At 34.7% G+C, this 144,179-nt stretch overlaps 6 protein-coding genes, 1 long non-coding RNA gene and 2 pseudogenes across 8 annotated transcripts; 6 read left to right on the forward strand and 3 right to left on the reverse strand.

Moving 5' to 3' along the window:
* The first annotated feature begins 1,066 nt into the window (after positions 1–1,066).
* LOC116111608 (calmodulin-binding receptor kinase CaMRLK-like) lies at positions 1,067–4,082 on the forward strand. The gene is made up of 2 exons (XM_031397771.1): positions 1,067–2,733; positions 3,023–4,082. The coding sequence occupies exons 1-2, from the start codon at positions 1,320–1,322 to the stop codon at positions 3,670–3,672; spliced, it is 2,064 nt and encodes a 687-aa protein (XP_031253631.1). The 5' UTR covers positions 1,067–1,319; the 3' UTR covers positions 3,673–4,082.
* Positions 4,083–15,313: 11,231 nt separating this feature from the next.
* LOC116111616 lies at positions 15,314–17,515 on the forward strand (annotated as a pseudogene).
* A 3,225-nt stretch (positions 17,516–20,740) lies between these two features.
* Positions 20,741–31,585, forward strand: LOC116111617 (annotated as a pseudogene).
* An 11,655-nt stretch (positions 31,586–43,240) lies between these two features.
* Positions 43,241–48,270, forward strand: LOC116111639 (SAP30-binding protein). The gene is made up of 8 exons (XM_031397799.1): positions 43,241–43,735; positions 43,994–44,024; positions 44,190–44,428; positions 45,605–45,806; positions 46,297–46,428; positions 46,522–46,586; positions 46,701–46,819; positions 47,965–48,270. Exons 1-8 carry the CDS (start codon positions 43,403–43,405, stop codon positions 48,029–48,031), a joined length of 1,188 nt encoding a protein of 395 aa, XP_031253659.1. The 5' UTR covers positions 43,241–43,402; the 3' UTR covers positions 48,032–48,270.
* A 2,680-nt stretch (positions 48,271–50,950) lies between these two features.
* Positions 50,951–55,170, forward strand: LOC116111625 (nucleobase-ascorbate transporter 2-like). Its single transcript, XM_031397782.1, is given in 15 exon segments — positions 50,951–51,325; positions 51,445–51,542; positions 51,622–51,798; positions 52,212–52,312; positions 52,401–52,476; positions 52,595–52,654; positions 53,098–53,282; positions 53,686–53,782; positions 53,873–53,951; positions 53,954–53,995; positions 53,998–54,016; positions 54,085–54,176; positions 54,276–54,353; positions 54,443–54,603; positions 54,802–55,170. Coding segments are annotated over 15 exon segments (1,569 nt in total). The 5' UTR covers positions 50,951–51,234; the 3' UTR covers positions 55,015–55,170.
* Positions 55,171–55,424: 254 nt separating this feature from the next.
* Positions 55,425–59,139, reverse strand: LOC116111632 (O-fucosyltransferase 8). The gene is made up of 10 exons (XM_031397790.1): positions 58,529–59,139; positions 58,338–58,427; positions 58,129–58,225; positions 57,911–57,981; positions 57,347–57,435; positions 57,053–57,173; positions 56,812–56,955; positions 56,349–56,683; positions 56,004–56,244; positions 55,425–55,893 (listed from the first exon to the last, which is right to left on the reverse strand). The coding sequence occupies exons 1-10, from the start codon at positions 58,913–58,915 to the stop codon at positions 55,585–55,587; spliced, it is 1,884 nt and encodes a 627-aa protein (XP_031253650.1). The 5' UTR covers positions 58,916–59,139; the 3' UTR covers positions 55,425–55,584.
* A 1,992-nt stretch (positions 59,140–61,131) lies between these two features.
* LOC116111640 lies at positions 61,132–64,852 on the forward strand. 2 transcript variants are annotated; one of them, XR_004125105.1, is made up of 6 exons: positions 61,132–61,203; positions 61,466–61,572; positions 61,651–61,723; positions 61,980–62,045; positions 62,825–63,777; positions 63,872–64,852. It is a non-coding gene; the product is annotated as an uncharacterized LOC116111640 (long non-coding RNA). The 2 variants fall into 2 exon arrangements; XR_004125104.1 differs by having other exon boundaries at positions 62,825–64,852.
* Positions 64,853–64,894: 42 nt separating this feature from the next.
* LOC116111618 (LRR receptor-like serine/threonine-protein kinase ERL2) lies at positions 64,895–66,437 on the reverse strand. Its single transcript, XM_031397777.1, has 2 exons — positions 66,431–66,437; positions 64,895–66,253 (listed from the first exon to the last, which is right to left on the reverse strand). Exons 1-2 carry the CDS (start codon positions 66,435–66,437, stop codon positions 65,079–65,081), a joined length of 1,182 nt encoding a protein of 393 aa, XP_031253637.1. The 3' UTR covers positions 64,895–65,078.
* Positions 66,438–87,277: 20,840 nt separating this feature from the next.
* LOC116111638 (receptor kinase-like protein Xa21) lies at positions 87,278–90,498 on the reverse strand. Its single transcript, XM_031397798.1, has 3 exons — positions 89,983–90,498; positions 87,884–89,875; positions 87,278–87,793 (listed from the first exon to the last, which is right to left on the reverse strand). Exons 1-3 carry the CDS (start codon positions 90,149–90,151, stop codon positions 87,606–87,608), a joined length of 2,349 nt encoding a protein of 782 aa, XP_031253658.1. The 5' UTR covers positions 90,152–90,498; the 3' UTR covers positions 87,278–87,605.
* Positions 90,499–144,179: the final 53,681 nt, after the last annotated feature.

The following is a 144,179-nucleotide window of genomic DNA, read 5'->3' on the forward strand; positions in this document are numbered from 1 at the left end:
TGGATTAGGCATAATTCTTTTAACTTCCCTCCTATACAATTCAAAATGTACAAGAAAGAGGGAGCAGGTGAGATTTGCATTTGGAAGATTGAGGAGCAAGTTCGCCTGCCTCCAATTTTTGAGTCAAGGTCATTGCATTATGGACATATCAATTTGTGATCTGACAACTACCTCTGGATAATTGAGTAGTTTGATAAAAACTTTAGATATATAACTCAAAAGGTCTTGAACTCAAATCTTATCAAACCAGTAGTTTCAGAGGCTTAAATGATTAGTTGAAGTGCCCTTACTAATATATGTAATCACTAGAGCTTTTACCCGGTTAATAGTTCTAGAGTTTCGAGAGGATTAGTTAAGGTATGAGTAAATTAGTCTAAACACTCCAATCATTTAAAAAAAAAAAAAAAAATTGTGATATGGCAATATGAATATAAAAACTTTTTTGTATGTTGTTAGATAATCAATTCATTTATGATTTTGTTAGATGCGTGCAAGTCTTAATATCTATTATGATAATTTGTGATTTTGTGGTGGCTTCTCTTGGCTTGGGCTTGAGAAGGAATATTACATATCTTTTATATATATAAAAGCTACTTTATTCAAAGTCAGGGTCAATATTATTGTCTTGGTTCATTCACAATATTATTCAACTTCTGTACAACCTATTGTCACATTTGACACATGGCTTCCATATCAATTATATGAATTTCAACATTGGCAACACAGGATTAATTAAGAATTGACACATGGCTTCCACGATGAATACTGAATGTTGAATCCGGATTGAAACTTATGAAGTTGCACACCGTATGTATCATGGAGGAGCCCATTGGGAGAGAGTTAAGTGGGGTCATTTTATCAACTAAATTGGGCTAATTTAAAGTAAAGGTGTAGTTCCACCAGTCCAACCAATATAACAACACAGCGACAACAACAACAGATGAAAAAGCTTGACTTCATTTTAGTTTCACATTTCACCGTGGGTGAAAAGGTCATTTACCATATATGTCTGCAGCAATCACCGCAGTCATCACCAACCGACTATATTATTGTCAAGACAAGAGTCGCTCCAGTCAACCGTCAGCTCACACATCTCCATCTTCTTCTTCTTCTTCCTTCTCCCATTAAGTTTAACGCCGTCGAGCCCTACTTCACTATACGCCCCCCTTTTCAGTGAAACTAAAACAACTCCTCTCTCTCTCTCTCTCTCTCTCTTTCTGAATCTCTCTCCACACCATTTCTTCTATTAAGCTTCTTCTCTCTCCCTACCTCTTTCAGTATGAAATACAGAAGAAGTTTATACCTGAAGTAAAAGAGAGATGGAAGCCATTTTTTGCAGATTGTTTCTTCTCTTCTCGCTGGTTGTGCTGGTACAATCTTCATGCAATAGCAGAGACCAAGAGCATGTCTACATAGCTTTCAAGTCAGTCTCAAATTTCAACATCTCTATGCTCAAACGCCCAGTTCAGCTCAACTGTTCCCATCCTCCAATAAAGGAGCTAAACCTTTCGTCCAGAAGTCTCAGCGGGATCATTTCATGGAAGTTTTTGAGGAACATATCTCAGCTGCATACCATTGATCTCTCAAATAATTCTCTTCAAGGCTCCGTTCCAGGTTGGTTTTGGTCTATTCAAAGTTTAACTCAAGCTGATTTATCAAAAAATAGATTTGGAGGGACCATTGGTTTTGAAACCACCTCGGGAAATGGTCCGTCTTCTTTGGTGCAGGTGCTTAATCTCTCAACCAATAGGTTCACCAACTTGGTTAAACTCTCTGGATTTTCGAGGCTTAAAGTTCTTGATATCTCACACAATGATTTAAGAACTTTGCCGTCTGGGTTTACTAACCTCACCAATTTAAAGCACCTTGCCATTTCGAGCTGCAAAATTTTAGGCAATATAAAACCCGTTTCGTCTCTTCACTCATTGGAGTATTTAGATGTATCAAATAACTCCCTGAACGGTACTTTCCCTTCTGATTTCCCTCCACTTGATGCTCTCAAGTTCTTGAATATTTCACTCAACAAATTCACAGGTTCCATTGGCCTTGAGAAGTACCAAAAGTTCGGAATATCTGCTTTTATTCATGGTGGAAATTTCAATGGTTCCAATACTTCAAAAACCCCAGGCAATCACATTCATTTGCCACATTCAAGAACCCCACCTCATGAAATTGTCCAAAAACACAACCCCGCCAAGAAACAGAAGAAAAGTGATAAATCCAAATCAAAAGCCAAAGCTTTAATTCTTGGTTTATCATGTTCATCCGCTTTTGTTTTTGTATCGGTGGCTGCTTTTATCTTTTGCATGTATAGAAGGAAAAGAATATTAGCCAGAAGAAACAAATGGGCAATCTCCAAACCGGTTCAACAAATACCCTTCAAGATGGAGAAATCAGGGCCGTTCGCTTTTGAGACCGAGTCAGGCACATCATGGGTGGCAGACATCAAAGAACCAACCTCAGCTCCAGTGGTCATGTGCTCCAAGCCATTATTGAACCTAACCTTCAAGGACCTGATTGCTGCCACGTCACACTTTGGTAAAGACTCATTGCTCGCCGAGGGCAGATGTGGCCCCCTCTACAGAGCCGTTCTTCCAGGTGACCTCCACGTAGCAATCAAAGTGTTAGAAACTGCCAAAGACATTGATCCTGATGATGCTATAGCCATCTTCGACGACCTATCTAGGCTTAAACATCCTAACCTGCTGCCTCTCTCCGGTTATTGTATTGCAGGTACCGTACCAATCGTGTTTCTAATTTTTTTTTTTTTTTTTTCAGTAATTGAACTAACATATTAAATGAGATCACGGGATTGACTTCAATGCTTGAGTGTCGTACTCCGTAGACTGTTATATTCCAACACAGTGTCACGTAAATCTAACACAAGCCATCATTATTCACATTTAGATATTCGTGTTTTTTTTTTTTGAATTAACAGATTAATTAATATGTATGAAATTTGAAAAATATTTTAAAACTAACAGGTGTTTTTCATGATTTATGGTGACTTTTACTCTTTTAGGACGGGAGAAGCTAGTTTTGTACGAATTTATGGCGAACGGCGACTTGCGTAGGTGGCTCCACGAGCTGCCAACGGGAGAACTTAACGTGGAGGACTGGAGCACTGACACATGGGAGCAACACAACGGCACCGGGTCTCATGTATCCTCCCCGGAAAAAACAAACTGGCTCATGCGCCACCGTATTGCCACTGGTGTTGCTCGAGGGCTCGCCTATCTCCACCACGTGGGGTCCACACACGGTCACCTTGTTGCCTCCAATGTCCTTCTCGCGGAAAACTGCGAGCCCAAAATCGCCGATTCTGGGCTTCGCCAAATCGGATCCAAGAATGTAGGAGAACGAAGTGAAAATAACAAAAACAGCCCTGAGTCTGACGTTTATTGCTTCGGTGCGGTTTTGATTGAGCTTCTGACCGGAAAGGAAGGGACAGAAGAATGTATTAAGTGGGTCAGGAGGATGGTAAAGGAAGGAGCTGCAGCGGACGCGCTAGATTCACGATTGACACTCGGTGCCGTTGACTCAGTGAGTGAGATGGTGGAGAGTCTCCGAGTCGGGTACTTATGCACGGCGGAATCACCTGGGAAACGGCCCACCATGCAACAAGTTCTGGGTTTGCTCAAAGACATACGTCCGTCAGTGGACTTGAGTTAATTTACTCAGTTATTGAGGTTCACCCGCAGTGAACTCGCGTGGGGATTCAACTTAAGTGATTTTAGAGCGGGACCATGTTTTTGTGATGTACAGAGCAAAAAGAAAAGAAAAAGAAAAATAATTAAAAAAATGGACAAAAAAGAAGCGGGGGTAAATGTGTAAGAGATAGGGCAGAGAATCCCACTTATTTCTTGTCTCGTAGAGTAACCCATCATCACTTTCTTTTTAATCTTTCTTTATTTATTTTAACTTTTTTTTTTTTTTCTCATCTTTGCGTTTCTTTTAATTGCTTTAGTTATGGATAGATATATTCCTTGTATTTTATTAAAGAAAAGAAAGATACCCATCATCAGCCGTGCATGTAATGTTTTGTTTGGTTGTTTAGTTAATGGAATCAAATAACAACTGTAAATGACAACCGTTGGAAATGATGCAAAATTGTATATAATTTTGTCATTTAATGGGTGTTTTTGGTGAGTCGTATTAAATTCCGAGGTTGATAGGAATGGATGTCATTTTTTAACTATTTCTGACTGGCAGGGTGGTTCGATAAGAACTCTTAAAGGTATTATTTAAGAGGTTCTGAGTTTGAATTTCTCATTAAGTGTTAATAGAAGTAGTCACTGGAGTTTTTATTTGATCGATAATTTTAGAGTCCTAACTAAAGAATTAATTTAGGTGCATGTAAATTGATCTGGACAAAAAAAAAAAAAAAAAAAAAGGGTCATTTTCTACTTTATCCATTATATTTAGGATTAGGGATCCACTTGGGACTTCTTCTAGTTTCGAACAAGTGCTTATAGTTATTAATGAAAGAGTAATGCTACAGTTATTGACGGGTGTGCACCGAATGACGTGACAAAATCATGACCATTGATTTATTATAAATTAATACTAATCAACGGTCAGGATTTTGTCACGTCATTCGATAATTTCGGTGTACACTTTTCAGTAGCTCTATCATTTTCCTTAATGAAAAGCTAGATTGTTCCATTGCTATCAACATAAACTAATTCAATGTTCAATGCCACCAGAATTTGGTAATGCAACAAAATAGTAATCAATCCTCAATTTTCATATTAATTTATAAACTAATATTTCACTTTCATTTATAAAAGTCAAGACTTCAGATCAGGCTTGATATATAAACATAAATTAGTTTTCTTTGTTAAATAAGATAAGATAATATATTTCTTACAATATCTTAATTATGTGATTGTTATAATTATATGAAATTTAAATTTAAGTTTAAACTCATAATCAACACGGCAACTCAACTCCAACTTACATTAGCAATAATAAATCATGAGAACATAATGATTATTTATTGTGTTTATCATGCATTTGATGGAGAGTAATTACTTTATTACAATTTACAATTTACGTGAATTTGATAATTTGTTTAAAAAGGGTAACAATCGATGAAAATGGAAAATAATGCTTTAACATTAATTGAGACGGCAGGTCAACCCCATATACAGTTTAGCTTTTGGGTTGATAATGGATAATTGAGAACTAACCTGATATTGCCTACGACTTTCGCTTCAGGGTTCAAAATTAATCTTCATTTTAGGATTCAATCTTGTCCACTAAGAAAGAACTTAGGGTGCGTTTGGGTAGAGTTGTAGGAAGATAACTCTGGTAATCTATCTTTAATTATTTAGGATATTCTCATATTTGACTATCAAGTAATAAAAGATTTCGATAATATTACAAAGTCGGTAGTCAGTAATGTTTACTGTAGGTGATATATGGGGTAATTAGATTACCGTCTTAAGGGGTGTTATTCTGTTATTACCAGCGTAATCTTAATTTTGTTCATGTTTTGCCCTTAATTAATAACTATGTCAAACACAAATATCCTCGCATGTCTACCAAATAACAATTAGCCCAACTGTACGAAATGACTTTAATAATCTCATAAATTAATTTTTTTGAACAGAACTACTCCACAATACATGTTACCATTTTACCCCTAAATAATTAATTTTTTAGACAATAATGCCCTTATTATGAAAACTATTTACATGAATATCACTCAAAACACCCCAACCACCTAAGATGACTACCAGTTGCCAGCCGTCGTTGGTAGTCGCCAAAACGACGCATGATTAACTAGATCTGGTTGGTCATGCGTTGATCTGGTTGTTTGCTGCTAGATCCATGGATCTAGCTGTTTCATTCCAACCATGGATCCATGGATCTAGTTGTTTACAACCATAGATATGGTTGGAAATAGTCATGGATCTAGTTGGAAACGGCCATGGATCTGGCCAAAAACAGCCAGAGCGGCTCACGGTCGACCAGATCCGGCCGATCATGCGTCATTTCAACGATTGCTGGCGGTGGTGACTAGTTGTCGGCAGTCATCTTGGGTGACCAGGGGTTATTTGTTAAATTTTAAGCTTTTATTTTGGTTGGGGTGCTTTAGTTAAATTCTCAAATCTAGGGGGGTAAAAGGAACAATCTAAATAATTAAATAATAATAATAGTATTTAAAAAGAAAGGTAATTGAGTAAATGGCTCTCTCATAATTTTTTTATTCCCCCAACTAACACATATTAATTATTTATACCAATCAATCTAATCAAACACATATAATATAATATTCTCCTTAATCTTCAAGGTAATATATCTTTAAGGTAATCATATTTCTTAAGTAATAAAATATTCCCGAAACCAAACACACTCTTAGGGCGTGTTTGGTTGGAGCTAATCCCAACGTGTTTGGTTGGAGCTAATCCCAATTACTGAGGTAATGTTATCTTTTATTACTTGATTATCACGTTTGGTTGTCAAATAATATAAGATTTCGGTAATCTTCCAAAACTAATAATATTTACTGTTGGTAATATATAAAGTAATCTGATTATCTCCATTTTCTTAGGTGTTGTATTTTAAGATTACTTGGTAATCTTATTTTTGTTACAATTTTACCCCTTACTAATAAATTTTTTGGACAATAATGCCCTTATTTTGAAATTAATATACATCAATCTGCCATTACAATTTTACCCCTATTTCATTAAGTTTTTGGACAATAATATCCTTATATTTAAAATAAATTGCAGGCCACCCAAGATCACCGCCGACAACTGGCCAACCACTGTCGACCGTTGCTGGAAATGTCTGTCGTGTGCCAATATGGTCATTTTCGGCCATATTGATGGCCAGAAACGGCCAGATGGACATAGATATGGCTGGAAATGGCCAGATATATTTTGACCGTTTTTGACTAGATCTACATCTTTTGACCCTTAATGACAACCTGATCTCTAGCCGTAAATCTGACAATTTCTCATGGATCTGGCCGAAAATAGCCGTATCGGCGCACGACTGGCTAGATCTGACCAGTAGTACACCGTTACAGCCACTTCCACCGCCACTGACGATGGTGACAGGCAGCCAACTGCAGTGACTTAGGATGGGTAAGAGTGTTTTTGTTAAGTTTTAAACTTTTTTGTTGCTAGGGTGTTTTAGCAATATCTCAAACGTAGGGATTTAAAAGAAATTATTCAAAAAATAATATTATATTAATATTTAAAAAGGAGGGCAATTTGGTAATTTATTTAACATACCCATCAATTTATTCCTGCCGACCAAACATATTAATATACCCACCAATTTATTCCAACCTAACCAAACACATTTCCCAACATTCCTAGTAATCTTCAGGGTGCGTTTGGTTCAAGGAATGTTATATTATTGAGGAATGTTGTATTACTGGAAATATATATTGCTAGGGAATCTTTAGAGAAATGTGTTTGGTCAATTGGAATAAATTGGTGGGTATATTATAATAATATGTTTAGTCTGGAGGATAAATGAGTGGATATGTTATGTAGATTACTAAATTGCCCACCTTTTTAAATAATAATATAATAATATTTGTTATTATTTTTTAAATTATTTCTTTTAACCCCCCTATATTTGAAATTTTACTAAAACACCACAACCATATACAACTTTAATTTGTAGTAAAATCACCCCCACTCACCCCAAGCCACCGTAATGGCGCACGATCGGCCGGATCTGGCTAGTCGTGCGTCGATAAGGCCTAATCCAGCCAGATCTGGCCGTAAATATGGCCGTTTCACTGTCAAAGATGTGGCCGTGAATCGGTGACCATTTCACGGCCAAAGATCTGGCATTTTCATGGCTAGATCTATGGCATTTCACAGCCACATCTTTGGCTATGAAATGACCAAATTTGATCATTTCCGACCATGGATCACAAATCCATGGCTGGAAACGTCCTTATCAGCACACGACCAGCAAGATCCTGCCAGTCTTGTGCCGATATGATTACTTTCGCCGGCAGCCGGCAGTGGTCTTGGGTGGTTGGGGTATTTTGTTAATTTTTAAACTTTTTTGTGGCGGGGTGTTTTAGCTAAATTTTCAAATGTAGGGGGTCTGGATAATTGTTATTTGGTAGACATATAAGGGCAAATGTGTCTGAAATGATAAAAGATTAAGGTCAAAATTAAGATTACCTCAATAATCTTATATTAACACCCCTTGGGAAGGTAATCTGATTACCCCCAATATTACCAACAGTAAACACTATTTACAATAAAAGATTACGTAATATTTTATTACTTGACAACCAAATGAGGGAATCTTGAAAACTAAATAAAGATTATAGGATTAATCTTATATCACCCAAAACCAAACGTTATCTCAAGGTAATCTATCTTTTCATTAATATAACATTCCCAATAATACAATATTTCTTGAAAACACACCCTTAGGGGTAAAAGAATGTTGTGACAGTGTATTTATTATAAATCAAACAGTTATTTTAATTATATAAGACTAATTGCATAAGGTTTTAACATTTTCTCTTATTGTAATATATTAATATATTCTAACTCAAACTTTATGCTGTTAATTGTCAAAAATTAAATCACGATAACATGATGATCATTGTATTTGTCACATGACTGCTGTTTTTTAATTAGTATCATCTACTTTCAAGTTTCAACCTCGCGAGTCGCGACAATAATCCCAAAATGATTAACCAAATTAATAGAAAAAAAAGTAACCAAAATATTGTTTCCTAATATAATTTAACTAGTTGAAAGGCTTGCGCATTGCTTATGAAATTGGTTTTGACACCACGTAGTTTGAATAACTAGAATTTAAATTGGTTTTAAAGATAATAATAAAATAGTTTAACATATTATAATTGTTCCAAATAATACAAATTGATAATTCTACAATGAGGTTTGGAAATCAAATAGACATTTTATCTTTTATAGTTGTAGTGAAACCTATATTCGACAGAGGCTTATTACATTAATATATTATGAAGTATGCTTCGGCATAACTACAAAAGTAAGAATACATAACAGTAATATATTAATTATAGTTCGGCAATGACTTAACACAATTATTCACTCAAATTTATGGTTCGAAATCTAGCATATCAAAAATCAGTAATAGAGAAACATGTGGATCGATAGTCAAACTGTGAACTAACTTATCTATTATAACCATGGATAAATTAAATTTCGATACATGGTTTATTACAATTCTATAAAACAATAATAGTTAACTTTAACTAATTTTTTCATATATTGGTGAAACTTATGAATATTAGAGAGCCTATCTAATATATTTTACTTGTATTGATGATTCTTCAAAATTTTATTGAAATCAAACAGACATTTTATCTTTTACAATTGTAGTGAAACCTATGTTTGGCACATGCTTATTATAGTAATTCATCATAAGTTATGGTTCGGCTTATGGCTTGCTATAATTCTATATTAATGAAACAACATGGTTCGGCGTGCGCATTCACCTAACATAAATATTAGAAAAATATTGAATAATGGTTCGACATTTTTCGGCTACTTTTTAATGCATTTAATTTGATAGAAATACTGTTATATGTTGGTGAAACTTATGAAAATCAAAGTGGATATTTATTGAGCAAGGTATGACCCTTTTATTACCAACTATTCAATGGAACTCGAGAAACAGAGGAAACCAAAATGTGTGTAATATGGTTTTCTCATCACTAAAATTGAATTTGTCTTATGTGTGTGGTGATAAAATGAATGATTCGGCAGTAGGTCTATAGTTATCTTTATCATATAATATATTAAATTAAAGCTCTACCTGTCTAGTTTCCAAAGATTCAAACCGCTCATCAATTGGATTTTTATTGAGCAAGTTATAACAAATTTATTACTAATTGTTCAATGGAAATCGAGAAACAAGAGAAACCGAAATGTGTGTGATTATAAAAGAAATGGTTCGACAATGAGGCTAAAGTTATCTAAATTAAGTATATAATATATCAAATTAAATCTCTTTCTGTCTGGTTTCTAAAGATTCAAATCTCTCATCAGTTGGATTTTTTATTAAGTTATGGTCAATGTACTACTGACTGTTCAATGAAAATCAAAATGTGTGTGATGATAAAATGAATAATTCAGAAATGGGGCTACGGTTATCCAAATTAAGCGTATAATATATCAAATTAAAGCTTTGTTTGTCTAGTTTCTAAATATTCAAAGCTCTCATCAATTGGATTTTTATTGAGAAAATTATGGTCAATTTACTACTGACTGTTCAGTGGAAACCAAAATGTGTGTGATAATAAAATGAATGGTTCGGTAGTGGGGCTACCGTTATCCAAATTAAGCATATAATATATCAAATTGAAGCTCAAACCTCTCATCAATTGGATTTTTATTGAGTAAATTATGGTCAATTTACTACTGATTGTTCAGTAGAAACCAAAATGTGTGTAATGATAAAATTAATGGTTTTCTAAAACTACATAGTTCATTTATCAAACATCAGTTGATATTTATTAAACAAATAAAATTAGTTATATTCAGCAACAAGCTCTTTTCATGATATATGTATGTAACATAAAAATATATCAACAAAAAGAGATCAAACAATTACAATTAAAACTACATATTAATATTTGTTTTCCTTTAAAGATAATAATAATGGTATGGTATATTAAAATGATTTACTAAAGCTACATAGTTCGACATCAAACATCAGTTGATATTTGTTAAACAAATAAAATTATTTATATTTAGCAACAACCTCTTTTTATGATATATGTATGTAACATAAAAAAATATCAAAAAAAAAAAAAGGATAATTAAAATTACATATCAATATTCGTTTTCCTTTTTCATCACTAAAATTGAATTCGTTTTTCTGGCACAAATCCTCACCTATTCATCCTAAAATTGTCAAATGATATACTAATCCTCCCAGGTCATCATTACTTGATTTTCTTGAAACAGATGAAAATGAAGATGGAGACAATAATTAAAGGACAATTCCATTGAAAAATGAAAAATTATAAACTAAACAAAGAAATACAATTAAATATTACGCAATAATATTACAAAATTATCCAAAAAAAAAAAAAAAAAAAGCACAACTACAATTAAATATATATTGATATTTGTGAAACAGATGAAAATGATTCTCCTTCCCAGGAACTACTAACTTTACAAAACTCAAAACAACTGAACAAATGAAATATTTGTTTTCCTTTTTCATCTTTGCATTACGTTACCAATCCTCACATAAATAAATAAATAAATATTTAAAAGTGAATGTAAAAAGTTTGCATTTAATTGATAAAGATTTAATTACACCTTTCATATGCCCAACTTTCTAATATCAATATTTTCTCATTAATATCTTTAACCCTTTACATTGATTCCACATACATAACAACACATAACACATACAATGTATCAAAAATAAAATTTATCAAATCATTCATATGCATATGAGTATCTCTAACCATTCACATTAATATCAAACACATACAATGTATAAATCCCTTTACATTCACATAAATTTATTTCTATATAAATGAAAATATTTAATGTGAATACGAAACATTAATGATTAATATTATTAATATGTGTCATTAATAAGCCACATTTAACAAAGAATCCAACTCATCATATCATCACCAATAACATGCAGCCAAATGTAAAGAATCCACATCATTACCAATCAAATGCAGCTATATATCGGACAATCTGCCTACGTGTCAAAATGAAGGAATTTTACATCTTCAAAATGACCATCATATAGCATATGCATCACGATTTTATATATATATAGATCCTTTAATCTAATAATTTTTTCAATTTCTTTTGTTTCATGCAACAAAATCTAGGCTTCATTTGGTTGGATTTTGGGAATACTACTTTTAGTATTCCCAATAAAGTTAAACAGTAAAATACCCAAAAACTCACAATATTATTCAACTTTATTCAACATTTTTTAAACCCCCTAAATTTGTTAATTCAATTAAACACCTTAAATATTTTTAATGTTTTTGTTACGGCGACTCCGGCCACCCTCCGGCGGTGGTGGCCGGTTGTCCGTATTTGAGGGTGGATTGGGGGTATTTTTGTTAACTTTTAATGTTTTATTATACAACATCACACCTCATGTGATGGTATATATAAGCATAGTAATTGCTAGTCATTGTATATAAATGGGTATTTTTGGAATTATTAGATAAATTTAAAACTTAATTTTGTTGATATTTATTTAATTGGGACTTATAAGAGATTCAATAGACGAAATAATACCACTCAAAAAAGAAATATAATGCTCCACCTTCTATATTTAAATAGTTTCAGATTCGTGACTGACCCAAATATCTTAGCAGTGCGCTAATAATAGTAGTATATTGGCCACAATAATGCGATGAACGTTTTTACGCAGACAGTGATAATTCTCAAACTGTTCATTAGAACCAAACCATGCTGTATACCCCCACATATTCCTCAAGGATCAAGTTTATTTGTTTATGTTTTTATTATACTTTCTTTTGATTTCGTGTATAGAGTGCTGCACTATTTACTTATTTGGGCCTCACATATTATGAGCTTCTGAAATTAGTGAAGTCTAGTTTGAAAACTGAAAACACAAGACAAAAGCAAAAACAAAACACCAAACCAATCAAACCTTTCATATGTCGTAGCATGAAAGATATCTTTTTCATGTTGGTAATATCTCCCCCCTGCATCAATTTCTTGATTTATCTGTTTTGTATGAGGAGTGGAGAGTGGAATTTGTGTGTCCACTTTCACTGGATTTGAAGTCAGAAAAACAACATATACGCCTTGTTTTATGCAAGTTTCAGGCTTTTTCAGCTGATGAACCCATATTTGTCCTTCTTCTTGTCCACTTACCTCACATTTCAAACCTGGAGGCTATGCAATAGGTTAATTTTCATTCATGCCTTCGCTTTTTAACTGCATCAATTAGTAAAGTGCCAAAGGATCAACCCGTGATGTTGTGCCTTGTGCTTCCATCCAAGTCCCACTTCACAGATTTAAGATCAATGTCGTTTATGCTTCATTTTAGGGTTTAAAAAGAGAGTTTGTATAAACTGATGTGCATGTCATGTCATGTCAATGTCATATACAGGAGACCCACATTATTTAATTTATATTAGGTTTATGTGGACTCACATGTCATTTGACGCTGATATGTCAGTCAACTTGTATAAAATCTCTTGTAAGAGAATTTATACGTGTACCTTGTTCTTGTAAGATAAGTAAGGCAAGATGTATATCAAATCTTACCAGATTTTTATCAAACTGATTAGTAGAAAATAATGAAGTTAATATAATGAGTTTGACTTTTTATTATTTTATTTTATTTTCTACTACATCAGTTGTATAAAATCTTTATAATTTGTTTGTACGTTTAGCATTATTGATGTAAGATATGAGGTTTGAAAAAGCACTTGGATAAGTTTTTTTGAGACAATAGAAATGTGTCACCTTAAATATTAGGTAATTGCTAAATTAGTATTCAAAGGTTTTATGGTGTGTATAAATACGAGAAAATGATAGAGCCATCGAAGTTGTTCGTATCGAATCTGTGTACCGATGACTGGTAAAATATTGACCGTTGATTAATATAACGATAAAAATCAATGATCAGGATTTAACCACGTTTTCGTGCACAGATTCGATGCGCAACCTCCGATAACTGTAATATTACTCAAAAACGAATACCTAATCTTAACACAAATTAATGTTCCTAACCTCCACTAACACTCTTCACTTACATTAAAGTGTACTATGATTGGACACATGTGAAAGCACTCTTATTTAATTTAATTAATGACCATCACATTCTTGTGGGATCAACTTTTAGGTGGAGTGTATTGGGTTATAATTATTTAATAACAATCTCAAATCTTAGTTGTCTTCTATTGGAATTTTGGTGTTAGGCATAATTCTTTTAACTTCCCTCCTATAAACATTCAAATGTACAAGAAAAGGGGAGCAGGTGAGATTTGCATTGAAGATTGAGGCAAGTTCGCCTGCCTCCAATTTTTGAGTCAAGGTCATTGCATTATGGACATATCAATTTGTGATCTGACAACTACTCTGGATAATTGAGTAGTTTGATAAAAACTTTATATATAACCTCAAAAGGTCTTGAACCAATCTTATCAAACCAGTAGTTTCAAGGCTTAAAGGATTAGTGAAGTGCCTTACTAATATATGTAATCACTAGAGCTTTTACCCGTTAATAGTTCTAGAGTTTCGAGAGGATTAGTTAAGGTATGAGTAAATTAGTCTAAACACTCCAATCATTTAAAAAAAAAAAAAAAAATTGTGATATGCATATGAATATAAAACTTTTTGATGTTTTGATAATCAATTCATTTATGATTTTGTTAGATGCGTGCAGTCTTAATATCTATTATGATAATTTGTGATTTTGTGGTGGCTTCTCTTGGCTTGGGCTTGAGAAGGATATTACATATCTTTTATATATATAAAGGCTACTTTATTCAAGTCAGGGTCAATATTATGTCTTGGTTCATTCACAATATTATTCACTTCTGACACCTATTGTCACATTTGACACATGGCTTCCATATCAATATATATTCAACTGGCACCACAGGATTAATTAAGATTGACACATGGCTTCCACGATAATACTGAAGTTGGATCCGGATTGAAACTTATGAAGTTGCACACCGTATGTATCATGGAGGAGCCCATTGGAGAGAGTTAAGTGGGGTCATTTTATCAACTAAATTGGGCTAATTTAAAGTAAAGGTGTAGTTCCACCAGTCCAACCAATATAACAACACAGCGACAACAACAACAATAAAAAGCTTGACTTCATTTTAGTTTCACATTTCACCGTGGGTGAAAAGGTCATTTACCATTTGTCTGCAGCAATCACGCGCTCATCACCAACCGACATATATATTGTCAAACAAGAGTCGCTCCAGTCAACCGTCCTCACACATCTCCATCCTTCTTCTTCTTCCTTCTCCCATTAAGTTTAACGCCTCGACCCTACTTCACTATACCCCCCCTTTCAGTGAAACTAAAACAACTCCTCTCTCCTCTCTCTCTCTCTCTCTTCTCTCTGAATCTCTCTCCACACCATTTCTTCTATTAAGCTTCTTCTCTCTCCCTGCTCTTTCAGTATGAAATACAGAAGAAGTTTATACCTGAAGTAAAGAGAGATGGAAGCCATTTTTGCAGATTGTTTCTTCTCTTCTCGCTGGTTGTCTGGTACAATCTTCTGCAATAGCAGAGACCAAGAGATGTCATAAAGCTTTCAAGTCAGTCCAAATTTCAACATCTCTATGCTCAAACGCCCAGTTCAGCTCAACTGTTCCCATCCTCCAATAAGGAGCTAAACCTTTCGTCCAGTCTCAGCGGGATCATTTCATGGAAGTTTTTGAGGAACATATCTCAGCTGCATACCATTGATCTCTCAAATAATTCTCTTCAAGGCTCCGTTCCAGGTTGGTTTTGGTCTATTCAAAGTTTAACTCAAGTGATTTTCAAAAAATAGATTTGGAGGACCATGGTTTGAAACCACCTCGGGAAATGGTCCGTCTTCTTTGGTGCAGGTGCTTAATCTCTCAACAATAGGTTCCACCACTTGGTTAAACTCTGGATTTTCGAGGCTTAAAGTTCTTGATATCTCACACAATGATTTAAGAACTTTGCCGTCTGGGTTTACTAACCTCACCATATTAAAGCACCTTGCCATTTCAGCTGCAAATTTTAGGCAATATAAAACCCGTTTCGTCCTCTCACTCATTGGAATTTAGATGTATCAAATAACTCCCTGAACGGTACTTTCCCTTCTGATTTCCCTCCACTTGATGCCTCAAGTTCTTGAATATTTCACTCAACAAATTCACAGGTTCCATTGGCCTTGAGAAGTACCAAAAGTTCGGAATATCTGCTTTTTTTCAGGGTGGAAATTTCAATGGTTCCAATACTTCAAAAACCCCAGGCAATCACATTCATTTGCCACATTCAAGAACCCCACCTCATGAATTGTCCAAAAACACAACCCCGCCAAGAACAGAAGAAAAGTGATAAATCCAAATCAAAAGCCAAAGCTTTAATTCTTGGTTTATCATGTTCATCCGCTTTTGTTTTTGTATCGGTGCTGCTTTTATCTTTTGCATGTATAGAAGGAAAAGAAATTAGCCGAAGAAACAAATGGGCAATCTCCAAACCGGTTCAACAAATACCCTTCAAGATGGAGAAATCAGGGCCGTTCGCTTTTGAGACCGATCAGGCACATCATGGGTGGCAGACATCAAAGAACCACCTCAGCCTCAGTGGTCATGTGCTCCGCCATTATTGAACCTACCTCAAGGACTGATCGCTGCCAGTCACACTTTGGTAAAGATCATTGCTCGCCGAGGGCAGATGTGGCCCCCTCTACAGAGCCGTTCTTCCAGGTGACCTCCACGTAGCAATCAAAGTGTTAAAACTGCCAAAGACATTGATCCTGAGATGCATAGCCATCTTCGACGACCTATCTAGGCTTAAACATCCTAACCTGCTGCCTCTCTCCGGTTATTGTATTGCAGGTACCGTACCAACTACCAATCGTGTTTCTAATTTTTTTTTTTTTTTTCAGTGATTGAACTAACATATTAAATGAGATCACGGGATTGACTTCAATGCTTGAGTGTCGTACTCCGTAGACTGTTATATTCCAACACAGTGTCACGTAAATCTAACACAAGCCATCATTATTCACATTTAGATATTCGTGTTTTTTTTTTTTTTTTGAATTAACAGATTAATTAATATGAAAATTAGAAAATATTTTAAAACTAACGGGTGTTTTTCATGATTTATGGTGACTTTTAGGACGGGAGAAGCTAGTTTTGTACGAATTTATGGCGAACGGCGACTTGCTAGGTGGCTCCACGAGCTGCCAACGGGAGAACTTACGTGGAGGACTGGAGCACTGACACATGGGAGCAACACAACGCACCGGGTCTCATGTATCCTCCCGGAAAAAACAAACTGGCTATGCGCCACCGTATTGCCACTGGTGTTGCTCGAGGGCTCCGCTATCTCCACCACGTGGGTCCACACAGCGTCACCTTGTTGCCTCCAATGTCCTTCTCGCGGAAAAACTGCGAGCCCAAAATCGCCGATTCTGGGCTTCGCCAAATCGGATCCAAGAATGTAGGAGAACGAAGTGAAAATAACAAAAACAGCCCTGAGTCTGACGTTTATTGCTTCGTGCGGTTTTGATTGAGCTGTTGACCAGAAAGGAAGGGACAGAAGAATGTTTAAGTGGGTTAGGAGTGGAAGGAAGGAGCTGCAGCGGACGCGCTAGATTCACGATTGACACTCGGTTGCCGTTGACTCAGTGATGGATGGTGAGAGTCTCCGATCGGGTACTTATGCACGGCGGAATCACCTGGGAAACGGCCCACCATGCAACAAGTCTGGGTTTGCTCAAAGACATACGTCCGTCAGTGGACTTGATTATTTACTCAGTTATTGAGGTTCACCCGCAGTGAACTCGCGTGGGGATTCAACTTAAGTGATTTTAGAGCGGGACCATGTTTTTGTGATTTACAGAGCAAAAAGAAGAAAAGAAAAATAATTAAAAAAATGGACAAAAAAGAAGCGGGGGTAAATGTGTAAAGATAGGGCAGAGAATCCCACTTATTTCTGTCTCGTAGAGTAACCCATCATCACTTTCTTTTTAATCTTTCTTTATTTATTTAACTTTTTTTTTTTTTCTCATCTTTGCGTTTCTTTTAATGGCTTTAGTTTTGGATAGATATATTCCTTGTATTTATTAAAGAAAAGAAAGATACCCATCTCAGCCGTGCATGTATGTTTTTTGTTGGTTGTTTAGTTAATGGAATCAAATAACAACTGTAATGCAACGTTGAAATGATGCAAAATTGTATATAATTTTGTCATTATGGTGTTTTTGGTGAGTCTTATTAAATTCCGAGGTTATAGAATGGATGTCATTTTTTAACTATTTCTGACTGGCGGGGGTTCGATAAGAACTCTTAAAGGTATATTTAAAGGTTCTGAGTTTGAATTTCTCATTAAGTGTTAATAGAAGTAGTCACTGGAGTTTTATTTGATCGATAATTTTAGGTCCTAACTAAAGAATTATTAAGGTGCTGTAAATTGATCTGGACAAAAAAAAAAAAAAAAAAGGGTCATTTTCTACTTTATCCATTATATTTAGGATTAGGATCCACTTGGGACTTCTTCTAGTTTCGAACATTGCTTATAGTTTATTATGAAAGAGTAATGCTACAGTTATTGACGGTGTGCACCGAATGACGTGACAAAATCATGACCATTGATTTATTATAAATTAATACTAATCAACGGTCAGGATTTTGTCACTTCATTCGATAATTTCGTGTACACTTTTCAGTAGCTCTATCATTTTCCTTAATGAAAAGCTAGATTGTTCCATTGCTATCAACATAACTATTAATGTTCATTCCACCAGAAGTGTAATGCAACAAATAGTAATCAATCCTCAATTTCTATTAATTTATAAACTAATATTTCACTTTCATTTATAAAGTCAAGACTTCAGATCAGGCTTGATATATAAACATAAATTAGTTTTCTTTGTTAAATAAGATAGATAATATATTTCTTACAATATCTTAATTATGTGATTGTTATAATTATATGAAATTTAAATTTAAGTTTAAACTCATAATCAACACGGCAACTCACTCCAACTTACATTAGCAATAAAATCATGAGAACTAATGTTATTATTGTGTTTATCATGCATTTGATGGAGAGTAATTACTTTATTACAATTTACAATTTACGTGAATTTGATATTTTGTTTAAAAAGGTAACAATCGTGAAAATGGAAAATAATGCTTTAACATTAATTGAGACGGCAGGTCAACCCCATACATTTAGCTTTTGGGTTGATATGGTAATTGAGAACTAACCTGATATTGCCTACGACTTTCGCTTCAGGGTTCAAAATTAATCTTCATTTTAGGATTCAATCTTGTCCACTAAGAAAGAACTTAGGGTGCGTTTGGGTAGAGTTGTAGGAAGATAACTCTGGTAATCTCACTTTAATTATTTAGGATATTCTCATATTTGACTATCAATAATAAAAGATTTCGAATATTACAAAGTCGAGTCAGTAATGTTTACTGTAGGTGATATATGGGGTAATTAGATTACCGTCTTAAGGGTGTTATTCTGTTTTACCCGTAATCTTAATTTTGTTCATGTTTTGCCCTTAATTATAACTATGTCAAACACAATATCCTCGCATGTCTACCAAATAACAATAGCCCACTGTACGAATGACTTTAAATTCTCATAAATTAATTTTTTTGAACAAACTACTCCACAATACATGTTACCATTTTACCCTAAATAATTATTTTTTAGACAATAATGCCCTTATTATGAAAACTATTTACATGAATATCACTCAAAACACCCCAACCACCTAATGACTACATTGCCAGCCGTCGTTGGTAGTCGCCAAAACGACGCATGATTAACTAGATCTGGTTGGTCATGCGTTGATCTGGTTGTTTGCTGCTAGATCCATGGATCTAGCTGTTTCATTCCAACCATGGATCCATGGATCTAGTTGTTTACAACCATAGATTAGGTTGGAAATAGTCATGATCTAGTTGGAAACGGCCATGGATCTGCCAAAAAACCAAAGCGGCTCACGGTCGACCAGATCCGGCCGATCATGCGTCATTTCAACGATTGCTGCGGTGGTGACTAGTTTCGGCAGTCATCTTGGTGACCAGGGTTATTTTTAAATTTTAGCTTTTATTTGGTTGGGGTGCTTAGTTAAATTCTCAAATCTAGGGGGGTAAAAGACAATCTAAATATTAAATATTAATAGTATTTAAAAGAAAGGTAATTGAGTAATGGCTCTCTCATAATTTTTTATTCCCCCAACTACCACATATTATTATTTATACCAATCAATCTAATCAACACATATATATAATATTCTCCTTAATCTTCAAGGTAATATCTTTAAGGTAATCATATTTCTTAAGTAATAAAATTCCCGAAACCAAACACACTCTTAGGGCGTGTTTGGTTGGAGCTAATCCCAACGTGTTTGGTTGGAGCTAATCCAATACTAGGTAATGTTATCTTTTATTACTTGATTATCACGTTTGGTTGTCAAATAATAAAGATTTCGTAATCTTCCAAAACTATATATTTACTGTTGGTAATATATAAAGTATCTGATTACTCCATTTTCTTAGGTGTTGTATTTTAAGATTACTTGGTAATCTATTTTTGTTACAATTTTACCCCTTACTAATAAATTTTTTGGACATAATGCCCTTATTTTGAAATTAATATCACAATCTGCCATCCTTTTACCCCTATTTCATTAAGTTTTTGGACAATAATATCCTATATTTAAATAAATTGCAGGCCACACCCAAGTCACCGCCGACAACTGGCCAACCACTGTCGACCGTTGCTGAAATGTCTGTCGTGTCCAATATGGTCATTTTCGCCATATTATGGCCAGAAACGGCCAGATGGACATAGATGGCTGGAAATGGCCAGATATATTTTGACCGTTTTTGACTAGATCTACATCTTTTGACCCTTAATGAAACCTGACTCTAGCCGTAATCTGACAATTTCTCATGGATCTGGCCGAAATAGCCGTATCGGCGCACGACTGCTAGATCTGACCAGTAGTACACCGTAACAAGCCACTTCCACCGCCACTGACGATGGTGACAGCACCACCTGCATTACTTAGGATGGTAAGTGTTTTTTGTTAAGTTTTAAACTTTTTTGTTGCTAGGTGTTTTGCAATATCTCCTAGGGATTTAAAAGAAATTATTCAAAAAATATATTAATTATATTTAAAAGGAGGGCAATTTGGTAATTTATTTAACATACCCACAATTTATTCCTGCCGACCAAACATATTAATATACCCCACCATTTATTCCAACCTAACCAACCATTTCCCAACATTCCTAGTAATCTTCAGGGTGCGTTTGGTTCAAGGAATGTTATATTATTGAGGAATGTTGTATTACTGGAAATATATATTGCTAGGAGATCTTTAGAGAATGTGTTGGTCAATTGGAATAAATTGGTGGTATATTATTAATATGTTTAGTCTGGAGGATAAATGAGTGGATATGTTTGTAGATTCAAATTGCCCACCTTTTAAATAATAATATAATAATATTTGTTATTATTTTTTAAATTATTTCTTTTAACCCCCCTATATTTGAAATTTTACTAAAACACCACAACCATATACAACTTTAATTTGTAGTAAAATCACCCCCACTCACCCCAAGCCACCGTAATGGCGCACGATCGGCCGGATCTGGCTAGTCGTGCGTCGATAAGGCCTAATCCAGCCAGATCTGGCCGTAAATATGGCCGTTTCACTGTCAAAGATGTGGCCGTGAATCGGTGACCATTTCACGGCCAAAGATCTGGCATTTTCATGGCTAGATCTATGCATTTCACAGCCACATCTTTGGCTATGAATGACCAAATTTGATCATTCCGACCATGGATCACAAATCCATGGCTGAAAACGTCCTTATCACACCGACCAGCAAGATCCTGCCAGTCTTGTGCCATATGATTACTTTCGCCGCAGCCGGCAGTGGTCTTGGGTGGTTGGGTATTTTGTATATTTTTAAACTTTTTTGTGGCGGGGTTTTTTTAGCTAAATTTTCAAATGTAGGGGTCTGGATAATTGTTATTTGGTAGACATATAAGGGCAAATGTGTCTGAAATGATAAAGATTAAGGTCAAAATAGATTACCTCAATAATCTTATATTAACACCCCTTGGGAAGTAACTGATTACCCCCAATATACCAACAGTAAACACTATTTACAATAAAAGATTACGTAATATTTTATTACTTGACAACCAATGAGGGAATCTTGAAACCTAAATAAAGATTATAGGATTAATCTTATATCCCCCAAAACCAACGTTATCTCAAGGTATCTATCTTTTCATTAAATAACATTCCCAATAATAACATATTTCTTGAAACAACACCCTTAGGGGTAAAATGTTGTGACGTGTATTATTATAAATCAAACAGTTATTTTATTATATAGACTATTGCATAAGGTTTAAACATTTTCTCTTATTGTAATATATTATATATTCAAACTCAAACTTTATGCTGTTAATTGTCAAAATTAAATCACGATAACATGATGATCATTGTATTTGTCACATGACTGCTGTTTTTTAATTAGTATCATCATCTACTTTCAAGTTCCAACCTCGCGATCGCGACAATAATCCCAAAATGATTAACCAAATTAATAGAAAAAAGTAACCAAAATATTGTTTCCTATAATTTATATAGTTGAAAGGCTTGCGCATTGCTTAAATTGGTTTTGACACCACGTAGTTTGAATAACTAGAATTTAATTTGTTTTAAAGAATAATAAAATAGTTTACATATTATAATTGTTCCAAATAATACAAATTGATAATTCTACAATGAGTTTGGAATCAAATAGACATTTTATCTTTTATAGTTGTATGAACCTATATCGACAGGCTTTTACATTAATATATTATGAAGTATGCTTCGCATAACTACAAAAGAATACATAACGTTATAATTAATTATAGTTCGGCATGACTTAACACAATTATTCACTCAAATTATGGTTCGAAATCTAGCATATCAAAAATCAGTAATAGAAACATGTGGATCGATAGTCAAACTGTGAACTAACTTATCTATTATAACCATGGATAAATAAATTTCGTACATGGTTTATTACAATTCTATAAAACAATATAGTTAACTTTAACTAATTTTTTTCATATATTGTGAAACTTATGAATATTAGAGAGCCTATCTAATATATTTTACTTGTATTGATGATTTCAAAATTTTATTGAATCAAACAGACATTTTATCTTTTACAATTGTAGTGAAACCTATTTTTGCACATGCTTATTATAGTAATTCATCATAAGTTATGGTTCGGCTTATGCTTGCTATAATTCTTATTAATGAAACAACAGGGTTCGGCGTGCGCATTCACCTAACATAAATATTAGAAAAATATTGAATAATGGTTCGACATTTTTCGGCTACTTTTTAATGCATTTAATTTGATAGAAATACTGTTATATGTTGGTGAAACTTAGAAAATCAAAGTGGATATTTATTGACAAGGTATGACCCTTTTATTACCAACTATTCATGGAACTCTGTTATATATTATTTTTCGTTTCCGCTGCGTATTCGGGACCGTTTACTAACAGGTTCAACTTCAACCAGACTCAATAAGGCAATATAAAGTCAACTTAATTTTAATCCACAATCCTCAACTCTCTCAAACTGGCAATACAATGCACTTCATGTATGAGAGAAAATAGCAATATACATAGTTCCTACGAACTCTCCCATTTCTTTATCTGAAAATCTTTTTTTTGTTGATATGATTAAAACTGTTTTTTGTCCACAATATAGCCATGTTAGTAGAGGTACAAGTAGAAGGGACATACAAAAACTTTATACTCAAATAAGTGATAAACTTAAAAAAGAATTTGAAAATTTTCAAAATATATCTATTGCACTTACTTTAGACATATGGGCTCTTAGATCAAAAACATATTTTTTGAGTGTCACTATACATTACCTAGATCATAATTGGCGCTACAACAAAAATTGATAGGTTTTAAACCATTATATACTAAACATAGTGCTGAGACTATTTATTTTACAATTTTTGAAGTTTTGCAAGATTATTTATTAACTAAGAGAGTTGTGACGCTAACGTTTGATAATACAGCTACTAACACCGCAACAATTTCTTTATTTGAAAAAAGATTGGATCCGTTTGGTGAAGAAAAAAAAATTCACTAGAGATGTGATTGCCACATCATTAATTTGATTGTTAAAGCAAGTTTAGAAGCTATACATGCGAGGATTGAAAGGATGCGCACGGCTATTGGATTCATTGCCGATAGCAATACAAGATGAAATGAGTACATAAAATATTGTCGTCAAGAGAAGCCGCCGGTTCGACCAAAGAAATTATGTCGCAACATGCTTGTCCATTGGAACTCCACGAACTTAATGTTCGTCAACCAGAAGAACTATCTGGACGAAGTCGTCAACGATTCAAATTGGACGGTTTGTAGTCTTTTTCATTTATTTCTTAAAGGTTCTTTACGATTCTACTAATTCATTAAGTGGTATTTATTATCCCACTATTAATTTAGCGTTAGATATTTTACTTCAAATTTCTAAAACTTTTACTAAACATAGATACAATCCAGACTTAATGGCTGTTGTTTCAGGCATGGAAGCAAAATACCAAAAATATTAGTTAGATATTCCATTCTTATATGGATTAGGTCTTATTGTGGATCCTAGGTTTAAATTAAACGTATTTAATTATATGGTTACTAAGATAGGCCAGCATTTAGGACATGACTATAGTTCATATTTGATAGGATTTAACAGAAAATTGGAAATCATTTTTTTTTAATATCAAAATAGGTATAGTGGTACGCCCATCAGAGACAACTAACAGGAAGTTGATGAAGACATTTATCAATAGGGATTGAGCATGTGGACATATATAGAACTTAGTAGTGGTGGTGGTGGAAGTAACAGCTCCAACTCGTACAGACATGGACCAAATGAGTTGTAGCAATATCTACAAATAGACATATCCTACACGACCAAGAAGGAAAAACGCAAGATGGATATGCTTCAATGGTGGAATAAAAATGCAAGTCGATTCTCCATTGTATCCCAAATGGCACGTGACATTTTATGTGTGCCAGTTTCCACAATTGCATTTGAGTTAACATTCTTAATTAGTAGCTGCATTATTGAATACAGAAGATACTCTTTAACCAATGAGATGATTGAAGTCATAACATGTTTATGAGATTTGTCTCATACAAACAGAAGACTACAACAGCACCCTGAAAAATCCCGAACTATTCGACCTCTTCAAAAACACAGATTTGGACGATATAAATTTTGACGTTGTAAATTAATAATTTAATAAAAGCAAATTTATTTAATTGTTTATTTGTTTAAGTTTAAATTAAATTTGCACATTGTGAAGTGTGAACATTATACTTATGTTAAAATTAAATTATCTCTTTAAATTAAAACCATATAAATTTATAACCAATTAATTATCCATTTATATTTATTTAATTGTTTAAGTTCAAATTAAATTTTCAAAGCTAAAATTAAATTATCTCTTTATATTAAAACCATTCATTTATATTTATTTTCTAATTAATTAAAAAATTTACAAATCACCCCTAAAAAATTACATAAACTCCTTTACATAATTTTCAATTTACAAATATATAAAAAATTAAGAGGGGTAAAAGAAATTTTCTAGACTATGGGCCAATGGCCAGTCCTAGGACCTGTTCTAGCCCTGAGAATTTTCATTGGCCCACGACCAGTCCTAGCCAAATTGGGCCCGAGCCCTAATGACCTGTCCCAATTTGGAACCGATCCTATTGGGCCCAGACCGGAGACTGGCTGGGCCTAGGCCTTGCCCACCTCTAATTAAACCAAATGACATCGTTATGGTAAAATTTGATGTCTTATGAATCTTAATAATATTGAGGCCTTCTTTTATGAACTTTGAACCCTTTTTTTTTTCCAAATTAATAACATCACACCTCATGTGAATGGTTAATATATAGCATAGTAATTGCTAGTCATTTGTTATATAAATGGGTATTTTTGGAATTATTAGATAAAAGTTATAAAACTTAATTTTGTTGATAATTTTATTTAAATTGGGACTTATAAAGAGATTCAATTAGACTGAAATAATACCACTCAAAAAAGAAATATAATGCTCCACCCTTCTATATTTAATGTCTATTATTCACATGAAAAAATCCCCACAACCATAAATAATCTATTAGAATATTTCGGATTTTGGTTTTCAACATCGTTATATACAATACAAAATTATGTAGTTTTTTACAAAGATATGAAACACTCAATTATTTAATAGATTTCAAACATAAAAAAGGCAGTGAAATTTAGTTAAAAACTTAATAGTTCAGATTCGTGACGGACCCAAATATCTTAGCAAGTGCTGCATAATAAATAGTAGTAATATTGGCCGCATAATGCGATGAACAGGGTTTAGCAAGTGCTGAATCAAAACCAGTGCTGTATACCCCCACATATTCCTCAAGGATCAGAGTTTATTTGTTTATGTTTTTATTATACTTTCTATTTGATTTCGTGTATAGAGTCCTGCACTATTTACTTATTTGGGCCTCACATATTATGAGCCCAGCTATAGCTTCTGAAATTATGAAGTCTAGTTTGAAAACTGAAAACACAAGACAAAAGCGAAAACAAAAAACAAAACCAAATCAGACCTTTTCATGATGTCGTATGCATGAAAGATATGTCTTTTCATGTTGGTAATATCTTCCCCCTGCATCAATTTCTTGATTTATCTGTTTGTATGAGGAGTGGAGAGTGAATATTGTGTGGTCACATTTCACTGGATTTGAAGTCAGAAAAAACAACATTTATGCCTTGTTTTATGCAAGTTTCAGGCTTTTTCAGCTGATGAACACTACATTTGTCCTTCTTCTTGTCCACTTTCCTGACTTTTCAAACCTGGGAGGCTATGCAATAGGTTAATTTTCATTCATGCCTTCACTTTTTAACTGCATCAATTAGAACAAGTGCCAAAGGATCAACCCGTGATGTTGTGCCTTGTGCTTCCAGTCCAAGTCCCACTTCACAGATTTAAGATCAATGTCGTTTATGCTTCATATTTAGGGCTTATTCATCATGATATGTAAGATGGAAAAAGTCTATCCATACAAACTCTTAAAAAGAGAGTTTGTATAAACTGATGTGTCATGTTATGTTAGTGTCATGTAGCAGAAGAACCACATTATTTAATATTATGTTAGTGTTATGTGGGCTCACATGTCATTTGATGCTGATGTGGCATGCCACGTTAGCTTGTATAAAACCTCTTTGTAAGAGAGTTTATACGTGTAGCCTTGTTCTATGTAAGATAGAGTAATGCAAGACGTATAATCAAATCTTACTAAAATTTCTATACAAACTGATATGGTAGAAAATGAATGAAAAAGTAAATATAATGAGTTTGATTTTTTATATTTACTATTCTATTCATTTTCTGCTACATCAGTTCGTATAAAATTTTTTATAAGATTTTTTTGTATGTCTAACATTATTGATGTAAGATATGAGGTATTGAAAAAACGCTTGGATAAGTTTTTTTAAGACAAATAGAAATGGTCACCTTAAATATATTAAGGTAATTGCCAAATTAGTGTTCAAAAAGGTTTTATGGTGTGTAGTAAAATACGAATACCTAATCTTAACCAGAAATTAATGTTCCTAACCTCCACTAACTACTCCTTACAATGAAAGATGTACTATGAATTGGACAGCATGTGGAAGCACTCTTAATTTAATTTAATTAATGACCATCACATTCTTGTGGGATCAACTTTTAGGTGGAAGTGTATTGGGTTCATAATTATTTAATAACAACTCAAATCTTAGTTGTCATTCTATTGGAATTTTGTGGATTAGGCATAATTCTTTTAACTTCCCTCCTATACAATTCAAAATGTACAAGAAAGAGGTAGCAGGTGAGATTAGCATTTGGAAGATTGAGGAGCAAGTTCGCCTGCCTCCAATTTTTGAGTCAAGGTCATTGCATTATGGACATATCAATTTGTGATCTGACAACTATCTTTAGATAGTTGAGTAGTTCGATAAAAATTTTTAAATATATCACTCAAAAGGTCTTGAGTTTAAATCTTACCCAACCAGTAGTTTCAGAGGCTTACGGGATTAGTTGAAATACCCTTACTAATATGAGTAATCACTAGAGCTTTTATCCGATCAATAGTTCTAGAGTTTCGGGAGGATTAATTAAAGTACGAGTAAATTAATCTAAACACTCCAATCATTTAAAAAAAAAAAATTATGATTTGTTAGATGCGTGCAAGTCTTAATATCTATTATGATAATTTGTGATTTTGTGGTGGCTTCTCTTGGCTGGGGCTTGAGAAGGAATATTACATATATATTTTTTTTTTTATATATAAGCTACTTTATTCAAAGTCAGGGTCAATATTATTGTCTTGGTTCATTCACAATATTATTCAGCTTCTGTACAACCTATTGTCACATTTGACACATGGCTTCAATATCAATTATATGAATTTCAACATTGGCAACACAGGATTAATTAAGAATTGACACATGGCTTCCACGATGAATACTGAATGTTGAATCCGAATCGAAAATTATGAAGTTGCACACCGTATTTATCATATTGGGGCTAAGATATTGCGTGTGTGTGATGGATGAATGATGAAGAACCAACCATGGAGTTAGTCATAAAGATAACCTATGAAAGATGGAAGTACTCAAAAAGTTTGTTTGATAGTCAAAGATGTTTGCTCTCTTATTGAGTTTTGAGTTTAAACTTTTAAATCATTTATCATATTATGACTTAATTGGTTCTTTGAACTATAGAGTGTTTAATAGACTTCGAAGATTAATGAGACATACGTAAATTGACTCGAGGGTTGAAAAAAAAAAATAAAAAAGAGAAAGATGGAGGAGGAGCCATTGGGAGAGTTAAGTGGGGTCATTTTATCAAATAAATGGGCTAATTTAAAGTAAAGGTGTAGTTCCACCAGTCCAACCAATATGACAACGCAACGACGACAACAACAATAACAACAGATGAAAAAGCTCGACTTCATTTTAGTTTCACATTTCGTGGGTGAAAAGGTCATTTACCATAAATGTCTGCAGCAATCACCGCAATCATCACACCAACGACTATATTATTGTCAAGACAAGAGTCGCTCCGTCAACCGTCAGCTCACACCTCTCCATCTTCTTCTTCTTCTTCCTTCCCCATTAAGTTTAACGCCGTCAAGCCCTACTTCACTATACACCCCCTTTTCAGTGAAACTAAAACAAACTCTCTATCTCTCCTTCTCTTTCTGAATCTCTCTCCACACCATTTCTTCTATTAAGCTTCTTCTCTCTCCTACCTCTTTCAGTATGAAATACAGAAGAAGTTTATAACTGAAGTAAAAGAGAGATGGAAGCCATTTTTGCAGATTGTTTCTTCTCTTCTCGCTGGTTGTGCTGGTACAATCTTCATGCAATAGCAGAGACCAAGAGCTGTCTACACAGCTTTCAAGTCAGTCTCAAATTTCAACTCTCTATGCTCAAACGCCCAGTTCAGCTCAACTGTTCCCATCCTCAATAAAGGAGCTAAATCTTTCTTCCAGAAGTCTCAGCGGGATCATTTCATGGAAGTTTTTGAGGAACATGTCTCAGCTGCATACCATTGATCTCTCAAATAATTCTCTTCAAGGCTCCGTTCCAGGTTGGTTTTGGTCTATTCAAGTTTAACTCAAGTTAATTTATCAAAAAATAGATTTGAGGGACCATTGGTTTTGAAAACCTCGGGAAATGGTCCGTCTTCTTCGGTGCAGGTGCTAATCTCTCAACCAATAGGTTCACCAACTGGTTAAACTCTCTGGATTTTCGAGGCTTAAGTTCTTGATATCTCCACAATGATTTAAGAACTTTGCCGTCTGGGTTTACAACCTCACCAATTTAAAGCACCTTGCCATTTCGAGCTGCAAAATTTTAGGCAATATAAAACCCGGTTCGTCTCTCACTCATTGGAGTATTTAGATGTATCAAAATAACTCCCTGAACGGTACTTTCCCTTCTGATTTCCCTCCACTTGATGCTCTCAAGTTTGAATATTCACTCAACAAATTCACAGGTTCCATTGGCCTGAGAAGTACCAAAGTTCGGAATATCTGCTTTTATTCATGGTGGAAATTTCAATGGTTCCATACTTCAAAAACCCAAGGCAATCACATTCATTTGCCACATTCAAGAACCCCACCTCATGAAATTGTCCAAAAACACAACCCCGCCAAGAAACAGAAGAAAAGTGATAAATCCAAATCAAAAGCCAAAGCTTTAATTCTTGGTTTATCATGTTCATCCGCTTTTGTTTTGTATCGGTGGCTGCTTTTATCTTTTGCATGTATAGAAGGAAAAGAATATTAGCCAGAAGAAACAAATGGGCAATCTCCAAACCGGTTCAACAAATACCCTTCAAGATGGAGAAATCAGGGCCGTTCGCTTTTGAGACGAGTCAGGCACATCATGGGTGGCAGACATCAAAGAACAACCTCAGCTCCAGTGGCCATGTGCTCTAAGCCATTATGAACCTAACCTTCAAGGACTGATTGCTGCCACGTCACACTTTGGTAAAGACTCATTGCTCGCCGAGGGCAGATGTGGCCCCTCTACAGAGCCGTTCTTCAGGTGACCTCCACGTAGCAAAAAGTGTTAGAAACTGCCAAAGACATTGATCCTGATGATGCTATAGCCATCTTCGACGACCTATCTAGGCTTAAACATCCTAACTGCTGCCTCTCTCCGGTTATTGTATTGCAGGTACCGTACCAATCGTGTTTCTAATTTTTTTTTTTTTTTTTCAGTAATTGAACTAACATATTAAATGAGATCACGGGATTGACTTCAATGCTTGAGTGTCGTACTCCGTAGACTGTTATATTCAACACAGTGTCACGTAAATCTAACACAAGCCATCATTATTCACATTTAGATATTCGTGTTTTTTTTTTTGAATTAACAGATTAATTAATATGTATGAAATTTGAAAAATATTTTAAAACTAACAGGTGTTTTTCATGATTTATGGTGACTTTTACTCTTTAGGACGGGAGAAGCTAGTTTTGTACGAATTTATGGCGAACGGCGACTTGCGTAGGGCCCACGAGCTGCCAACGGGAGAACTTAACGTGGAGGACTGGAGCACTGACACATGGGAGCAACACAACGGCACGGGTTCTATGTACCTCCCGGAAAAAAACAACTGGCTCATGCGCCACCGTATTGCCACTGGTGTTGCTCGAGGGCTCGCCTATCTCCACCACGTGGGGTCCACACACGGTCACCTTGTTGCCTCCAATGTCCTTCTCGCGGAAAACTGCGAGCCCAAAATCGCCGATTCTGGGCTTCGCCAAATCGGATCCAAGAATGTAGGAGAACGAAGTGAAAATAACAAAAACAGCCTGAGTCTGACGTTTATGCTTCGGTGCGGTTTTGATGAGCTTCTGAACGGAAAGGAAGGGACAGAAGAATGTATTAAGTGGGTCAGGAGGATGGTAAAGGAAGGAGCTGCAGCGGACGCGCTAGATTCACGATTGACACTCGGTGCCGTTGACTCAGTGAGTGAGATGGTGGAGAGTCTCCGAGTCGGGTACTTATGCACGGCGGAATCACCTGGGAAACGGCCCACCATGCAACAAGTTCTGGGTTTGCTCAAAGACATACGTCCGTCAGTGGACTTGAGTTAATTTACTCAGTTATTGAGGTTCACCCGCAGTGAACTCGCGTGGGGATTCAACTTAAGTGATTTTAGAGCGGGACCATGTTTTGTTGTCTCTGATGTTAAAAAGAATTTTTAATATATGAATTATTTTAGAAACTTTTGTGATGTACAGACAAAAAAGAAAAGAAAAAGAAAAATGCATTAATAATTAAAAAAATGGACAAAAAAGAAGCGGGGGTAAATGTGTAAGAGAGAGGGCAGAGAATCCCACTTATTTCTTGTCTCTTCTGGTAGAGTTACCCATCGTCACTTTCTTTTTAATCTTTCTTTATTTATTTTAACTTTTTTTTTTTCCCTCATCTTTACGTTTCTTTTAATTGCTTTAGTTATGGATAGATATATTCCTTGTATTTTATTAAAGAAAAGAAAGATACCCATCATCAGCCGTGCATGTAATGTTTTGTTTGGTTGTTTAGTTAATGGAATCAAATAACAACTGTAAATGACAACCGTGGAAAATGATGCAAAATTGTATATAATTTTGTCATTTAACGGGTGTTTTTGGTGAGTATTAAATTCCGAGGTTGATAGGAATGAATGTCACTTTCTAATTACCTCAAACAGGGGGACATTTAGGACTGGGTCAAAAAATCCGGTCCTAAGATTGGTTCTTGAGAGGATCGGTCTTAAGAGGTTTAGTCCTATTTCGAGACTAGGCCTAAGGAGCAGGGCTCAGTCTCTCTATTGGACTCTCCTCCAAGGCTCGAAAAAGCAGTTTAGGGTTTTGGGAAGGGGGGAGTTGGGGTGGGTTTGAAAGATTTTCTTTTTCATTACCTTCCCCTCCAATAACTACACTATAAATAACTCTAAAATCTTTCATTTTTTCCACACCACTCAATCTCTCATTCTCTCAAGCTCTCTACTCCAAATCTTCAATTAAATTCTCATTCAATTTATATTTATATTTATAATTTATTCATATAATTTATTTATTTATTTATATTCAATTTTTTCTATTTTTCAATATCATCTCTTATTCATATTATTATTTAATTTCTTTTCATTTTCATTTTTTATTATTTTATCATAAATTCATAATGGATTCCCGAAATAATGTATTCGAAGGATCATCCCCAAATGAGTTTTACGTTCCATCCACCGAAGAAATGGAAGAGTTCAATCCATTTTCACCATTTCCTCCAAAGACAGCAACTGCAATTCTATAACCATATTCAATCTAGACAAGGTGTAGCCAAACACATGCGAGCTGCGAGTCAACGGGCATAGGCATAGCCCAACCCTCCCCCCCCCCCCCCCCCCCCCCCCCCCCCCCCCCCCCCCCCCCCCCCCCCCCCCCTCGACCGTTAAAGAGGGTCGTGTCCGATGTATGAGTATGATAACACTTCACCAAATCAAAACGGCCAAAGAAAAATGGGGAGGAGGACGAATCGTGTGAGGTATGTAATTTCTGTGGAACCATTATTGGCGCTGAGAATGGGACTTCGACGATGCGACGACACATGGAGAAGAAGCACCCCCAAATAATGCAGTTGCCCAGTACATCTTCAACCGGATCAAGTAGACAAATTCAAACTCAACTTAATTTTAGTCCTCAACTCTCTTAACATGGCAATACAATGTAGATTTTGCACGAGAGGAAATAGTAAGATTCATAGTTGCTACAGACTCTCCCATTTGTTTATCTAAAAATCCTTATTTTATTCATATAATTAAAACCACATTTTGTCCAACATATACCCCTTTTAGTAGAAGTACAAGTATAAGAGATATATTAAAACTTTATAACAAAATAAATAATAAACTTAAAAACGAATTTCAAAATTTTAGGAATATATCTATTGCACTTACATCAGACATATGGGCTTGTAGATCAAAAACCAATTTTTAAACTGTCACAGTACATTTCTTAGATCATAATTGGGGTTTACAACAAAAATTGATTGGTTTTAAACCATTATATGAAAAACATAGTGCTGAAACTATTTATTTTACAATTCTTGAAGTTTTGGAAGAATATTTATTAACTGATAGAGTTGTAGCGCTAACGCTTGATAATGTAGCTGCTAACACCATGACAATCTCTTTATTTGAAAAGAGATTGGATCTGCGTGGTGAAGACAATTTTTTTCACCAGCGATGTGCTTGCCACATCATCAATTTGATAGTTAAAGCAGATTTAGATGCTATACATTCGAAGATGGAGAGGGTACGTGCAACTATCGGATTTATCATCGGCAATAGCAATAAAAGATGGCAGGAGTATGTCAAATATTGTAAGCAAGAGGACCCACCGGTTTGACCTTTGAAGTTATGTATGGACATGCTTATCTGTTGGAACTCCATCTACTTGATGTTAGAAAAAGTTTTGCCAACCGCAAAACAAATTACAGATTTCGTCAACCGAAAGCACTATCCAGAGGAAGTTGTCAGCTATGATAATTGGGCGGTTTGTGAACTTCTTTATTCATTTCTTAAAATTTGTTATGATTCTACTAATACATTAAGTGGTATTTATTATCCGACTACTAATTTAGTGTTAGATATTTTACTTTAAATTGCTAAAACTTTTGCTAAATATAGATATAATAACGTTTTAAAGGAAATTGTTTTAAAGATGGAAGAAAAATATGAGAAATATTGGTTAGATATTTCATTCTTATATGGATTAGGTCTTGTTGTAGATCTTAGGTTTAAATTACACGTAGTTAACTGTATAATTACTGAGTTAGACCAGCATTTAGGACATGATTATACGTCTTATTTGACTGACTTTAAACAAAAATTGGATAGCCTTTTTTCTTTATATGAGAACAGGGAGCAAGTAGACATATATGGAACATGACAGAAGTAGCAGGTCCAGCTCGTACATACATGGACCAAATGAGCTGAATCGCTACCTACAAGTGGACCTGTCCTTTATGACGATGAAGGAAAAACATGACATGGATATTCTTCAATGGTGGAACCAACATGAAAGTCGATTCCCCATTGTAGCCCAAATGGCATGTGACATTTTATCTGTGTCGGTTTCTACAATTGCATCTGAGTCAACATTTTCAACAAGTGGCCGGATTATTGAAGACAGAAGATGTTCTTTAACCGATGAGATGATTGAAGTGATAACGTATTTACGAGATTGGACTCATGCAGAAAGAATACTACAATAGCACCCTGAAGATCCCGAACTACTCGAACTCTTTAAGAATACAGATTTGAATGATGTAAATATTGTTGATGATAAAGATGCATAATTTAATTAAAAAAAATTATTTGTGAAGCATGAATGTGTGAAATGTGAATATTACATTTATGTTTTAACTATTAATTAATTAATTAATTTTTTATTTTTTAAAATTAATTAAACTTTTAGAAACTTACTAATCTACCCCTGAAAAATACTAAAAACCCCTTACAAAATTTCGTTTCGCCCCTAAAATATATAAAAAGATCAGGGAAGAAAAAATAAATTTTCCAGGCTCCGGGTCCTAAAATTGCTCATGGACCTGGGATCGGTCCCAGGCCCATGAGCAACTAGTCCCAAACGGGCCCAAGCCCAGGCCTGCTTAGGACTGGTCCTTAACCAACTCTACCTCTTGGTGACCGAGTGGTTCGATAGAGACTCTTGAATGTATTACTTAAGAGGTTCTGAGTTCGTGTTCCTCATCAAGTGTTAATAGGAGTAGTCACTGGAGCTAGACTTGGCAAAACGGGCAGGTGGGCCGGGTTGGGGTCGGGTCAATACGGATACGGGCCCAATACGGGTCGACTTATACAGGTCCAACATATTAGACCCGTACCCTACCCTATGCAGGTACAGGTGGACCCGCAGGTACCCATTTTTTCTCTCTCTAGTTTTTATTTTTTGTAGTTTCACCCCTAATAGTTTTCAATTATGACAATTACACCCCGAAATTCCTACCGTTTTAATTTTTTACAAAATTCATAGTGAGTTCTTTTAGTTGCCTTGAAAAGATCACCCATATCCAAATTTCATCAAGTAGCCAGTTTAAATATTTTGACATTAAATTGAAAACTCAAAAGTACTCCACAACAACTCCGCACTAAAAGATGGGTATGTTCATTCATATGATAGGAGATAATTTATACCCTTAATTATTCGTTTTTTTTAGTCTAAATCCAGTAATCTCCATTCTCCAAAAACCCCCTTAATTAGCAGTCAAACCATGATTAATTAACTTAATCTTTTCTCTTCTTTGGACACACAACAATCTAGTGAATTAACTTGCGTATTATCTCATAGGCAAAGAGTCACAATCAATCGATCACAAAGCAAAGAGTCACAATCACAAAGGCAATTAAAGTCAAGCTTTTCACATCACAGAGCCCAAAGGCAATTAAAGTAAGGCAAGTAAAGTTCAAAACTTTATTTCCATTTCAGACTCTTCTGTCAAACCCAAAAGAGGGAAACACAAACACACACAAAGCACTAGCGCTTGCTCTTGCTGGTGGTGGTGGTGGTACTCACCGAAGACAGAGACACTTTGGCAACAGTCCATGGAAGTTGTTTTAGTGACAAAACCAAGAGAAAAACTGAAAAAGAAAAAGACTTTGGGTTGAGGAAGACAGGGGTCAGTGGGTGAGTCATGACTGTGAGAGTGAGAGACGAGAGTGAGTGAGTTACATACCTTGGATAAGCGGGATTGATTTTGCATGGTGGAGAGTCTAGAGACTGTCGACGATCGACGTGGAGTTGTGTTAAAGAAGAAGATCTGCATTTGCAGGATTGATTTTGGGAGAGGATTTGCATTAGAGAAGAATGAAGATCAGAAGAAGACGGCTAGGAGAGTCGAGTGAATGAGTTAGGGATTTGGAAATGAAGAACAAAAGAAGACTAGTCTGGGGTGGGAAACGTGATAACAAAGTTACAAAAGGGGATTTTCCTTTTTAAAAAGGGGTACCCGCTCGTTAACCTGTATAACCCGTTTGAAATACGGGTGGGGCCGGGTACGGGTTTGAAAAAACGAGTCCAATTTCATGGACCCATACCTTATATAATTTTCCCGAGTTTAGGGTCGACCCGCGGGTCTAGACCTGTTTTGTCAGGTCTAACTGGAGCTCTTACTCGATCGGTAGTTTCAGAGTCCTAACTAGAGAATTAATTGAGGTGCGCGTAAACTGACTTGGACCAAAAAAAAAAAAAAAAAAAAAGGTCACTTTCTACTTTATCCATTATATTTAGGATTAGGGATCCGCTTCGGCATTCTTCTAGTTGTTGAAAAAGTGCTTATAGCTATTCATGAAAAGCTAGATTGTTCCATTTCTATCAACATAAACTAATTCAATGTTCAATGCCACCAGAATTTGGTAATGCAACAAAATAGTAATCAATCCTCAATTTTCATATTAATTTATAAACTAATATTTCACTTTCATGTATAAAAGTCAAGACTTCAGATCAGGCTTGATATATAAACATAAATTAGTTTTCTTTGTTAAATAAGATAAGATAATTTATTTCTTACAATATCTTAATTATGTGATTGTTATAATTATATGAAATTTAAATTTAAGTTTAAACTCATAATCAACACGGTAACTCAACTCCAACTTACATTAGCAATAATAAATCATGAGAACATAATGATTATTTGATGGAGAGTAATTACTTTATTACAATTTAGGTGAATTGGATAATTGGTTTAAAAAGGGAGACAGCCGATGAAAATGGAAAATAATGCTTTAACATTAATTGAGACGGCAGGTCAACCCCATATACAGTTTAACTTTTGAGTTTATAATGGATAATTGAGAACTAATCTGATATTGCCTACGAGGCTACGACATTCGCTTCAGGGTTCAAAATTAATTTTCATTTTAGGAATCAATCTTGTCCACTAAAAAAGAACTTAGATTGCGTTAGGTTAGAGTTGTAGGAAGATAATCCCGGTAATCTATCTTTAATTATTTTAGATATTCTTATATTTGATTATCAAGTAATAAAAGATTTTGATAATATTACAAAGTCAATAGTGTTTACTATAAGTGATATATGGGATAATCAGATTACCATCTCAAGGGGTGTTATTCTTTTATTACTAGCGTAATCTTAATTTTGTTCTGATTTTGCCCTTAATTTAATTAATAACTATGTCAGATACAAATGCCCTCATATGTCTACCAAATAACAATTAGCTCAACTATACAAAATAACTTTAGTAATCTCATAAATTAATTTTTCGGACAGAATTGTCCCACAATACATGTTACCATTTTACCCCTAAATAATTAATTTTTTAGACAATAATGCCCTTATTATGAAAACTATTTACATGAATACCACCAAAAACACCCAAGATGACTACTAGCTGCCAACCGTTGTCGGTAGTCGCCGAAACGGCGCACAATCAACAGGATCTGTCAGTCGTGCGTCGATCTAGTTGTTTGCGGCCAGATCCATGGATCTAGCCATTTCATTCCGGCCATAGATCCATGGATCTAGTTGTTTACAACCATGGATATGGTTGGAAATAGCCATGGATCTAGCCAGAAACGGCCATGGATCTAGCCGAAAACGGCCAGAGTGGCTCACGGTCGACCAAATCCGATCAGTCGTGCGCCATTCCAATGACTGCTGGCGGTGGTGACTGGTGGCCGGGAGTCATCTTGGGTGACCAGGGGTTATTTTGTTGAATTTTAAGCTTTTATTGTGGTTGTGGTGTTTTAGTTAAATTCTCAAATCTAGGTGGGTAAAAGTAACAATCTAAATAATTAAATAATAATAATAGTATTTAAAAAGAAGGGCAATTGAGCAAATGGCTCTCCCATAATTTTTTTATTCCCCCCAACAAAACATATTAATTATTTATACCCATCAATCTAATCAAACATATATAATATAATATTTTCTTTAATCTTCAAGGTAATCCATCTTTAAAGTAATCATATTTCTTAAGTAATAAAACATTCCCGAAACCAAACACACCCTTAAGGTGTGTTTGGTTGGAGCTAATCCCAATTACTGAGGCAATGTCATCTTTTATTACTTGATTATCACGTTTGGTTGTCAAATAATATAAGATTTCGGTAATCTTTCAAAACTAATAATATTTACTATTGATAATATAGAAGGTAATCTAATTACCTTTATTTTCTTAAGTGTTGTATTTTAAGATTACTTTGTAATCTTATTTTTGTTATAATTTTACTCCTTATTAATAATTTTTTTGGACAATAATGCCCTTATTTTGAAATTAATATACATTAATTTGCCATTACAATTTTACCTCTATTTAATTAAGTTTTTGGACAACAATGCCCTTATATTTAAAACAAATAGCAGGCCACTTAGGATCACTATCGACAGCTGGCCAACCACTGTCGGCCGCCACTGGAAATGTCTGCCATGTGCCAATATGGCCATTTTTGGCCATATTTATGGTCGAAAATAGCCAGATGGACATATATCTGGCCGGAAATGGTCAGATCTATTCTGACCGTTTTTGATCAGATCTACGTCTTTTGACCGTTAATAACAACATGATCTCTGGCTGTAGATCTGACAATTTCCCATGGATCTAGCCGAAAATGGCCATATCAATGCACAGTTGGCTAGATCCGACTAGTAGTGCATCATTACGGCCATTTCCACCACTGTCGGCGTTGGTGACAGGTGGCCGGCAATGGTTTAGGATGGGTGGGGGTGTTTTTGTTAAGTTTTAAACTTTTTTGTTGTTAGGGTGTTTTAGCAATATCTCAAACGTAGGGGTTTAAAAAAAATTATTCAAAAAATAATATTATATTAATATTTAGAAAGGAAGACAATTTGGTAATTTATATAATATAACCGTCAATTTATTTCTGCCAACCAAACATATTAATATACCCACCAATTTATTCCAACCTAACAAACACATTTTCCAACATTTCTAGTAATATTTAAGGTAATATATCTTTTCATTAATATAACATTTCCAGTAATACAATATTTCATGAACCAAACACACCTTTAAGGGTAAAAGAATGTCGTGACAGTGTATTAATTATAAATAAACAGCTATTTTAATTATATAAGAGTAATTGCATAAGGTTTTCAACAATTTCTCTTATTATAATATATTAATATATTCTAACTCAAACTCTATGCTGTTAGTTGTTAAAAAATAAATCATGATAACATGATGATAATTGTATTTGTCACATAACTGCTATTTTTTAATTACCATCATCTACTTTCAACCTCGCGACAATAATCCCAAAATGATTAACCAAATTAATAGAAAAAAAAGTAATCAAAATATTGTTTCGTAATATAATTTAACTAGTTGAAAGGTCCGCGCATTGCACGGATTGCTTATGAAATTGGTTTTGACACCACATTGTTTGAATAACTAAAATTTAAATGGACTTTTTAAAGATAATAATAATGGTTTGACATATTATAATGGTTCCAAATAATACAAATGGATAATTCTACAATAAGGTTTGGAAATCAAATAGACATTTTATCTTTTATAGTTGTAGTGAAACCTATGTTCGACAGAGGCTTATTACATTAATATATTATGAAGTATGGTTCGGCATAACTACAAAAGTAAGAATACATAAATTATAGTTCAACAATGGCTTGATACAATTATTTACTCAAATTTATGGTTCGAAATCTGGCATATCAGAAATCAGTAATAGAGAAATATATGGATCGACAGTCAAACTGTGAACTAATGTATCTATTATAACCATGGATAAATTAAATTTCGATACATGGTTTATTACAATTCTATAGGACAAAAACAGTTAACTTTAACTAATTTTTTCATATATTGGTGAAACTTATGAAAATTAGAGAACCTATCCAATATATTTTACTCATATTGATGATTCTTCAAAATTTTATTGAAATCAAAGAGACATTTTATCTTTTAAAATTGTAGTGAAACCTATGTTCGGCACAGGCTTATTATGGTGATTCATTATAAGTTATGGTTCGGCTGACGACTTGCTATAATTCTATATTAATGAAACGGCATGGTTCGGCATACGCATTCACCTAACATAAATATTAGAAAAATATTGAATAATGGTTCGACATTTTTCGGCTACTTTTTAATGCATTTAATTTGATAGAAATACTATCATATATTGGTGAAACTTATGAAAATCATAGTGGATAATTATTGAGCAAGGTATGACCCATTTATTACCAACTGTTCAATGGAACCTGAGAAACAGAGGAAACCAAAATGTGTGTGATATGGTTTTCTCGTCACTAAAATTGATTTTGTTTTATGTGTGTGATGATAAAATGAATGGTTCGGCAATAGGTCTATAGTTATCCAAATTCATTATATAATATATCAAATTAAAGCTCTACCTGTCTAGTTTCCAAAGATTCAAAATGCTCATCAATTGGGATTTTATTGAGCAAGTTATGGCCAATTTATTACTAACTGTTCAATGGAAATTGAGAAATAAGGAAAACTGAAATGTGTATGATGATAAAAGGAATGGTTTGACAATGGGGATAAAGTTATCCAAATTAAGTATATAATACATCAAATTAAATCTCTTTCTGTCTAGTTTCTAAAGATTCAAACCTCTCATCAATTGGATTTTTATTGAGCAAGTTATGGTCAATGTACTACTAACTGTTCAGTGGAAACTGAAATGTGTGTGATGATAAAAAAAAATAGTTCAAAAATGGGGTTACAATTATCCAAATTAAGGATATAATATATCAAATTAAAGCTCTGTCTGTCTAGTTTTTAGAGATTCAAACCTCTCATCAATTAGATTTTTATTGAGCAAATTATGGTCAATTTATTACTGTTTGTTCAGTGGAAACTGAAATGTGTGTGATAATAAAAGGAATGATTCGGCAGTAGGGCTACAATTATCCAAATTAAGCGTATAATATATCAAATTGAAGCCTTGTCTATCTAGTTTCTAAAGATTCAAATCTCTCATCAATTGGATTTTTATTGAATAAGTTATGGTCAATTTACTACTGATTATTCAGTGGAAACTGAAATGTGTGTAATGATAAAATTAATGATTTACTAAAACTACATAGTTCAGCATCAAACATCAGTTGATATTTATTAAACAAATAAAATTAGTTATATTCAGCAACAAACTCTTTTTATGATATGTGTATGTAACATAAAAAAATATCAACAAAAAGAGATTGAACAATTACAATTAAAACTACGTACTAATATTTGTTTTCCTTTAAAGATAATAATAATGGTATGGTATATTAAAATGATTTACTAAAGTTACATAGTTCGGCATCAAATATCAGTTGATATTTGTTAAACAAATAAAATTAGTTATATTTAGGAACAAGTTCTTTTTATTATATATGTATGTAACATAAAAAAATATCAGCAAAAAAAATAAAAAAATAGAGCAATTACAATTAAAACTACATATCAATATTTGTTTTCCTTTCTCATCACTAAAATTGAATTCGTTTTTATGGCACAAATCCTCACTTGTTCATCCTAAAATTGACAAATGATACCAATTCTCGCAGGTCATCATCACATGATTTTCTCGAAACAGATGAAAATGAAGATGGAAAAGATGGAGACAATAATTAAAGGACAATTAAAATGAAAAATTCTAAATTAAACAAAGAAATACAATTAAATATTAAGCAACAATATTACAAAACTATCAAAAAAAAAAAAAAAAAAAAAAAAAGAAGTACAACTGCAATTAAATATCTATTGATGTTTGTGAAACAAATGAAAATGATTCTCCTTCAGGAACCAGTAACTTTACAAAACTCAATACTATTTTGAACAAATGTTAACAAAAGAAATATTTGTTTCCCTTTTTCATCTCTGCATTATGTTACAAATTCTCACATAAATAAATATATATAGATTTAAAAGTGAATGTAAAAAATGTGCATTTAATTGATAAAGATTTAATTACACTTTTCATATGCCCAACTTTCTAATATCAATATTTTCTCATTAATATCTCTAACCCTTTACATTGATTCCACATAAACAACAACACATAGCATATACAATGTATCAAAAATAAAACTTATCAAACCATTCATATTCATATTACTATCAAACACATACAATGTATAAATCTCTTTACATTTACATAAATTTATTTCTATATAAATGAAAATATTTAATGTGAATGTGAAACATCAATGATTAAGGTTAATATGTGTCATTAATAAGCCACATGTAAAGAATCCACATCATCATCAATCAAATGCAGTTATATATCGGACAATCTGTCTACGTGTCAAAATGAAGGAATTCTACATTTTCAAAATGGCCATCATATAGCATATGCATCACGATTTTATTTATATAGATCCTTTAATCTAATAATTTTTTCAATTTCTTTTGTTTCATGCAACAAAATCTAACATTCCCAACTAGCTTAAGATGTTCAACTAATATTGGGGACAAGTTATTTAGACCTTGTTTGGTATAAAATTTAAATATAGTTTTTCATTTTTGAAAATAAGAGATACAATAATTCTTATAAAACTACTTAAAGTAAAAATGAGCCGAATTGTTTTTGAATATGATTCTAAAAACTAGTGCAAAATTAAAAAACGATTAAAAGTCGTTTTCATAATTTTTTTTATATATTTTAATATATATATATATATATATGTTTTAAAATATTATATCTAACACATATTTTAATTATATTTTAATTTTTCAACATTATTTTCGAATCACAAATAAAATAAGCCCTTATTATAGCTAATTGTCAACGTCAGACAGGAGTAAATATGGAAGGTTATTACTTCAATTAGATTCAAATTGGGCCTAAGCCCAACCCAAATTAAACACAGCTCCTAGCTTTCCTTCGATTTCAATTTCTTCATTCTCTAAACCCTTCCTGATTCTGAGTAAGAAAATCTCCAAATCTTTTCGGCCAAAATTAACAAAATCCTACGCACTAAATTTGAAATTCAAATTCACAGAAAACTAAACTCTTGATTTGATGGCGTTGAAGGAGAAGCCATTGGAAGGAATTCGCCTTCTTTCTATGTACAACGACGATGAAGACGACGAGGAGATGGAAGACCTCGAAGAAGGAGAACAACAACAGGAAGATGAAAATCGAGAGGCAAATAATTTAGAGGAAGATTCGAGAATGAACGTTGGTGATGATACGGTCGCTGGTGACGAGACTTCGACACCGCAGCAGCCTCAGGTCCCGTTCATATCATCGAAGCAACACGGGGCTTCTTCTGATTCGAGGAGACGTGGTAGAGGGAGGTTGACTATTGTGGACTATGGGCACGACGAGGTTGCCATGTCGCCTGAACCTGAGGTATTGTAATAAATTTACTTAACTGACAATTATTCAATTTTGTTTTTTTGGTATTTTCATTTTTATTTAATATTATTAGCTAATAAGTTTTGCAATCAGTTGTTTCATCGCATTTGATTGTACTGATGTTAGGATATGCATAGAATTCCTCTCCAGTTGGATCATCAGTGATGACTAGATTAAACTTTAGTTATAAAATTTAACATTTGAGGCTTGGTTTTGAATAATGCTTTTTTTTTTTTTTTCAATGAATTGCAGGAGGGGGAAATTGACCTTCAAAATGCTAATGGTACGTGTAGTTTTGATTTGACTAGTGCATACTTTCTTTGTACTAGTTTATTGATACCGGATATATTTTCTCATATTCATGTTGTAGGTTTAGTACATTTTCTGTTAAATGCTTTTGAAAGCTGGTTGTGTGAGTATCTTTGCTTTTATAATTAATTTGTGACAGATGATTTCCGGGAAAGGACACCTATGGGAACTGTTCAAGTTTTGACACCTGGTGTTCAAAGAACTCCTCAATCAACAGAGCATTTTGAACAATCACAACATGATCCAATGACTTATTCTCCGACGGAATCAGAAACTGTGGTAGTTCAGGAGACTGTTGAGGTTACAGAAGAAGAAGCTGATCCATTAGATAAGTTTCTCCCTCCACCACCAAAAGCCAAGTGCTCAGAGGAGCTGCAGGTAAGTAGTTTCTGTATCTGTTAAGAACTATTGTGCTATACATGTGTTACTCTTTGTAGTTAGATGGGGACTTTTATGTCTACAACTTGATGACTGTAACATATTGAACTTTTGCTAACTATATGTGTGAGAGACAGAAAAGATATCTTATGATTTTTGAAACATATATGGGAAGTCTACATGCCAGATTTGTCTATATGTTTTTTTTTTTTTTTTTTCCCCAATTGTAGTTAGGGTTTCTTTGTAGTTTATGGTTCTTATTTTGCCTCGTTAAAGAAGTTTGCGGTAGCCATAGAAGGGAATATACAATTATAAATCATATAGTGAGAAAGAGTATAGGCTGTTTTAAATTAGTAGTTTGGGAAGATTTACAATGAAATTTTTACTCATAGAATGCTTGAAAGCTTTTCATGTTACTACAGCTCTTATAAAAATAAGAATAGTCTAGACAAGGCTTTTTTTTTCCTTTTCTCTCTGATTTTGAGCATGAGCCTACTCTTATTGAAAATACGTTTTCTATATTCTTGGACTATTTTTTGTGAGAATGAAATTTAGGTCATGTTAGGGTTTCAAATGTTTATGCTTTCCTGTTAATAGATGCTTATGATTGGGGGCTCTTGAAATTGTCACATATCTGATTAATTGCAGTTGTGCCAAATGCCATTTGATTTTTAAAATGAGCCTTCTGTTGAGGTTTGCAACCAATTTTACTTTATATAAGAGTTGGTTTGAAATATTGTAACTTGGAGATTTAAGGGATTTTCTAAGTAATATTTTTTTCATAAATATTGGGTCTGAGGTATTTAATTTTGCTGCCAGTTGCAGTTATCGCTGTAACTTGTGTTGCTAGTTGAGCAAAATTGGTTCTGTGACTTAGAAAATGTCTTTTACTGCACCACTTCAGTGTTGCTTTGAATAATGAAATCTGGTTTATATGCTCTTGTGATGGTGGTTGACATTAAAGTTGAGACTGACTGAATTGACTTGAACTCTTGACTTTGATGCTTTTCTTTTTAATATCCTCGCTAGATCTAGATCTTTGAAAGTTTTGGTTTCTGTGAAAGAATAAATCAATTTGGAATAGTAGAACCTACATTAATCTAAATAATCTGTTTCCAGATTGAGTACATTTTTATGGGGTGTTGATTTTTTTTCCTTTCTCTTATATTGCTGCAGAGGAAGATAGATAAATTTCTAGGTTTAAAGAGAATTGGAAAAAGCTTCAATGCAGAAGTTCGTAATAGGAAGGATTATCGGAATCCGGACTTCTTACTGCATGCGGTGAGGTATCAAGATATTGATCAGATAGGGTCTTGCTTCAGTAAAGATGTATTTGACCCACATGGATATGACAAAAGCGATTACTTTGATGAAATAGGTCAATAACAGTTCCTTCTACAATTCTCTCCTTCTATCTCTCTCCCTCACACTCTTGTGGCTGGGGGTACTTTATGCTGATATGTACAGTCTACTGTGGGTTCCATTATTTATTCATAGTATTCTCTAATTGGTGTTTTGTTCTTTGAATGTGTCATCTAATTTGGTTTTGTTAAACCTTTGCTAGCGTGCTGATTAAAAAATTTGCTAAGATTTGAGGCTTATATTTGTATGGTTCATAAACTGCCAGCTTTTTCTGTCAGATAAATTTCCTTGCTTGTTGATTTTATTCTGAAGGTTAACTGGTAATCCTCATACTTTAGCCATTGAGGGGTAAGGCTTTTATGCCCCCTTTTCTAAGTGTTATTTTCTATAAATTTCCTTCTACTGTCAAGGTTTTTTCCCGCAAAACAAAAAAAAAAAATTGACTTCAATTTGTATTTTTGGCAAACATAATTTCATGCTTACCTTTATCATGTTTTATAATGCAGAGGCTGACATGAGGCGTGAAAGGGAAAGAAAGGATCAAGAAAGTAAAAGGAATCAGAAGGTTGAATTTATTGCAGGAGGAGTGCAACCTGGAATAGTTGCTGCTGCCCCAAAACCTAACATACCCGTTCCAGGTGCGTGAAGATTCTATACAAGATAACTGTGTAATTTGTCATATTGTTTTCTTATAGTTTGATTGATTATGCTGGTGTCTGGTTTGCATCCAGTGCTGAATGCAAATGATGCTGCTGCAAGGGATGGTAGACAGAACAAGAAATCGAAGTGGGACAAGGTTCTCACCTATGCATACAGTTTTTGTTTCTTTCTTTTTTTTTTTTTTTTTCCTGGCCTTAAAAGATATTCATGGTGTCAATAAGTATCATTTTAATTGGTCTACTTATGTTAGGTGGATGGTGATCGAAAGAATCCTCTATCTACAGTGGGGCAGGATTCTCTATCTGCAGCTGGGGCTCATGCAGCAATTTTATCTGCTGCTAATGCTGGCTCTGGATACACTGCGTTTGCGTAAGTTTTTCTTGGAACATTTATTCTCTGACGTCATTCTCTGACCTTTTTTCTTCCTAGAACTTTTATCTTAACTTTGTTGAAACCAGACGTTACATAATGTCTTCACATCATGAGTTTGAATTTTAATGTCTATTGTTATGAGGGAAACATTCAAAGAAACAGTCCTCCAATTGAAAAAAGCATCTTTTTAGGTTTTTAAGGCACTGTCTTGGACTCTTGAACAAACTTTGATGGCTCCGACTGTTTTCAATAGCATAGCTCCTTCAAATACCCTCTTAATTTTTTTGATATTAATTAGCAAACTAGTGATTCAATTGTTCTTGGCTGTTCTTTAATTTTGTGATGACTAGAATATCATCATTATGTCTCACAAGTTTCGAAAACTTTTTATATTAAAGGGATATGTTACTTTGACATGTCTTTTGGTAATATGTCACTGTGATGCACACATGCATACTAAATATTTTGTTATCTCAATAATTGGATAAAAAGGCAAGCAGTCCTTACTGAGTCTGAAAATCAGGTTGTGTGGTCTGAAAGAAAATTTAAACCATTAAGTGGTTTTTGTGAACATTGACATAACTTAAGATAAATGCCATTTTCACAACTTTAGATAGGCCAGCTTCTCCTTGTCATACCTTTGTTCAAATTTATGTATATATCCCTAGGAGAAAATGCTAAAATGTAAAGCTTCCAGCGGATAATAGATTGATTTGGTTTTGTGATCTTAGCACAATTATTTGTTTGTGTGTGTTTTGACAGAGAAACTCGAGTCGTTTTTCATAAATGTAATGCTAATCATGAATGTTTCTGCTTTTGTAGTACAGCAGAACTTTGAATACAAAATTTAACCTTTGGATTGTTGATATATGATTATATACATATTTGTTGTTCATATCCTCTCTGGTTTACTTGGAATATCATGTGGTACATGTTTATTGGCCACCAAGGCAGTAGGGTCTAAGTAGCTTCTAGTTTAGAACTTGACGAATATATAAGGAAGGTAAAGAAATTTTTGGTTTTTTAAAAAAAAAAAAAAAATCATATACATATATATTATATTTTCTTTTAGCATTTTAGTTCCTTGCAGCTAAGCTCTTAAAGGATGCCGTTGCTCAGATATCTATTTCTTAAAATTGTAGGCAACAAAGACGGCGGGAGGCAGAAGAAAGAAGATCTAGTGAAAGGAGGTTGGAGAGAAGATCTTGAGCTGTTTATAATGGAATACATAGGCACTAATTTGGGACAACGTTAAATGACTCCTGGCATGATTGTGTTCAGATTTTGTCCAGCTTCAAAGTGATTACGATGTTGTTGCATTCTACTCTTCACACTGCGGTCTTTCCTCTCCCTCCCCCACAAATATAAGTGGTGTATGTTGTACAAGCTCCAATGCTCCAAGATGATTTGACTTTAAAAAAATTTTGTATGGGAATCCCAAGAATGAAGCCCAATGGCATTTGTATAATTGGTACTGTCAACAGCTGTTGCCAACTTATTTATCTGCAGTCCAATGGCTTTTAGATGAAAGCATTGGAGAGAAATAGTTTTTGTTGAAAATTGGATATTCTTGCTCTCCAGCTTTGTACTAGTACTAGACCCTAGTGTTGTTGAAAAAAGTTGAGTTGAATTGCCAAAGAATACGGATATTAGAACAAAATCACAAAAGTGATCTTTTTGAATTCGTTTTTTAACCTTCAGTCCTCACTCCCAAGTCAAAATCATGTCCTTTTTAACGCGTATGCCAAGCCCTGGCCGAAAGGTATGCAATTATTCAAAAGAAGTCTCAAAAGGACCCACGTCGTTCTGTGTTGGAGGGTATCTAATTATTCATGATTTTTTTTATGCAGTTTTTTTTCCTTTCTGGCTTTCTCCTACTCTCTATTGCCTACTGCCTAGTACATTGTTAGCATCTAAGGTGATCTAAATCACTTGACACAATCATCCTAACTCCACTACTTCTAATATTATCTTATTTTGGTACATCCAAAAGTTAAATTATTTTCTCTGTTACACAAAGAATGATTCTACTATTTTGGGTCAGTTAAAATGATTCTATTGGGATCTAATAGAGTAAACAACGAGTTTTCATACGGGTCAGTTAAAATGATTCTATTGGGATCTAATAGAGTAAACAACGTGTTTCCATACGAGGTTTAGCAAATTGTTTCCATACGAGGTTTAGCAAAATTTTAAGTTGATATCTTTAGTTACATTTATTTCTGATTCTCATTCTTAAACTAACACTGTTAGTGACTGTTGGAGGTGATTAAAAACGGTGAGTAAAGTCGGTAAATGAAGGTATGAGTTTTGTAGAGAAGGTTGTGGAGAGTCCAACAATGGTCTTAGAAGTGATTTTGGACTTTAGAATTGGTTGAAAAAAAGCCAAAAACTGTCAGCTTGGATACTACTAATATGAGCTGTTTTTGTTAATATGAGTCCGTATTCTACTAAAGAAAGCCACTTTAGCGTGTTAACTTGCATTGCGTTACAGTAAAAAGTTAAGAATCTGTTTAAATAAAGAAAACAATATTACTTTAAAGGTGAAAATCTAGAATAAATATGATATCAACTCAAAATTTTGTTAAGCCTCGGATAAGAATATGTCTTTCGCTCCTTCTGATAAGATGATTGTATGAAAAAATAGGGTCATTATATTCAACCCTGAGAGATAGTGGGTGAAAATTAGCTGTTCAGGTAAAATACTAAATCCCATAGGCAAAAGCGGCAGGCATTATCTTGAACGGCGAGCTGAAATAAAGTGAAGAGGGTTTGTATATTATTATTTAAAGCATAAATGGAAAGATGATGATGGTTGGGTAAGGAGGAGGGACCGAGGGAGACAGAGGCGTAAATAGCGTGAGGATTGGAGTTGTTATATAGAGAGAGTAACAGGCTCGTAATTCGAAGCTGGTGCTTGTCTTGGCATCAAATTAAGAGACGTTAGAGTGTAACAGAACCGTACACTGATTCACTGTGACACTGTTCTATCACACACGTTGGGGCCTAGTCACTCTCTCCCTTATTTAATTTCTTATTAATTTTGCATCAACCACACACGACTACCCAACAAAAACAACCCCTTTTTATAAAATATGTTTTTTGTTTTCCATGATATATCCCAACCCCTGTACTCTGTTCAAGCATATAATAAGTACAAAACTAATTACATAATATATATTTTTTTTAAACAAAAAAATAATTTCTTTTACCGAGTCTAAGGTTTGTCAAATGGGAAGTTAAACGGTATAAACATCTAAAATAACCACCACAAGTAACTTGACGATCAAAGAATAAAGAAATATATAAGTTTATATAATTTTTCGAATTTGAGTCTCCGTAATCCTTAATAGAAGTAATTATTGAAATTCTTATTTGACTGATAGTTCAGATTTCGAAGATTGGTTGATGTATACACAAGTTAATTCGAATATTCCGATCATAACAAAAAAAGTATAAACATTAAAAAAACTTAAAATAATTAGTAATAATCAATGATTTATTATTTAATAACCATTTTGATTATTCAGATTGCCATTAGAGTAGGAGACAAATTTAAAAAAGTAATGACTTTATAAATAGTTTTTTTTTTTTTTTTTTTTTTAAAACTCTATCCAAGGACTGAGATGGAGGTTGAGGATAATCTCAAACCCTTTATTTTCCGGTGATTCCTCCATAATCACAAAAGGCAAAAAGAAAAGGAAGAAGAAAGATAAGTTGACCCCATCTTTTTATTATATCCCTTGCCTCATGATGTCAAGTGGATGGCTGAGATTATTCTTGAATCAAAACCATAAACTGTAACAGTCAATACACATCATCATCACACCCTTTAAAAATAAATTTTCTTAAAAGAGGAGATTAAATTATATTACTGCTTAAAATATGCTTCTTAATGATGCTCTCATTAATTAATTACCTTAATATTTTATTATTCTTTATTTGGTAAATGAATCTGAGAGAATGTTTTTTAACAAGTTGAGTTGTAAAAATTTATTGGAAACACAGAGGTGGAGCCAACGGTAACATTGAGTTTGGAAGTTCATTAAGGGGCAATTTGGGGATTTTCTAAAAGTTAACGGCAACTTTTGTATAAAATGAAAAGCACATACATGGCCATGACTCTACAAAGAAAGAAGAAGCTTAGTGGGCGGCAACTGCTTTCCTTTCTCACTCTATTTCTTCTAGTTTTTCTCCTTCTCTCTTAGACTTTTTTTGTTCACACTCTCTTCTTTTTACTATCATTTTGATTCTTTTTCTTTTTTCTCCTTTTCCTTTTCATTGCTTCATCTATCAATTCCATTGCTTTCGTTACGTAAGCAATTTGAGAGTCTCTCTCTATTTCTGTTTCTTTTTCCATTCCTTGATTCATTTGTTAGATTCCCATTTCAGCTTACGAGCTAAAAAAAGCCATGGCTGCTCCAAAACCTGAAGAGATTATTCATCCACCAATGGACCAGCTTCAAGGCTTAGAGTACTGTATTGACTCCAACCCGTCTTGGGGTATGTCCACTTTTTTGTCTTTAATCTATTCGTTTCGTTAACTCATTGATTTTGTTGGGTGCTTTTTGTTCATTTTGGTTTTTTGTTTTTTTTTGTTTTCTCTATGCTTGTGAATGCAGGAGAGGCTATTGCTTTGGGATTTCAGCATTACATTTTGGCTTTAGGGACTGCTGTTATGATCCCCTCATTTCTTGTTCCTTTAATGGGAGGCACTGATGTGAGTCAGTTGAAAAATTTATATTTGAAGCGTTTTACGGTTACATGAATTTCATTTGTTAACTGTGATGATGGTTCAGGGTGACAAAGCGAGGGTGGTACAGACACTTCTTTTTGTAGAAGGGATTAATACACTTCTACAAACACTGTTTGGTACCAGGCTACCAACCGTGATTGGAGGGTCCTATGCGTTTATGGTTCCAATTATATCAATAATTCATGATCCATCATTGGCGAGTATTGAGGATAATCATGTGGTTAGTCTAATTCCAAATCTTGGTTTTATTTCTCAGTTTTGTATTTGCTTTATTTCATTAAAGTTGGATTCCATTGAGAAACAGAGGGAGTTCTTTAGTCAATATTCGTGTGGCCCACTTACCTAATCGGCTTTACTATTTATTTAATGTAAACAAATCTAGTATAGACCTTATCAGGTAGAAAGAAGATCTTCATTTTTCAAATGCAAGTCTAATCAGTGTGTCTGAGGACAAATTTAATAATTTAACTGGATGTTTGGATGCTTTTTTTTTTCTTTTTTCTTTTTTTTTTTGGGTTGTATATTGATTTGATGCTACAAAAGATTGGCACAAAGCCACTCACACAATTTGTTGATAGTGGGAGTGTTAGTGTTTGTTCCTTAAATAACCAATGGTTTTGTTTGTGTGTTCAGCGATTTCTTAACACAATGAGAGCAGTTCAAGGTGCTCTAATAGTGGCATCAAGCATACAAATTATTCTTGGATACAGCCAACTGTGGGCCATCTGTTCCAGGTGAAAATTTTATCTAAACTGAAGTTTCAACAATCTTCAATATTAGTCAGAGTTTATTGATTAAATGAGATTAAATTTTGCCTTTCAGGTTCTTTAGTCCCCTTGGAATGGTTCCAGTTATTGCTTTGGTGGGTTTTGGCCTGTTTGATAGAGGCTTCCCTGTGGTATAGTAACTATTATCAGTGGCATTGTTTTCATGTTATAATTTTCACAAATTAAGATGAAAGATTGAAATGCCTCATGCAATTAACTGTTTGGTCCCTTTTAAAATTTTTCTTTCAGGTTGGAAGGTGCGTGGAAATTGGCATTCCTATGCTTATACTATTTATAGCCTTGTCACAGGTCTTACTACCTCTCCTTTAATCATCAAGAAAACATGCATTTACAAACATTTCATATTGCAGAATTGGTTACATCAGATTAATAAGAAAATGGAAGTTGGCAAATTTTCAGTGCAATATGGTGCCATGTTGCTAATAGAGAATTAAAAAAAAAATTATTGAGAAGGTTATTTATAAAGTCACTTTGGTGTTATTAGTGCTACTAATAATGTAATTTAAAATGTTTGTGAAGCTTGAAACTTACTTTGAAGAAAATTTAAAAGAATTAATAAGTGAAATATTCATGCACTTAGAACCGAGAATAGCATTCTTGGGGGCAAAACTTTTAGCATTTTTTGTTAATTGCATTTGCCTGCGCCTAATTACGTTCTCATTAGCAAAAGAAATTAAGAGCTATTATAAATGCATGCTGATTTTCGAATTCTGTCTTGTGTTCTGTTGCAGTACTTGAAGAATTTTCTGACAAGACAATTGCCAATAATGGAGAGATTTGCTCTCCTGATATCCATCACAGTGATATGGGCATATGCACACCTCTTGACAGCCAGTGGCGCATATAAACATCATCCAGATGTTACCCAAATGAATTGCCGAACTGACAAGGCCAACCTCATTTCCACTGCTCCATGGTTCATACCGAAACACTGTCTCAGTGAATATATACTCATTAAAAGACAGATGATTGAAAATATATGCTGCATTTTCTATTCTTCTAGGAAGCATGGTTGAGTCAAAGCCATTTGAGCAAGTCAACCTAAGATATTATTTATAAACATCTTATTTGGTAATGGGGAGTTAATGTTGTCACTAAAGGAAACTTATCCCGAACAAGACAGGAAATTCTTTTCAAGTTATTTGTCCTTCAAATAATTAGAAGCTTGTGAGGACCACATAATAGGATATGTCAAAGTGTACTAATGAAAATTTGAAAAAGTTGTCTAGAAGTGGCACTAACTGTTTTAAACTTTGGAAAAGTTTATTGGTGTCATTCTATTGCTATTGCTTTTTGACCATGAAATTTGTTTCAACCAGGATAAAAATCCCATATCCTCTTCAGTGGGGTGCTCCTACATTTGATGCTGGTCATGCTTTTGGGATGATGGCTGCTGTTCTAGTCTCATTAATTGAGGTATAACCTGTTTATTCTTTTCAATTCAATGAAAACTGAAGTTTTTTAGCCATGATAATGTGATAATGAAAGTAAAGTTTGTCTTAACAGTCAACTGGAGCATACAAGGCGGCATCACGTCTAGCAAGTGCCACTCCACCTCCGGCTCATGTACTTAGCCGTGGTATAGGCTGCAGGGAATAGGCATCCTACTCGATGGTCTCTTTGGAACTTTGACGGTTCTTCAGTCTCCGTGTAAGTGTCTCTCTTCCTTCAAATTTTGCTTTTAATGCAGATGAGATTAATTTTGAGAAAAACAACAGAGAAAATGTGGGGCTGCTTGGAAGCACTCGTGTTGGAAGACGCAAGGCCATTCAAATCTCAACTGGCTTTATGATATTCTTCTCAATATTGGGTTTGTGTCTTTGTGACCGATTATTGCAAATTCTGTTTAAGAATCTAAGTCCTTGATGTTCTTTTTTTTTATAGTCAAGTTGAATTCTTTTTCCTGCAGGGAAATTTGGAGCTTTGTTTGCATCAATCCCCTTCCCAATATTTGCTGCTGTGTACTATGTTTTGTTTGGTCTTGTTGGTGGGTTTGCTTGGTTTCTTTTTCATTATACTATTTACTTGTCTTTTTCTTCTTTCTGTATCTGACGGTTACTCTCTTCTTGTTTAAAGCATCTGTGGGGCTGTCATTTTTGCAATTCACAAACATGAACTCAATGAGGAACCTCTTCATCGTTGGTGTTGCCCTCTTCTTAGGTTTGTCTATTCCTGAATACTTCCGTGAATACACTGCCAAGGCTCTTCACGGCCCTGCTCACTCCAAGGCTGGATGGGTGAGTTATTTGTTATACATGTTTCCTTTTAATGCTTAAAACTCTCAGCATTTGACAACCTGTTACATTCTCTGTCACTTGTTTTTACATAAAAATTCTTAGCACCTCGAAAGCTTATAAATTAGATAATTTCTGAAGTGATTTTGCTAACAATTATCCTGAGAATCCCAATCTAAACTTCTGTTCATTGGTGGCCAGTTCAACGATTTCCTGAATACCATATTCTTCTCATCTCCAACTGTTGCACTGATTGTCGCTGTTTTCCTAGACAACACACTTGATTACAAAGACAGTGCCAGAGATAGAGGCATGCCCTGGTGGGTGAAATTCAGGACATTCAAAGGAGACACCCGGAACGAGGAGTTCTACACTCTCCCTTTCAATCTCAACCGTTTCTTCCCTCCATCATAAAGTAATGCAATTCCAAGAGAAAGATGTGAGAGGAAGAGCATCATCTCCAGATAATGGATATATGATTTATCCAGCTATCTGAGTTCTGCAGAGAAGAGTGAAACAGAGATCCATATGTTTTTGCATGGCAGAGAAATGACAACTCCGTTTTCTCTTCCTTCTCGTATGTAAATTTCACTCGGGTTATTTGAGTTTAATCCAAATATTATTCTTTTTGTCCCTTGCATTCAGTTTGATTCATTTGTAGAAATATCAATGTCTCTTGCCGCTTTATGTTCTCAGTTGAGTCTGCCATTAATCAGTGTTAACAGTGTGGAACAAATATGGAAATAACATAAAGACTGTTAGTTTCTGAAAATTTTAGTAACTAAAACTAAAACAACGTTGCAACCAACCAAAAATTAGCTGACTTAACTTATACGACAAACACTATTATATTTAATTACAATGATAAAAATTTATTGAAACTTATGAATGGAATGAATGAGTAAAAAAAAGGGGGACAAAAATTTACAACTCTATATTGCCTTCCTTGGAATAAAAGGTTCTCAAAAAGCATTCAGAGGACATCTAGTATGATCTGCACATGCATTCTGGGCACCTTGGTTGTCGATAAATACTTCGACCATACCCCCTTACACGCACCCTTTGACCTTCCTCAATCATCTTTCTTACTCTATCTTCAAATTCATTCCATCCTATGGTGCTGTTCTCTGACAAAATTGCTGCAAGCCTCTTCTTGTTAGGTCGCAAGTTAGGAGCATGCCCGCCACCATAGTAAGTTCGGAATCCGGACACCAGAGATGATAGTTGGCTCCCAGAGTCGGTCATGGCAAATACATCAGCAGTTGCACAGGCAATAAAATCCAGTGCTGCCAGCTGCACCCAGAGTTATTCTAGACAATGTTACTAAACAGATAGTTCAACTACTGGCCAGAGAGATTGTTTAGGCATGTTTAAGTAACATTTCCAAAGAAATACTATTTTACCTGAGAGGAGAAATTCGTAAAAGGTTCAAGTTCACTTTTTGTGAGGAGTGTTTCCTTGGTTACCAAATTTGGATAGAGGCTGGTGAAGGGATCCATCCTGGATTTTCCTCCATATATTTGAGAGCCAGCTAGATAAATGTAAGTTCCACGCTTAAAACCAAGAGCAGATAGAATAAGTGCTGCTTCTTCGGGTGTCAGTGGGCATCTCCCCAGCTTTCTCAACTCTGCCTGAGAAATAGGCCTGCAAACATCAATAAAATGTAGGAGGCCAATCACCAAAATGTTTTGTGTTCATTGAACTAATATTTAAGAAATCATGACTTGAAAATCTTATAAAAGTCATACTTCGAGTTCTTCAATCGTTCAATCAGCAGAGGGAAATGGATTTCTCTGTATGATTGAAGTTCCTTTTTCTCGTTTTCTCCACCTCCGAAATCACATTGGGAGTAGGCCACCATATCCTCTTCAAATCTCAAATGTAAAGCAAGATATTTAGATGGATCTCTTTCACTGCCATGATGTTTGGAGGGAGTGTTGGGCATGAAGTTTCCAAGCAATTGTTTGTCCAGAACACTGCGTGCAGAATGATATTTTCTTATCCTTGTGACCAATGTTGAAGCAGCTTGTTGAATTTTTGGGACAAACTTCAACGCATGGAAGTTACATTTGCACCTCAATCTCTGTTGAAAGTTCAAGAATATAGCACCAAGTCATGAAGCCAAAAGTAAAAAATTACAGGATACAATATTAGTGTAGAGCTCCCACATCACAAATATCAACTAAAATTGAAACAAGGAATGAACTTAACCTGAAGATTGGAAGGCAATGGATCAAAGCCTAGTCGATTTCCAAATCCAAGGAAGTGAACGATTCCGTTCTGCGCTAGGAGAGGAAGTACTTTTCTAACATAATCAATGGGCTTAGCCTCCTTCACAATATCTGCATCAGTAATCTGAGAAAATCAAGACAAAATGTTTAAGAAAATGTTCTGAAAGAGGACAGCAGAGTATTAGCACAAAATGAGCATAGAAACTAAGAAGTTAACATACTAGGCTGCCGATTGCTTCAATATCTATAGATTTCAAATGAGGAGGAAGCTCTTTGACAATATTTATTTCATCCTTCACCATGTTCACAAAATACTCCTCTTGGTAGATATCACCAAACTGGCTGCACTTCCATCAAAACATCTATGAATATTTGCCAATTGATAGTAACTACATTTATATCTTGGACAACAACATTGACCAACTCAGGGGAAAGCCAGAACATTAATGAAAAAAGCAGCCAACACATATCAGAAGTAAACATTTCATAGCTTTATTACAGACATAATTGCAAACCTGGGATCCTTCCATACATTGCTGTAAAGAAACCTCGGAAGAACTAGAGTCGCATTAAGCAAAGATGCCACAGCAACTGCATTGCAAATCTGCAGGCAAATGACTATGTGTTAATAAAATTTGAATGGCAATTAAAAAGCAAGAGAGTGTACAGAGGCTTCACCCAACTAATCTGCAAAGAAAAAACCAGTAAATTGATGATCAAGTTTATCAATTTAAATTTATTAATTGAAATCAGAAGAAACCTTTATTTTCTCTTGGAAANGGGTCCTTCCATACATTGCTGTAAAGAAACCTCGGAAGAACTAGAGTCGCATTAAGCAAAGATGCCACAGCAACTGCATTGCAAATCTGCAGGCAAATAACTATGTGTTAATAAAATTTGAATGGCAATTAAAAAGCAAGAGAGTTTAGAGAGGGCTTCACCCAACTAATCTGCAAATAAAAAACCAGTAAATTGATGATCAAGTTTATCAATTTAAATTTATTAATTGAAATCAGAAGAAACCTTTATTTTCTCTTGGAAATTGAAATGAACGTAAAGAAAGCAACTTAGATACTTACAGCAACTCGTTGTTGATTGAGACCACCATTTGCACTCACCATAATATGGCCATTAGTTTTGTCAGGCTTCCCTGTCTCAACAACGCATTGAAGGAATTAATCATGTTAACTGGTCGACATTCAAATTCACTAATCATGCTAACATCAATGTTACTCTACATGAAGCAATTAATAAGAGTACTTATATGAATGAATCATTAAGAAGAACGCTCAATTACCTATATTCGGAGTTCTCCTATCAGCACAGGGTTTCCATAAAGCTGCCTGCTGATATGGTTCCTTCCAGAAATTTGCTTTTTCTTGCTTGATCTCTTTCTAGAACATGGTAATGGTTTCAGAGTCTTGAGGGAAGAAAGAAATCTATTCATCTGTTATAACAAACTTATATAATATAATGTATTGGAGCATGTAAAATCATGAAGCAAACCTCTTCTAGAGCACTGGAAGCCAAACTCAGAAGCCGGCCATGCATCTTTATTGGCGGTTTATCTTTGTTCACGTAGGCAACAGTATTCTCCTTTGCAAAATGAAGTAAAAGATTTTTAAAGAACAATTTCAATCAAATATCAACTAGTTCTACATGCCATCCTAATAAAAAAAAAAAATTCAAAGTCCTACCTCAAGCCCTCTTGAATCTTTCGAGGTTGAACTATTCCGAATATTTACCGAATCAAATATTGACACCATAAGAGAATCAAGCAGGAAAAAGAAACTCAGCAATACAAACATACATGCAATTGATCTAACATGCCTACGAAACCACAAATGCCTTTTCCCCAGGTGGGCTCCTTTACAAGAATTAAACTTCCCAGAATCATTTTTCAACCCATGAAGCAATGCAACTTTTGAATTCCAGTTATATTCTCCTCCCCATGTTCTCCTCCCTATAGAAGGATCACTTCCTGGTAAAGTTTCCGAACATCTGACCTGATGGTTCTTCATCCCGGAAGATAATTCAACCTTTTTAAATTTCTGATGTGGACTTGGAGGCCATTGCTTTACCATAATTATTCTTCAATGAAAGTTCATCTAACCAGAACTAAAGCACAACATTATCATCACATGTGACATTGATATGACTAAGAAAATATGGCCTATGATAAACACAAACTTCTTGAACGTAAATTACAAGAACCCTCATCATGTGAATTTCTATTTAAAAACTCACTTCTTAAACGACAATTACAAGAAACTCTAGAAGGCTGAACCTTGAAAATGATCGAGCAACTCATTTGATCAAGTTTAACAACAAGAGTAAGAACGATGTTTAATAAAATAACTTGTTCAAATTTAAAAAAATATTAATTCAAAGTGACGCCAGGAAGTTGGTGACAGAGATTTGTAAATGCAGATGAGTGAAAGGCAAGTCATGTTTGAAAACTCAGTCCCACTTTACAAACAAACCAAACCTTAGAAAACAATATTCATATATATACCTGTAACAACTACATACCACCAAACACAACAAACCAACCTTTCCCAGATTTCTGCCCATTTTGGAAGGAATTTAAGTCTTGGACTTATATAAAGCAAGAAAAAGTTCTTCAAACTCTACCATTAAAGAGTTCCTTACTTCAAATGAAGGTGACATAGTTTGAACAATATGGCGGGCCCCTTTTTTTTTTTTTGGACTGAGGTATCTGGGCCAGTTTACACGCACCTCAACTAATCCCCTAGGATTTTGAAACTACCGATCGGATAAGAGCTCAAGTGGTTACTCCTATTAGCATCTGAGGAGGGACTTGAATTCTTAAATAATACACTCAAAAGTCCCTATAGAACCACTGGACCACCCAAGGTGGCCCTTTTGTACAAGAGCAATGTATACTACTTAATATTTCATGAATGTATTATCATAATTCAGAAAACTAAGCTCCTGCATTTGTTGGCCTTAAACATACGTTGACGGCTAGATCTTTGGCTATAGCTAGTTGTCAATAACGTGGCCAGACGGTTAAATCTAACTGTAAATCTGGTCAGAAAAGATCATATCGGTGCACGATCAGCTAAATTCAGCCGATCGTGCGCCAACACAATAACTCCTACCACCCTCCAAAGGTGATGACCGATTGTTAGTATTTAATGGGTGAGTGAGATATTTTTGTTAATTTTTAATATTTTATTACATAAGTGTTTATTAAATTAACAAACTAGGATCCTATTTTGCTAATTTTCAAATCTCGCTTTGTGTTAACCACCAAACTCTTACTTTTTCAAAGACGTTATAAATTTTATCTAAAATAATAAAACAAAACAGACCCATAATTTCTTGAAGTATCAGACTTGGTCCATGTTCCTTTGTAGAAAAATAAATTAATATGGATAATCCAAGAAAGCGTAAACAATGTGAGAATGTCTGTGTCAAACATGAAACCTAAACAATTTTATGATTCTAATTTACAGGCGAAATGTTATATTGAATTTTAATGATAATTAACTTGAATTTTAAAATTAAATCTTGTTCTAATCTTATTTGATTTGTTTTATATAATCTCACAAACAGCACCATCAAACTTCACTATCTTCAGGCTAATCAAATTTCAATTTTGCAATTAACCATGAAAGGAGCACTCATTGTTATCTTGTTCATCTTTGTTGCTTTATCTGGAGATAATGCCTCCAGAATCAGTCCGATTGATGCAGTCACTGCAGCAAAAAATCCATCGTGGTGGTAGATTCCTAGGTGGGGAGTTGCCTTACCACCCAATTCCGCCAAGGTGGGGGTGGCCCTACCACCCAATTCCGCTTTTCACATCTCCACCAAGTATTCCTAGGTGGGGGTGACCCCGTCACCCAATTCCACCATTTTCCGGTATGCAATTAAACAATGTTCTACAACTCCACTAGTTTAATTGTATGTTGAATATTTGTTGTTTATTGTTAGAAATAATTGATGTTCTTAATTTGTAAGCAAAACCCAACGTCTTGTTGGTTAGACTTAAAATATTGTTTGACTGAAATAATTAATAAAATCATTATCATTGCTCTAGTTGTGTTTGGGATTATTTATACCTTATTGGTTAAACATCAAAATATAATCTAATTATTTTTAATTTGAATTGAAAAAATTTAAATTATATTATTTTTAAGTAAGTTAATTTAATTTTTTATCCATTCAATATGTATACCGTATATGTAACTTAACGATGTAGAGAGTCGATAAATAATCATTTAAGACTTAAGCACAGTGAAGGGCATTAGAATTTAAAGCTACTGTGGATATTTTTCGCTGCGCTCTTGTTGCTTTATCTCTTTTGTGACGTCTGAGCGGCATTGAGCTTTGATTACAGATTGTAAATATTCAAAATTTACGTGGGTTGCTTTGATTTATGCACATGCAGAATTTTTACCCCTGTACGCCTATTGGGCGCCTATAAGATGCTTGATGAAATGCCTGTGTGTGATGGAAATTCAATTGTTCTTAGGGAAAATAATTTGCTTCTGTAATTTATATGTCTTGAAATCTTGATATTGTCATCAAGAATTTAGTCATTAGCTTTTGCTTTCTGGTTTCTGTAAATTAAATTATGCTTATTTGCTTAATATTTTATGCAGGTTGAATCTTGTTGCCTTCATAACAAAGCTTTGTTTAGTTGGTTGCATATCAGCAACTAAGTTTTACATTATACTATGGATCCTCGTTACACCGGGGAGATCTTGAAGTTAGTCCATTTAATTATCCTGTTTTGTTAGGGATTATAATTGAACTTGAATTTAATTCGTGTTTTATGTGCTTGCAGGCATTTGGAGAAGCAGAATGAGCTTCTTACTGAGGCCCATAATTCAATGTCTCATGAATTACATAAACTTTAGGTTCATTTATAGTATTCTTTTATTGGGTTTTGATTTCTCTTGTTATTTTGGCATTGTATTATACAGTCTTAATGCAATCAAAGACCAATCATTTCTTTTTCTTTTGTTTTTGAGGTCCTTGTGTAGAAAATACATTTATGTGCCTGAGAATCTTCGATTACAGAAAATTATGGTGTAACAGATTCCTGAAATTCTCTCTTTATGGTTATTACTTGGAGTAGAGCAGCATTAAAATTTCATGTTTAACGGTTTGCAGGTTGAGGAGGAGATACTGATGCGTAAATTTTACGAGCTTATGACTGCACAGGGTCTAACTAAAAAGGTATGCTTGTCTCCATATATGTATTAGTCTACAGGACACTTTGTGTATTTGATTATTGTTTGCTAAGTTACTGGAAGAGCGTCTTTTGATATATAACTCTGGCACTTGGAAGAGAGGTAGGAAGCAAATATATCTTATTTTATTTTATTCACATTTTTTTTTGGTTGTTAGATATGTAGCAGGTAGTTTTTCTTCCTACCTATCAGTCACCATGTATATGAGTTGAATTACTGTTGAAACCACTTACTGTGGTTGAAGGGCTTAGTTTAAAGAAGAAGACATGATATGATTTTGAGTGACACAAATTGTATTTGATGTTGGTAGAACTAGCCTTTGATGGTGGACATATGTTGCCTTTTGGTTTTATTAACTCAAGTGATAATGCATGAGGTGGTATATAGAAAGGGGTTTAGATCACATCTTACCAATCCAAAAAAGAAAAAAATGAGTACTGAAAGGAAAGTTGATCCTTTCTAGTATATTCAAAGGAGTAATATTAGGTTCACAACCCAATCTTACAACCTCCAACGTAGTAGCTCGCAAATAGGTCTCACTAGCCTAATTGTGAGTTGACATGTCAGGAGTTATGAGAGAAGGTTGTGAGATGGGGTTATGGACCTAGCATTACTGTAATCAGAGTTTGGAAGTGTTAAATTGATTTCTAATAGTTCTGTCTAATCTAAGGTTTTCAGCAATTTAAAGATTATTTGAATGTTTAAATTCTTGCGCTTAGTTCTTCTGTTTATTTCTTTTTTTCTTCTCTTCATCTTTTGACTCAGAAAGAAGAAACTGTTAATGTTACCAATGATGGTGAAAATGGACACTCCACTGCTTTAGTTTGTATAATTGGCAGCGATCAACAGTGAGGATCACGTGTGTTCAATTTTACTCTATTGTTTCAATTTTTTTGTCAAATTGAGTGTTTGAAGTATCAAATGTAGCCCTTTATAAAGTCTGAGTGATTATATGATCATATTCAGTAAATAATTTAAATTTAAATTTATTAAACTGCATTTACTGGGTCCATAAAATGAACATTCAAAGCCATTTAATTTTGGGGATTGGCAGTTTCAGGTTAATTTTTGTCGAAGTTAACAGAGTACTTCATTCATTGTGTAGATCCATTTTGACAAGTCTATTTCTCAAAAATGTTATCACTTGACAAGTCTGTTTCAATTATCTGTCTGATGAAAAACAAATATATGTCCATTGGTTAGGATCATCTGTATTGCAGTGTGATTAATAATTGAATCTAGTGCTGTGACAAATTTAATTACTCATTGACAAACAAAAATAGGATCAGCTGACCACACGAAACTGAATTATATTATGATTAATTCTATTTGTCCTCACTAATGATCTGCATATCCATAGTTCCCTGGTTAAATTGATACACAGAAGGTACAATTCGACAGTAAAAGTAAAACAATGTGTATTTGTAAAGATTTTGCCACTGCCATAATATTCACTGGAAAATAGTGAGTCCATTTCAAGTATATTTCAAATTCTACTTTCAAGAATTGGGATGATTTTCAATACCATTTTGCTGTCTACCAAATTATTTTGTTTTATTGGTCACTGTCAATTTATCTGTCTATGTGTGTTAAATTGTGTCAGGTATAGTTACAACTTTGCTTTGCTAAATTACTAGTGGTGACATGATTTCGTAAATATGGAAACAGATTAGAACTGTGAAAAGAAAACAAAATCGAGACTTCTATTCCACGGTCAGGTCATTGCTACACTCTTTTCAAAGTTAGTTCTGATTTTTTTAAGTGTACTTAGGACATCAGTTATGTCAATTCTCCTTTCTGATGATTCCACAGAGCAATCCACGGCCAGTTCCAGTGTGGACAAAATACAATCCTTTTTAGCAGTGAAATTTTCTTCTCCAAGCAAATTGGCATCTGTTATTTCAGTTACTGAATCAGGTAATGCCTCTTTTACCCAGCACTTCAGGCTTCTGGCTCCTCAAACATGTCATCTGTGGGCTTCTTTCTGGTAAATGTTTCCATCAACAAAATACCAAAGCTGTAGATATCTCCTCTTGCAGAAACAATTCCTTCTGATCCATACTCTACATGATGTTCACAGGTTATTTATTAGAACCAGAGGAAACAAAACCTGCTCTGTGAGCAAGCCTAGAAACATAAACACATATAAAGACACGTCTGCAAGCAAAATATAAATTTAGATCATAAACTTAAAAGTTTCCTGGTGCCATATATCCGATGGTGGCCAAGGTGTTGGTTTGTATACAGAATCCCGTCACCTAAGAGTTTTGCTATGCCAAAATCACCCACATGTGCAACAAATCTCTGTCTAGCAAGACATTGCTAGGCTTCAATACAATGTATAATAGGTGTTTGAGAACGTGGATGAAGATATTCTAAAGCTGATGCAACATCTATCATTATGTTTAATCTCTGTAGGATATCCAACAATAATTTGAGAATACAACCATTTTTCCAAACTCCATTAGGCATGTAATCAAGGACGAAGGCTTTGAAGTCAAAGTTAGAACAACTACTAATAATTTTAATAAGATTTCGGTGACGGATTTTGCTCATCACTTCACATTCATCATCAAAACTTTTTAATGCCTTTTCTACCTGCAAATTGAAAACTTTAATAGCTATGTCTGTTCCATCGGAAAGTTTTCCTTTGTATACTGATCCCAAGCCCCCTGTACCAAGCAAATTGCTTTCGTTGAATCCGTTTGTTACAAGTCCAATTTCTGCGTATGAGATTCTTCGCCATGTTGCTAGAGTTAACCTATCTTCCGTGTCAAAAAAATTTGCATTCCTCTTCCGACATCTTAACAAAACTAACACGAGCTAATACTAATACTGTTGTTGCAACTGCTGATAATATATATATCATCTTAAAGCTGACTTTCTTGCTCTTGGATCCTAGATGCGTACTAGCTTTGCATGGGGGTACTTGCAACTGGGTAGCACCACAAAGGGCACTGTTCCCCATAAATGATTCAGCTGAGAAGTTTGCAAACGATCCTCCTGTAGGAATTTCTCCTTACAATCTATTGAAAGGCACATTTATGTATTTAAGGTACAAGAGTTTCTCAAGAGACTTTGAAATTGCTCCAATGAGACTATTACCGGATAAATCTAAGAATTCCCAGCTAAACAAGTTTCCAAGTGATTCCGGAATAGAGCCCTGTATTTTGTTATGTGCAATGGAGAATTCCATCAAGTTTTGCAAGCCTCCGATGCTGCTAGGGATTTCACTTGATAATTCGTTCTTTGAAATATCTATTTGAGTCAGAGCCTTTAAATTTTCAATATCCGCTGACAGGCTCCCACTGAGTGAATTCATTGACAAATTCACATCCAAAATATCTCTGAGGCTCCATAAGGTTGAGGGTATCCTAGAAGTAAAATTGTTGGAACTTTGGTGCAAGACTTTTAGTGAAATAATATCACCTAAGCAGGATGGTATTGATCCATAAAGCTTGTTATCACTCAAATATAGGTCACCTACGTTCCGTAACTGACAAATTTCTTCTGGAATGAAGCCTTGCAATCTATTGCCTTCAAGATTTAGAACTTGGAGCATTCTCATTTTTCCAACTGCAGATGGAATTGATCCAATCAATTCATTGTTTCCAAGGCTAAAGGTTGTCAAGTTGCTTAACTTGCTGACTTCTTGGGAAATGCTTCCCTTAATCTGACAATTATCTGCTTTAAAGATTGCGAAACTGGTGAGGTTTCCAATGGAAGCTGGAAGGGTGCCATTCAATGGATTATCAGATATAACTATTCTTCTCAAATGCTTACAATTTGACAAGGGTGAGAGAAAGCTTAGTTCTGTAGTGAAAGATTCTCTTGTCAACTGGTTAGAGGCTAGGTCGATCCGTTCTAGATTTCTCAAATTACCAAGTGTAGTGGGAATAGGGCCAGAGAATGAGTTTAGGGATAACGCCAGGAGGTCAAGGTTAGAAGCATTGGAGATAGAGTTGGGGATTATGCCTTGGAGTTGATTATCCCATAGGTAAAGTTTCCTAAGATTTGGAAGCCAGAGGCCTATATCAGATGGAAGATGGCCCGAGAGCTGGTTCATGTATGGTGCAAGGAATTCTAATGTTGAGATATTGAAGATTGTAGATGGGATGGGGCCAGTCAAGCTGTTATTGTACAGATTTAAAATCACAAGATTAGGAAGATCACCAAGCTCAGGTGGGATTGGACCTGTCAGTGTAAAGAACAAATGGCTAAGTCTCTAGCTTCAATATATATATTAATTTAAACTAAATGTTATGATATGTTATACAACTATTTAAATAGTCAATCTTTAGTGCAGACGTTATAAAATTCTCATATTGTTAAAATAAATAACATTGTTGACTAAAATGTGTATAAACATACCAGTCATTCAGTCAAGCTGCTACCACCTAGCTCTAGTTCCCACAGCGATGTACAGTTGGCTAGAATTCTTGGAATAGATCTTGCAAATTTATTACAAGGCAAAGTATTTCAGGTATTAGAAGCGCGCTACCCAGTGGAAGATCATAGAAACTATTCTTAAGGAGATTGATTCCTTTGCAAAAGGGAATGGTTTGATTATCTGAGAATGGAAGTTGAACCTGTAATGCGGTGATTGATACCAGTTCTTAGTCTCTCCAAAGCCTTAAGAGAACCTAGTTCTTCTGGTATTTCACCTGCACATAGACTTTTATCAGAATTCTACTCATCATACAACATCAACTCTTCACCTTGAAGTCAGAATTTAAACAGCTTTTAATAACATTGTACTATAAATTGTAGTGTTATACTTTAGGTTAGTGGATTAGGAAGGTCAGTGGACAATCAAGTTGGACACTAGCTCTGTTTAAATTTTAGAGACATTTCAAGGAGTGTCAATTGTGATTTTAAGGTGGTATGTGAGGAATTTAAATACAAGAGTTTTAATTATACTAATATGTTAAATAATTAAACAAAGACCAAAAGTTAAATATTTAGATCTACTAACAGTAATATTTGAACCAAAAAGATGAAGTATTACCTTCCAAATTGTTGTTGTCAAGGTAGAGCTCCTTCAGCAGGTTCAGCTTTCCTATTCTTCTTGGTATGGTTCCTGTGAATCTATTGTTATCTAGAGATATACGTACAAGCTCTTTACATTGCCATTAACTGGATGGAATTGAACTAACAAATTGATTGTGATGAAGAATCAGATATTTGAGAACAGGAAGGTTTTGACACATATTGTCAGGGAGGCTGCCAGACATTCTATTCATGGCAAAATTGATGTTTTTCAAGGAAGAGATGTTGAACATGGCTGATGGTATGGGCCCTGAAATCAGGGGGTTACCATAGAGGATGAATCTGTCCAGGTTAACCAAATTACCAATCTCGTTTGGAATGTATCCATGTAGATCATTGTTCATGAAATCTAAAGTCCTTAATGTTGAGATGTTGCATATGGAAGGTGGGATAGGACCGGTAAAATCGTTATCCGAGAGATACAGGTGTTGAAGTTTAGGCAAAGAGTCGAACCAAGATGGCATCTCTCCCTCTAAGTTGTTATCTTCAAAATTCATGAGTTCCAAGCTTCGTAGATTAACCAGCTCCATAGGCAGAGAGCCATGGAAACTATTGTTGCTGAAGCTTATCTGAACAAGGGATGACAAATTTCCTATGTGTGGCGGAATGGTTCCTGTAAGAGCCATTGAGGTAAGATTCAAGACTGTGACTCTATTGTTGACATCACAAGTGATCCCTATCCAGTGGCAAACAGACGTAGCAGCAGACCAGTTGTTTGCCAAGAAATTGTGAGGGTCATCGGTGATTCGAGCTTCCAAGGCAAGAAGAGAAGACTGATCTGTGGTAGTGTTAGTTGCTTCAATAGCTAAGCAACTCATTGCACAATACAGAACCAACGATGATACAAAATTGATGAGAAAACAATGCAGATCCATTATTGTAAGTTAAGATATGGGATTCTGATCAAGGATGAGTCTGAGACATAAGCACCAATAAAGGAGTGAAATAAAGGCATGAATGATTATATGGTTTATTAAACAAATAAATCTGGTGGGCTCTAGACATGAATATTTTGTTCCCTATTTTGAAAAATCGACCTCCACGAGATACTTTCCGATATAGTTGATGGGTATGTTTAGTATTTTTATATTAATTGGCTGCATTTCCCTTTTTTTGTTCATTTTAACAGGGTTGGTATACATTACCGAGTTCTGCATGGGTTATTAAATATTTGTTTTCAAACAATATGTCATTGTTCAAACCAAGCAAAGTTGGCTTTTTATAGTATATATGAATATGATAAAATCCGAAATCATTTAAAGTATGTTAATTATTTCCCACGTGAGAGATTATCTCACGTTTTATGTTACGTTTCTCGAAACTCACAGGTCTTATAGTAAAAATATTAAAAAATTAACCTACTTTGAATTGCCACTGTGTTCTAAATAATTGGTCTTCATTTGCCAATCTATCTCCTTTATCTTTAAGAATATAGAAAGGAAAAGAGAGGCAGCAATGGGTAGCAAATTTTCAATATAGTATTGGCAACTTGTATGGTGTTTCAGTTTATTACAGGGCTGCTTCAACTTGATGATTAAATAATAGAAAAATGTTGAATATGTGATCATCTTCCTATCTCTTACATATTCAGTTCTTGTTTAGTATGCATTCATATGATCTTCAAGCAAATCTAAGGTCAACTCAACTCAAAGATATTGTTTCCTTTATTGATTCAACCATCTCCCAAGCGTTCAAGTCAAATTTCGTGGGTTGGCTTTCTTCCAGAAAATTAAATGTTTCCATAGGTGTACACTTTTCCTTGTTTCATACTCTCCGAATGACATTAGTTTCATCTTTAGATAGACATAAGTAGTGAGTTTGGAATACTCTGGTGCAATGCAAGTCATTAATATGCGCAATCGGACTGCGTTTGTTTTACCTTTTCAAAGCCTATTCCACTATTCTATCTATCAAAACAATAAAAATGAGGGAAAATAATAGAGTTATCGAAAAGTTTACACCGAATTTATGTATCGAATGACGTGATAAAATCTTGACCGTTGATTAATATTAATTGATAATAAATCAATGGTCAGGATTTTATCATGTCATTCGGTATATAAATTCGGTGCACACCTATCAGTAACTGTAGCATTACTAAAAAATGAGTATTTATTTAATATTCAAACAAACTAACTTTCAAAATCTCATTCGACTTTTTGACTGTTGTCTCTCGCATGACTTTTATCTCTCTCTCTCTCTCTCTCTCTCTCTCTCTCTGTGTGACAGAACTAACATAAATGATATGGTATTTAAGCCCCACTTAAACTCCTGTTCTTTTAAGTCTCAAAATCAATTAAATTTAAATTTATTTTATTTTATTTAAAACTAACATTTTTTAATTTATTTTATCTGCTCTCTCATTACTTTTATCTATTCTCTCTATCAACTCTGAGAAATGACATAACTAATGCTATGTGGCTACGACATGAATCCATGTTGTAATTGTTAATGGAATATAGGTGTACAAAAAATCTTAAGGGTTGATTATTAATAGTTTCGTATTATTAATTTGGATATGCATTAATGTTTTGTTTTTAAATGATGTATTAGTAGCTGAAATGATCCTAGATAATTAGCTTTTAATTTAGTGATAAAAAAATTACCAAACAACTCTTTAATAGTATTTAAATGTAAATTGAAAAGTTTCAGAATTAAATAATAAAATGCACCAAAATGTTCTATCTTAAAATCTTTTTCAAAAAATATATCAAAAAATTATTCACCAATTTATTCAACTATAGTATAATATTCAAATAATTTACCAAACACATTTTCAAATTCAAACCCTATTCTATTAAATACTGCTAAACTCACTTTTTCACAAATACTATTTTAAAAAGTGTACCAAACACATTTTTGTCTTAGACTTCGATCTCTACGCAGATTGTTGAGTGTGTTGAGTGGGGTTAATAATCATGAAACCGTCACTGGGTGGCCTAATGGTAAAAGAATAAAAGGAGCTTCCCAAATTTTCTGAGTTTGAGTCCCTCCAAACCCTAATAGGGGTGGCCACTGGAGGATTACCCGGTCAGACTTTTAAGGTCTCGAGGGATTAGTTAAGGTGCGCACAAGATAGCTTGGACACCCCTAGTGATAAAAAAATAAAATAAAAGATAATCATGTATTGTTGGAGTAAAGGATCGTCCAACTCCCACATTTGTTTAGTGACACAATTAGCTAATCGAGTTAAGTGGGTATATAATTACTTATTTGTAACACAAATTTGCCCCTAAATGAAAAGTACATTACAAAAAAATCCAATCCATCAAATAAGTTAAACTCTTATTTTTCTTTTTGGGCTGTCAAATCTAAACCCCTCTTTCTCTTCTTTCCAAACTTGTTCTTTCTCTATTGCCCATAACTGATTCAACAACCTAGGTTTAAATTTTTTTCCTAAATTTATAATTCTTTATCCACACAAATGCAGTTTTCTCCCACTTATCAAGCCGACAAGCCCCTTTTTTCTTCAATTTGTAAGGTAATATGATGAGTGCTTGGAATTACACTTATACTTAGTGATTTTAAGGGTATTTTGTGTGGGAATTTGGTTTAATTGGTTAATTTTACTTAATTTCTGTATCTCTTTTACTTTCTAGAATCATGGGTATGTTTTGTGAATTTTCAGGTATTTATGCTTTCAAAAATGAGGATTTCAAGTATGCACATTGAAGATTAAAGAAACAAAATCATGTGAACAAACGGTTCGAGAATCAGAGTTCCAATGAAGAAGTTATGGATTTTTGAAGATTGTTCGTTGCAAAAAAACTATTCCCACACCGCACCATAAAAAAGTTGTAAAATGGACAGAAACTTCATGCCGCAGCGCCACAAAATCATGCCGCGACGCAATGCAAGAAATTTGTGTTTGGAATTTTTTTTGCCAGAACATGTTGCACGAAAATGATCATAACTTCAGCTACACAACTTAGATTGACCTGGTTCTAGTGCGTTCTAAAGCTAAGAGACAAAGCTACATATTTTATGTTTTTATCGTGGCCTAGTTTGACCTGAAAGATGGTTAAAAATGGCAACGAAAGTTACATTAGTGCTTGGAGATGTGCAGATTTGTTATTATGTGTTTTTAATTGAAGTATAAGTTTTTACCGTAATACCCTCATGACTTTAATATTATAAATAGATGTCCTTAGAAATATTTTAGGGTTTATAATATAAAATATAATTAGGAAGAGGCAAGGAGAGGAAATCTTACCTAGGGTTTCATCTTCTTCTTCTTGTACTTCATGGTTTTCAAGATTTTGAGGTTTGATTTCCTTATGATCATGTGAAACTAAGTACTTTTCTAGGGATCCAATGTAGCCTAATAAGAATGTTTTATGTCTTTATTAATTCTATTTGTCTTATCAATCCATTGTAATTCTAGTTTTATTCGTTATCCTTTATTCAATCTTTAATTGATGTTATTGCTTGATCACCTTTAATGTTAATTAATTGATTATGTGAGACAAGGTTAGAATACACACCCTAGCTAATCTTGAATAGCTCGTGTGAATGAATGATTAGTATTTTGTGCATACACCTTAACAGAAAGCTAATTGATTCATGATTTCTTGAATGATTAGTATTTATGCATATGCTTTGACAGATGCGCCTTTATTCATGATTTCGAGTGCTCTTGTGTTCAATGGGTTTTCAATCATTAAGCTAAACTATACGCCCTAGTTAGTCTCATGTTAAAGATACTATGTTAATCCTGAATGCCTTACGATAATACCTTAATTATGTGAGTGTGAACCTTAGAAATTGGATTGTGATAACAATAGTTTGATAGTTGGCATAAAACTGGATTATTATGGTGAAACTGGATACCTAGGTTGTAGTTCATTGGTTCTTAAATTAGTTTTCATTGGTATTATTTTGGCTCAGTCAGCAGCAGTTAATTTTTATTTTCTTTTTACATTTAGTTTTAATCACTAGTTCTTTAATTTGATTGAATTTATTTGTTTAATTAAGACATAGTTATTAGGATTACTTGATACCTTACAAATCTCTGTGGGATTGACCCTTGCTTTTGCACACTATACTATGATAGCAATTCGTGCACTTGCGAGAAAGTAAAATTGTTCATCATAATACTAGTACATTTTATATTTGTATTCCTTTATTTTGAAAGTTTAAGGTTAGATTATAGATTAGAATTTATGAGGATGAAATTGTCATTGGGACCACAAATTATACCCTTTTTTTTTTATATATATTTGTGATGATATATTGAAATTAGAGGAAGTAAGAAAATATTTTTTAAAGTTATTTTGTGGTTGACCTTGGACCACTAACATGTATTGGTTGATTTTGTGATGTATTTTCATGGAGAAGATTGGTTCTTGAGACCACATTGTTTTACTTATTTTTTATAGTTGTTATAAAAAAGTGTTTGATTCAAATGGGAGCTAACTTTAATAGTTTTACAAGTGTTATGAAAAAAAGTGAATTTAATTGTGGTTAATATTGTCAGTGTTTTGTCAAAGCATTGCGATATTCTTAGAGATAATCAAGCTTGTAAAGTTATCGAAACTCTTTATGATGGTGAACTTTCAAGATCTCAATCAAGAGACTAATATGAAACGTTTTAGTGATACACGTTAGGGCTCGCATTATGGTATGTTAATGAGCATAACCTTGATGTTCTTGATGTTTTCATCCATTATAGATTTTTTTGTCCTTTATCGATATTTTCATCCATTATCGATGTTTCATTTTTCTTAGTTTCAACCATCATTTTTGCAAGATCTCTAATTCCTTTCAATCCTATAAATTTGACATTAGAGTTATCGATGTTTTCATCCTTCTTAGTTTCAACCATCATTTTTACAAGATCTCCAATCCCTTTCAATCCCATAAATTTGACATTAAGTGTATATCCTAAATGAAAATATCAAGTTGAGAATCAAGTGTCATGACTTCTAAGTTAGAAAAATCTTCTAGATAAATTTCAGCAAGGATCATCAATTTTTGTTTATCAAAAGCAACAAATGATTCATTTGGACATAAACATGCCACACAAATAAGCAATTCAATTATCTCATTGAAATAATTATTCAACCCTTGAAGCTGCATATCTAGGATATTATAAAATAATTCAATGCGGTAATGATGCATGTTTGTGATACCTTGAGCTTTATGTTGTGATCGCCCTTAAATAAAAAAAATTATCATAACATCAATGTCATGATTGGAACAAAAACAATAAACTTTGCTTAATAAACTCTCTCGTCCACTATCCCTCATCAATTGTAAAGCCTTTACATGTTTCAACCAAACTGACAGTATTTATAATATCTTGATCTTTTCTTTGTAATGCTTGATAAAGTTCGTTTGTAAAGCCAAGGGTGCCTTTTATGAAAAAAAAAAAAAAAATAGATTAAACACGAAGTCAAATGATTGCTTCAATTTCAATATGTTTTTTGCATGAAATCTTAGCTTAGAATTTGGCCCATCTTTTGCCACAACTCCAAGAACATAGATAATGGATGAAAACATCAAGGTTATGCTCATTAACGTAAATGCGAGCCCCAACGCGTATCATTGGCACATTTTAGATTAGTTTCTTTTTTTTTTTTTTTTTTGGGATAAGGTAAGAATTAAATATAAGAGACAAAATCAATGGACAAAGATACGAGGGGCATACCCCAAGCGAAGGCAAAAAGTCTTAATCAAAATATGGAAAAAAAACCCACAAAAGCCATAAGCAACACAAAAAGAGCACATAGGCTCCCACAAAAACTAATAAGGTAAATGCCATATCAAATAGAGTTGGGCTGACATCTCATACTTGGGCGCTAAACCCAAAACGTTGGTCTGAACTAAATCACAGACAGCCGTCACAATATCCCTACGAGAGGTGCAATACCAATGGAATACACGATTATTTCATTCATACCACAGAAAATAAACTGTAGTAGAAAGGACTAACTGCAAAAGAAAGTGCCTGAAGTCCCCTTTGCGCCTAAGATGCAAGCTAGCCCATTGGAGCAAGTAGAACCCAAGAGAAGATGGCTAGGCAACGAGCGTTTTGGTAATAACCTCTTGCCAACTATAAGAAGAGAAGTCACAAATAAAGAACAGATGCTCATGAGTCTTTACAGCTAGGGGTGAGCGGTTCCAAGTACCCTATATTTTTCGGGGGAACCAGAATCGTAACCGCACAGTGCAAGTTTCCAAAAAAAGGAACTGGAACCGAAACTGCACAGTGCAGGTTCTTAAATTCAATGAACCGGAACTAAAATGTAGGTTCCAGTTCCTTTCCCGGGTACCCTGTAAAAAATCAATTACCCCCTATTAGTTTAAAAAATGACAAAAATACCTTAAAAGTTTACAAATACACCCCTAAAAAATTTTGATTACTCATTCATTTGTGTCCAATGTAACTCATAAATGCTCTAATCTCTAGGTTTCATTTGGATTCAATCAATTCATCATAATTCACATAAAATTTCTCAATCAAAACCAAGACACAAACAATTATTCATCTGTAAATTGTTAATTTAATGTTATAAATTGTTAATGTTTATAATGTAATATAATAATATTGTAATTAATTAAGTAATTATTTAATTATAATATAATGTTATAATTAATTAAGTAATCATACTATACATGTATAATATAATGTTATAAGTAATTAAATTTCTAATTATTTAATTAAATATTGTACTAATGTTATAATGTAATGTTATAATTAATTAAGTAATCATACTATAAATTTATAATGTAATGTTACAATTAATTAGATTTTTTAACTATTTAATTAAGTAATGTACTAATGATTAATGTAGTAAATTAATAACGTTTATAATGTAATGTTATAAATTTATAACTAATTAAGTAATCATTTAACTATATAATGCTATAATTAATTAAGTGATCATAATATAATGTAATGTAATAATGTTATAATTAATTACGTAATAATTTAATTAAGTAATCATTTGTTTATAATGTAATGTTACAATTAATTAAGTAATCGTACTATAAATTTATAATGTAATGTTAATATGTTATAATTAATTAAATTTCTAATCATTTAATTAAGTATTGTGCTAATATTTATGTAGTAAATTATTAATGTTTACAATATAATGTCATAATCAACTAAGTAATCATTTAATTATATCATTTAATTATATAATATTATAATTAATTAAGTAATCGTACTATAAATTTATAATGTAATGTTATAATTAATTAAATTTCTAATCATATAATTAAATATTGTGTTAATGTTTTATATAGTAAATTAGTAATTACTAATATTTATAATATAATGTCATAATCAATTAAGCAATTATTTAATTATGTAATATTATAATTAATTATGTGATCCTACTATAATGTAATGTTATAGTGAATTAAGTAATCATACTATAAATCTTTAATGTAATATTATAATTAATTAAATTTTTAATTATTTAATTAAATAATGTAATAATGTAGTAAATTATTAATGTTTATAATGCAATGTTATAAATTTATAACTAATTAAATAATCATTTAACTCTGTACTGCTATAATTAATTAAGTGATCATAATATAATGTAATGTAATAATGTTATAATTTAATTAAGTAATTATTTAACTATAATGTAATGCTTTATTAATTAAATTTCTAATCATTTAATTAAGTAATCATTTATTTATAATGTAATGTTATAATGTAATATTTATAATATAATGTCATAATCAATTAAATAATCATCTAATTATGTAATGTTATAATTAATTATGTGATCAACTAATCATATTATAATGAAATATTGAAATGTTACAATGAATTAAGTAATCATACTATAAATCTTTAATATAATATTATAATTAATTTGTTTATAATAAAATGTTATAATTAATTAAGTAATCATTTAATTAATGTTATAATTAATTAGGTAATCTTACTGTAAATTTATAATGTAATGTTATAATTAATTAAATATATAATCATTTAATTAAATATTGTGCTAATGTTTATGTAGTAAATATGTAATTACTAATGTTTATAATGTAATGTCATAATCAATTAAGTAATCATTTAATTATGTAATGTTATAATTAATTATGTGATCATATTATAATGTAATGTTATAGTGAATTAAGTAATCATACTATAAATCTTTAATATAATATTATAATTAATTAAATTTTTAATCATTTAATTAAGTATTGTACTAATGAAATGGTATAATTAATTAAATAATTATGCTATAAATCTATAATGTAATGCTATAATTAATTAAATTTCTAATTATTTAATTAAGTAATATACTAAATGTTATAAGTCAATTAATTAAGTAGTAATCAATTAATATAATGCTATAATTAATTATACTATAAATCAATTAAGTAATGTTATAAAATTATAATTAATTAAGTTATCATTTAACTATAATTTAATGTTATAATTGATTATATATGATATTTAACTAGTAATTAAATTTATTAATGTTTATCAATTTATCATATATAATTAATTAATTGCTAATTTACTATAGATATATTTAGAACTTGATAATGGAAGTAAATAACTAAATATATTATTATTCAATCAAATATAATATTTTATTCAAAAATGATTCTTTTAATAACATTAAAACACTTTTAATTGGATCCTAATTCTAATTATATACTTAATTAATTAAAACTTTAATATTAATATATTAAAGATTTTAATATGGTGTAGTTTATATGTAATAAGTATCATTGTATATTTATTTAATTAGGTTACTCTAAAATTTTAACTTTTTTTATTTTAAATTTTTTATATGTAAAATAATGAAACTCCCATTATTCACAAATATTTCATTGGAGCCCAGGTTCCAAAAATCGGTTCCAAACAGGTTCCAAATCGAGTACCCGCTGCAGGTTGCAAGCAGGTTCCAAACCGAGTACCCATTTCAGGTTCTTTTTCCAGGTTCCAGTTCCGGTTTTAGTTCCTCCATACATAAGAACCGGAACCGGAACTGCACAATGTCGGTTCCAATAAAATGGAACCGGAACCTACCCGCACAGTGCCGGTTCTGGGTAGGTTCTAGTTCCAGTTCTACCCGCTACCCGTGCTCACCCTTATTTATAGCAGACCTGCACAAAAAGGAACATAGAAGATGCAATGACACCGTGAGAGTGAAGACGATCCATGGTGTGAAGCCAACCAAGAGAAGCAAGCCATAAAATGAAGGAGTGGCGTGGAACATACCCCGGAAACCACAAGAGATGATGAATCGAGTTCACACCTCGTCTGTCCCATAACACATTCCAAGCTGAGCCAATGGAATATCTACCAAAAGAGTGACACTTCCAGACAAAACGATCAGGAAAACCCACTAAAGGCCGCATCGTAACAGAGTCCCAAAAATGATGAAGATCTGCACTACCCAAAGGAAAAACCCACAAGCCATCTCGAATGATATCCGAAACCTGAGCATCCCAAGGCAAACCAGTAAAAGTTAGAGTCATGTAAGAAAACAAATCACATAGAGGCCCTTGCGGTAGCCAATAATCCTGCCATAAAGAGGTATCTCTCCCATCACCTCTATAAGTCACAATAAGACCACGATATCAATCCCTGCTAAGAAGGATCTTCCTCTGGGACCAGCCCTAGAGGTAACTCAAACCTGTCAGAATGACCGACCACGAAGGAGAACCAAACGAACCCAAGAGGACCAAATAGAAGAGATATCATTGAGAAGTCTTCAGACATGCTTAAGAATAGCCGCCTTATTCCAATCTTGAATCCTTTTAGTCCATAAACCACCCTTCCTCAAAGGACAACAAACAGAATGTCGAAATACTCTCAATCTGCCTAAAAAAGAAACATAGAATACCAATAAACCTGAAAGGAAAAAAGTACCGACTTGATTAACTAAAGCCGACCTATATAGGTCAAAGATGCCTAAGTCTATACCTAATTCGAGACAAAAATCCGCTCCAACAAAGGCCTCAATCAAAATGTCGAAGCTAGGTAGAGATCAAAGGATCTCCAAAATATCTTACCGGTAACATCCCCAACTAGAATCCCAAAAGAGACTGCAACCTAACTCTCTCCTCATCTGTAACTCTAGAAAGGAACAACTGGCTCGTCTCTATATTAGTAACAAAATCAAAACCCTATCAGAAGAATCCAAGGCCGATTTAATCAAACTAACAGAGGAAACATCTGCACGATAAAACACCATCAAATTATCTACAAAACACAAATGAGTAATAGTTGTCTGACTACATATCCAATGATAATGGAATCTAGGGCTTTAAGAGGTTTCTCGAAGAATACCAACCAACCCCTCCATAGCCAAAACAAAAAGATAAGGAGAAATAAAATCTCTTTGCCCAACACTCCGAGAGGACTGAAAAATAAACCATGGAGCTCTCCATTCAGGGCAACAGAGAAAAAAGGTGTAGAAATAGATGTCATAATCCACCTTACCATACGCTCAAGAATCCCACTAGTGCACAACCCCAATAAAATGAAATCCCAACTCACAGTGTCAAAAACTTTCCGAATATCAACTTTAAGAGCATATTGAGGTAAAGTACCCCCAAGATGATAATTCTACAAAAGCTCGTGAGTCAACAAAATGATATCATAAATCCTCCGTCTCAGAGCAAAAGCCGCCTGAGAACTCCCATTGACATCTGGAAGAACTACTTGAAACTGATTTACAATCACCTTAGTAATGCACTTGTATAGTACATTACAACAAGATATTGATCTAAAGTCAACCATAGGACTCGGGCTCTCCACCTTAGAAATTAAAGCAATCTTGGCAGTATTAACACATTTACACATCTCATTAGTAGCAAAGAAATACCTCATTGCATCTCTGAAATTAGCACCAAGAACATCCGAGGCCCTTTTTAAAAAACAAAGAAGTACATCCATCCGGACCAGGGGCTTTATCATTTGGGATAGAAAATAAAGCAGTCCTAATCTCTTCATTTTTGGCAAGAGCACTAATACGGTACATCACACAAGGTATCGATCTAAAGTTAATCATAGGACTTGAGCTTTCCACCTTAGAAACCAAAGTAGTCTTGCTAGCATTAACATATCTAGGCATCTCACTAATAGCAAAGAAATACCTCACTACATCTATGAAATCAACACCAATAACATCCCAAGCCCTTTTAAAAAACAAAGAAGTATACCAATCTGGACCAGGAGCTTTATCATCGAGGATAGAAAATAAAGCAATTCTAATCTCATCATTTATGACAAAAGAATTCATAAAGAATATCATATCAGAATGCGACCAGAAAAGTACCTAGAAGCCTCCTCAATCTAAGGCTTAGAAGGGGCAGAAAAAGGCCCTAAAAAATCTCACCACCAACCACTCTAAATCCCCACGCTCGGTAACATAAGTACCATCCTCATCAGTCAAACCTGGAAGAGATTTCAAACCTGTATGTGAATCAACGACTTATGAATGATCTCAGTATTTTAATCCCCTAAATTCAACCACTAAATACGAAATCCCTGCTTAAAAAAAGCCTCATCATCTCTATAAAGTTGGAAATATCGATTGGCAAGGTCCCTTTCCTGATAGATACAGTCAGTAGAACAAGGGTTCATGTCCAAATTGTCACCTTCCTGGAGATATGGCTAGAATATTAGACATGTAAAGATTTGAGTTTTTGTTTCAACAACCTCAGTTTCTGCATAAGCCGAAACATAGGCCTATCACATGCAGCCTAAACAATATCCATAAAATATGCGCGATCAACCCCAAAACTTAGAAATTTAAAAAGGATGGGTACCTTCCTTGGCCAAAACCAAAGTGAACAACCATAGCACTATGATCTGAGACATCACAAGGCTGAAACTCTAATACCATGGTCAACCGATCAAGAAACCAATCAACTGAACAACATGAACACACTGATTGAAATAATCCATATAGCCATACCACTTAGAATCACCACCCACTCTATTTGAAGCTCCTCTAATAGCATTAAAATCACCCAACACAAGCCATGACAAACCTGTCGAATCAAACTTCGCAACATAATCCTTAAGGAAATCCCACGAGTCGTAGCGATTCCTAAGGTCATTGAAACCATACACAAAAGTAACTCCAAAAGAGAAACCCTAAAAATGTGAGTAACCCTGCAAGTAACCTCATGAAAAGAGACATTAAGGTTATTTACTAAGTAAAGAGAAGAATCCTAACATACCAGAACTCAGCAAGCAATAGAATCCATCACATTTGACAAAAACTGCCAAGAATGACAAATTGCCAAAACCATAGACTGCTCAACCTTAGTTTCCAACAAAACAATCAAACCCAAAGAAGAACTAGATATCCAATTCCTCACCGTATGCTATTTCCAGAAGTCATTAAGGCCTCTAATATTTCAACTCCTATCATAGGATTGAAGAAAGAAACAAGCTAAACTAACACTTGGGTCGAGGCCCCCATTGTCCTCGACACTTCCTTTTGTCCTTAGTCGAACAAGGCGGTGGTGTCAAGGAAACTGCTCTAGACAACGTAACATTTGGTGACAGAGGATCATCATCATGCAAAAAAAGTGAAGCAAACCTGTGGGAACAAGTAGATTGCCTACTTCTAGAACTCATAAAAGAAGCTTGGGTGTTCTGTGTGCAATTAGCACACCCCATAATGCGTTCCTATTCACCTTCTAGAGGAGAAGGCAAATTAGGATCCGAACCAGAATCAAAACTGTAAGAGTCATCTGTACTAGCACTACCACTCTATTAATACATAATCAAAGCTAAAGAATCATCTCCCACTCTATTTGAACTAGAATGAGTGGAAGCAGTCCCATCTATGACTGACACCCCGACTGCCTGTGAAACATCCCTCTCCCTCTCCATTGAGACCTTTTCCACTTGAAAGTTCACCATTAGAAAGATCTTTAATAACTTTACAAGTTTGCTCATCCCTAAGAATACCTCAATGCTTTGACGAAGAACCAACAATATTAACCACAATTAAATCCACTTTTTCATAACACTTGTAAAACAATTAAAGTTAACTCTCAATTCAATCAAACATTTTTTTATAACAAATATAAAAATGGGTAAAACAGTGGTCACAAGAACCCATCTTCTCCACAAATAAACAACATAAAATCTGTCAATACATGTTAATGGTCCTAAGGCCATCTCTAAAATAACCTTAAAAAATATCTTTTTACTTCCTCTAACTTCAATATCATCACAAATAAATAAAAAATGGGTAAAATTAGTGGTTCCAATTGCAATTTCATCTTCCTTAATCCTAATCTATAATTTAACCTTAAACTTTCAAAATAAAAGAATACAAATATAAAATGTATTAGTATTACCTAACGAATTAAAGAAAAGAGGCTTGTTGACTTGATAGATGGGAGAAAACTGCATTTGTGTGGATAAAGAATTAGAAATTTAGGACAAAAAGTCTGAAACCTAGGTTGTTGAATCAATTATGAGCAATAGAGAAAGAACAGGTTTGGGAAGTAGAGAAAGAGGGGTTTAGTTTTGACAACCCAAAAAGAAAAATGAAAGTTTAACTTATTTGATGGATTGAAGTGTTCTTTTAATTTACTTTTCATTTAGGAGCAAATTTGTAAAACTTTTCAAAATTAAAACTTAAGGAGGGTTGACCTCCTTGAGTCCCCTCCCTTCGTCCTTGATAAGGACATGATCGATGCGCGTAATAATGAAATTAAAAGATTAAATGCACGCAATGAAAACTTTAAAACATCATACAAATATAAATTAAATACTCAACATCCAGAAGTCTTTGATAAGTATATTGATATTGAACTCATAGCTAAAAGGTAAATTGGAAGGTTACATAAATATTGAACTAAATTGTAGCAAGGAATGCAAATAAAACTCTTACAACTTTATTCAGTCTCAAGTAATCTCTTGAAAAAGATTGCGCAATTACACATATTTATTTTATTGTTTTCTTTTTTATTAAAAGAAAATATGTTTTCTACTTTTAGTGGAGTCATCATTTCTTATTGTGTCTTCTTTTTCTTCTGCAATTTTTTTTTTTTTTTTTTTTTTTTTGAAATTTGGTGCAAATGTGTTAATAATTCAAAACTTTCATTTGGAGTGCAAAGCATATGAGAAGATTCTGATTAGTGGGCCTAAACTTTAGTTGCTTTGGATCTAAATTATGAGAAAAATTGTACAAGAAATAGAAAATTTTCAAGCCAATGTTCCAATTTGCTTTCTTGAATACTATGAAAATGAAGATTGGGTTAGAGAAAACCTTGACGTGGGTTGTGGAGCCATGTGTTCAAAAGAAATAACAGCTTTTTCACCACTAACAAACGCGACTCCACAGCACATATCAAGAGCTTTCTCTAATTCAGTTTTCATTGAAAGAGTATTTGATAAAAGCAAATCAAAATATTAACTAAGTTAAAAGATTTAATTTTCTTTCACAATTTGGATCCAAAACAAATAAAATAATTATTGACAAATTTGCACTATATTAGAAAAAAAAAATAACACAAAAGAAAAAGAAAACACAAAGAAAAAATGATGTCTCCAATGAAAGTAAAAGACTTCTTTTCTTTTAGTTAAAATAAAAATAAAAAATAAAAGCAGTGGACGAAAGAAATGTGATTGTACAATCTTTCTCAGAAGATTCCTTAAGACTCTATAAAAGTTGTAAGAATTTTATTTATATTCTAAGCCAAGCTTGGGCCAAGCTAGACTCTATTGAATAATCAATATTACAAAAAGTTCTCTGGAGAATTTAGTTCAATTTTGGTTCAAACGTCCAATTTGCCTCTCAACCATGAACTCAACATACTCACCAAGGTTTTGGATAAACAAGTTATAAATATTCAATTTATTTGAATATATATTAAAATTTTTATCTTGCTTTAAAGTTTATAATAATGGCTGGTTTGGGTTAGGCTAGGGGTAAGCCCAATTAGAGCCCAACCTAGATATAAAAAGCTTGGGCTTTTACTCGAGTCCAAGCTTGCATTTAGGGTACCCCGAGCCTAACCCAAGCAAGCCCAGCGTGGGTCTAGGCCCACATTACTTACATCCCTACGTATGTCCGGTTACTTTTTAATTACTCCAAATTCTGGTGAAAAGCCTCTTAAGGGATCTACGCCACTCCATACCTTTCTTTTATACTGATAAACGGAAACTTAAAAGAGGACAGACAGAAAGAAACAAGATTTCAAACTTATGCATTCGTAATTCCTCAGAGACTGGGTACAGCAATGAAAACATTTTGAAACAAAATAATTAACGCATTTCTTGATTTCTCCATTGTCAAGGTTCAACCTGTCTAATAAAATATCCAAACTCACTGTCATATTTGCATTTTTCTAGTTTTATGGCATTAATTTCAAATCAAAATGTACTTTATGCTGCCTTTTCATTCCAATCGCCACAATAATATAAATTAACAGAGAGAGACCACTAATTTCTTAAAATTTTTACAAAATCATTTTAGGTTTTCCCATTACCCCTGTTTGGTTGCAGAGAAAATCTAAACCAGAAAACTAAACGGTCTTCAAAACCACATATTAAAGAATCTGTTTCTTGGGCTTAGACTTTAGTCAATAAATAATGGTTTTCTAAAGCCCTAAAGAACGAAAACCTTCAATTTTGGACTTAATTTTTAATTTTTTTCCTCAGAAACCAATCATCAATAGAAATACCAAAAAGTTTCCGTTTATTTTATTATTTTGGATAGAATTTTCGATATTTTAAGAGTTGTGTGAGAATAACGAGGTAGAATTTAAAAATTAACAAAAATACCCCTCTAGGTTTGCTAATTTACTAAACACCTCAATAAATAAAAATTTTGTAAAATGACAAAAACACTCTCAATCATAGTTGTCAGATTTCGACCATCACCGTCAAAATTTGGCGTTGCAGTGCACGACCAGTCGGATCTGGCCGTTCGTATGCTTATATGGTCTTTTCTGACTAGATCCACCATGGATCTGGCCAAAAAAGGCCAGATCTATGGCCATTTCTAGCCGTCGTTGATGGTCAATGACGGCTATATCCTGGCCGTTGTTGACGACCAGCTACGGCTAGATCTTTGGCCGTGGATTTGGCAAGAAAATGATAGATCGACACGCTATCTGTTAGATCCAATTGGTAGTGTGCCATTATACCAGATTTCAGCCACTTTCCGGCGGTGGTGACAGGAATCTGACAAATGTAGGTGGATGGGGGTGTTTTTGTTAATTTTTAAACTTTTTTCTGAGGGTCTTTAGTTAAATTAATAAACTTAAGAGATATAAAAATAGTTGAAGAAAATATAATAGTATTTTGAGGATAATGAAACAAACAATTATTTTGAGAATATGATTGAGAATAGAATTTGAAATATGGAAACAATCGGACCTCACATATTATCATAACATTTATCTCAAATTAACCAATTTCACATCATATGATAATAAATTTCTCAAACAAAAAATCAAAGGGACTGAAAACGTTGCTGATAGTTTGAGAGAAATAACTAACCGATGAGCTAAAACAGGCCGGCTTTTCTTGCTTCTCTTTCGTATTTGCTCCTCTTTCGTAGACAAACTTTTTCCCGTTTCATCTACTAATCACTCTCGACAGATTCTAATTTTTACTTGCTGTTTTTGAAAATGGGTGTGGACTAGTTGTTATATTTTATAGACGGCATTGGAATCCCATTCCAATGGTATCTTTCTCTTTTTTAAACTTTTAAATGCCGTTCTCTAATCATAAATGTTAATGTCATTTTTCAGCCGTGTGATCTCCTGATATTGGCTTTAGTCTTACATTGACGGCATTGGGATTCCAATGTTAACTTTCTCTTTTTTAAACTTTTAAATGCTGCTCTCTGATCATCAATGTTAATGACATTTTTCAGCCGTGTGATCTCCTGATATTGGCTTTAATCTTACATTGACCCTTTAATCAGGTGGGGCATGATAGTTTTAAAATAAGGCTATAGCAGAGGAAAACAGAGCAAAAGAGGGATACAGAACGACCGTTTCCAATGAAAATGGCATTTAGAAGTGAAGGTGGGCATAGGACAACCCATCTTTTTTCTCATGCATTTGTTGAATATAGAAAACTGTGATATTACACTCTACCATTGAAGTAGATGAATTTACAAAATAAAATCCCATCACCAACAAAAAGTAAAGAAAATTAATTGATTGGATTCAAGCAATGAGTTGTCTTGATTTCCAAGATGAAGACTCGTGCTACATTACAAATTTGTCAGATAATTAAAGCTATACATGTCTCTTACATTGTTCTCTAGTGAAATTTTTCTTACATTTCTCTTTTGCACGTTTCTTTCAGGTTTCCTTTATACTTTTAAACCTTCTTTCAACCTTAAGGGTATAGTAATATTATGATAATAGTAAGAATAGCAAAAGATCTCATATATTATCTTCATTTGTGTTTCTAATGTGTTTTTATTTTTATTAGTCCTTTTAGATGATATTAGAAGATGTGTGGGTGTAAGTTTGTGTGGAATAAGAGGAGGGCGTTGACCATAGATTCGACCGATCATCATGTTAATCGGTTTCCATGTAGGTCGGCTATCATAGTTTCCCACATACATAAACTCTATAATCTTCTAGCACTATCTCTAAGGTCTAGTAACCTTTTTGGTAATATATAGCTGTTTTGGGTTAGGCTTGGGGCAAGCCCAATTCGAGCCCAACCTAGATATAACAAACTTGGGCTTATACTTGGGTCCAAGCTTGCATTTTTTAAGGTACCCCAAGCCTAACACAAGCAAGCCAACATGGGTTTGGGCCCACATTACTGACATCCCTACTAGGCTACTACCTCCGATTAAGTACTGCAACTCATGGTTTTAAAACCCAGCTCAGCCTGCCCGGTCGGTTCCCGATTCAGTTGAACTGGGAACTGGTGATCGAGTCAAGTCAGTTCGACTAAAAAACTGAAATTTTCAAATGACCCAATTTGAATTGCGGCTAGACCAGATTTTTGTAACGAACCGTCGGTCCAACCAGTTCGACCCAACGGTTGATCAACTTTTTTAATTATTTTATTATTTTTTATATGTCATGTTAATATCAGAATAACGTCATCATGCTAATATATCATGATTCGACTCGACGGTTGAACCAGTTCGACCGATCAACCCAGTGACCTGCCTAGGTCAGTACCCAGGTCATTACTCGGGTCGGGTTTTAAAACCTTATGGTTACCTCTAATGAAAATCCTATGAGGGATCTACGCTACTGCATACCTTTCTTTTATACTGATAAATGGAAACTTAAAAGAGGACAAAAAGAGACAAGATTTCAAATCTATGTATTCGTAATTCCTCAAAGGCTGGGTACAGCCATGAAAACTTTTTGAAACAAAATAATTAATGATTTTCATGATTTCTCACAATAGTCAAGGTTCAAGTTCAAGGTTCAACCTGTCTAAAAAAATCTCCAAACTCACCGTCATAATTCCATTTTTCTAGTTTTACAGCATTAATTTCAAATCAAAATATATTTTATGCTGCCTTCAAAACCACATATTAAAGAATCAGTTTCTTGGGCTTAGACTTAGGTTGATGAATAATGGTTTACCAGTCATCAATTGAAATATAAAAAAGTTTACATATCATTATAACATTTATCTCAAATTAACCAATTTCACATCATATTATAATAAATTTCTCAAACAAAAGATCAAAGGAACTGAAAAAGTTTTTGATAGTTTAAGAGAAATAACTCACCGATGGGTAAGAACAGATCGGCTTTTCTAGCTTTGCTTCTTTATTTGCTCCTCTTTCGTAGACAAACTTTTTCGCGTTTCATCTACTAATCGCTCTCGCAGATTCTAATTTTTTTACCTGCTGGTTTTGAAGACGGGTGTGGATTGTTATTTGTTAGCTCCTATATTTTATAGATGGCATTGGGATTCCAACGGTAATGCCTTTCTCTGATCATAATTGTTAATGTTATTTTTTAGCCGTCTGATCTCCTGATATTGGCTTTAACCTTACATTGACAGCATTGGGATTCCAATGGTAACTTTCTCTTTTTTAACTTTTAAATGTCGTTCTCTGATAATAAATGTTAATGTCATTTTTCAGCCGTGTGATCTCCTGATATTGGCTTTAATCTTGCATTGACCCTTTAATCAGGTGGGGCATGATAGTTTTAAAATAAGGCTACAGGAGAGGAAAACAGAGCAAAAGAGGGATACAGAACGACCGTTTCCAATGAAACAACATCTTTTTTCTCATGTATTTATTGATTACGGAAAACTGTGATATTACACTCTACCATTGAAGTAGATGAATTTACAAGATAAAATCCCATTACCAACAAAAAGTAAAGAAATTTAATTTAAATTCGATCCCCTTCTACCTTTTACCATTGCAAGATTGGCAAGTAATGTGTCTCGAATTTTCAAGAGTCTAGGAACTATCAGTCTTGTGTTGATCCTTTTCTCAGGTGACTCTTCTGTACACTCCATAGCCAAACTCAAGATAGATGACACACATTGCTCCTTCACAGCGAAATGTTCATCCTCCCTTCATAACAAATTCTTGTCCACAACTTCCATTACTGAACTTTGTAACGACTCACTAACCAACTGCTTTAAGCTCCTTTCCTCAGCAAAAATTTCATCTGTTGGCTTCTTCCCAGTAAATGTTTCCATCAGCACAATCCCATAGCTATAAACATCACCTTTTCCAGAAACTAGTCCTTTTCTTCCGTACTCTGTGGATTTAAAAATCAGATTATCATCATATATATAAATCACTACCATATAATGTTTAACATGAACAAGGATAATGAATTCAGAATGACCTGGTGCCATGTAGCCGATGGTGGCAAGGGTTCGTGTTTGTGTCATGGACTCATCTTCGCTTAAGAGTTTTGAAATGCCAAAATCACTCAAATGTGTGACCATATTTTCATCTAGCAATATGTTGCTGGGCTTTAAGTCACAGTGGATTACAGGGATTGAACAATCAAAGTGGAGATATTCCAAAGCTGATGCAACATCTATCATTATGTTCAACCTTTGTGAAATGTCAAGAAAAAAGTTGTCAGAACACAAACACTTCTCCAGGTTCCCATTGGGCATGTACTCTAGCACCAACGCCTTAAAATTTTCATTTGAGCAAGTACTGATGACTTTGACAAGATTTCGGTGACGAATACTAGTCAATACTTCACATTCATCATCAAAACTCTTAAAAGCCCTTTCATGTTGTAGGTGGAACACCTTTATTGCAACCTCCATCCCGTCTTGAATTCTTCCATTATAAACCGAACCAAAACTTCCTATACCAATTAGGTTGCTCTCATTGAATCCATTTGTAGCTCTCTCAAGTTCTTGTTGCGAAATTCTTCTCCATGTTCCCTGGGGGGACATACCAACATCAATAGGCAGCCTTGTAGTCCTTTTCCGGCGTCTGATCAACACAAATATAAGACCCAAGACTATTATTGTTAATGCAATACTTATTGGCAAAATAATCAATAGGAGAGTGGAAGCTTTCCTCGATTTTCTATGAGTGGTAGTTTTGCAAGGTGGTACATGCATATGAGATGCACCACATAATGCGAGATTCCCCAAAAATGAATCAGCGGAGAAATTTTTAAATGATCCTTCAGTTGGAATTTCTCCTTCTAATTGATTAAATGATAAGTTTAGAGATCTGAGGTACCCAAGAGCCTCCAAAGATTTAGGAATAACTCCAGAGAGATCATTGTTGGATAAATCCAAGAATTCCAAACTTTTCATGCCACCAAATGATTGTAGAATTGGACCCTGTAGTCTGTTATATCTTAAAGAGAGATTTTGTAGATCTTTTAATTCTCCAATAGTGCTCGGAATCTCACCTGATATTTCATTCTTTGATAAATCTATATCTATGGCAACTCTCAATTTTTTTATGCTTGGCGAAAGAGGTCCATTCAAAAAATTTGATGACAAGTTAAACTGCAAGATGTCGGTAAGTTTCCACAATGATGAAGGTATGGCAGAAGTTAACCTGTTGGAGCCTAACAATAGTTTCCTTACTGTTGTGAGATCACCCAAACATGCACGAATTGACCCAGAAAGTTTATTATTTTCCAAGTACAACTCAACTAAGTTGTCCAAATGACAAAGCTCCTGTGGGATAGATCCTTCTAGTTTATTATTCTGAAGATACAAGCCTTGGAGTTTTTGCAATCTACCAAGTGTAACTGGAATTGATCCAATTAATTCATTATCTTCGGAGTATAAGATTATCAAGTTGTTTAAAAGGCCGATTTCTTGGGGTATGCTGCCACTAAGGTTGCAATGATCAAGTCCAATCATTTCCAAAGAAGTAGAAAGGTTCCCTATGGAACTTGGAAGCTTGCCATTTAACGGATTTTCCGTTACTAATAGTGTTCTTAAATTCTTGCAATTCATCAAAGAGGATAGAAAACCCAAATCAGGAGTAGAAGATCTGAAGAAATTACTTGCTAAATTCAGCCATCGGAGGCTTCTTAAATCTCCTAGATTGTTGGGAATAAAGCCTGAGAATGAGTTATATCCTATATCTAGAGAAGAGAGCTTGGAAACATTAGTGATGAATTTAGGATTTGACCCCGAGAAATTGTTAAGCCCCAAAAATAACCTCTCAAGATTTGTAAGTTCTATGATCGGTGGAATAGCTCCCGACAGTTTATTATCAGCAAGTGAAAGCTCTATCATTGTTGAGATGTTGAAGATTGCAGTTGGGACAGAACCAATAAAGTTGTTACTGCTAAGCCTCAATTGTTCTAGATTAGGAAGATTACCAATTTCATTTGGTATCTCACCTGCAAACATGCCAGCACGCGCATTCATAACATACCTGAAGATCTATTCTAGATGAAACATACTAAACAATAAGATATAAAATGCGTGAGAGTGGTAAACAACGTACCTGTCAAGTGGTTGAAGCCAAGATATACTACTGTAACGGATGTTAAGTTACCAATATCTCCTGGTATAGTTCCCGTGAATTGATTATCTGCCAAGGTAAGCCACAAATTGTGCGGGATTGAACCAGCTAATTCATTATCTTCCATGTACAATCCTTCCAGATAATTCATTATCTTCCATACCTTGGAGTTTGTTACCGCCGAGATATATGGTCTTCATCTTAGTCAAGTTCCCAATTTGTTTTGGTATGGCTCCTGTGAAATAATTTATTGGACAAGGCCAAATATTGCAGCTCTTTGCACTCTGATAAAGTGGTTGGTATTTCACCATCAAGCTCATTGTTAAACAAAAAGAGCGTTTCCAGATTAGGAAGATAACTGAAAACATTTTCTGGGAGTCCACCAGATAATCTATTTTCACTTAAATCAATATATGATAATGAAGACAAGTTGAAGATGATAGAAGGGAAGGAACCTGAGAACTGGTTAACACTGAAATCAATGCTTTCTAGTGTAGATATTTGTCCCAGTTGTGAAGGGATGTGCCTCCAAGACCCAAGAAAGAAATGTTCAAAGCTGTGACTCTGTGATTACGGACACCTCGGCAGGTGATGCCAATCCAATTACAGATGGAGCTATTTGTGGACCAATTTTTAGCCAATAAATTGTTAGGATCATGAGTTATGTGAGCTTTCAGAGAAAGAAGAGCATCTTGATCAGTGTTAATGTTGGTTCCTTTGGCTGTGACCGACAAAGGCATCAAACAATGAAGGAAGAAAGCAATGATAATAAGGATAGAAGGATTCATCTCCATGAGAGAATGTAGATTGAAATGTGGGATTCTTTTGTAACACGAAACAAGCGAGGGATACTTAAATAAATCAAACGATAAGTTCTAAAGGAAATGAACAGAATAAAGACAAGAAGACAACCAACACTTTCAAAAAATTGCATTTAATTGAGCGCTTAACACTTCAATTCATTTGAGATCGTTAAATTTCATGTAAATCTCATCCACATTCATGAACCCACTTTGTGCCTCATTTAACACACAGAAGATAAGCTAAGGGAACAGCCTTTAATGCACCGACGCTAATGGTTTGCAAAATATCCAATCTGTTGTTGATGTTTTTCTAAAGTACGAGAGGGGACAAACCCGAACCCAAATAATCGTACATGACCCCATCTTGTACGCAACTACGCATACCTCTTATCCAAAAAGGTATATCATTGCAGTGTAATTAATTCTGATTTTTTTTTTTTTTTGAATGATCATAAATGTTTGAATCAGTTTACGTGTACTTTATTTAATTTTTTAGGATTCTAAAATTATTGATCAGATAAAAACTCTAATAATTATCCTTACTAGCAACCGTGAAGACTCAAATTCGAAAGAGTATATTAGATCCTCTTCTTATTATTTTACCCTAAAGGGGATTCGAATTTAAGAAACTGTGTTAGACCCTCCTCTTGAAAAACCATAAAATCTGAGATAATTAAGTTGAAGAAAAAATAACAATAAATTTATTTATCAAGCAATTAAAATGTTACAGTTTGTATTGGTTATAACGTGATATATTCTATTGTAAACCTTCTTCCTCTATTAAATTNTCATCTCCATGAGAGAATGTAGATTGAAATGTGGGATTCTTTTGTAACACGAAACAAGCGACGGATATTTAAATAATCAAAATATCGCTAAGGGACCAGCTTTTAATGCAACGACGCTAATGGTTTGCAAAATATCCAAGTCTGTTGTTGATGTTTTTCTAAAGTAGGAGAGGGAACAAAGCCGAACCTCAACCTAATTAGCAGTAACAGAAAAAGTACTCTTTATTTACAGAGCCTAGAAGCTAGAGCAATCATACATGACCCATCTTGAACGCAACTACGCAACTACACAAAAAAAATATTAAAAGAATTAATTCATCATGTTAATTAAAAGATCTCATTTTCGATCATTACTGAGGCTTTGAAAATATTAGAAGTTTTTAATGAACTGCATTTAATTGACCGCTCACCAACTAACTGTCATGACAGTTCAATCCGGCAACCTCACTTGTCAGTGACTGGAGTAGGCGCAATTCATTTGGAAAAATGATACAGTTATTATATTATATCGAATTCATGCACCATAAACATGGCACCACGTTGATTAATTATAAATATTTTTTTTTAAGAAAAGAGGATAGTGCTACATTTGTTAGTGTATAAATTCACTATACATTTTTTTGGTAACTATTAACATTGCTGATTGATCTGAGATCGTTAATTTCATGTAAATCTCATCCACATTTATGAACCCACTACCTATATTTTTACACACTTAGTGCTCATTTAACAAAGAGAAGATAAGCTAAGGGACCAGCTTTTAAAGCAACGATGCTAATGGTTTGCAAAATAGCCTCTGTCGTTGATGTTTTCTAAGGTAAGGGATGGGACGAAGCCGAACCTCAACCAAATTAACAATGACACAAAAAATACTGTTTATTTACGGAGCCTAGAGCCATCATACATACCCATCTTGTACGCAACTACGTCGTACCTCTTATCCAAAAAGGTATATCGTTGTCAGTGTAATTAATTATGATTTTTTTTTTAATGATCCAGGTGTCTGAGTTAATTTATACGCGTCTCAACTAATCCTCTGAGATCTGGAAACTATCAATCAGGTAAGAGCTTTAATGGTCACTTCTATTAGTAACCTTGGAGACTCAACTCGGAAGACCATGTTAGATCATTCTCTTACTCTTTTATTCTCAAAGAGACTCGAACTTGAGAAACTATATTAGATTCTTCTCTTAAGAAACCATATTAGATCCTCATTTTTTATTTTACTATTAATAGGATTTGAACTTAAAAAATAATGTTAGATCTCCCTTTACTCTTTTATCCCTTATTAAAAAATTAGGTGCCCTCATGTTTGACATTACCCTTTCCTTGGGAGAATAAAAATAATGCATCCAATAATCAATACTTAAACTGTTCAATCGGACAGTGATAAAATTTTTAGAACTCTTTGGTTTTATAAGGTGCAATGCCAGTTACTCTGATAACAAATAGGTTTTCAATTTAAATGATCACCACTTACTCTGCAAGAAGAAAATTTCAGCAAATTTGATATAAGATAATGTCTGACACAGTTCAACCCAAGGTTTACTGTTGATTCAAGTAGAACTTCAACAATTAAGAGAAAGAAAGCATAACATTTTATTGATTGAGCAAAATGACTACTGAATGAAATGTTTAACTTATGGACTAATGCCAAAAGTAGAGCATGATATCGCAACCATGAACTAGTAAATAATGAAATTTGAATAATGTTAAAAACAAGGAAAGGCTGATCATAGATAGAGCCAAAGCGGAGGGAAGCAGAGCCACCACCGAGCTTGGAACCAGACGTCTCCTTTTTTACAAATAGAAAATAGTCATACTGGTTTTGTTTCTAATAACTGTCTTCAGAAAAATAATACTACATACATATCCAAGTATATGCTTACTGATGCACACATAACTCTAGAATACTTCTAATCATAACGGGAAAACATTCAACATGTACTGATGTAATGCTCTAATATCAAAATCTCTCCATCCTAGTTAACTGAATTTTCGACAGAAAAATTAATTAACATAGATGGTAGAGATCTGAATCGAGAGTTTCTGGAAACAAGAAAAGCTGAAAACATACCGACAGACCAGAAGCACACAGGATTAGCAGCAATGTATAAAGAACCATCTCCCATCAAAACAAAATGTCTCCAGTTAGGATAAAGAACAAAATTTAGATAACATCATTTAAATTTCAGACTCTTCTGCGTCCTGCTGTTGCAGTATTTGCGAGCAATTTGACTCTAGCTTTTAAGAGTCTAGTTGCTACTTCTTTTAAGTTGATCCTCTCCTCAGGTGCCTCTCTTGTACACTCCAAAGCTAAATTCAAGACAGATGACATTGTTCCTTTCTTGCAAAATTTTCATCCTCCCTTCTTAGCAAATTGGTGTCCAAAACTTCTGTTATTGAACCATGTATTGGTTTTTTAGTGCCGGATTATGCAAAGAAAAGAAAAACAGAAGAGTGCAACACTACTTGCTTTCATTATACAAACCAAATACATAATATAACATTTCATCAGCTCACTGTTACAACTACTACAGCAATGAGCTTTTTACATGATCAAAGATAAACCACACAATTTGAACAAACATAATACAATTAAGAGACATAAAGCCTCACATTCAGCTGCATTCACCTAAATACATCATAACACAAAAAGGTTAACAAGCTGCCCCTAATCTACTGCTTCCAGCACAGCACCATGCACTACACTTCATTGGCGGCAAAAAATTGTCTTCAAACTTCAGGCCTTGAACAATGCACTTCCAGCAAAGCATCATAACTTCATCACCATGTAATGCTTCAGTAACCCAATGCTTTAGGTTCATCTCCCTAGAAAAGATTCCGTCGGTTGGCTTCTTCCCAGAAAATGTTTCCATCAGCATAATACCATAGCTGTAAACATCTCCACTTGTTGACACCTTTCTTTCTCTTCCATACTTTGTTGATAAGGTCACTTTTATTGTTAGATAAATCAATAACATTTTGAAAAGACACCAAAATATATATCAAAGAAAGTTAAGCAAGAACATAACTAACCTGGTGCCATATGACCAATGGTGGCAAGGGTCTCTGTTTGTTTTATTGACTGTTCTTCGCGTAAGAGCTTTGCAATGCCAAAATCACTCAAATGTGCAACTAAACTTTCGTTGAGTAATACATTGCTAGGCTTTAAGTCACAATGAATTAGAGGGTTTGAATAACCGAAATGAAGATATTTTAAAGCTGACGCCACATCCATCAATATATTCAATCTCTGCAAAATATAAAAAAAAAGTAGTTTTCAGAGTATAGAAACTTCTCTAGACTCCCATTGGGCATGTATTCCAGTATCAAGGCTTTGAAATCTTCATTAGAACAACTGCTGACGATTTTGACAAGATTCCAGAGTACTTAATTCATTGTGTAGATCCTTTTTGTACTGGTTTATCTCTGTTTCTCAAAAATGTTATTACTTGACAAGTCTGTTTCAATGATCTGTCTGACGAAAAACAAATGTATGTCCATTGGTTAGGATGATCTGTATTGCAATATGATTAATAAATGAGTCTAGTGCTGTGACAGATTTAATTACTTATTGACAAACAAAAATAGGATCAGCTGACTACACGAAACTGAATTATATTATGATTAATCCTATTTGTCCCCACTAATGATCTACATATCCATAGGTCCCTTGTTAAATTGATATGCTGAAGGTACAATTCAACAGTAAAAGTAAAACAATGTGTACTTGTAAAGATTTTGCCACTGCCATGATATCCACTGGAAAATAGTGAGTCCATTTCAAGTATATTTCAATTTCTACTTTCAAGAATTGGGATGATTTCAACACCATTTTGCTGCTACAAAATTGTTTTGTTTTATTGGTCACTGTCAATTTATTTGTCTATGTGTGCTAAATTGTGTTAGGTATAGTTACAACTTTGCTTTGCTAAATTACTAGTGGTGACATGATTTCGTAAATATGGAAACAGATTAGAACTGTGAAAAGAAAACAAAATCGAGACTTCTATTCCACGGTCAGGTCAGGTCATTGCTACACTCTTTCAAACCTAGTTCGATTTTTTTAAGTGTACTTAGGACATCAGTTATGTCAATTCTCCTTTCTGATGACCCACAGAGCAATCCACGGCAGTTCCAGTGTGGACAAAATACAATCCTTAGCAGTGAAATTTTCTTCTCCAAGCAAATTGGCATCTGTTATTTCAGTTATCGAATCAGGTAATGCCTCTTTTACCCAGCACTTCAGGCTCCTTCCTTCCTCAAACTGTCATCTGTGGGCTTCTTCTGGTAAATGTTTCCATCAACAAAATACCAAAGCTGTAGACATCTCTCTTGCAGAAACAATTCATCTGATCCATATTTACATGTAGTTCACAGTTATTTATTAGAACCAGAGGAAAAAAAACCTGCTCGTGAGCAAGCCTTGAAACATAAACACATATAAAGACATGTCGCAAGCAAAATATAAATTTAGATCATAAACTTAAAATGTTACTGGTGCCATATATCCGATGGGGGCCAAGGTGTTGGTTTGTATTACATAATCCCGTCACTAAGAGTTTTGCTATGCCAAAATCACCATATGTGCAATCAAATCCTGTCAGCAGACATTGCTAGGCTTCAAATCACAATTGTTAAACAATCCAAAGAAATAAGAAAAAAGAGGAGCTAGGGTTTCTTGATACTACATAATGCAATTGAATACAAAAAGAATAATTTAACAAATACAAAGAGATATAATAGGCTAAACAAAAGAAACAATAAAAGACAGATCTACCCTTAATAAACAATAAAACAAAATAACCCTTATTTCTTAACATCTCCCCTCAAACTCCCGATGCGACGGCTCAAGCACAAGAGTTTGCTAACTAGAAAACGAAAACGGGAAATAGAATGCGACTTGGTAAAGAAATCTGCAATCTGGAAAGAAGAAGAAACAAAAGGCAATGTAATGGTGCCATGCTTGAGAGTGATGACGAGTAAGGTGACAATCGATCTCAATGTGCTTAGTTCGTTCATGAAAAAACGAGGTGTGAGTAATCTGAATAAAACTCTGGTGGCACAATACATAGAGTGGGATGAGAAAGAGAAACTCCATATCTGCAAGTAACCAATGAAACCAAACAATCTCTTGGTAGTAGATGCCATAGCACGATATTTGCTTCGGGTGAAGATTGAGAAACAATGGATTGTTTCTTGCTCTTCCAAGAAATAAGAGAATCCACCAAAAAGATATAGAAACCAGTAATAGACTTGCGATCTGTGGGATCACTGCCATGATCAGCATCAGAGTTTGCACGCAGCTCCAAAGAAGAGGTGGATGGAGTAAAAGACTCTGAAAGACTGTACCCCGAGAACCGCAAAATCGAGAAACAGCTGCCCAATGAATTAAGTAGGAGAAGCAACAAACTGACTAACAACATGAACATATGCAATATCTGGACAAGTAATAGTGAGATATACCAAGCTCCCAACAATAGTATGGTATAAGTAGTATCGGACAAAGGTAAACCATCAGAAGAAGAATACTTTGCGTTAACCTCAATCGGAGTATTACAATCTTATTATCAGTAAGTCTAGCCCGCTAAGAATATCTGCAACATACTTGACTGAGAAAGAAGATAACCTCTAGGTGAGTAGGACACTCAATACCCAAGAATATCGTAGAGAACCCAAATCCTTCATTTCAAACTATCTAGCTAACTCGTCTTCAAAACTGAAATACCATATCATCACTAGAATAATCATGTTATCAACATATAAAAACAGAATGATACGACACATTAGGCACTTAACAAAAAGAGCAGAATCATGACTACTAGAAGCAAATCCAAGGGAAGAGATACAATAGAAAATTTCTCAAAACAGCACGAGGTGTTGTTTAAGACCATATAACGCTTTCTTGAGCTTGCAAACATACCCAGAATCATGTAAACACCAGGAGGGGATGCCATATAAACTTTTCTTGAAGATCTCTATCAAGAAGGCATTTTAACATCAAGTTGAGAGATATGCCATTGACGAACCGAAGCTACTACATAGGAGTACGAATAGTGTCATTTTTGCAACAGGAGCAAATGTCTCCTCATAATCCCACCATACTGTTGAGAGTACCCTTTTGCAACCAACAGCTTTGTATCACTCAATAGATCCATCATAATTAGTCTTGATTATCACCCAACGACAACCAACAACAGTCTTACCAGGAGGTAAAGGAACCAAATCCCAAGTACTTGTCTTATACAAAGCAGAAAGTTCTATCCATAGCTTGCTGCCAAAGAGGATCAAGACTTGCCTCTTATAGGAAGAGGGCTCAGAGAGACAATGAATAGAGGCTAAAAAGGAAGCAAAGAAGAATAACAAGAATAAGCAAAATCTGGTAACTTTGTGGACTTACGAAGCATATGGATTGATGTAGAGGTGGATCCACAATCTCAGATGGAGCTTGAGGGACCATAGGAGAAGGGGAGCTTCAGGTGTGTCGGAGAGTAAAGTGTCAGTACCTGCAGAATGATCAGTACGAATTGGTCGAGTATAATGTAAAGGTAACAGTGTAAGAATATGAGAAGGGGTATTTGAAGTACTAGGAACCTGAGATGACAAATATCAGAATCCTCAAAAAGGACTTATATGAATAAGATCAGATCTAGTAAGTTATGAGTAGTGGATGGAATAGAAAAGAAAGGTATATGCTCAAGAAACACAACATGACGAGACACGTTAAGTTTCTGAGTTATTGGATCAAAACAACGATACTCCTTTTTACCTTCATCATAACCAAGAAAGACACAAATAGCAGATCGAGAGGACAACTAGCTGCGTTCTACATAAGGACGAAGAACGAAACAAGTACAACCAAAAACTCTAAAGAAAGAATAATCAGGGGCATACCCATACAACTTTCGAAAGGAGAAAAACTTGAAATATGAGGAGATGAAATTGTATTAATCAAACCTACAGCAATAAGAACAGCTTCACCCCAAACACACATAGGAACAGAAGCAGACAACAAGAGAGAATGAGCAGTTTCAACAATGTGCCTATGTTTTCTTTCAGCAACACCATTTTGCCAGGGTATGTTACACGAGGTTTGGTGAATAGTTCCATCTAATCAAGCAACTCACAAAATTTATTAGAAGTGATTCCCACCCAAATCACACTAAAACATTTGATAACAGCAGAATGTTGAATTTTGACAAGAGCTTGAAATGTTGTATATATCTCAAAGAATTCAGAACGATGTTTCATTAAATAAACCTAACAATAACGAGTAGATCATCAATAAAAGAAACTAATAATCGAGACCCTCCTTTTTTGGCAACAGGAGAAGGTCCCCATACATCAGATGAATCAAATCAAATGGAGAAGAAGAAACAGAAATACTTCGATTAAAAGGTAAAGCTGAAAATTTTGCCTTACATCCACTACAATCAGAAATATCACAAGTTTGCAAATTTCCTAAAGCCCTTGTGGATGCCAAAAATCTCAAACGAGAAGATGAAACATAACTAAACGAGAATGGCATAAATAAAACTAGAAAAAGAAGGACTCAAACAAAAAGAAAACAAATCAACACTAGTAGAAGGATCATCAACACTAGTAGCAGCAGTACAACACTAGTAGCAGCAGCAACTACACTTTAACTCATCCAAAATATATAGTCCCCCCTTCCTACAGCCTGCCCAATCATCTTCCAAGACTGCAGATTGACTGCACATAACAAGAGAAGAGGAAAAGGTGACTAAATTGCCAGAATCACATAACTAACCAACAGAAGCAAGATTTAATGTAAGTTGGAATATGATAAACAATAGAGAGAGACAAGTGAGGTGTGACAACAGAACCAACACCTGCTAAAGGCATAGGAGTGCCATCAGCAGTCATAACAGGAATAGAAGATGAAAGAGACACAAAAGCAAAAGATGAAGAATCTGGAGACATATGATGTAAAGCACCAGAATCCAAGACCCATATAGAATGTGACATACCTGAAGAACTATGAGGGAACTGACCACGAAAGAAGAAACAGACATAGCTTGGCTATAAGGAGAGAAACTTCTGAAATTGCTTAGCCAGAGTACTAGGATCGGTGAAAAGACCTGATGAAACTACTATTGCAGTATTAGACTGTAGTGGTTTGTAACCCTGAGGTGGTTAGCATTAGATTGTGACTGGTTGCCAGGTCAAGCTTGAGATTGTTGCTACGATTGATTCTGCTATCCAACTTAGGACACTGAGCCTTCCAATGACCTTTTTGCTTACAAAAACTGCACTCGTCGAAGGCAACCATTGTGTAAGGCTTATTCTGATTATTAAAGAGTGGCTTAGAAGGTACTGCTAACAACAAAAGGATTAGAAGTAGAAAGAATTCCCTTTTCAGAATAAGACTTAAGCGTATTTCTTCAGCCAATAACTCACTAACAAGTGAGTCAACAGAAGGAAGTGGAGAACGATGCAAAATGAATCTTAAGTCCTTCAAAATCACTGCGAAGTGCTGTTAAAAACTGTACCAACCATTGTGCTCTCTACGAGCAATATAGGCACCACATGCCTTTAATTCTGTAGATTCTGTAAGAGTCAATTGATCCCAAAGATCTGTCATAGCAGAATAAAACTCATGAACACTCATATTTTCTGCTGAAGGCTCATATGTCATTCTTCAATTGATACTGCTTTGCAAAATTTAATTAAGTAAATAACTTTTGCGATGATCCCAAACCTCCTGCTGTCTCATACTTCGCCAACTGTGTACCTATGGAATGCTCAATAGAAATGTTAATCCAAGTAATAATTTCATATTTGCCCAAGCATGTCAAAGCAGCATAACCCATCAGTATTACTAGGTTTCACAGAAGTTCCACTAACATATCCCCACATCTTTTACCCATAAGAAAATTTCTCATCACATAACCCCAATACGAATATTTTGTCATCTAAACTCACACTCGCAGACTGAAGCGAATCGTCTCTTTCAGTAGCCATAATCAAAAAACAAAGAAAACTAGTATGCAAAAGAAAGGAAAACGAAATACCAGATTGTAGAAATTGAACGAATACAACGAAACTCCAGATTGTAGAAACTGAACGAATACCCTCTCCAAAAAAAAAAAAAAAAAAATACCAGGACCGCGTAAGCTGTGTTAAGATTAAGCCTCGTCCCATGAAAATCTGCTCTGATACCATGTAAACATCCAAAGAAATAAGAAAAAAGAGGAGGCTAGGGTTTCTGATACTGCACAATGCATTGAATACAAAAAGAATAATTTAACCTAAATATAAAGAGACTATATATAGGCTAAACAAGGAAATAATGAAAAGACAGCTCTACCCTTAATAAACAATAAAACAAAATAACCCTTTATTTTTAACAACAATGTATAATAGGTGTTGGAGTACCGTGATGAAGATATTCTAAAGCTGATGCAACATCTATCATTTTAACTAGTAGGTATCCAAACAATAATTGTGAGATACAACCATTTTTCCAAACAAACATTAGGCATGTAATCAAGGACGAAGGCTTTGAAGTCAAAGTTAGAACAATACTAATAATTTTAATAAGATTTCGGTGAGGATTTTGCTCATCACTTCACATTCATCATCAAAACTTTTAATGCCTTTTACCTGCAAATTGAAAACTTATAGCTATGTCTGTTCCATCGGAAAGTTTCCTTTGTATACTGATCCCAAGCCCCTGTACCAAGCAAATTGCTTGTTTGAATCCGTTTGTTACAAGTCCAATTTCTGCGATGAGCTCTCGCCATGTTGCTAGAGTTAACCTATCTTCGTGTCAAAAAAATTTGCATTCCTCTTCCGACATCTTAACAAAACTAACACGAGCTAATACTAATACTGTTGTTGCAATGCGATAATATATATATCTCTAAAGCTGACTTCTTGCTCTTGGACCTAGGTGCGTACTAGCTTGCATGGGGGTACTTGCAACTGGGTAGCACCACAAAGGGCACTGGTCCCATAAATGATTCAGCTGAGAGTTTGCAAACGATCCTCCTGTAGGAATTTCTCCTTACAATCTATTGAAAGGCACATTTATGTATTTAAGGTACAAGAGTTTCTCAAGAGACTTTGAAATTGCTCCAATGAGACTATTACCGGAAAACTAAGAATTCCCAGCTAAACAAGTTTCCAAGTGATTCCGGAATAGAGCCCTGTATTTTGTTATGTGCAATGGAGAATTCCATCAAGTTTTGCAAGTCCGATGCTGCTAGGGATTTCACTTGATAATTCGTCTTTTGAAATATCTATTGAGTCAGAGCCTTTAAATTTTCAATATCCGCTGACAGGCTCCCACTGAGTGAATTCATTGACAAATTACATCCAAAATATCTCTGAGGCTCCATAAGGTTGAGGGTATCCTAGAAGTAAAATTGTTGGAACTTTGGTGCAAGACTTTTAGTGAAATAATATCACCTAAGCAGGATGGTATTGATCCCTAAAGCTTGTTATCACTCAAATATAGGTCACTACGTTCCTGAACTGAAATTTCTCTGGAATGAAGCCTTGCAATCTATTGCCTTCAAGATTTAGAACTTGGAGCATTCTCATTTTTCCCACTGCAGATGGAATTGATCAATCATTCATTGTTTCCAAGGCAAAGGTAGTCAAGTTGCTTAACTTGCTGACTCTTGGGAAATGCTTCCCTAATTGACAATTATCTGCTAAAGATTGCGAAACTGGTGAGGTTTCCAATGGAAGCTGGAAGGGTGCCATTAAAGGATTATCAGATATAACTTTCTTCCAAATGCTTACAATTTGACAAGGGGAGAGAAAGCTTAGTTCTGTAGTGAAAGATCTCTAGTCAACTGGTTAGAGGCTAGGTCGATCGTTCTAGATATCTCAAATTCCAAGTGTAGTGGGACAGGGCCAGAGAATGAGTTTAGGGATAACGCCAGGAGGTCAAGGTTAGAAGCATTGGAGATAGAGTTGGGGATTATGCCTTGGAGTTGATTATCCATAGGTAAAGTTTCCTAAGATTTGGAAGCCAGAGGTATATCAGATGGAAGATGGCCCAGAGCTGGTTCATGTATGGTGCAAGGAATTCTAATGTTGAGATATTGAAGATTGTAGATGGGATGGGCCAGTCAAGTGTTATTGTACAGATTTAAAATCACAAGATTAGGAAGATCACCAAACTCAGGTGGGATTGGACCTGTCAGGGTAAAGAACAAATGGCTAAGTCTCTAGCTTCAATATATATATAATTTAAACAAAATGTTATGAATGTTATACAACTATTTAAATAGTCAATCTTTAGTGCAGACGTTATAAAATTCTCATATTGTTAAAATAAATAACATTGTTGACAAAATGTGTATAAACATACCAGTCATTCAGTCAAGCTGCTACACCTAGCTCAGTTCCCACAGCGATGTACAGTTGGCTAGAATTCTGGAAAGATCTTGCAAATTTATACCAGGCAAAGTATTTCAGGTATTAGAAGCGCGCTACCCAGTGGAAGATCATAGAAACTATTCTTAAGGAGATTGATTCCTTTGCAAAAGGGAATGGTTGATTAACTGAGAATGGAAGTTGAACCTGTAATGGGTGATTGATACCAGTTTGTCTCTCCAAAGCCTTAAGAGAACCTACTTTCTGGTATTTCATGCACATAGACTTTTATCAGAATTCTACTCATCATACAACATCAACTCTTCACCTTGAAGTCAGAATTTAAACAGCTTTTAATAACATTGTACATATAATTGAGTGTTATATTTAGGTTAGTGGATTAGGAAGGTCAGTGGACAATCAAGTTGGACACTAGCTCTGTTTAAATTTTAAGAGACATTTCAAGGAGTGTCAATTGTGATTTTAAGGTGGTATGTGAGGAATTTAAATACAAGAGTTTTAATTTACTAATATGTCAAATAATTAAACAAAGACCAAAAGTTAATATTTAGATCTACTAACAATAATATTTGAACCAAAAGATGAAGTATTACCTTCCAAATTGTTGTTGTCAAGGTAGAGCTCCTTCAGCAGGTTCAGTTTCCATGCTCTTGTATGGTTCCTTGAATCTATTGTTATCTAGAGATATACGTACAAGCTCTTTACCTTGCCATAACGGATGGAATTGAAATAAACAATTGATTGTGATGAAGAATCAGACATTTGAGAACAGGAAGGTTTGACACTTTGTAAGGAGGCTGCCAGACATTCTATCATGGCAAAATTGATGTTTTTCAGGAAGAAATGTTGAACATGGCTAATGGATGTGGCCCTGAAATCAGGGGGTTACCATAGAGGATGAATCTCTCCAGGTTAACCAAATTACCAATCTCGTTTGGAATGTATCCATTTAGATCATTATGAAATCTAAAGTCTTAATGTTGAGATGTTGCATATGGAAGGTGGGATAGGACCAAAAATCGTTATCCGAGAGACACAGGTGTTGAAGTTTAGGCAAAGAGTCGAACCAAGATGGCATCTCTCCCCTAAGTTGTTATCTTCAAAATTCATGAGTTCAAGCTGCGAGATTAACCAGCTCCAAGGCAGAGAGCATGGAAACTATTGTTGCTGAAGCTTATCTGAACAAGGGACGACAAATTTCCTATGTGTGGCAGAATGGTTCTGTTAAGAATCAATCAAACTCAACCTAACATGTTCTTCTACCAACACAACCAACAAACACTCAAGAAACAACACAAACAATAAAGAATCGAAAACAAGAACACAGCCAATTACCATGGTTCGTTTATCCAAAGGAATAAACTACATCCATGTTGAGCTCCAAGTAAATGAGTCACTGCACATAAGGATCAATCCAATCACATATTACAACTCAATCAAGAACAGCAACTCAAATCTCTCACTCACAACTCGAATCACCCTTAATCTCACACAAAGACAACTAACACAAGGTCTCTACCAGAAGAACCTAATACTTCTCTACCCATAATTTAACTGATAAACTGCAATGATTACAAGACTAAAGATTAAACACCTTTAATAACAAACCTAGCAGAGATGAAAGAATGCGAGAGAGAGTGTATTGCAACTGTTGCGTTTCTGTGAAACTTTAACTTTAAATAGGTTGACCTCTAGGCTTGATTTACACCGTTGGATCAGACTGGAATCAAAGGCGAGATCTGTCATTTAACACAGCTTCAAAACGATAGCATACGATCACTCCAATACAGCACCGTTTGAGCTTCACTCAACAATCTCCACCTTGAAGCTTCAACACCTCACAAGGATTAGATACCTTACCAGTGCAGTTCACCCACAAGTTACTCATCATAGCTGGTTGCTGCCTCTTACTGAATAGCAGCAGGTTCAAGAGTGCTTGAACTTGGTTGGAGAGACCACCTTTGTTCCGATATTTGAGGGTTATCCTCGGTTGGCATTTTTTTCAGAATGACAACTCCTTTATCCACCAGCTCCCGTACAAAATGGTATAACATCGACATGTTTGGTTTCTGTGATAACGGGGTTTTGCTCAGATGTATGGCACTTTGGCTGTCTGAATAGACAGTGACAGCACCCTCTAGAGCTTAACCTCTGATGGTAACCTTGGAGCCATAGAGCTTCTTTGAAAACATTTGTTACAGCCACATACTCTGCCTCAATTGTGGATAGGGTAACAATTGGCTGGAGTTGAGACTTCTAGCTCACACAATTTCCTCACGGTGAACACGTATACAGTGGTTGATTTCCTTGAGTCTTTGTCACCTGCAAAATCAGAGTCTACGAATCCTACAAGATCAAGTGAGTCATATCTTTTTCATATTTCAAGCCAACATGCACAGAACTATTAATGTATCTAAGAAGCCATTTAAGAGTAAGCCAATGTTCAAAACCAGGGTGATAAAATTGCTTAAGAGGGAAATTGCGAAAGAAAGGTTTGGTTGGCGCTAATCATGGCATACATTACTAACCCAACTACATTGCATAAGGGATATTTTCATTTGATTAAATCTGCATCAGATTGGGGCATTGTGATTTACTTAACATAAAGTAACCAGCCAAGGGTACATTCACAGTTTTAGATCCTACCATGCCAAACCTAGACACTAATTTTTCAAGTAAGCCTTCTGATGGACTTTTAACTCATAGTCTTTCTGTTTCTATCTATTACCATGCCTAGAATCCATTAACACTTCCTAACTTCATGTCAAATTTAGAGTTCAATTTTTTCTTAACTCTTCTATCCTATGCTTAGACTGCAAATTAAAAAATGTCATCATATACAGCAGTAAATATAAAAGCATGTCATCATATAAAGAATAATAGAAACAGCTATCATATTTGCTTCTATTGAAGCCAATGCTAAGAATAAAAGCATCAAAATTTATACCACTGCCTAGGAGACGGTTTCAGTCCATATAAGGATTTGTGAAGTAAGCATACATGGTTGGGCAAGTTTCTATCTATAAAACCTATGGGCTATCTCAAGCAAATCCTTTCTTTAAGTTTCCATGCAAAAATGCAGTCTTAACGTCCAGTGTTTCTAATTCTAAGTCCTTAGGGCAACTATGGCTAACATAATCCTAATGGTCTTAATTTTACAATGGGGGAGAATATCATTAAAGTCTTTCCCTCCCGCTGTGTGTAGCCTTTGGCTACCAACCTAACCTTGTACCTAGGAGGGTCAGAAGGGTTCATGCCTTCTTTAAGCTTGAAAAACCACCTACATTCAATCAGTTTTTGGTCTTTGGGATTTGGAACCAAAGACCAGGTTGCATTTACCTTTAGGGATAGCATCTCTTCTCCATTGTAGCTTGCCATTTTCCTTTGTCTTTGGATCTGACAGCTTCTTCATAGCAGTCTGATTCTGTCCTCTGAAACTGAGCCCCTGCCACCAAGGCTGTGTAAATCAAATCAACGTAGGAGTATCTTGTTGGTGGCCCAATTTTCTCCTACTTCTATCCCTGGCTAGCTGGTACTGAGATAAGGGATAAGATAGGGTTCAGCAGGTTCTATTGCATTTTCCTCTTCCAAGTCAGGGTCCAGACTGGGTCATTGACTTCAGCTTCCTGAGTTCAATTAGATTGAATTCAGTAGGCTTCACCTCAATTTGGACTCTCTCATGTTGATCCTGGTTCAAGGTTTGCGCTTGTTGATCCTGCATAGGGTTAGCAACTTTGCAAGGAATATATTTCATTGAAAATTACATCCAAAATAATTATTCTAACTCCCGGGGCACTCCTTTCCCAAAGCCTATACTGGTTCCCTCTTGTAACCTAGGAAGACACATTAAGGGACCTAGGCTCTAACTTCCTTTCACTGTTATGGACGTATGCAGCAAATCCAAAGGTCATCAAGTGTCCTAGACTAGGTTTCCTATTACTCCATCTTTCCTAGGACACATAAAGCTAATGGCACTTGAGGGACTTCTGTTAATAAGGTAGGTAGCTGTGGTTAAGGGCTTCTCCCCAAAAGGACTTAGGAAGGTTGGATGTGAAGAGAAGGCATCTCACTTTCTCTAAGAGGGTCATGTTTATTCTTTTAGCAACCCATTTTGCGAGGGGGTTTTCTAACAATTCTAGTCTAGGATGCCATGTTCAGTGCAAAAGGAGTCAAATTCCAGGTTACAGAATTCTAAGATTGTCTGTCCTAAGGGTTTTAACCTTTTATCAGTTTGGTTCTCTACAAGAACCTTCCAAATCAACATACCCAAAGCTTCATCCTTAGTCCTAGTAAGAAAACCACACCTTCTACGTAATCATTACTATAGACAGAAAATACTACTACCCTCATGTGATTTGACCCTTTCAGGTCCTCATAAGTCAGCATGCAAATATTCTAAGCAGTTGGCAACTAGGTAGTGTCCCTTTTGGAAACTCAGCGTGTGTGCTTGCCCATGATGCAGGTCTCACAAATTCAAGGGGTTCGATGGGGTCCTTACCAAATGGCCTTGCTATGGAGGATGTCCAGCCCTTTTGGCTCACGTGGCATACTCTTAAGGCCATTTTTTAATAGTATTCAAGTTAGTAGAAAGCAAAGCAGAATTTAAACAATCAGAATAGTAGGATCCACACATAATATACAAACCATTCTTTTATCCCTTAAGCAAAACAGTGTATTTTTATAAACATAAAGGCAACCATTTTCAGCTTATAACTACAACCAAATTCTCTAAAGTGCCTAATGAAAAGGTTTCTTTTTAATTCTAGAATATACTTACTTTAGTCAACTTGACAGTTTTCCCATTGTTTAGTTTTAAGGTTATGCTGCTTATCCCTTCAACTTTATAGGCATATATTCCCCATATACACAGTTTCAACCTATTCTCATAGTCCTGAAACCATCTTATTGGGACTACTATGAAATGAGCACCCAGATCCATCACCAATCATTTATCTTTTCAGTTTTGGAAACTGTTAGAACTTTAGATCTCTAATTAGACTTAGAGGTTGCTAGGGACTTCACGTGTTCCTTTGTTTCTGTTTCTTAAGCCATGCATAGCAATTCTTTTTAGATGACCAGTTTTGTTACAAAAGAAACACTTCCTGGTTCTCCCTTTGTTTTACAGTTCAATGTTCCCTTTTCTGTTCTAGGGCCACATCAGACTGAACAGAGTTGCTAACTGGTTTAGTTCACCCTTTCCTTTAACAAACAGATTACTGCCAGTCTCCTTTGTTCCTTTATCTCTAACTCTCTAGCTTTTTCCTGAAACAATTAAGTCCACGCTTGGGACAATACCAATGTATTGTAGGGCATTTTTACAACTGGTAATCCCGGCAGGGAATTCATAAAATCATAGCTAAAAAGAGTCCCCGAGTTCTTGATCTGTACTCAACAATTGGGTCAGTTTCAAGAACTCATCATATTTTCATCAATGGTCCTAGAGTATCCATTTATATGCAAATAAAACACCTTTTAAGTAAGCTAGATTTGGAGCAGATTGTAAAGCATAAAGGGATTCGAGTTTACCCATACCGCTGTGGAAGTTTCAAAACGTCTACCTTTCGCAGGACCCCGTCGAAGAGGTTCATAATGATCAGGTTTACGCCTCTCCTCCAGCTCTGCTTCTTTTTTAGTTTCTCCTTTGACATTTGGTTACATCATTTCTAGTGTGATGGCTACCTTATTATGTGTAATAAGGCTCATTTTTTTCTTCCAACTGTTGAAATCAATTTTCCCATCGAATTGGGTGATTCAACTCGTGTAATAGTCATAGTGTTTGGATTTAGGGTTGGTGTTTGAATTTAGGGTTGACACAAGAGAAACCCTAATTTGTCTAAGATCGAGTTCGAACAAATTTCAAGAAATTGCCGGATATTCTAAGTTCCAAGCCCTAAAACACCAATTCGACTAATTATAAAGAAACCCCAATGGATAAACCCTAGGTTTCAATAATCACTCAAATCAGACCGAAAAACCCTAATCTCGCTTGATCCACTGTTAAGAATCAATCAAACTCAACCTAACTGTTCCTTACCAAACATAACCAACAAACACTCAAGAAACAACACAAACAATAAAGAATCAAAAAAAAAAGAAAACGGCCAATTTTACCATGGTTCGTTTATCCCAAAGGAATAAACTACATCCACGTTGCTCCAAGTAAAATTGAGGCTCACTACACTATAAGGATCAATCCAATTACAGTACAACTCAATCAAGAACAGCAACAAATCTCACTCACCAACCTTAGATCACCCGTAATCTCCACACAAAGACAACTAACACAAGCGTCTCTACCAGTAGAACCTAATACTTCTTCTACCCACACATTTAACTGATAAACTGCAACAGATTACAAGACTGAAGATAAACCACACTAAGAACAAACCCTAGCAGAGATGAAAGAACGCCGAGAGAAGAGTGTATTGCAATTGTTGCGTTTCTATGAAACTTAACTTTAAATAGGTTGACCTCCAGGCTTGATTTGCACCGTTGGATCAGACTGGAATCAAAGGCTGAGATCTGTCACTTAACACAGCTTCAAAATGACAACATATCGATCACTCCAATATGGCACCATTGAAGCTTCACTCAACAGTTCCTGTAAGAGCCATTGGACATCACAAGTGACCCTATCCAGTGGACAACAGACGTAGCGCAAACCAGTTGTTTGCCAAGAAATTGTGAGGGTCATTGGTGATTCGAGCTTTAAGGCAAGAAGAGAAGACTGGCTGTGGTAGTGTTAGTTGCTCAATAGCTAAGCAACTCATTGCACAATACAGAACCAACAATGATACAAAATGATGAGAAAAACAATGCAGATCCATTATTGTAAGTTAAGATATGGGATTCTGATCAAGGATGAGGCGATGAACATAAGCACCAATAAAGGAGTGAATAAAGGCATGAATGATATATGGTTTATTAAACAAATAATCTGGGGCTCAGAGAATATTTGTTCCTATTTTGAACAACGACCTCCACGAGATACTTCCGATATAGTTGATGGGTATGTTTAATATTTTATTTAATTGCTGCATTTCCTTTTTTTTTCATTTTAACAGGGTTGGTATACATACGAGTTCTGCATGGGTTATAAAATATTTGTTTTCAAACAATACGTCGTTGTTCAAACCAAACAAAGTTGGCTTTTTATAGCATATATGAATATGATAAAATCCGAAATCATTAAAGTATGTTATTATTTCCCACGTGAGAGAATCTCAGTTTTATGTTACGTTCTTGAAACTCACAGGCCTTATAGAAAAATATTAAAAATTAACCTACTTTGACTTGCCACTGTGTTCTAAATAATTGGTCTTCATTTGCCAATCTATCTCTTATCTTTAGAATATAGAAAGGAAAAGAGAGGCAGCAAGGGTAGCAAATTTTCAATATAGTATGGCAACTTGTATGGTGTTTCAGTTTATACAGGGCTGCTTCAACTTGATGATTAATAATAGAAAAATGTTGAATATGTGATCATCTTCCTATTTCTACATATTCAGTTCTGTTATATGCACATATGATCTTCAAGCAAAATCAAGGTCAACTCAACTCAAAGATATTGTTTCCTTATTGATTCAACCATTTCCCAAGCGTTCAAGTCAAATTTCGTGGGTTGGCTTTCTTCCAGTAAATTAAATGTTTCCATAGGTGTACACTTTTCCTTGTTTCATACTCTCGAATGACATTAGTTTCATCTTTAGATAAAAATAAATTACCAAGAGCAAATATGTAGTGAGTTTGGAATAATCCGGTGCAGGGGCGGCCCAGGCACCTTGAGGGTAGGCCAGGCCTGCCCTCAACTTTAAAGAAAAAAATTGAAAAGTTTTATTAAAAGGTAAAAAAGAAAAGTTAAAAGTTAAAAATTAAAAAGTAGGTTTTATTTTTTATATTCAAGTTTTTCTTTCCCAATTCCCAACTTTCTCTTACATGCGGATCTGAATTTGGAGTGATGTAATCCATCTTTTAGAAATCTTTGTGTATTTTATTTTGTTAGAGTTGTGATTGAGCTCTAAATTTATATGAATATTTTTGGTAGATTTGTGGTTGTTGTAAATGGTAATCAATTTTTTCCTATGATTTTGCATTAAATTTCGATAGGATTTAAGATATTTCTCATACAATTGGGCCTTAATTGTTACCTAATTCTATTAATTTGTCTTTGCAAGCCTAAACGATGTTTGAGCATAAATGACAGTTTGACTGTAAATTGCGTAACTTGGCTTGGAAACACAGAATGACCTGATTTTAGAAGATTTGGAAAGCTAAGAACCAGAGCTACAACTTTCATGTTTTGGTTTTTCCTAATTCTGACTGGACAAGGGTGAAAACTTGGCTTGAAGTCGTGAACAGAATGTTGGAAACGGAAGAAAAATGTCTTTGGATGTGCTTAGTATTTCTGCAATAACTTGAGCTTTAGACCTGCGATTGTGCTGATTCTTGAACAAGTAGAAAGATAATTTAAAGGGCTATATTAAGTGTTTAACACTTTCAGATTTCGATTCTTTAATGCTCAATTTGCCCGAAGATCTCGCTGCATAAGGAAAAAGCTTCGCGCGGCAAAACTGCGTCAGATGTGAAAAATAAATGAAACGTTTTGGCTTGCTAGGGCTTCGTCCTAATGTGAAAAGGTATAAATAGCATGAAAATGAAAGAAAAAGGGTTTGGTTCGTCATTTGGAAGGCAGCTCTGGAAGGAGAAGTATTGAAGTTTGATCTTCAAATTAGAGAAGATTTCTCCATCTTTTGTTGTTTTTCAATGATGAATTTTGATTCAGTTTGTTTTTGTTATTTATTTTGTTTTAGTATGAATTGAGTTGTTTAGCTAGGGTTTGATGTAACATTGATACAAATGATTCAAATTTAATGAATTGATTACTTTGAGTTTTAATTTCATGATTGAGTGTTTATCTCTTGCTTAATGTTTGGATGCTTGATCACCATTCAAATATGTATTGTTGACAAAGGGACTAAGAAGTGATTGATTGTGCCTCTTGGGATAAATACCGTAGATTAAGCAAACGCTAGAAAAGGTTTACCGATTTATGAAATCTAGATAGAATTCCATAAAGCTTAAAAAACTTTGAACTATTAATCTTCATTTTGTTGGGTGCGGAAGCTTAATAGGGATAAGTAGGAAAATATAGCCTAAGAAGAATGTTTACAACTTAGGGAATTCGGTTTTCAATCAGGAATTAGAAGTTGGGTAATAGATTCTATGATTTGGGTTAGCGTATCTAGGTGAAATCAACACCTTAGCATTTTTTTTAGCATTTGTGTAATTAGTTAAGTTGTTGGGTTTGTTTAATTTCATTATAATTCATTTATATTTTCTTAAATTGTATTTAGTTCGTTAATTTTCCCAATCCAATTTATTGTTGCTTCCATTAGGACTTAAACTAGAGAAATCGGTACTTAGTAACAGTATCCTCGTGGGAACGATACTCTACTTATCACTTTATTACTTTTTGCGACTAGTGCACTTGCTACATTTGCATGTTTGTCAAAAATACGCATAGTAGACTCTTTTAATTATATTGGATTTAAGTGGATTGTTAGATTCCCGTGACGTTTTTATCTCTTCACATTGAAGAGGTTTCCACGTAACATTTTCTTGTGTTTCTTGTAAGGTTATTTTCTTTGTTTTCACTAGTTGATTGGCAAGCAGTGGCAGAGCCAGGGGGCCTCCCCTGGACAAAAATTGGGTCTGCCATGCTCTGGTGCAATGCAAATCATTAATATGCGTAATCGGCCACATTTGTTTTACTTTTTCAAAGACTATTCTACTATTCTATCTATCAAAACAATAAAAATGAGCTATTTTAATATTCAAACAAAAAAAAAACTTTAAAATCTCATTCTATTGACTTTTTGACAATTGTCTCTCTCATCTTTATTCTTCTTTTGCCTCTCTCCAAACTAACATAACTGATATAATATTTAAGCCCCACTAAACTCCTTTCTTTTACGTCTCAAAATCATTAATTTAAATTTATTTTATTTATTTTATTAAAACTAACATTTTTTAATTTATTTATATGCTTTCTCATACTTTTATCTGTTCTCTCTGTCAACTTGAGAGAGACATAACTATGCTATGTGGGTACAAACATGAATCCATGTCGAATTGTTAATAAAAATATAGGTATACAAAGGATTTTAAGGGTTGATTATTAATAGTAGTATTTAATTGGATATGCATTAATGTTTGTTTTTAAATGATGTATTAGTAGCTGAAATGATCTAGATAATAGCTTTTAATTTAGTGATAAAAAAATTACCAAACAACTATTTAATAGTATTTAAATGTAAATTGAAAAGTTTCAGTCAAAAAATATACAAATAATCATTCACCAATCTATTCATATAATATAATATTCAAATAATTTACCAAACACATTTTCAAATTCAACTCCTATTCATAAATACTACTCAACTCACTTTTACAAATACTATTTTAAAAAGTGTACCAAACACATTTTGTCTTAGACTTCGATCTCTACGCAGATTGTTGAGTGTGTTGAGGGGGTTATAATTATGAGACCATCATGGGTGGCTGATGGTAAATGAATAAAAGGAGGTTCCCAAAGTTTCTGAGTTCGAGGCCCCCAAGCCCTAATAGGGGTGGCCACTGGAGGATTACCGGTCGGACTTCAAGGCCTCGGGAGATGGATTAAGGTGTGCACAAGATGGTCTGAACACCTCCAGTGATAAAAAATAAAATAAAAGATAATCATGTATTGTTGGAGTAAAGCACGTCCAACTCCCAAATTTATTTAGTGACACAATTAGCTAACAAGTTAAGTGGGTTTACAATTACTTATTTATAACACAAATTTGCCCCGAAATGAAAGTACATTACAAAAAAATCCAATCCATCAATAAGTTAAACTCTCATTTTTCTTTTGGGCTGTCAAAACTAAACCCTCTTTCTCTTTGCCCAAACCGGTTTTTCTCTCTTGCCCAAACTGATTCAACAACTTGGGTTTCAAATTTTTCCTAAATTTATAATTCTTTATCCACACAAATGTAGTTTCCTCCCACTTATGAAGCCGACAAGCCCTTTTCTTAATTGGTCTGGTAATATGATGAGTGCTTGGAACACTTATACTTAGTGATTTTAGGGTTTTGTGTGGGAATTTGGTTTAATTGGTTAATTTTACTTATTTATTCTCTTTTACTTTCTAGAATCAGGGTATGTTTTGTGAATTTTCAGGTATTTATGCTTTCAAAATGAGGATTCAGTATGCACATTGAAGATTAAAGAATCCGAATCGCGTGGGAACAAACGGTTCGAGAATTAGAGCTCAACAAAAGAAGTTATGGATTTTTGAAGATTGTTCGTTGCCAAAAAAACTATTCCACACCGCACCATAAAAAAGTTGTAAAATGGACAGATACTTCATGCCGCGGTGCCACAAATCATGCCACGGCGCAATGCAGGAAACTTATGTTTGGAAATTTTTCTGCATAACAGCTGCACGAAAAGATCATAACTTGAGCTACACAACTTAGATTGACTGGTTCTAGTGGCGTTTTAAAGCTAAGAGACAGAGTTATAAATTTTATGCATGTGGTCGTTCGACTTGGAAGATGGTTAAAATGGAGACGAAAGTTACATAGTGCTTGGAGTGTGCAAATTTGTTATTATACGTTTTAATTGAAGTATAACTTTTTACCATAATACCCTACGAATTAATATATAAATAGATGTCCTTAGCAATATTTATAGAGCTAGGGTTATAATATCAAATATAATTAGGAGAGGCAAGGAGATGAGATCTTACCTAGGGTTTCATCTTTCTTCTTCTTGTACTTCATGGTTTTCAGATTTTGAGGTTTGATTTCCTTATGATCACGTGTAACTAATACTTTTCTAGCGATCCAATGTAGCCTAATAAGAAGGTTTATGTCTTATTAATCTTTTTGTCTTATCAATCCATTGCATTCTAGTTTATTCATATTCTTTATTCAATCTTTAATTAGTTATTGCTTGATCACCAATGTTAATTAATTGATTGTGTGAGACCAGGTTAGACTACACACCCTAACTAATCTTGAATAGCTCGTGTGAATGAATGATTAGTTTTGTGCATACACCCTGACAAAGCTAATTGGTTCATGATTTCTTGAATGATTAGTATTTGTGCATACGTTGACAGATGCACCTTTATTCAGATTCGAGTGCTCTTGTGTTTAATGGGTTTTTAATCTTTAGGCTAGACTATACGTCTAGCTAGTCTCGTATTAAAGATACTAGGTTAATCTTGAATGCCTTATGGTAATACCTTAATTATGTGAGAGTGAACCTTAGAAATTGGTTGTGATAACAATAGTTTGATAGTTTGCACAAAACTGGATTATTATGGTGAAATTGGATACCTAGGTTGTAGTTCATTGGTTCTTAAATTGTTTTTATGGTGTTATTTTGGCTCAGTCAGTAGTAGTTAATTTTTATTTTCTTTTTACATTTAGTTTTAATCACTAGTTCTTAATTTGATTGAATTTATTTGTTTAATAGACATAGTTATTAGGATTACTTGATAACTTACAAATCTCTGGGATCGACCTTTGCTTTCACTATACTGTGATAGCAATTCGTGCACTTGCAAGAAAGTAAAATTGTTCATCATAATACTAATACATTTATATTTGTATTCCTTTATTTTGAAAGTTTAAGGTTAGATTATAGATTAGAATTTAAGAAGATGCAATTGTCATTGGGACCACAAATTGTACCCTTTTTTTTTATTTGTGATATATGAAATTAGAGGAAGTAGAAAACATTTTTTAAAGTTATTTTGTAGTTGACTTGGACCACTAACATGTATTGGTCGATTTGTGTTGTATTCAGAGAGATATGGGTTCTTGGGACCACATTGTTTTATCGTTTTATATTTGTATAAAAAGTGTTTGATTCAAATGGGAGCTAACTTTAATAGTTTTACAAGTGTTATGAAAAAAATGAATTTAATTGTGGTTATATTGTCAGTGTTTTGTCAAAGCGTTGTGATATTATTAGAGATAGCAAGCTTGTAAAGTTATTGAAATTTTTATGATGGTGAACTTTCCTTCAAGTGGAAAAGTTCTCAATCAAGGACTAATATGAAACGTTTTAGTGATACACATTGGGGCTCGCATTATGGTATGTTAATGAGCATAATCTGATTGTCTTGATGTTTTCATCCATTATAGATTTTATCCATTACGACGTTCTCATCCATAAGATTTTTTCACCCATTATCGATGTTTTCATTTTTCTTAGTTTTAACCATCATTTTTGCAAGATCTCCAATTCTTTTCAATCCCATAAATTTGACATTAAAGTTATCAATGTTTTATCCTTTAGTTTCAACCATCATTTTTACCAGATCTCCCATCTTTCAATCCCATAAATTTGACATTAGAGTGCATATCCTAAATGTAAACATCAAGTTGAGAATCAAGTGCCATGACTTTTAAGTCAGAAAAATCTTCTGGATAAAGTTTAGAAAGGATCATCAATTTTTGTTTATCAAGCAACAAATGATTCATTTAAACATAAACATGCCACACAAATAAGTAATTCAAGTTTATCTTATTGAAACAATTATTCAACTCCTTGAAGCTGCCATCTAGGACATTATAAAATAATTCAATGCGGTAATGATGCACGTTTGTGATACCTAACGACGTTTGTGATCGCCCTCGAATAAAAAAATATCATCTATAGTAGGAACATCAAGTCATGATTGGCACAAAAAAAACAAACTTTGCTTAATAAAGTCTCTAGTCCACTATCCCTCATCAATTGTAAAGCGGTTACATGCTTCAACCAAATACAACATTTACAAGATCTGATCTTTCTTTGTAATGCTTGATAAAGTTCGTTTGTAAAGCCAAGGGTACCTTTTAGAAAAAAAAAAAAAAAAAGACAAAACACGAAGTTAAATGATTGCTCAATTTCAATATGTTTTTGCATGAAATCTTTGCTCAGAGTTTGGCCCATCTTTTGCCACAACTCCAAGAACATTGATAATGGATGAAAACATCAAGGTATGCTCATTAAGTAAATGCGAGCCCCAATGCGTATCATTGGCATGTTTCAAATTAGTCTCTTTTTTTTTTTTTTTTTTTTTTTTGGGGATAAGGTAAGAATTAATATAAGAGACAAAATCAATAAACAAAGATACGAGGGCATACCCCAAGTGACAAAAAGTCTTAATCAAAATATGGAAAAAAAACCCACAAAAGCCACGAGCAGCCACAAAGAGCACATATGCTACCCATAAAAACTAATTAGGTAAATGCCATATCAAATGGAGTGGGTCGAGATCTATACTTGGGCGCTAAACCCAAACGTTGGTCTGAACTAAATCACAGACAGCCGTCACAATATCCCTACGAGAGGTGCAATACCAATGGAATACACGATTATTTATTCATACCACAGAATAAACTGTAGTAGAAAAAGACTAACCGCGAAAGAAAGTGCCTGAAGTCCCCTTTGCGCCTGAGATGCAAGCTAGCCCATGAGTAAGTAGAACCCAAAAGAAGATGGCCAGGCAACGAGCATTTTGGCAATAACCTCTTGCCAAATATAAGAAGAAGAACACAAATAAAGAAAAGTAGCTTATGAGTCTTTATAGCATACCTCACAAAAAGGCACATAGAAGATGCAATGACACCGTGAAAGCGAATACGATCCATGGTGTGAAGCCAACCAAGAGAAGCAAGCCATAAAATGAAGGAGTGGCGTGGAACATGCTCCGGAAACCACAAGAGATGATGAATCGAGTTCACATCTGTTTTTCCCATAACACATTCCAAGCTGAGCCAATGGAATATCTACAAAAGAGTGACACTTCCAGACAAAACGATCAGGAAAACCCACTAAAGGCCGCATCGTAACAGAGTCCCAAAAATGATGAAGATCTGCACTACCCAAAGGAAAAACCACAGCATCTCGATATATCCGAAACTCGAGCATTCCAGGCAACTAGTAAAAGTTAGAGTCATGTAAGAAAACAAATCACACATAGAGGCCTACAGTAGCCAATAATCCTGCCATGAAGGGGTATCTCTCCCATCCATATAAGTCACAATAAGAACACGACATCAATCCCTATTAAGAAGGATCTTCCTCTAGGACCAGCCCTAGAGGTAACTCAAACTTGCCAGAAGACGACCAAGAAGAGGAACAAACAGAACCCAAGAGGACCAATAAAATAGATATCACTAAGAAGTCCCCGACATGCTTAGAATGTCACCCTATTCAAATCTTGAATCCTTTAGTCCATATACGACCCTTCCTCAAAGGACAACAAACAAAATGCCGAATACTCAATCTGCCAAAGAAGAAATATAGAATACCAATAAACCTGATTAACTAAAGCCAGCCTGTATAGGTCAAAGAGCCTAACCATAACCTAATTCAGACAGAAATATGCTCCAACAAAGGCCTATAATCAAAAGCCGAAGTCGGGTAGAGATCAAAGGATCTCCAAATATCTAACTAGTAACATCCCAACTAGAATCTGAAAAGAGATCGCAACCCAAATTCTCCTCATCTGTAAACTCTAGAAAGAAACAACTGGCTCGTCTCTATATTAGTAACAAAACCAAAAACCCTATCAAAAGAATCCAAGGTCGATTTAATCAAACTAACAGAGGAAACATCTGCATGACAAATACCATCAAATTATCTACAAAACACAAATGAGAACAGTTGTCTAACTACATATCCAATGATAATGGAATCTAGGGCTTAAGACGTTTCCCGAAGAATACTAGCCAACCCCTCCATAGCCAAAACAAAAAGATAAGGAGAAATAGGATCTTTTTGCCCAACACCTCGAGAGGACTGAAAAATAAACAATGGAGGTTCCATTCAAGGCAACAGAGAAAAAAGGTGTAGAAATACATGTCATAATCCACCTTACCATATGCTCAAGAATCCCAATAGTGTGCAACCCCAATAAAATGAAATCCCAACTCACAGTGTCAAAAACTTTTTGAATATCAACTTAAAGAGCCTATTGAGGTGAAGTAACCCAAGATGAAATTCCACAAAAGCTCAAGAGTCAACAAAATGATATCAGAAATCCTCCGTCTCAGAGCAAAAGCCGCTGAGAACTCCCATTAATCTGGAAGAACTACTTGAACTGATTACAATCACCTTAGTATGCACTTGTATAGTACATTACAACAAGATATCAATTAAAGTCAACATAGGACTCGGGCTCTCCACCTTAGAAAACAAAGCAATCTTGGTAGCATTAACATATCTAGGCATCTCACTAATAGCAAAGAAATATCTCACTATAACTATGAAGTCAGGACCAATAACATCAAGCCCTTTTAAAAATAGAGAAGTATACCAATTCGGACCAGGAGCTTTATCATAAGGATTAAAAATAAAGCAATCCTAATCTCATCATTTATGACAAGAGTATCATAAAGGTATTTATCAGAATGCGACTAGAAAAGTATCTAGAAGCCTCCTCAATCTGAGGTGAGAAGGGGTAAAAAGACCTGAAAAAATCTCACCACTAACCACTCTAAATCCTAACAATCGTTAAAATAGTCCATCTATCAGTCAAACCTGGAAGCGATTTCGCACCTGTATGTAAATCAAGACTTATGAAAGATCTCAGTATTCTAATCCCCTAAATTCAACCACTAAATACGAGACTGCTGCTTTAAAAGAGCCTCATCATCTCTATAAAGATGAAATATCGATGGCAAGTCCCTTTCCGATAGATACACTTAGTAGAACAAGAGTTCATCCCAAATTATCACCTTCCTAGAAATATGGCTAGATCTCATACATGTAAAGATTTGAGCTTTTGTTTCAACAACCTTAGTTTCTGCATAAGCCAAAACATAGGATTGTCACCATCTGCCATCACATATTGCTTGAACAAATCCATAAAATATGGGCAATCAACCCAAAATTTTAGAAATTTAAAAAGGATGGGTACCTTTCCTTGGCCAAAACCAAAGTGAAAACAATCAGACACTATGATCTGAGACATCACCAAGGCCGAAACTTGATACCGTGGTCAACTGATCAAGAAACCAATACAATCAGATCATGAACACACTGACTGAAATAAATCCATATAGCATACCATTTAGAATCACCACCCACTCTATCTGAAGTCTATAATAGCATTAAAATCACCAAACACAAGCCATGGCAACCGTGAATCAAACTCGCAGCCTAATCCTTAAGAAATCCCACGGGGTCGTAGCGATTCCCAAGGCATTGAAATCATACACAAAAGTAACTCCAAAAGAGAAACCCTAAAAAATGTGAGTAACCTGCAAGTAACTCATGAAAAGAGACATAAAGATATTACTAAGTAAAGAGAAGAATCCCAACATACCAGAACTCAGCAAGCAATAAAATCCGTCACATTGCAAAAACTGCCAAGAATGACAAATTGCCAAAACCATAGACTACAACGAGATTGCTCAACCTTAGTTTCCAACAAAACAATCAAACCCAAAGAAGAACCATATCCAATTCCTCACCGTATGCTATTTCGAGAAGCCGTTAAAGTCTCTATATCTACTCCCTATCATAGGATTTAAGAAAGAATCAAGCTAAACTAACACTTGGGCCGAGGCCTCCGCGTCCTCGACACTTCCTTTTGTCCTTAGTTGAACAAGGCGGTGGTGTCAAGGAAACTACTTAGCCAACGTGACATTTGATGATGGAGGATCATCATCATGCAAAAAAAGTGAAGCAAACCTGTTGGAATAGGTAGATTGCTACTCCCAGCACTCGTAAAAGAAGCTTAGGTGTTCTGTGTGCAATTAGCAACAATCATAATGCATTCCTCTTACACTTCTAGAGGAGAAGGCGAATCAGGATCCAACCAGAATCAAAACTGTGAGTCATCTGTACTAGCATACCACTCTGTTGATACATAATCAAAGCTAAAGAATCATCTCCCACTCTATTCGAACTAGAATGAGTGAAAGCAGTCCCATCTACGGCTGAAACCCCAACTGCCTCTGAAACATACCTTTCCCTTCCATTGAGAACTTTTCAACTTGAAAGTTCACCACTAGAAAGATCTTTAATAACTTACAAGTTTGCTCATCTCTAAGAATACCTCAATGCTTTGACGAAGAATCAACAATATTAACCACAATTAAATCCATTTTTCATAACACTTGTAAAACATTAAAGTTAACTCTCAATTCAATCAAACATTTCTTATAACAAATATAAAAATGGGTAAAACAGTGCCCAAGAAACATATTCTCCATAAAAAAAAACAACATAAAATCGGTCAATACATGTAGTGGTCCTAAGGCCAACTCTAAAATAACTTTAAAAAATATTTTTACTTCCTCTTAACTTTAATATACATCACAATAATAAATAGTAAAAATTTGTGGTCCCAATGGCAATTTCATCTTCCCTAATCCTAATCTAATTTAACCTTAAACTTTCAAAATAAAGAATACAATATAAAATTTATTAGTATTACCTAACAAATTGAAGAAAAGGGGGCTGTTGGCTTGATAGGTGGGAGAAAATGCATTTGTGTAGATAAAGAATTAGAAATTTAGGAAAAAAGTTTGAACCTAGGTTGTTGAATCAGTTATGGGCAATGGAGAAAAAACAGGCCTGGGAGTAGAGAAAGAGTGGTTTAGTTTTGAAGCCCAAAAAAAAAAATGAAAGTTTAACTTTTTTTTTTTTTTTTTTTTTTTAAGAAAAGACGAAGCACCTTAGTGTGGTCCTCCCATTTATTACCAGGCCTCACTTTGGCTGGAAAGCGTGGAACAAACTAGAAACAAACTGGTAAACAGAAACATCAAAACGAATCCTAACAACCACTAATAAGGAAAAACCATCTGGAACCAGACTCCCAAAAAAGTTAACCGCTGAGCTGAGGCAAACCGCCTTGTCCAACCGAAGCATGCCTTTCAACTCCCTAGGTAACGACATAAAATCCGACAGAAACGTATTAGTACCCTCCTCTACCCGTCGAGCGAGGAAGTCAGCTGCCCTATTCCTGCGGAATTGATGAGTAATGGGAAATGAACTTCTCTTAACAGGATCAAAAGCTCATCCCAGTAGTCCCATATACCAGGCCGTGCATTTACGACTACTCAACCAAAGTGGAATCACTCTCGATATTCAACTGATTAAAACCAGCTCTTTACAAAGTGAACACCCGCAATTAACGCTTTCAATTCAGCTTCATTATTAGTTCCCTGCCCGAAATAAGAAGAGAAAGCCCCTTTAAAATTTCCTAGCACATCTCGAATGAAACCTCCTCCCCACAGCTGCCCGGATTACCCCGGCAACTGCCATCAACATTCAGTTTAATCCACCCTTCAGTCGGTTTCCTCCAATATACCAGCTTCGGAATATTCCGTGACCTCCCCACATAAGGCATTTCAAGATCTCTTAGAATAACCTCATCCCTCGCATAGATGGCCACTGTTCACCATCAGAGAGGAGATTTACGTATCCAAACTCTCACTGCAACCAGACACTTTCCGTGATTCAGCTGAATTTTCCATGCGAGTTTGCAACGAAGCTCTCCAGAGGCGCCAGAAATGATAGATGGAATGAGACCGAGAAGGAACCTCTGTGACTCAACTTCGTTGTAGAATAACCATTGCATTCCCATCAACCACCAAGGAAGACCCTGAACATAGTAATACCCAGCATGATGGCTGCCTTCTTCCATACCTCTGCAGCAATACTCCCATTACAAAGTACATGATTTAATGTTTCTGTGTGTCCCTGAGCACAGCAACTACACCGAGAGCCAACGGGATTCCAAGCATTTGCACCCGAGCGGCCAGCGCTAACCCATAAACCGAGCTTTCCACATGCACACAGAGATTTTGCGGAAAAGAGTGATGCCAGATCCAGCCCATGCCTAGATGTTCAGTTCTTTCACACGTATAAGGTCCGCAGAAGTCGACGTGAAAACTCCCTTAACATCGGTTTCCAAATGTAATATCCGTTCCCACCTTACCAGCCACCACTCCGTTCATTATTTCCTCTGTTTTGTCAATGCCGACAAGATCCACCAGAATTCTCATCCCAGAGCCACGATCCAAACATATTTGATCTTGAGCTGAGATTGCCTTGAATCACGACTAGCAAAAGGCCATTGCCAGCCACCTATCAAACCAAATGAAGAACTGCCCTCTTAACCTTAACAAGCACATTTTCAGCCAAATCAGGAAACACCTTCATAATAGACTTCCAGAAACGGGAAGATATACTTCTGGTCTCAGCTAAAAAAATGTGGCGTGTTTCACATATTTCGCCGAAAGAAACTTGGTCCAAGGTTATCAACGTAACCAATCTCCAAGCAATTCATGTGTAGTGCCCGCTGCACCTCCTGGAAATTTCTGATGCCAAGACCCCCTCCTGTATGGTTTGCAGATCCTATCCCAAGCACACCACTTCATTTTTGTTTCCCATTCACATCACCCCAGAAAAATGTCGCCATCAAGAATTTAGTCTACTAAAACATCATCGGCACATTTAAATGCCAAGAGATGTGTTGACATATGCTAACACATGTTTCATGAGTGTAAGCCTACCACCTTCAGAAAGAAGTTTTGATTCCAACCAGCAATTTCCTCCTGACTTTCTCTCGAGAGGTTCAAATGCCTAGATGTGAGTCGACCAGAAACCATGGGGACACCCAAATAAGTGAACGGAAACTTTCCTTCCACAAAACCTGTCGTTCGCATAAGAATACGTCTGCGGGCATTGTTATGGACTTTGAGAAAAAGACAGCTGATTTTTCCTTATTGATAAGTGCCCTGACCACTTTTCATAAACTTCCAAAATATTTAAAAGTCGTTGAACAGATCGTTTACCCCATTCACAAACACTAAGAGATCATCAACAAAAGAAGGTGTGATACTAAAGGCGACCCTGGACGTGAGTAACTTATTTGATGGATTGAAGTGTTTTTGCAATTTACTTTTCATTTAGGTGCAAATTGTATAACTTGTCAAAAAAAAAATTAAAACTTAAGGAGGTTGACTTCCTTGAGTCCTCCCTCTATCCTTAATAAGGACATGATCAATGCACGCAATAATGGAATTAAAGAGAAATGCACGCAATGAAACTTTAAAAATCATAAAAATATAAATTAAATACTCAACATCCAGAAGTCTTCGATAAGTATATTGATATTGAAACTCATACTAAAAGGTAAATTGGAAGGTTGCATAAAGATTGAACTAAATTGCAGCAGGGAATACAAATAAAACTCTTAAACTTTATTCAGTCTCAAGTAATCTCTTGAAAAGATGTGCAATACACATTTTTATTTTATGTTTTCTTTATTAAAAGAAAATATGTTTTCTACTTTTAGAGGAGTCATCATTTTAATGTGTCTTCCTTTTCTTTTGCAATTTTTTTTTTTTTTTTTTAAATTGCACAAATTTGTCAATAATTCAAAACTTTATTTCTGTGCAAAGCATATGAGAAGATTCTGATTAGTGTGCCTAAACTTTAGTTGCCTTGGATCTAAATTATGAGAAAAATTGTAGAAGAAATAGAATTTTTCAAGCCATGTTCCAATTTGCTTTCTGAATACTATGAAAATGAAGATTGGGTTAGAGAAAACTCTTGACGTGAGTTATAAGGCCATGTGTTCAAAAGAAATAATAGCTTCTCACCACTAACAAAAACATGATTTCACAAACCCATATCAAGAGTTTTCTCTAATTCAGTCTTCATTAAAAGAGTATTCATAAAAGCAAATCAAATATTAATTAACTTAAAAGGTTTCTTTTCTTTCAGAATTTGGATCCAAAACAATAAAGTAATTGAATTATTGACAAATTTACATATATTAGAAAAAAAATACACAAAAGAAAAAGAAAACACAAGAAAAAAATGATGTCTCCAATGAAAGAAAAGACATTTTCTTTTAGTTAAAATAAAAATAAAAAATAAAAGCAGTGGACGAAAAGAAATGTGATTGTACAATCTTTTTCAAAAGATTCCTCAAGACTCTAAAAAAGTTGTAAGAGTTTATTTATATTCTAAGCCAAGCTTGCCAAGCTAGACACATTGAATAATCAATATATAAAAAAGTTCTCTGAGAATTTGTTCAATTTTGGTTCAAGCGTCCAATTTGCCTCCAACATACTCACCAAAATTTTGGATAAACAAGTTATAAAATATCAATTTATTTGAATATATATTTAAATTTTTATCTTGCTTAAAGTTTATAATAATGGCTGGTTTGGGTTAGGCTCGGGGTAAGCCCAATTCGAGCCCAACATAGATATAAAAAGCTTGGGCTTTTACTCGAGTGCAAGCTTGCATTTTAAGGGTACCCGAGCCTAACCAAAGCAAGCCCAGCTTGGGTCCAGGCCCACATTACTACATCCCACGTATGTCCGGTTACTTGTTAATACTCAAATTCTGGTGAAAATGATAAACGGAAACTTAAAAGAGGACAGAAAGAAACAAGATTTCAAACCTATGCATTCGTAATTCCTCAGAGACTGGGTACAGTAATGAAAACATTTTGAAAAAAAATTAAACGCATTTCTGATTTCTCACAATTTTCAAGGTCAACAACCTTTTCATTCCAAATGCCACAATAAATAAATTAACAGAGAGAGACCTAATTTTTCTAAAATTTTTACAAAATCATTTTAGGTTTTCCATTACCCCTGGTTGGTTGCAGAGAAAATCTAAACCAGAAAACTAAAGGTCTTCAAAACCCATATTAAAGAATCTGTTTCTTGGCGTAGACTTTAGTCGATGAATAATGGTTTTCTAGAGCCTAAAGAACGAATCTTCAATTCTAGACTTAATTCTAATTTTTTTTCTCAGAAACCAGTCATCAATAGAAATACAATAAGTTCACATATTGTCATAACATTTATCTCAAATTAACCAATTTCACATCATATGATAATAAATTTCTCAAACAAAAGATCAAAGGAATTGAAAACGTTTCTGATAGTTTAAGAGAAATAACTCACCGACGAGTAAAATAGGCCGGCTTTTCTTGCTTCGCTCTGTATTTGCTCCTTTGTAGACAAACTTTTTCCCCTTCATTACTAATCACTCTCGGCAGATTCTAATTTACTTGCTGTTTTGAAAATGGTGTGAACTACTTTTTATATTTCATTTCATAGACGACATTGGATTCCAATGGTAACTTTCTCTTTTTTAAACTTTTAAATGCGTTCTCTGATATATATGTTAAGTCATTTTCAGCCGTGTGATCCCCTGATACGGCTTTAATCTTACATGACGGCATTGGGATTCCAATGGTTACTTTCTCTTTTTTAACTTTAAATGTTGTTCTTTGATCATCAATGTTAATGACATTTTTCAGGGCTTTAATCTTACATGACCCTTTAATCAGGTAGGGCATGATAGTTTAAAAGTAAGGCTACAGCAAAGGAAAACAGAGCAAAAGAGGGATACGGAACGACCGTTCCAATGAAAAAAGCATTTAGAAGTGAAGGTGGGCATAGGACAGCCATCTTTTTCTCATGAATTTGTTGATATGAAAACATGTGATATTACACTCACCATTGAAGTAGATGAATTTACAAAATAAAATCCCATCACCAACAAAAGTAAAGAAAATTAATTTAAATTCGACCCCTTCTACCTCTTACCATTTCAAGATTGGCAAGTAATGTGTCTCGAATTTCAGAGTCTAGGAACTATCAGTCTGTGTTGATCCTTTTCTCAGGTGATCTTCTGTACACTCCATAGCCAAACTCAAGACAGATGACACACATTGCTCCTTACAGCGAAATGTTCATCCTCCCTCCATAACAAATTCTTGCCACAACTTCCATCACTGAACTGTAATGACCACTAACCAACTGCTTTAAGCTCTTTCCTCAGCAAAAATTCATCTGTCGGCTTCTTCCCAGTAAATGTTTCCATTAGCACAATCCCATAGCTAAAACATCACCTTTTCCAGAAACTAGTCCTTGTCTTCCGTACTGTGGATTTAAAAATCAGATTAAGCAGATATATAATCACTACCGTATAATGTTTAACATGAACAAGATAAATGAATTCAGAATGACCTGGTGCCATGTAGCGATGGTGGCAAGGGTTCGTGTTTGTGTCATGGACTCATCTTCGCTAAGAGTTTTGAAATGCCAAATCACTCAAATGTGCGACCATATTTCATCTAGCAATATGTTGCTGGGCTTTAAGTCACAGTGGATTCAGGGATTGAACAATCAAAGTGGAGATATTCCAAAGCTGATGCAACATCTATCATTATGTTCAACCTTTGTGAAATGTCAAGAAAATAGTTGTCAGAACACAAACACTTCTCCAGGTTCCCATTGGGATGTACTCTAGCAAAACGCCTTAAAATTTTCATTTGAGCAAGTACTGATGACTTGACAAGATTTCGGTGACGAATAATAGTCAATACTTCACATTCATCATCAAAACTCTTAAAAGCCCTTTCATGTTGTAGGTGGAACACCTTTATTGCAACCTCCATCCGTCTTGAAGTCTTCCATTATAAACCGAACCAAAACTTCCTATACCAATTAGGTTGCTCTCATTGAATCCATTTGTAGCTCTCTCAAGTTCTTGTTGCGAAATTCTCTCCATGTTCCTGGGGGGACATAACAACATCAATAGGCAGCCTTGTAGTCCTTTCCGGGTTTGATCAACACAAATATAAGACCCAAGACTATTATTGTTAATGCAATACTTATTGGCAAAACAATAATAGGAGAGTGGAAGCTTTCCTCGATTTTCTATGAGTGGTAGTTTTGCAAGGTGGTACATGCATATGAGATGCACCACATAATGCGAGATTCCCCAAAAAGAATCAGCGGAGAAATTTTTAAATGATCCTTCAGTAGGAATTTTCTCTAATTGATTGAATGATAAGTTTAGAGTTGAGGTACCCAAGAGCCTCCAAAGATTAGGAATAATCCAGAGAGATCATTGTTGGATAAATCCAAGAATTCCAAACTTGTCATGCCACCAAAGATTGTGGAATTGGAACCTGTAGTCTATTATATCTTAAAGAGAGATTTTGTAGATCTTTTAATTCTCCAATAGTGCTCGGAATCCACCTGATATTTCATTTTGATAATCTATATCTATGGCGACTCTCAAACTTTTTATGTTTGGCGAAAGAGGTCCATTCAAAAAATTGATGACAAGTTAAACTGCAAGATGTCGGTAAGTTTCCACAATGATGAAGGTATGGCAGAAGTTAACCTGTTGAGCCAACAATAGTTTCCTTAGTGTTGTGAGACCACCCAAACACGCAGGAATTGACCCAGAAAGTTTATTTTTTCCAAGTACAACTCAACTAAGTTGTCCAAATGACAAAGCTCCTGTGGGATAGATCTTCTAGTTATATTCTGGAGATACAAGCCTTGGAGTTTTTGCAATACTAAGTGTAACTGGAATTGATCCATAAATTCATTATCTTCGGAGTATAAGGTTATCAAGTTGTTTAAATGGCCGATTTCTTGGGGTATGCTACCACTAAGGTTGCAATGATCAAATCCAATCATTTCCAAAGAAGTAAGAAAGGTTCCCTATGGAACTTGGAAGCTTGCCATTTAACGGATTTTCCGTTACTAACAGTGTTCTTAAATTCTGCAATTCATCAAAGAGGATAGAAAAACCAAATCAGGAGTAGAAGATCTGAAGAAATTACTTGCTAAATTCAGCCAGGAGGCTTCTTAAATCTCCTAGATTGTTGGGAATAAAGCCTGAGAAGAGTTTAATCCTATATCCAGAGAAGAGAGCTTGGAAACATTAGTAATGATTTAGGAATTGACCCCGAGAAATTGTTACCCCCCAATAAAACCTCTCAAGATTTGCAAGTTCTATGATAGGTGGAAGAATTCCTGAGAGTTTATTATCAACAAGTGAAAGCTCATCATTGTTGAGATGTTGAAGATTGCAGTTGGGACAGAACCAATAAAGTTGTTACTGCTAAGCCTCAATTGTTCTAGATTAGGAAGATTACCCATTCATTTGGTATCTCACCTGCAAACATGCCAGAGAGCGCATTCAGAACATACCTGAAGATCTATTCTAGTTATATTCTAGATGAAACATACTAAACAATAAGAATAAAATGCTTGAGAGTGGTAAACAACGTACCTGTCAAGTGGTTGAAGCCAAGATATACAACTGTAACGGATGTTAAGTTACACAATATCTCTGGTATACTTCCCGTGAATTGATTATCTGCCAAGGTAAAAATACGAAGCTCCCTACACTGCCACAAATTGTGGGATGAACCAGATAATTCATTATCTTCCATGTACAATCCTTCAAGGACAGGAAGATGTTGACACATGTGTTAGGGAGGCCACCCTTTAGGCTATTATTGAAAAGTCCAGTCCGATTAGAGAGAGAGGTTGAAGATACTGAAGGTATGGACCTGTCAAGGCACCCTTAGGTAATGATAGTTTCTCCAATTGATAAGATTGCCAGCTCTTCCGGAATTTCTCCTGCAAAGACAGACATAAGTAAGGAATTTTATCATTAAGAGAGAGATTAATAAAGAAACTTTATAAAGAACGTATCACATCTCTATTAAAATGTTAATTTGAAATATCTTTGGACCAAGTTCTGCAAAACCTGCAACCTTCAACTAGAAAACAGAACTGAATTATGCTTTCTGCAAATAAATTGGAGATTGCCTGTAGAAGGGGGTATCTGACCAAACGGATGTTTAGCAGAGCGATTAACAAGGCTGATCAGCAATTTTCTTTCCCTTAATTACTATATGAATACATGAGATATAAGCCTTAGGGGCTAGGCAGCAAGAAACAATAATCTTTACGGTAATTTTAGATTAAGTGATATTATAGTAAATGTTGACCAATTAAAACATGCAAGTCACTCTATGATGCTGGAATAAAAGGTTTTTAACATACCTATCAATTTGTTATGGCCCAGATATAATTCATTGATCAATGTCAGGTTCCCGATACTCCTTGGTATACTTCCGGTGAATTGATTAAATGACAACGAAAGCATTTGAAGCCCTCTACATTGCCACAAATTGTATGGAATTGGACCGTAAACTGATTCAGGGACAAGAGAAATACTTCGAGGAGGAAGATGTTGACAAATGTTGTCTGGAAGGGTACCTGTCAGGCTATTATTTGTGAAATCCAAGGTGGTTAAAGAAGAAGGTTGAAGATAACTGAAGGAATGGTCCCGTTAGGCCATTAGTTAATAGAGACAGTGACTCCAGTTCTACAAGATTGCCCAGCTCTTGCGGAATTTCTCCTGCAAAATAAAATATTTGTAAATGATTCAATTATTCATACAGCAAGAAAACAATTGACTGAAGGATATTTCATACCTCTTATCTTATCATTCAGAATTACAAAATTTGATTTCAGAAATTTAATCAAATAAATGGGAGATTGAGACTTACCTGTTAGACAGTCACAAACAAGTAGTATTATTAAGTATGAGATACAGAAAAATAGAATAACTTGCTAGATTTCATCATACCTTGGAGTTTGTTACCGCAGATATATGGTCTTCATCTTACCAAGTCCCAATTTGTTTGGTATGGCTTGTGAAATAATATTGGACAAGGCCAAATATGCAGCTCTTTGCACTCTGATAAAGTGGTGGTATTTCCCCATCAAGCTCATTGTTAAACAAAAAGAGCGTTTCCAGATTAGGAAGATAACTGAAAACATTTTCTGGGAGTCCACAGATAATCTATTTCACTTAAGTCAATATATGATAATGAAGACAAGTTGAAGATGATAGAAGGGAAGGAAAACTGAGAACTGGTTAACACTGAAATCAATGTTTTCAGTGTAGATATATGAAGATAGAGGAGGGAATAATACCAGAAAATTCGTTATTACTAACAGCAAGTATTGTAGTGAAGATAGTGTCCCAGTTGTGAAGGGATGGTGCTCAAGACCCAAGTAAGAAATGTTCAAAGCTGTGACTCTGTGATTACGGACACTCCGCAGGTGATGCCAATCCAATTACAGATGGAGCTGTTTGTGGACCAATTTTTAGCCAATAAATGTTGGGATCATGAGTTATATGAGCTTGCAGAGAAAGAAGGCATCTGATCAGTGTTAATGTGGTTCCTTTGGCTGTGACCGACAAAGGCATCAAACAATGAAGAGAAGAAAGCAATGATAATAAGGATAGAAGGATTCATCTCCATGAGAGAATGTAGATTGAAATGTTGGATTCTTTGTAACTGTTGGTTCTACTGGAGAGTGATGAAGAAGAAAGATTAAGCAAAAGCAAAGAGACGGCAGGCATGAAATGTGTGCTCTAATTTCCATTCATAAAACAGGGATTATATATACAAACCAGTCCATTATTCACCTAAAGCAACCTAATGCAGTGGATATTTTTACACATTTCAATTTGAAATAAAACTTACATCTAAAGTTATATGAGCTTTCAGAGAAAGAAGAGCATCTTGATCAGTGTTAATGTTGTTCCTTTGGCTGTGACCGACAAAGGCATCAAACAATGAAGGAAGAAAGCAATGATAATAGGATAGAAGGATTCATCTCCATGAGAGAATGTAGATTGAAATGTTGGATTCTTTTGTAACTGTTGGTTCTACTGGAAGTGATGAAGAAGAAAGATTAAGCAAAAGCAAAGAGACGGCAGGCATGAAATGTGTGCTCTAATTTCCATTCATAAAACAGGGATTAATATAACAAACCAGTCCATTATTCACCTAAAGCAACCTAATGCAGTGGATATTTTACACATTTCAATTTGAAATAAAACTTACATCTAAAGTTATATGAGCTTTCAGAGAAAGAAGAGCTTGATCAGTGTTAATGTTGGTTCTTTGGCTGTGACCGACAAAGGCATCAAACAATGAAGGAAGAAAGCAATGATAATAAGGATAGAAGGTCATCTCCATGAGAGAATGTAGATTGAAATGTTGGATTCTTTTGTAACTGTTGGTTCTACTGGAGAGTGATGAAGAAGAAAGATTAAGCAAAAGCAAAGGACGGCAGGCAGAAATGTGTGCTCTAATTTCCATTCATAAAACAGGGATTATATATACAAAACCAGCCATTATTCCACCTAAAGCAACCTAATGCAGTGGATATTTTTACACATTTCAATTTGAAATAAAACTTACATCTAAAGCATGTCTTAATCACAACTAAACCCAACTAAACATGTCACGAAACTTCACAATAATTCATCAAAAACAGTAGCTTCAACCACTGCACCCGTAACAGCAACTTGAACACGTGGCGCCAAAAAACAGTTTGAAACTTTAGCTGAATTTTCGGCATCAACAAATTATCACCATCTTCAACACCCTTGATAATTGATAGAGTGGAATTATATATTTTTATTCCTTCCATATTATGTTTTTGTTATGTTTTTGCTATTTGAGTTGATTAGAGTTTATTTTGTGAGTTTGACATAGTTGGATAGACTTTAGGAAATAAGTGATAAAAGATTAGGAAATTCAGATTTTGTTATTTGACCAGTGCTGCGTTTTTCATGGAATCAGATTTCCGATTGCAAAAGTGTTCTTCAGAAAAAGTAAAGTTGACGAATCAAGCTTTCCAGGAAGGTATTATGGGCGAGAATCCGAGTTCTTTGGGTCTTCATTAGTGTGTGCAAAATCGGACCTGGAATCCTAGTCGCAGAAGGATTTCCTGGCTGAGTATTGAATCTTCGAACGGGCCTAACTGAGCATCAGATATCGAAAGTGGGTGATTAAAGCCCGATTTATCTACACATCCGGGACTACAATTTTATAAAGGGACCCAGCCCGAAAAGATCTTTTACATTGCGAGAATCCTGGTGCAAGCTGGAGACGAATTCGTTTTCCATATCTGATAAGATTTTGACAAATCTGGAAGTCTATCTTTTAGGAAAGTCTAGGAAAGATTTTCCGTGATCATGGGGTAGAATTAAGAGAAAAACATGGTATTATTGAGGAGTGTTAGGTTAACTAGGGGAGAGACGGCAGTGGAGTTTTGGTTTTTGGTTTTCTTTACTTTCTACGTTAAGATGTGAGGCTGATATTCTTCTTCAGTTCAAGGGGATTTTGAAGCCTGAATTCATGTCATTGGTGAACTTAATTTAGTAACATTGTTCTTAATCTCTTTTATTGGAATAGTTTATGTTATTCTGTTTGAATTGGTTAGATTTGTTTGAGGATTTAGTTTTGGCTGCTAAATTGTTTAATCGGAATTTTACCTGTTAGAATTAGGAATTGTGATACGCAATCGTCCTTTTCTATTCAATGAGTAAAATATGATGATAGATGATTATGGACAAGTTTTCAATCTGTATCTGAATAACATAACCTAAGTTAAATAATCCGAGCTTGCGAGATTGGTGCTTAGATTGATCTATTTTCCTAATTCTTAAGGCTGTCATTGAATTAAACTTAGAGAGCTATTCTATGTTGTCAAGGGTTGGGATCTACTTGGAGAGCTTATTTCAGTAGTGACAATTAAGGGAAAATTGGGGTAACGGAGCTTGTTGTTCCTAGGGTCAGTAGTTCATAATAACGAGATAGAATAGTGTTACGGTTAGTTCATGTCCAAAGCATGTTTAGGTGAATCTTGAACCAAGAACTGATTGCTTTTAACCTGATATTTTCTACCATTAGAGATTCTTGTTTATTTAGTTTGCTTTGACTACAACCCCCTATTACTGTTGTCATGTTTACTGTTTAGGGTTTTATTTTTTTTTTGTATTTCATTGTTTTAGATATAGAAATTAATCGAATCATTCCCTGTGGGAGACCCTGCTTACCCTATATACAATATAGTAGTTAGGTTAGGAAGGTATTAATTTGGAGCATTCGGCACGCTACCAGATTTTGGCGCCGTTGCCGGGGAGTGATTCTAGTTGATTTTTATTTTGTTCGTTATTTTTTTTTTTTTTTTTTTTCCAAAAATAAAAAATAAAAAATTTTGGCAGTACTATTCACGGCAGGATTTTTATTGGAATTAGGAGCGGTGCGAGTACTCGTTTCGAAGAAAAGAAATTCTGCACAGGACCCTAAACCTTAAATCCTAAATCCGTTTATGATTCACTAGCCCCACCCTCTGAGGCCAAAAAACAACGTTTGAAAGGGTTTTTGGCCAGTTTTGTGTTTTGGTCATAAAAAATAAAAATAAAAAAATAAAAAAATTTATTTTTTATTTTATTTCTAGTTGGTTTTCATTATTGTCATTTATTTTTCCTAATTCTTTTATGGTTTTTTGTTGTATGACCAGGTCCTTTCATCTTGGCGATTTAACATTCAACCGAAAATAGAAAGCACTTTGCGTAGGTTAAGGAAGAAAGCTCAGAGAAATTCTGAGGAAAGCAATTGGTTTTGATTCCCAATTTGCTAGCAACTCTGATTTAAGAGGAGGAAGTCATGGCTGGAAATCGAACTTTGAAAGAGCTTGCGCCCTTGATTTGAATCAAGCACCTTTATGCATAATGTTTCCTGTTTTAGATGCTGCTACTACTTTTGAATTAAAATATGGAATATACATCTCTTGCCCACTTTTCATGGCCTTGCAGGTGAGTCCTCACAAGCATTTAAAGGAGCTTCATCTGGTTTGCACGAGTATGAAACCTACAGGGGTGATCGAGGAGCAAATTAAAATAAGAGCCTTTCGTTTTCTTTGAAGGATTCGGCTAAGGATTGACTCTTATTACCCTACGGGACTATAAACCACATGGAACGAGATGAAGAGATTGTTTTTGGAGAAATATTTCCCGGCTTCGAGGGCGGCCAACATTCAAAAAGAAATTTGTGGTGTAAGGCAGCACAATGGAGAGTCCCTACACGAATACTGGGAACGTTTTAAGAAATTATGTGCAAGCTGCCCCCATCATCAGATCAGTGAGCAGCTACTGATCCAGTACTTCTAGAGGGCCTTCTATACATGATAGGAGCATGATGATGTGCTAGTGGAGGAGCTTTGGTGGATAAAACTCCGAGGCCGCGAGAAACTTGATTGAAAATATGGCGGCCAATTCTCAACAATTGGCACTAGGCTTGACCTGCCATCTAAGCGTGATAATGAGGTAAAATATTCCTCCCTTGAACAACAAATCTCGAGTCTAACTTCTCTATTCGTCAAATGGCTGTAGGTAACATGCAAACAATGAAGGCTTGTGGGATTTGTTCGGTAGTAGGACATCCAACTGATATGTGCCTAAATCTTCAAGAGGAGCCCATGAGCAAGTGAATGCAGCAGGTGGCTTTCCTGGACAACCGCAAAAGAAGTACGATCCCTATTCGAGCACATATAACCCGGGATGGAAGGATCACCCCAATCTTGGCTATGGGAATCAACAAGTGAATCAGCCTCACCCCAAAACCACCAAAGTTACCAACAGTATAAGCAGCCATACCCCCTAGACAACAACGAGCCAAACTTCTAATTCTGGTAGTCTTTAGAAGATATTGTTAAGTCTCTTGCCACTAAACTTTGCAATTTCAACAGTAGACAAGGGCCAGTGTTCAAAGTTTGGAGAATCAGATGGGACAGATGGCAACCGCAATAAGTAAGTGGAGGCACAAAGTTCGAGGAAACTACCCTCTCAAACGGTGGTAAATCCAAGAGAAAATGTAAGTGTGATCGTCTTGAGAAGTGGTAAAAAGGTTGAGATTCCAATAAAGGCAGCCCCTGCATCGTCAAAGGAAGAAAATGAGAGAAACGTCATTGTAGACAGGAACGTTCCAACGACGATGGTGTCCTAAGAGTAAGTTTTCGCCTCTGTCCGATTATAAACTGGTACCTCATTTTTTCTCAAGCTTTAGCAGAATCTAGAAAAGATGTGCAATACAGAGATTTATATGAGACTTTTCGTAGATGCGAGGTAAATATTCCACTTTTAGATGCTATAAACAAGCATCTCATTACGCTAAATTCTGAAAGAACTGTGTACAATTAAGAGGAAACAGAAACTTAAGGGGTGTGAAAAGGTGAGAGTAGGAGAGAATGTTTCTACAGTGATTCAAAGAAAACTTCCAGCGAAGTGCAAAGATCCAGGTAGTTTACCATCCCTTGTAAGATAGGTAACACTATGTTTGAGAAGGCCATGATAGATTTAGGAGCTTCTATAAATGTCATGCCATATTCTATATATGCTTCTTTGAAACTTGAACCTTTGAATAAAACTGGTGTGGTGATTCAATTAGCTGATATATAGTGCCTATCCTAAGTGTGTAGTTGAGGATATTCTAGTATAAGTTAATGACTTAGTTTTCCCTACTGATTTCTATGTGCTTGATATGGGAAATGGAGATCAATCTGCTTTTATTTTGTTAGGAAGACCCTTTTAAAAACATCAAAAACTAAGATAGATGTTCATAGTGACACACTTACCATGGAATTTGATGGTGAAATTGTTAAGTTAATATTTATGATGCCATAAAATATCCTGATGATGATGATAATCCTGTTGATTCTATTGATGTGATTGATTCTTTAGCACATGAAGTTTTGAACTTGATGGAAAAGATGGATTGGGAGTTGCCATTAGTAAGCATCTTGAGGAAGAGAATGAGGAGTTAGTTGAGTAGATTTGCAGGACATTGTTGCAACGTTGAATGATCTCCTAAAGTTACAGCAGTAGTTAGGTAACGTCCTTATATTGCATTACCAATTTCTAACGAGAGACCTTTACCTTCTGTTTTGCAGGCCCCATTCTAGAATTGAAGCCTCTCCCTAGTTACCTCAAGAACGTGTTCCTTGGAGACGGGGGAACGTTACCGGTGATCTTCTCAAGTAAACTCAGTGCATCGCAAGAAGAAAAGCCTTGAGTTGAGCCAACGACAATAAACAAAGGCGCTGCTTGGGAGGCAACTCAAGGGGAGTTGTTTCTTATTCTTGCAAATTTTGGTTATTTTTGTCTTTTCTTTGCATTTTCTACATTGGGGCAATGTCAATTTTAAGTGTGGGGGAAGGAATTTAGGTTGTGTTTTAATTTGTTAAAACAAAAAAAAAAAAAAAAAAAAGTGGTTTTTGTTTTTAGGAAGGTTTATGCTTTAAGTCATGTCTTGAACGTCTAATGATGCATGAAATAGTAACTTGTCTTGTTATTGAGCATATTCCTTGACTTAGGATGTTAGCAATATTTCATAAAATAGAGTTAATCAGATTTGAATCTTGTAGTTTGAAACAATATGTCTTGATAATGTGTGTACTTGGTGACGAAGCATGATTGAAGAGTGTATAACAACCCTTAAAAGAAAGAAAAAAAAAATTGTTTCCCTTAAGCTAGTCCTAAATTTGGGTTTAAGCAAATAAGAAAAAGAAAAGAAAGGTATGTGGTGAGTCGAGATGGAGCGTAAAATGCACTCACTCATAAACACATCCACGAAATGAGATGGAGCATAAAATGCACTCATTTTTTTCAAAAAAAAAAAAAAAAAAAGAGAGAAGAAAAAAAAATTCTAGTTTGCTACCCAGTTTGTAGTAGTAAAGAGAAATAGTTGAAGAAAAAGTTAAGAGGGGAGTTGTACATGAATTGGTTGTGATTAGTTTCCTGTTTGCATTGAGTGATTGAGAATAATTATGGAAAATGATGAAGAGAGATGAACGTCATTAACTTTATTTTATTTATTTTGTTTCTTAAGTTAGGTATGAATATGCATGGATTAAATATTGTTGCTTATGCATCCTGATGGTGTTCTTGATATGACTTGAGTGTAGTTTTTTTAGTGTTTGAATTAGTTTGCCCGAGGACGTGCAAAAGCTAAGTGTGGGGGAATTTGATAGAGTGGAATTATATATTTTTTTATTCCTCCATATATGTTTTTGTTAGTTTTATGCCTATGAGGTGATTGAGTTTATTTGTGAGTTTGCATAGTTGGATAGACTTTAGGAAAAAGTAATAAAAGATTAGGAAATTCTAGATTTTGTTATCTGACCAATGCTGCGTTTTTCAGGTTTTTCATGGAGTCAAATTCTCGATTGCAAAAGTGTTCTTCAAAAAAAGGAAAGTTAATGAATCAAGCTTTCAGGAAGGTATTATGGTTGAGAATCCGAGTTGTTTGGGTCTTCATTAGTTGTTGCAAAATAGGACTGGAATCCTAGTCGCGGAAGGATTTCCTGGCTGAGTATTGAATCTTCGAACGGGCCTAACTGGAGCGTCAGATATCGAAAGTAGGTGATTCAAAAGCCCAGATTTATCTACACATCTGGGAATACAATTTTTATGAAGTCACCCAGCCCAGAAAAGATCTTTTATGTTGTGAGAATCCTGGTGCAAGCTGGAGATGAATTCTGTTTTCCATATCTGATAAGATTTTGACAAATCTGGAAGTCTATCTTTTAGGAAACGTCTAGGAAAGATTTTTCGTGATTCCTGGGATAGAATTAAGAGAAAAACATGTTATTTATTGAGGAGTGTTAGGTTAACCAGGGGAGAGACGGCAGTGGAGTTTTGGTTTTTTGGTTTTCTTTTACTTTCTACGTTAAGATGTGAGGCTGATATTTCTTCTTCAGTTCAAGGGGATTTTGAAGCCTGAATTCATGTCATTGGTGTAACTTAATTTTAGTAACATTGTTCTTAATCTCTTTTTTATTGGAATAGTTTATGTTATTCTGTTTGAATTGTTTATGATTCTTGTTTGAGTGATTTAGTTTTAGCCTGCTAAATTATTTAATCAGAATTTTACCTGTTAGAATTAGGAATTGTGATACGTAATCGTCCTTTTTCTATTCAATGAGTAACATATGATGATAGATGATTATGGACAAGTTTTCAATCTTTCATCTTGAATAACATAACCTAAGTTAAATAATCCGAGCTTGCGAGATTGTTGCTTAGATTGATCTATTTTCCTAATTCTTAAGGCTGCCATTGAATTAAACTTAGAGAGCTTATTCTAGGTTGTTCAAGGGTTGGGATCTACTTGGAGAGCTTATTTCATTAGTGACAATTAAGGGAAAATTGGGGTAACGGAGCTTGTTGTTTCCTAGGGTTAGTAGTTCCATAATAACGAGATAGAATAGTGTTACGGTTAGTTCATGTCCAAAGCATGTTTAGGTGAATCTTGAACCAAGAACTGATTGCTTTTAACCTGATATTTTCTACCATTAGAGATTTCTTTGTTTTATTTAGTTTGCTTTGACTACAACCCCCTTTCATTACTGTTGTCATGTTTACTGTTTAGGGTTTTATTTTATTTTTCTATTGTTTTCATTGTTTTAGAATATAGAAATTAATTGAATCATTCCCTGTGGGATCGACCCTTGCTTACCCTATATACAATATAGTAGTTAGGTTAGGAAGGTTATTAATTTGGAGCATTCGGCACGCTACCAGATTTTGGCGCCGTTGCCGGGGAGTGATTCTAGTTGATTTTTATTTTGTTCTTGTTATTTTTTTTTTATTTTTTTTTATTTTAACTTGGATCACTTTTCTGTTTGCTGGTTTGTCTACCAATTCCCGAGTGCCATTCTTCTCAATCATGCTTAACTCCTCCTTCACTGCATTCCTCCACGTATCTGACTTAGTAGCTTCATTGTAATTTGTAGGTTTAAGTAAAGCTGCATTACACCTTTCATAAACCTCTACTAGAGGTCTGACACCTCTAACTGTAGCATCTTCATCTGAATATGTCCCCTTTTGTTCATCATTTCAGCTCATTGCTGGATCTGTCAATTGTCCCCTTGAGTCTTCTTCTATTTTATTTTCCTCCCAGTTCCATACACCATTTTCATCTACTTTCACATCTCTAGTGATGTGAATTTTCTTAGTTTCTGGAACATAAACTCTGTAAGCCTTGGATTGACTACTATAGCCAATGAAGATTCTTATCATGGATTTGTCATCCAGCTTACTTCTCCTAACTGTCGGGATAAGAGCATAGCATATACTTCCAAAAATTCTCAGAGTCTCCACCATAGGCTTCACCCCATACCAAGCCTTATATGGAGTTTGATTAACTAAGGCCTTAGTGGGAAGTCTATTAAGCAAATAGACCTCGGTGTTCACTACCTCTGCCCAAAAAGACTTGGGCAATTTCTTCTCAGCAACCATGCACCTAGCCATCTCCATAACAGTCATATTTTTTCTCTCACTGACTCCATTTTTTTGTGGACTATAAGGACTGCTAAATTGATGTTTAATTCCAGCCTGCTTGCAAATTGATTCAAACTCATTTGAAGTGTACTCACTCCCATTATCACTTCTCACTGTTTTGATACTAAGGTCAATTTGGTTTTCAACTTGCAGCTTAAATCTTCCAAACACAGCTGCAACTTCATTCTTTTGTTTCAGAAAATAGACCCCGCACATCCTGGACCAATCATCAATGAACAAGACAAAGTACTTGCTCCCATTCAATGAAGGTGTCTGCATAGGTCCACACACATCTGTGTGGATGAGTTGGAGTTTCTCAACAACTCTCCAAGCTTGGTTTACGGGAAAGGGCTGCCTACTCATTTTGCCAAGTTGACAAGTAGCACACACAGCCTTAGCTTCTTCAATCTCGGGCAGATTTTGGATAAGATTTTTGGTCTGAATTTCTCTAAGACCATGGTAGTGGAAATGGCCAAATCTCTTATGCCATAACTCAGACTCATTTACTTTAACAGTATACGCTTTAGGTTCTGGTTTTTTCAGCCTAGTAGGGAAGCTTTTTCTCATCATTCTAACCTTCATTAGTTTACTACCTTCATTGAGAATTGTGCAGGACTGGTCCTAGAAATGCAAGACGAAATTATTTTCTAGCATTTTTCATACACTAAGTAAATTGTGACTTATTTATGGCACATACAAGACATTAGGAATCAGTTTAATACCTGACCCTGTCTGCACAACAACGTTTCCTTTCCCTTTGACATCCACAAACTCTTTATTCCCAACTTTAACTCTAGAGTGATATGCCCTGTCCAGGTTGACAAAATCTTGCAACTTTGCTGCCATGTGGTTGGTGCAGCCATTGTCTATCAGCCAAGCATCATTGCAAACCTCAGCTGCACAGCAAGATGCCATAAATAATTGCTCAGATTCTAAATTTGGCTACTGATCTTCAACAATCTGGGCTTGCTATGGTGGCTGGTTTGGCTTGTTTTTGCTAACTTTTTCAATGTGGCCAAATTGCTTACATGCTCTACATTGAAGGTTTGGTCTGAACCAGCACCTCTTCTCAGAGTGGCCTTCTTCTTACAATGAGAACATGGTGGAAACTCCTTCATTCCACCCGATTTGTTCCACTGATTACTGGTTTTCTCCTTCCCTTTCTTATCTCCAACAAACCTCTTGTTTCCTCCCTGAACAGTTTTGCCTTTAAAGCTTGCCACCATTGCCCCCTCACTTGAATCCTCTTGTCTCAACAACCTCCTTTGCTCTTAAGCTTATAGAGCATGTACCAGTTCAGTGAGTGAGATCTATGACAGATCTTTAGAGTCCTCAAGTGATGAAATCTTGTTCTCAAACCTCTCGGGTAGGCTCACCAATACTTTCTCCAAAATTCTTTTGTTTGTCATTTCCTCACCCAACAATCTGATTTTATTCACCACATTCATCAACGTATCCACATACTCCTTTACTGATTATAATTCTTCCATCTTCAGCATCTTAAACTCCCTTCTTAAGTTCAATACATGCATATTTCTAGTTGTATCACTACCACCAAACTCCTTCTTGAGCTTGTACCATGCTTCCTTGGCTGTTTCATACACCATGATTCTGGTGAAAACAAGTTCAGTTACAGCTGCATGAATATGAGACAAAGCTCTAGAAGCTTTAGTAGCTTCCTCCTCATGAAGCCTGATTTGATTCAACGTGGGGTTTGGCCCCAATGCAAGTGGTTGCTTGTTCTCTTCAACATACTGCCACAAACCTTGTTCCCTTAAGAAGGTATTCATTTTGACAGCCCACATGTGGTATTGTTCACCATTGAAGACTGGAGGAGTAAGGGAAGCCGTGTGTTGTGCCATTGGATCAAGTTATTTGGAGTTTGACAAAAAGTTTTATCGTAACAGAGGTTGAGAAGTTGGATAGGAGGAGATGAGTGTATCAAGCCCTTTAAGATCAATTACAGCTTTGATACCAATTGTTGGTTCTACTCGAGAGTGATGAAGAAGAGAGATTAAGTAAAAGGAAAGAGACGGCATGCATGAAATGTGTGCTCTATTTTCCATTCATAAAACAGGGATAATATATACAAAACTAGTCCACTGTTCCACCTAAAGCAACCTAATGCAGTGGATATTTTTAGACATTTGAATTTGAAATAAAACTTACAACTAAAGCATGTCTTAATCACAACTGAACCCAACTAAACATGTCACAAAACTTCACAATAATTCATCAAAAACAGTAGCTTCAACCACTGCACCTGTAATAGCAACTTGAACACTTGGTGCCAAAAAACAGTTTGAAACTTTAGCTGAATTTTTCTACATTTCCAGCAAATTATCACCATCTTCAACAGTAACACGAAACAAGCGACAGATGTTTAAATAATCAAATGATGATTTCTCAAGGAAATGAAAAGAATGAAAACAAATATTACAAGACAACCAACACTTTTAAAAAATTGCATTTAATTGAGCACTCACCGACAAACTATAACACTTCAATTCGGCAATCTCACTTGTCAGTGACCTGAAGAGTGGGCTTGCAATTCATTTGAGATCATTAAATTTCATGAAAATCTCATCCACATTCATGAACCCACTTTGTGCCTTTAACACAGAGAAGATAAGCTAAGGGACCAACTTTTAATGCAACGACGCTAATGGTTTGCAAAATATCCATCTGTTGTTGATGTTTTTCTAAAGTAGGAGAGGGGACAAAGCCAAACCTTAACCTAATTAATAGTAACACAAAAAATACTCTATATTTACAAGCCTAGAGTAATCGTACATGGCCCATCTTGCACGCAACTACGCATACCTCTTATCCAAAAAGATATATCATTGCAGTGTAATTAATTATGATTATTTTTTTTAATGACCAGGGATGTCTAAACCAGTTTTCGCACACCTTAATTAATCTTTCGGGATTCTGAAACTACTGATCGGATAAAAGCTCCAATAGTTATCCCTATTAGTAACCGTAGAGACTCGAACTCAGGAGAGCGTATTAGATCTTCCTTTTACTCTTTTACCCTCAAGGGGATTCGAATTTAAGAAACCGTGTTAGATCCTCCTCTTAAGAGACTATAAAATCTTAGATAACTAAATTGAAAGTTTAAAACTAAAAGGAAATCCTTACAAATAATCTTAAGAACATAATATAGTTAATATAATATAACATAATATAATATAATATAATATATATATTAAAATAGTTACCAATATTTTGAAGAAAAAATAACAATAAATTTATATATGAAGCAATTAAAATGTTACGGTTTGTATTGGTTATAACGTGATATATTCTATTGTAAGTCTTCTTTCTCTATTAAATTGTCTTTTTTTTTTTTTTTTTTTTTTTTTTTTTTTGAATAACATAAAAAAAATGGGTTTATGAGATAATAGTGGGGTGTCAAAAATATTTGTAAAGAATATGAAATAAAAATTAATTTTAATAATTGCTTAATGACACTTTCCCATTCACAGACTTCTAAAATACTACTTTACTATCCAAATTTATATTCTGTTTTCGATTCCAACATCGTTGCAATCCAATACCACCATCATTTTCTTCCTCGATCATCACTTATAAGAACCCCTCAAACCCTACTTCCGTCGACTGCACCAATTGCTAGAAATCGGGCGATTAAGGTTTGCGTAGCCTCATTTTCTAAGTCAAATTTCGATCAATCTCAATTACCAAAATTCAACATTCCACCATCAAAAGACTCATCATTCTCCCCTCTTCAAAAGCTCTAGCAATCTGGATTGAGATTTGAGTAATAAAATGGTATTTTAAAAGTCTATGGGTAGAAAATGTGGTCAACTCTTAAAAAAATGGGGCTTCTTTAATCCATTAGTGGAGTGTAAATAGATTCACTGAATATATGTAACTCCTTTCAATTTTTGGCTATGTCCAGTCAATTCCTACTCAAATTAGCTTAGCCCCATTCTAGAAGTAAGGTAGTTGTCATTTAATTAAAACATTACATGTGATTAAGTGAATTTATGATATAATATATCTCAAAAATATAAAATAAAAAAATTTGAGTGGTTCATTATAGTTTGAATTGATTTAATGTACTGACACGTGTCAATTATCGATATGTGGTTAGAATTACTTTTCTATTCTATTATTCATTTATACTATGGAG

The sequence above is a fragment of the Pistacia vera genome, unplaced genomic scaffold (genome assembly GCF_008641045.1).
Source record: "Pistacia vera cultivar Batoury unplaced genomic scaffold, PisVer_v2 Contig646, whole genome shotgun sequence".
Classification (NCBI taxonomy): Eukaryota; Viridiplantae; Streptophyta; class Magnoliopsida; order Sapindales; family Anacardiaceae; genus Pistacia; species Pistacia vera.

Coding starts and splice junctions, on each gene's coding strand:
- LOC116111608 (XM_031397771.1), top strand. CDS start 1,320: ATGGAAGCCATTTTTTGCAGATTGTTTCTTCTCTTCTCGCTGGTTGTG. Junction 2,734..3,022: donor CTCCGGTTATTGTATTGCAG/GTACCGTACCAA, acceptor TTACTCTTTTAG/GACGGGAGAAGCTAGTTTTG.
- LOC116111639 (XM_031397799.1), top strand. CDS start 43,403: ATGGCGTTGAAGGAGAAGCCATTGGAAGGAATTCGCCTTCTTTCTATG. Junction 44,025..44,189: donor TGACCTTCAAAATGCTAATG/GTACGTGTAGTT, acceptor AATTTGTGACAG/ATGATTTCCGGGAAAGGACA. Junction 44,429..45,604: donor AGTGCTCAGAGGAGCTGCAG/GTAAGTAGTTTC, acceptor ATATTGCTGCAG/AGGAAGATAGATAAATTTCT.
- LOC116111632 (XM_031397790.1), bottom strand. CDS start 58,915: ATGGTAAAGCAATGGCCTCCAAGTCCACATCAGAAATTTAAAAAGGTT. Junction 58,226..58,337: donor CTTCCAGTGCTCTAGAAGAG/GTTTGCTTCATG, acceptor ACCATGTTCTAG/AAAGAGATCAAGCAAGAAAA. Junction 55,894..56,003: donor TTACGAATTTCTCCTCTCAG/GTAAAATAGTAT, acceptor CTCTGGGTGCAG/CTGGCAGCACTGGATTTTAT.
- LOC116111638 (XM_031397798.1), bottom strand. CDS start 90,151: ATGAATTATCTGGAAGGATTGTACATGGAAGATAATGAATTAGCTGGT. Junction 89,876..89,982: donor TGGCTTCAACCACTTGACAG/GTACGTTGTTTA, acceptor GCATGTTTGCAG/GTGAGATACCAAATGAAATT. Junction 87,794..87,883: donor CATCGGCTACATGGCACCAG/GTCATTCTGAAT, acceptor TTAAATCCACAG/AGTACGGAAGAAAAGGACTA.